General features: G+C 45.6%; 1 pseudogene across 1 annotated transcript; it reads left to right on the top strand.

Moving 5' to 3' along the window:
• The first annotated feature begins 72,094 nt into the window (after positions 1-72,094).
• LOC308492621 (THAP domain-containing protein 1-like) lies at positions 72,095-72,774 on the top strand (annotated as a pseudogene). Its single transcript has one exon. The product of its transcript is annotated as a THAP domain-containing protein 1-like (transcript).
• Positions 72,775-144,179: the final 71,405 nt, after the last annotated feature.

Below are 144,179 nucleotides of genomic sequence, written 5' to 3'. Positions count from 1 at the left end.
TATTGAAAGGAAGGCACTTTGATGACATTCAGGACACCAAGGGTAATAGGACGACAGCTCTGATGGCCATTCCAGAAAAAGTTCCAAAACTGCTTTGAAGGGTGGACTAGGCACCGGCGTCAGTGCACAGCTTCCCAAGGGGAGTACGTTGAAGGTGACCGTAGTGATATTCAGCAGTGAGGTATGTAGCACTTTTTCTAGGATGAGTTCGTGAACTTAATTGTCCAACCTTGTCTGCCAAAGGGAAGTAATCTGAAATGCACAGTTATAGATGGAGGAGATGCATTACTAAAAGACTAGTTTATAGGAGCAAAGGATTTGAGACAACCTAAAAGTCCAACAAAGGCGACTCATTCAAGTACATATTGACCATGTAATGGTAGGGTGCCGGGTTGTTCGGCTGTCACCTCTGGGCTTCAGTTCCATTCTTTTGGCTTTGTGATGCGGGGGCTGCCGCGTTGCCACCACTCTCCTGAGAAAGTTCCACCTGCAGGTGGGTATGTCAGTGGTGACGGAATGCTTGAGGAAGAAGAAGGGGTGTTATTCCTTCACGGCTACTCGCTGTTGCCGGCAGGCTCACCGCGGCAGCAGTGATTTATTTCAGTAGCAGCCCCTGAGTCCACTTTGCAATTTTTCTACTTGATCACAACCATCCTCTCTGTGCTCCCTCAAGGATACGAGTGCCAGCAGGCAATCTCCATCCACAGAGGTCTCAGCTCTGCCAGGCCCCCCTTCCAGCCTCTAAACTAAATGTCATGGTCCTAACATCTCCCCTTTGTCCCCCACCCCCCAGCGCCACCCCACCAGATCCTTAGGGGGCGTCTGCATCTTCTTATAATTACAACTTTGCAGAGATCTCCTTATGTTCTTTCTGTCTTTCCCCTTTGCTATGATTGATTAGTAATCACATAGGCATGAATCAGATGGGAGGGGAAAGAAGATGGTAAGTGAGGAAATTTGGAGGTGATAGCCCATGAGCTAATCACCTTCCGGAGAGAGTACAAATAAAATGATGCACATTGTTCTTCTCCACTCCCTGCTGAACAATCCCTTATATTAAATTCTCTCTGTTAAAATAACTTTCTGTCTCCAGCCTGGGTCCAGAGGACCGAGGCAGCTGCACAAAAGATAACACGTGGCCATGTTTACTTTCTAACGTGAAATGAGTAAAAAAAAAACAGGAAGTGAAAGCTACAAGAGCAACATGATCAGAACTTTATTTTTTCCTTAGCCACCTGTCTTTTCTATCTACTTTTCTACATTTTCATTAAAATGTATTTTAGATTAATAAAATTTTTATTGAGATAAATTTCATATACCATTGTATTCGTTTCAGGGATACAACATAATGATTCGATATTTGTATATTTTGCAAAATGTTCACTACAATAAGTCTAGGTAACATACTTTATCACATATGGTTACAGTTTTCTTCTTGTCATGAGAAGATCTTAAGACGTACTCTCTTAGCAACTTTCAAATATCCAGTACAGTATTTTTAACTAGAGTCACCATGCTGTACCTTACACACACACACACACACACACACACACACACACACACACACACACACACGGGCTTATCTATCTTTTAACTGGAAGTTTGTACCTTTTGACCCCTTGCACCCATTTTGCCCACCTCCCATCCCCCACCTGTGGCACCCACCAATCTAGTGTCTGTATCTATGAGTACCTTATTGTTTACTATGTAGAGAAAGAAGAATGAAAACGAATGTACAAAAGTATATAACGTGACCAGTGGCAGACTCTGATGGCTGGCACGCACATCCATGCCATAGGAAGTCCCTAAGGCCCTCCTTGGCTGACTTCATCCCCTGCTGTGTCTCACAGGTCTGTTTTCCTCCCTCGCCTAGCCCACTTTGGAGGCACGGTGGGATCCTGGGTACCGTCCGCCACCTCAAAGGAGCATGGGGAGGCTCCCTTTAAATGTGGGCATGGTCAGGGAGGGAATCGCTTTAGGAGGAAAGCCTGACCGATCTCAGGTCCTATTTGTATGGCATCGAAGCTACAAGGGCTGAAAGTCCGATTTTGTTTCGGGCTATGGTGGCCACTAATTATAGGCAGCTCTGTGTCCCTTTGCTCTTCCTTAGAAAAGTCTCTGTCTGTTGGCAAGGTTTATTGACGTTTTTCCCTTTTGGACTCTATTCCTGCTCCTCTTATCCCACTTCACCCTTCAGAAACTAAATCTTTGTTGCATCTGGGAGTGAGGTTGGCTTTCCTGGTTGTTATGGAGATGAGAAGGCAGATTATAGAGCTGGCTTGGGAAGGGAAGGATGGGTAGCAGGACCCAAGGTAGCCCTTAGGCCAGCTGGAACTGACTGTGAAGCAGAAGGAGCAGATTTGGGGTAACAGGGGAGGTGAAGGGAGGAGCAAAGAGAAGTGGAAGCCTTTGGGTGTATGTGGGGCGGGAGCGGGGAGGATGGAGGTGAGTCAGGCAGCAGCCTCCAGGGGCGACTTCGGAAGGTTCACAGGAACACAAGATGGGGCAAGGTGGCGCAGTAGCCTGTCTGCTTGCCCTCGGCACGTCTTCATGAACATTCTGATTCCTTCTTTCCTAAAGTTTGGTCTGCGAACTTTGCTGCCCGGAAGACTGAAGCAGCCTTTGCAGCTTTGGGGAGCCCTTCCCGTTGATGGGCTTCCTGGGGGCTGTACATCGGGTTGCCTGCTGGACGGACCCTACACAAGGCAGGTGGGGGTGGGACAGGCACCCCTCTCGGTCGAAGTCTGCCCTGCCCAAGACGAGAGCCACTAGCTACGTACGGCTATTGAAATGAACTAAAATGAAATAAAATTAACAATGTAGTCCCCTCTTGGTACTTTCTGCTCAGTTTTTCTGTAAATCTAAAATGGGTCCCCAAACTAAAATCTACGGATTTTTTTTAAAATCCAGTTTCTCAGGTGCCCTAGCCACATGTCCAGTGTTCAGCAGCCATATACGGCCGCTGTGCCAGACAGCACAGCTGTAGCATGTTTCTGGCCTCACAGAAAGTTCTATAGGACAACATTGGTCTAAGAAAGAGTGTACCTTTCTGGACTATTCCCTGCACATTCCAAAGAGCGGAAGGAAAACCATAGCCTGATAGCCGTTCATTCATTCATTGAACAGATATGTACGCCTTGCCAGGCGTTGTTCTGGGTGATTACGATTCACTTGGGGCAGGCAGGTCCTGCCCTTGTGAAGCTTATACACTAGTGTAGAATAATAGGTGTTCTATAGATACAAATAGAATATAGCTACAGAGAAAAACAAAGCAGGTGAAGGGAGGCAGAGTTCTGGGTGCTAGGGAACTGGAGAGGGTTCTGTTCTATACAAACTAGTCATAAAAGGGCTCACTGAGAAGGTAATGGAAGAAAGGAATGAGGGAGCAAACTGTGCAGCTCTCTGGATGCCGAGAATTTCAAGTGGAGGGAACTATTGTGCAAAAGGCCTTTAGGTGGGAGTGTGCCAGACAGTTCTGAGCAGATGAGTGACATGATCTGAATTTGGTGTTAGGAAGATCCCTCTGGCTGCTGAGTGGAGAATAAACCAGAGGGGAGAGGAGAAAGGTGTCTAGACAGATCAGTGAGGGGATTGTTGCCATCTGCCAGAAGAGAGGTGATGGTAGCTTGGACCGATGAAGTAGCAGTTGGAGAGGTAATAAGTTGTCAGATTTCAGGAGATATTTTGAAAGTAGAGCAGTTAGGATATCCTGCTGGATAAATGTGGGGTGTGAGAGCAAGAGAGGCGTCAAGGATAATGCATAGGTTTGAGAATCTGAAAAGACAGAGTCTCCATTTACAAAGATGGGGAAGATGGAGAGAGGAGAAGCTCTGAAGTGGGGCATGATCAGGAGTTTTGCTATGGACATAGTAAGTTCAAGACGCCTATGAAATATCTGAGTGGCATTCTCAGGTACACAGTTGAGTACACAAGTGTATTTACTCAACTGGTATCTGTTGGGACTTAGTCATCTTGGATATAAGAGTTTGGCACCCAACTCATTCTTATGTTGATCTATTAAAAAGGAACATATCTTGTTCCATTGTTTTTTGTACTAGCTCACAAATCTAAAGTCCACAGTGAGAAGAACATTTAGCTGCCTGGCTTGAACCCTTCATTTACCTTTTCTTTCTTTCTTTCTTTCTTTCTTTCTTTCTTTCTTTCTTTCTTTCTTTCTTTCTTTCTTTCTTTCTTTCTTTCTTTCTTTCTTTCTCTCTCTCTCTCTCTCTCTCTCTCTCTCTCCCTCCCTCCCTCCCTCCCTCCCTCCCTCCCTCCCTCCCTCCCTCCCTCCCTCCTTCCCTCGCTCATTCTCTCTCTCTCTCTCTCTCTCTCTCTGTCTCTCTCTCTCTGTCTCTCTCTCTCTCTCTCTCTCTCTCTCTCTCTCTCTCCCTCTCCTAGTTCACAGCAAGACTCGAAGACACTACGATCAGAAACTGCTGGCTCAGCCCTTGAGAAGCTGGCACTTGGTAGAGTCAGTAAGGCACGGGACAGAGTACGTGGGCTTTGGGCCCATCAGATCTGATCCCGAAAACTGGCTCCACCAATCACCTGCCCCTCGGCGTGGGGCCATGCACCTCTGTACAGTGGAACGCCTAACACCTGACTCTCAGGGCTGTCAGCAGGATTCGAGAAAATGCAGATAAATCCACCAGCAGAGCACCTGACACATATACGTGCTTATTGAATAAATGGTTGCTAGGATTCACTTTACTGGTAGTGAACGATCGAGACCTATAACAGGAATCACTGTCATATATGGTGCCAGGTGCTTTTCAAAACAGACCTGAAGAAAGTGATGAGAGACAGCATCACATGGAGGCCAGCTACACGGTCTTTAGAGATAGATGTTGGATTAAAAACCAATGCCTCCACTGATGTACTGGGTTGACACGGGGGTAGTGCTTTCACTTCCCAGGGCCTTGGTTTTCTGATCTCTAAAATGGGCACAGTAATCTGGTAGTACCGACTCACAGGTTAGTGGTGAATTTAAAAGAAGGGAAGTTAATACGTAGCAAGGGTTTTGCACAGGTCTTGGCTCAGAGGACTTGCTCAGTAAATGTCAGTTGCTCCTGTTTCCATGGGAATAGGTGGAGCCAGAGGAAACTTTCAAGAGAAAAAAAGTGAACCACAGTGAACATGCACATATCAGAAATGAGAGAAAGAAAGCAAAGGGAAACAGAGCCTTTTTTGGGGTACATACGAAGGCAGCCCAAGCTGCTCCACGGGTGCCCTCTCTGGTGTTGCCCAATGACTGTGGTGTTCCTGGAAGGGATCCTGAAGGTCTTTAAGATTTTAAACTCCCAAAGAAAGTTTCCAAGTGTCTGCTTTGACCGAAGCGGGAAAACGATGGCTAGCTTTGGAAGGAAGTCGAAGTACGGAGGGTAAATGTGATTCTCGGGACTGTATTTTAATCAAGAAACACTTGAGTGCACCAGCGCTCCGCCTTCCCAAGCCCACAGAAGCTCACACCTTCCTAGACGTCAACTCCAGAACTCCCAGGAGCAGTGGGGGCAGGCAGGTACTGGTCAGCATGCTCACCAGGGCGGGGTACCCAGTTGGTAGGCAACGTTCTCCTGAGCTGATAAGTTGTCCAAAACTTTCACTCACTGTACAGTCAGTCACTCCTCGTGCTACCTGCAGGCTTGGCTTGTGGCCTGACCTACTTCACGTTTATACAGGCCCAGCACCTCCCTGCAAACCTCACCAGGGAGCCAGAGGTGAAGGGCATGGGCGTGGTTCACCTCCCTTGGCCAGGAGGTGCTGACGTCACCTAATTGGCACTGTTGGGGTAACTCCCTTAAGAGTTAAGCATGCAAAGGGGAGCCCTGCTCTGGGTGCCCTCAGTGAATACAGGGCATCTTGCTGGTCTGTCTTACCCGCACAGGTCGTCCTGCTTAGCCGAGTGACACAGAGTACAAAGAGCCCAGGTTTTGCAGTCAACAATCGGGAAAACCAGGGTATGAACCCTGATTCCACTACTGACTAGCTGTACCCCAGTTGTTCAAGTTTCTACCCTCTCTATGTCCTCTCTTGCAGAATGAATTATACATGGATGACATCCATAAGTACTAACGTCTACGTCAAAGACAACTGTAAGGACTGAATGCCATAATACACGCCCGATGCCCGTTCAATAAATATTATACTCTAATATTTGCTGACCATAGGCAGGGACTTTTCGTAGCACTTTACATTCATCAACTTATTTAATCCTCCCAACAACTCTCAGAGGTAGGAACTTTTACTGTCCCCATTTTAGAGATGTGGAAACAGAGAGGTGAGGTCATTTTCCCAAGGTTACACAGTAAGTAATAGAACGAATACTCAAATGATGTTTGACTCCGGACCTTGTGTGCTTCACCACTCGGGAGTACTCCCTCTCAATGAATGATCACTGTTAGTAGTTTATTAATCCGTTTCTTACTGGGTGCCTGTGAGCTGTTTGAATTCTGCTGGGAATCCAGAAATAACCACCGGCCCCGTCTTTTTCCCACCATGGAGAACAGGGGCTAATCTCAGGCCAGGCGGATCCGTACAATTCCATACACTTATTTATAGCAAGACATAACTAAATTCTGCCCATCCAGCGTTTCCCTCCCTCCACCCCCCTCTTACTCCCAGGGGGCCTCTTAGTAGCTTATTTGGAGTGAACACCATCCGGGAAAAAAATTGAGCGAAGGAAAACAGGAATCAAGATGTCAGGACAGGTTGCCGACAGGACCTTTGATCTGGCCAGAAATAAATATAAGAGAAGCTGTCGAGAGCTCTCTTGCCTGATTTCCATCTAAAGCAATAGAAACGGGCCTCAATCACTGAGCCCCTGTGCTGTCCCCAGGACTGGGGAGACTGCAGTGTGAGCTGTACATGCTTTGCAGTGGGAAGCCAGGGACGCCCTAAAGCGTGCCTAGTGTGCTCTCTGCATCCTGAGGGCGGCTTGTGGGGAAACCATCCCTCGTTCGTCTCAGCGTCAGTCTCAATAGCCACGATATCTCCGTGTTTGTGGCAGGATGTGTGGATAAGGAAATGATGGCATTCAGCCTTGAAAAAGGAGATCCTGCCATTTGGGACAACATGGATGAGCCTGCAGGACACAGTGCTAAGTGACAGAAGCCAGACCTAGAAAGACCAATACCGACCCAGAAAGAACAATACCGCATGGTCTCACTAACGTGTGGGATCTTTTAAAAAGTTGCATAGGTAGAAGCAGAGAGGAGACCGGTAGTTACCAGGGGTTAGCCGGCGCGGGGAGGTGGGGAAAATGGGAAATGTTGGTCACAGGGTACAAAGTGGCAGTTAGGAAAGATGCATAAGGCTAGAGTTCTGATGTGCAGCATGAGGACTATCAGTAATAATACTGTATCAAATACTGGGAATTTGCTGCGAGTAGACTTCGGGGCTCTCACCACACACGCGCAGGCGCACACGGGTAACTATATGAGGAGATATGTTCCTTACCTGGATTACAGCAAACATTTCACTGTTGTATATGTCTATCGTACCATCGTGTACATCTCAAATACATGTGACTTTTATTTAAATTAAAAAATCAGGACAGGAAAATCCTTCCAGAGATATTTCAGACCTGATGGGGTATCTAGGGTTGGGTGGAAAGTAAAGCGACGTGGCCATGTGGGAAATAATAACAAATATAACAGGTATTTGCTCATCACTTCTTATGTACCAGATGCCGTGCTAAGCGCTTAAGGACGGTGTCATCCTTCACCATCCCAACAATCCTACGATGTGTGAAGTAGTATCTTTTCCATTTCACAGATGAGAAGACTGAGGTGCCGAGTATTTTAGCAGATGGCCCAGTATCACCACAGCTAAGGTGTAGTGGAGCGGGAATTGGAATCCAGGCTCTAAGACTCCAATACCTGGTCATTTAACCACTGGTCTCTTCTTAAGTAATGACTAGAATCCAGAAGTTGATTTTCCCGATGGGAATTTCCTAGCTCTCTAAGTTGGTCCTAGAGCTGCAGTATTGAAGAGACAGAAAAGTGAACCTTGGCATTTATCGAGTGCCTGCTGTGTACCTAGCGTTGAATGAAGGATTTTAGAGGGTCAGAGAGGGACAGGACTTGGGGGAAGGAGTGGGTGAGGGAGAGGGGGGAACCAGGAATAACTTGATTATTACATGACGTAGACCCGTGTATCTGGCTTGATTGATGGGGTGGATGGTAGAACCATTCACCAGATTAGGACACCAAAGGAAAAGATTTGGGAGAGGTGGGACACACAGACACTATGGTTACCCACGCAGCAGTCATCTCTTATTCCCTACAAATAGATTTTGTTCATGTTTTGGCCTGTTGTCTAGATGTGGGCATGCGACTCACTTCTAATCAATGAGACTTGGATGGAGGCTATGATGACCCTGGAAACACTGCTTCTTTATTGATCAAAGGACAAAGTGATTCCAGAAAAAGGCTTCCCCTGCCTTCTATGCTTTCTGCCTTTGGCTGAGGTCATGATGCCTGGAGCTGTGACCGCCATCTTGCGAGCTTGAGTTGAGGCACAGAAAGAACAATCAGTATGTTAAGCTTGGTGGATTGGAAAGATGGGCAGAACTTGCCTTGGTACCCAGTGGAGAGGCTGCCCCCAGCCTGGAAAATATCTACGTGCCTACAGAGACCAAAACATATCCAAGTGAAATATCTTTGAGGTTTGATCCTTTTCTGTTCCTTGCAGCTGAAGGAGTCCTCACAGATGTCAGTGTAAGTTTATTCTCTGGGCTCTTGAGCGTCTACCTGAGAGGTCCCTTTGAAAACTTCCTGAGAAAGATGAAAAGAGAGATGAGGGTGGACTCGACTTTCCTCGTGTGTATTGGGAGAACAGAGCAAGAAAGGAGGAATGCGGTCGCTAGAACTGAAACACAAAAAGGTCTCTGCACACATGCAAATGCCCCCATGGAGCAGCAGTGTGGACGTCAGCCATCTGAGTCAATGTCTCTCACAGAAACCAGAGCAGGATGGGGCACCTGTCCTGGTATTTCAGTGCCAGGCCTGGTCACACTGAAGATGAAGCATTCATGAAATCGTGGACAGCCAGGGTCAGTGGAGCTCAGGCTAGGAACTTGGGGTGGGGGCGGAATCCTCTGCTTTCAAAGGGCCCCGTCCCCACCAGCCTGCTGGAGCTGTGATGCTCTCGGTCACGGTCATGGGGGTCCTTGCCGTTCCTCCTTCTGTCAGAGGTTCTCCCAATATTAATAAAACCAGTCGTCTCTGTGCCGTGTTCCCAGGCAGCCAGATATAATTTGCTCTGCACTATCCTTTGTATTCCATCTGCAAGCATTTGCGTGTCCCCTCACTCTGGGGATTGGAGACCTGACCTCTTCCTCCCTCTCTCTTCCTCTTCCCACCCCCCTCTACTTCCTCCCGTGACATCTGAGAGGGCCAGGGGCCTTGTTTGTCACAGTTACAATCTTTGAAAGCCTCTCCCAGCACAACCTTCTTCTCCTCCCCGCTCCCCCACCCCCTGCCCAAATGCTTTCCCTTGCACTCTCTTATTTGGCACCAGATGGTAGAGGTTACAAACCCACCGCCCTGGCTTTTACATCTTCCTTTATTTTCTTCGCGCCCCCCCTTCCCGTGACTCTGCTCATAAACCCCCATCCTGGCGTGTGTGTGCTGACCTCCACGCGCTCCCAAGTCAACTGATTGCGCCTGAATCCACTTAAAGGTGAAAGGATAAAGCAATTTTCTTCAAGATGTGGCCTAAACTGTTTAGTCTTGGAGGTTTCCAAAGGGCAGGAATGAAAGGGTGCCCCCACCCCCACCTCCGTCTCAGAGCACCCAATCTGAGCTCGCCTTGATCTGTGCAATTTGGAAGAGTTTAATCTTCTGACCCCGGGCAGGTTCGCCAGACCTCTGCAGAATTAGACCCATAATGTATGGAGAGTGTCAGCAATTGTCTGGTTAGCAAGACATGAAAATAAAAAATTAAAAAGAAAAAATTAAAAAGGCTAATAATCAATTGTTCCCACATCACAAAGTCAGGAGACATCCATCCAAAAGGAGAAAGTTGTAATCCATCAATCTGACGTGGGGACAATGGGCTGTGACTTGATATTTTTAATTGTTACGTGAGGGGGGCTGGAAGCTGGGGCCTGAACCAAAAGAGCTCTCAGCTCTCTCCACAGCCAAAGCACATCCGGCCCGATATGGCCCTGAAAGGTTTTTGAGTGGGGACTCTTAAGACTGTGGCTGTCTGAAGGGCAAGAAGGCCAGGCTGTGTGCTCAGAGGCTCCGGGCTCCACGGGAGACGGTCCCCGGCTCCACCCCCACTCTGCTCTGTGTTAACTGGGCGCTCGAGCAAGTCACTTCGCCTCTCGGAGCCTCAGTTTCCCCAAAGACCCATTGTGAGGCTGAATGGGGTAAAGTGATTGACATGGCATTAGCTCCTACTGCGTGCTCTTATTATGAATTCGCTTAATGAGCCATCTTTTTCTGGCCAAGGTGTCAGCATTTGATACCTAGCATGGAGGGGCCTGAGAGATAGAGAGGTTTTATCTTCACGTGACTGACTTTACGTTCCCGTTTCCTCTAAGTTCCTTTTGCAGCCTTTGTAAGTACTCTGTGAAGCACGTTGCATTGGCTCCAGCACTCAGCTGGCCGTAACTGTATTATAATTGCCTGGTGGTTGATTTTGTTTCCATCAGCAGTCAGTCTGAGCTTTCTGTTGGCAAAAGCCATGTCAAGCTTGCTCCCATGGTAAAATCTCCCAGTAGTCTGTGTAAGTGTGACTTTGGGCAAGTGATGTTGTCTGAGCCTCAGTTTTTCCAGCTGGTAATGAGACTCAAAAAACATAGTACTCTCTCTCCTCATAAAAGTATGGTTAGAATTAAAGGAGGCAATCCATGCACAGTGCCTGGTACATAGCAAATACTCAACAAATGTTTGCTGTGTTATTATCAATTTATTCTGGTTGTCCCTGAGGGCTGAACCCTGACTTTCAAATATCCCATTTCTAACCAGCCCTACCACAGGCAGACAGTAGATTCTTCCCTTCATGGAGTCTCCGGAGTGTCACATCCCAAGGGACTGACGTGCTGGGAAATTGTCACTAAGTGAGGTCTAAATGAAATTCCTCTTCTGTTCTCTCCAAATCTAGGCATCTAGCTAGTCTTTGAAAAGCCGAGTAAGTTTTGATCATTCTGCCAAACGCCTTCACATATATTGCGACCTCTGCCGAGAATTTATGGTGGCTTGGACAATCCATCTGACCTCATAAAAACCACTTAAAGACAAATGTGTACACCCAGCAATTCCACTTCTCTATTTCTCTCCTAGAGAAATACTTGCAAATGCTCATAACGAAGCACATAAAAGGGTGGTCATTGCCATCCTATTTGCAAGAGCAGAAAACTGGAGACAAGCTAAATGCCCATCAGTAGGAGACTGGTTCAATAAATCATGGCTTGCCCAAGCAATGGAAGAGTGTTCCGCGGTTTAAATGATCTATGGAAGAATCTCCAGGACACAGTGATAAGCGAAAGGAAACTATGCCCAGCACTTGCTTCCGTGTACAAAGAAAATGAAAAGGCATATCGTTGTATATTGCATAGACCCATATGTATAGATGCAGAGCAAATGTCTGCAACAGTGCTCGTCAAACCCATAACAACAGAGCTGAAGAAACTGGGATGGGGCAGAGAAGAAAGGACCGCAACGCAAAAACGTTCGCTGCTTGTCTGTTTTCCCCAAATCCTTGGATTTTTTTCAACCATAATAATTTATTATGCACTCCTACCATAAGTTGGAAAGTGAAACATACTCAAAGGGAGGGAAAGTTAAAATTACAACTCTAACGAACAGAATTTCAGTAAAATTCTGTGAAAATGCATTCATCCCCAATGCCTCTCCACAGGAGGATGGAAATACATTCTGGAATATTCACGGAATAGAAAACTATATGCTAATGAGAGCAGACCAAGGTCGTCTACACACAGCACCATAGACAAATCTCACAGATGGAATATTGAGTGGAGGAAGCTACACACAAAAAGCCATGCTGTGTGATTCCATTGATAGAAAGAACAGAACCAGGAAAAACGAATTGAGGCTATTTTCTGTCAGGCTGGTGGCTAACCTTGGTGGGAGATGGTGTCTGGAGGAGGGAGTCTAAGGACCTTCCAGGTGCCATAAAGCTTGCTTTCTTGGTCTGGGCACAGGGGACCCCGGTTTGCTCAGTTTGTGAAAATTCATTAAGCTGAACATTTATGATTTGTGCACTCTTCTGGTATGTATACGTCAGTCAACGTTTTTTTAAAAAATCAATACATTAAAAAAGTGAGGCTTTTTTTGTTTGTTTTGTTTTTAATATGACAAGGGAAAGAGCCCTTTATCTTCCTAGGAAAACTACCATAAACCAGTCTTAACCATTTTCGAAGCCTTTAGCACAAGTAAACAATCATTTATTTAATGAAGGGAGGAGTTCGTAGCTTTCATCAGATTTTCAAAGGGAACCTTCACCCCCTGAAAGATTAAGAACAAATGCTATGCTGTTTTACAGGGGGTGGAAAGAGAGGAGGGGGGTGTGGGGAGGGAGGAGCTGATTACCCCCACCCCCACCCCCCAAAAAAATCCTTGGGAGAAATCTGCTTCCTGCTCTAAAGGTATCAGCCATGAAATGTCAAGCTGAAGGCTGTGGGAAGCGGGGGAGGTCAGGATGAGTTCCCCAAATGGCCACCCATTCCAAGTTCTTGGTCAACCTGGCTTTTTCTCTTGCCAGCAGATGCTCACCTTATTGTCCCCCACACATCTGTGGTTTACGGTAGTGTGTGATGCTTGGAGGGAGATTTATAGCTGGGCTCAGGCTTGGGAAAAGGTTTCTGGAGGAAGGTCCCCCCCCTTCGTTTGTAATTTAGGGGCATTTCTTGAATTCCCCAGGCCATTGGCTCCTGGCAGAAAATGAATGTGGGTTGTTTTGGGGATGGATGCTCCCTAACATATGTGTCCCTGTGAAGAGAGAAGCTTGGTCAGGGGGAAGTGGCTTTGTCCCATAAATCATGGAGCATTTGGAATATATTGTCTCTCCTTATGAGACATGAGACAGAGAGAGTCAGGGTGGACTCACGTGCAGGGCGCTCTCACAGGAAGCAATGGATTAGGGGGAGGAAGTGAGAACGTGGGGGTTGCCTGGGACACAAGCAGTTTAAAGAGATTTTGTCCCGGTGATGGCATGACACCTCCAAGTCATTTGGTGGACCTGCCCTGGCATTTCCCACATCTTTATTACTACCTGGAGTTGTGCTGCTGTCTCTCTCCTTGATTCATTTATGTCCCATCTTTGTTTCCCTCTCTGAAGAGCATCACGGAAAGGAATACACAGTCTTGAATTCAAATCTCAGGTTTGTCTCTTACTAGTGGTATGAATTCATGCATGTTACTTAAATTAAGCTCTCTGAGCCTTAGATCCCTCATCAATAAAATGGAAGGAAATAATGTCTACTGCATCGGGTTCTTGTGGGGATTCAATGAGATATTAAATGAGCTTAAGTGAGATGAAATGTCTTCTACAGTACAATTCGTTGACTCTCAGTTCATGGGGATTACTGTTTTTTATACCTTCCTCTATGTCCGTGGTTCTCAGCAGAGAGTGAATTTGCTCCGCGGAGATATTCGGCAGTGTCCAGAGACATTTTGGGCTGGTTGTCACGAATAGGGAAAGGAGCGCTACTGGCATGGAGTGGTTACAGGCCAAGGATACTGCCCAACATCCCAGAGTGCACAGGACAGGCCCCCAAACAAAGGATTATCCAGCCAAAGTATCAGTGCTGAAGTTGAGAAACCCTGCTTTAGGCTGTGCATTCCATGGTGTTTTTTCCACTTTGGTATTCTCATACTATATGTGATATCCCCATTCCCTTTTGCCTTTATAGCATGCTGGGTAGTGAAGTTAGTTGTCACATTTCCAGCAATATTAAAAATTCCAGACTTAGTCCAAATCTTACCACTTTCTGGCTGTGTGTCCTTAGATGAGTTGCTTAACCTCTCTGAGCATCAGTGTCCTTATTTCTAAAACTGGTGGCTGGTCGTAAGAATTAAATATGACACTACACACTAATGATGGCATTTTAGCTAGAATACTGCTAAAAAAAATATCTGCATCTTCACCATTCCAACAACCTCAAGAAGACCACAAATTTCTTTAAGATGGGGGTCCGTGGCGGGCTCATTTCTGTGTCCCGTGTATGTGCAGAAAGATGGTTTTCTTTCCTCTCTTGTCTCTTCCCTGATCTTCTCTCCTAATCCCGTCTTTTCCTTTCATTTCTCCTTTTTCTTCCTCCCTTTCATTTCTTCTCTTTTTTCCAGCTCAGCCTCAGGCGGGAATAGAGGGGGCCCAAAACCTCTCTGCTGTGGTTACACATGCACAATTTCAAAGCCTATTTCTGAACACCACGTGACCTGTTTAAAGGGGGATGGTTTGCTAGTCTGGTTTCTTTCTCTTTCACTCCCTGGCTCTGGTTATTAAAGTTTGGTTCCTGTAAGAGGAAAAAGGGTGAACTTTGAAAGCTCTGGAATAAATGCTCTCCTCGGGGCCTTCTTATCACGTTTCTCTCACCCCCTGCCTTTCTTCCCTTGGTGGCAAGAGTTGCGGATCAGAACCTTTGGGACCGGCTGCCTTCTTTGCCCATCATCTGAGCCCCATTCACCCTGGTGTCCCTGCCAATGAGCTGAGAACCACATGCAGCCTGGGCTGCCCTGTGCACGTGAGCACCACCTGGCCAGTCTTTCCCATAGCACCCAAGAGGAGAGCGAGTCCTCCATCCTCGACACGAGCTCCTGCCTCGATTTCCCCCCAGGAAGCACCTCAGCCATCTCAGGGACTCTATTTTAAACCCGTGTCGTTTAAATCGAGGAAGAGAGCCCCATGCAACACTGACGGAGCGTTTTCTGTGAACCTGACATATTGCTAAGCGTTTCTCATGGATGATCTCATTCGGTCCTCACGTCGGCTCACGGGGTTGGCCATTTCATTGTCCTCCCATTAAAAATGATGAAACAAGGTCACAGTCACAAGTTTACAGAGCTAGGAATCAAACCCATGTTTCTTGGAGGCCAGAGCGACGGTGACCAACTTATCTCAGTTTACCTGGGATTGTCCCAGTTTTATGCCACCAGTCTCAAGCCCAGGAAAACGCCTCCGGCCTGGGAAACCAGGAAGGCCAATAGTAATCAGGAGAGGAGGCAATCAGAGCAACCCTGACACTACAGATTTTGTGTGTCTATTAAGTACAAGACTTTCTCCCTCCTCCTTCCATCCCTTTCCTTTCGTGTGTGATATATTGCAGGAGAAGAGGTTGATTTTTTTTTTTTTTTCCTGAGGCTCAAGAATTACTGAAAATTGGCAATGTGTGGGTTTGGAGAAAGCCACTTGCCGGTGTTGAGGTTTTGCACAAGAGATAACATCCTCTGTGCGCTTGGGCTCTCCCCCAGAACCTTCTCTAGCCCTTCCCTGGCAGCCTTCCAACTTGTGTTCATGTTTTCGTAGATCACCCGTCTTCTGAAACATCACTTTTCAATGGGAACAGTGGGCTCGTTTGATGGGGTCCAGGCATGTAATAGACAGAAGTCAGTCTGGCACTCAAGGCTCTCCAGGATCTCTTTCCATCTTGCAATCTGTGCCAGAGTCTGGCCAGCTCACCTCCATATCCATTTCTCTTCTTCCTGATCACCACCCAGATTACATTTCCCAGCCTCTCTGCAGTTAGGGGGGGATCATGTGACTTAGTTCTGACCACCAGGAAATTGGTGAACGTAAGGCCTTCCACAGGGACCGTAAACATGATCCACAGGCAGTCGCTGTGCAATCACGTGGAATCTTTTCACTTCTGGGTGACCTTAGCCTATGAGAAAGCCACAAGACGGAAGAACCCGTCTGGTTCAGAATCATCTCTTGGAACTGAGCTGCCTGCTAATTAGTTAATATACCTCTTATGGACTTTATGTAAGGTAGAGATATATTTCACTGGGGTGAGCCAGTAAGATGTGTGGGCTTACTTATCATAGCAGCTAGCATTGCCCTATCTCATACAGTATCCAGTCAAATTTTCTTTCACTCTTAGTCTGGTCCTAAAATCTCTAGTCTGGTCAGAAGAGGTTACATCCTTCTTCCCCACATCCCTGCTTGTATGTGCTCTGCCTGAAATAGTCCCAGTTATTTTTCTTCACACTTTTTACTGTGTGCATCTTTAAGGCTCAGTGTAAGGCCTTTGGTGAAGGCTTCCCATATAGTCCATCCTTCAAGAGACCCATAGCGTCTCTTCCCCGCGTTCATTCCCTCATTCTCTTAATATGCTTGATGAACATTTTCAGAAATGCCGGGATCTAGGCTGAGCACTCAGAAGAGAATAGATCCCCTCCACACCTTGTCTTAAAGTACAGGGAGGAAAATAGATGGAATAAAAAATAGACATCGGGATCCATTGTCATAAGTGCCATGTAAGGTGGTGTCCTGAGGGTCTGGGAGCGCAGAGAAGGAATGACTAACCCACTTTTGGAAGGGCAGTATTCAATAAGTAATAGCTATTGTTATTTTACCAGATCTTGGGTGTATGCTAATAAGATTAGCAAAGGTGACAGGGCAATTGGTGGCCCCAAGGTGGCCCATCTGGCTACTGAGTCTTTCCTTTTTACCTCAGTTTTCATCCTGTGCTACTCAGCAACGTCAGTGTGTCATAATCATGTCAGCCACTGAAAAAAGAATTGGTTCAGAGAAGATAAGCCTTAAAAATAATGGACACCAGGCCTAATAAGATGTTGGCATTGGGTGTGGGAAGCAGGGGGAGGTCACTGGTGTCTGCTGAATGATTACTATGTGCCATACACACTATTACCCTTGAAATGGACTTGACCATCATAATACCCAATGAGTGGGGTGTCATTTGTGTGCTTATTTTGTAGGCGAGGCAACTAAGTTTCGGGGAAGTGAAATCACTTGCTAAGTTCATGTATCAGGATGGCAATGGAGCCTCTGCTTTGAAGGTTTCCTGGCTCCAGAAATCCTGCTCTCAGTCATGATGCTGATATTGGTCGGGTCCTTGCAGCAGAGAGAAAGCTCACTCAACGGGAGGAATGAACGACAATATAATGAAGGGACCATTTGCAAAAGTGTAGGCAGGCTTAAAGAAAACCAGTAGGCTCGTCCAACACCCTGAGGTCGACAATAGCCAGAAGTGTTACCTACTCTAGGATCAAAAATGCAAGTGTGGAGATGGAGACATTGCTAGAATGTGGAGGGAGCTATAGACGCATGGAACATCTTCCAGACAGAAGATGTGGCTTTGGCAGAGGAGCTCAGTCATAAGCTAACAGGGAATGAATGCCCTCACCTCTCTCTTTTCCACCCTTCGTAACTCTTGCGAATGCTTCCCATTGGTCAAACCCAACTGGACGGCAAGGGAGTCCGTTGGTGCTGACCATGTAGGTCATCCTTTCAGGGCAGAAGTCAAGGGCAAAGAGCTGGGTGGGAAGGTCAAACCAGAATATTCGGTATCATGATCTATGGTTTCTCACATGCACCTAATTTAAATGATGGTAAATTAAACTTGTATCTTCCAAAAACCTTGGTGTGTTTTTTTTCTTTTCTGGTACCGCATTCACACCACTGTATGTTCGTGGACATAAAAGCATAAGCGAAGGTAACAGTGTTTGACCACAGACCATACATTCCTGCAGCTGAAGAATTCTGGGAGCAAATCTGTCTGGAAAAATATAACCTGCAGCCAACGTGGTTCCGGTGGATCAACCACACTTCCTGAGGCTGAAGGGGTTCCATTAAAGTCTCTGGAAGTGTGTGCACTGTCTTTTCTTTGGACAGATTTAAAAATCCATTCGTCACTGTTGCACTGATGGTACCACAGACAAGCTCAGCAGATTGCACTCAACGGAAGCAAACCTTTGTGGATGAAATAAGAAGAAGGAGGCATCCAGAGATGGTGTCTCCAGGAAGCAGAGGAAGGAGTGAAACAGACGTTCCACTAGGACCTGGGGACGAGAGCCTTAGAGAGCCAGACCTTTCGGCAGAAAAGAGGGAACAAAACCAGAAGAAACACACACACACACACACACACACACACCCCAAAACCACCCATTTCTGATTTCCTGAGCCTTCAATATGGGGATCATTAACAGGAGCGTTCTGGCTCATCTTAATTGCGAGGGCCGAGGAAGGGAATTGCCGGGGTAATCAGATCCCAAAGCATACAGGGCTTTATAGATTAAAGCAAAGTTATGTCCTAATCCCATCAAAATGTCATAATCTTGTGTCACAGCAGCATCTAAACACAGCTGATTGAGATGCCACGAGTGCTGAATCTGGGATCCATCACAGCCCTGCCGTCCGGAAAGCAAATAACCCCAAATGAGAAGATTGGATTTAGTGTGGTCTGGAGATATTTACTACAAAGGTCTGAGCACTGACTCCATCTCTCCCTCGGGCTTCGCAAGGAGAAAACTCGGCTGTCCCGAGGTACATTCTTTTTAAAGAAACTTTTCCCCAAATGGAAATAGATTCATCGTTTTAGCTGATTGTAAAATTAATATGTGCCTGCTGTAAAATAATGCAGACAATATAGAGAAATTTGAAGAAGAGGATAGAAAACACGCAATTTCACCAGCCAGAGTAACTTTTGTTATTTTTGGTGTGTTATCTTTCCAGAGCTTTCTTCTATGTACATACATACACACACACACACACACACACACACACACACACACACACACACACATCCATATCTACTCCCGTGTCTGTCTATCTGTTTGTCTGTCTGTCTGTCTCTCTCTCTCTCTCTCTCTCTCTTTCTCTCTCTCTCTCTCTCTGTCTGTCTCTCTCTCTCTCTCTATCTGCATCCTCCAAATGCTCTGTCTGATCCTCTCCTCGCATCTTTATTCTTCCCTTCCGCTCCTACCAGCAGCCATGTTGTCTGGTCCAAGTTCACGTAGCTAAACGTGGCTGACCCACAGTTCTCACGTCTCCATCAGCTCAGTTTAACCAACCAGCAGACCGGCCAGCATCTCTGAATTCCATGCCGCATCCCAAAGAGAGAGGATCTGATGATGGGCCTGACTCTAATCAGGTTATGGCATGGCCGTGGGGTCACATATACATCAAGAACACATGTACCATTAAGTCCCCTTGTAGGAAGTGGGGAAGAGACCGTGGGGAACTGGTGGCATTTCTCAAGGAAGAACCTTGCATGGGCTCTCCAAACAGTATCATGTACATTTGAACTGGTCCTAACTCATGTCCTGCTCCCACAGAGAAGAAGTGGCTTACCGAGGTCCTTCAACTAGTGAGTGGCTGACCCAAGTCTGAGGTCAAGGGCTATTCTTCTAAACTCTGGGGTCATTTTCCCCCCTACCATCTGTACCTCCATCGTGAGAGTGGTATAAAAGTCATATTACAAATATGAAGAGCACATGAAGAAATATAATTGAATAGTCATACATCTTGCATAAAATTCCAAGGGGTTCAAACTCATTTAACCTCGAGGTTCAGTCCCTGGATCCAATAATTAGAGCCCCTATTCAGGGTAAATAATACCCACGTACTCTAAATATTGATCAATTTCACATTCAAGTACCTGCTACTTGCCTTCGGCAGAAGAGAAGATGATATTTGGGACTCATAAGCTGAAAGCTTTATGTCTCCTGTGGGTCCTGATTCAGAAGTCCTGGTTCCTGCCTCTCCAGCCATGGATATTCCAGAAGTCAGTGGCCTGTGTAGGACGGGGCAGGCTTCCAACTGCATCAAAGTTAGTAGCTGTCTTTGGACTACTGACATCCTATTTATTTTCATCTTCTCTTCCCTCTGTCCCTCCTTCTCTTCTCTTCCCTCTCATTATCTACCTCCCAGAGTTTCGCTCTTTCTTTCTCTGTCTCTCTTTTCTGTTTCCTTCTTTATGTTTCTTTTGTTCCTTTTCTCATTTAAACACTCTTAACATACGCGTTTAGTATCCCTTTATGGATTAGTTTTTCTGACATCACAAAGAGCTAATGAAGTAGGCAAAGACCAGTTACAATCATAGATAGAGAATCCACGTCACCTGCCTTTCTCTGTGAGACCCAAAGTTCGATGTCCCAGGATGCAATTAGCCTCTGACACTCACTAGCTCTGTAGCTTCACCCATTTTCTTCACCTCAGTCAGCCTAGTTTCCCATCTGTAAAATGGGGGTGAAGAATACCTCTACCTCACAGGGAGGTCAGGAAATTTCTAAGTGAGGTAATTCATGACCTAGGTGCCATCAAATATTAGGAAGCCATAATGCCAAAGAGGTATCTGACTTATTCCAGCTAGGTCCAGAAGGAAGAATTAGCAATTGTGGATGAAAGTTACTAGAAGTTGAGTTGGGCTCAATGGAAGAAACAATTTCCCAGTGACCCAACAATAGGCTGGGTGGTCTCAAGAGATACTTGTTCCCTCTCGCTGGAAGCATCAAAGACAAGGCACAAAAATCCGTGTTCCTGGATATAATAAAGGAATTCTAGGCACTGTGTACAGTATTGGCTTCTGATTCCCTTTTTAGATCTCTTATTCTTGGTGCCTCGATGCTCTTAGATCGTGATATCATACTCCTTATTTTCAGTTTCCTTTGACAGGATCAAAACTTCTGCTTACTGTCGCAGAACTCATCTAGATGTCTGGGTTTGGGAATATTGTTCTGTAAAAGTAAAGTACCTCCCTTCCTTTGGGTTTAGTTTACTCAGATGGACAAGAGACAAACATGCTCTGCTTTCCCTCCGCCAATCCTATCAAGGTGAGGTGGACTGTCCTGGTCCTGGAGAGCTGGGTGACCACTAATGCATGGAAATGTACATACTTGAAGTGGGTCCAGGGCAGGGATGAAATGCACTATGTAATCCAGGGAGGAGGTTTTCGAGGCTCCATCAGAGGAAATGCAGGAGGGAAGAAACTGTGGTTAGGAACCACATGGGCAAAGGATGAAGAACTTCCACTCCTGGCAGGGTAGGGAGAAGCCAACTTGGGAGAAAGGACTTGCCTCATGGGAAGGTTTAGGTAATGTTTTGTGAGTGCGTGATGTAAACACCCTCCTGCTTTTGCCCCGTGGAGTCTTCAGTAAAATCTACGCCGCTCACTAGGGCTTTTGTCACAACTGGCTGCAGTCGGCATCAAAATTGGCATCAGTTAAAAGAGAGAAACCATATGGGGCAAGCTGACTTCTGGGTTACATCTGTCAAATGAGGGACCTAGGAGGTGCCTCACTGAGAGATTGTGAAGAGTGAAATGCAGACAACATCTAGCACATCACAGGCACTCAATAAATGTGCCTTGAACGTGTACGCTCGCCCCTGGAATACGAATGCTATCTTTTTCCAGACCAGTTGCATTTTGCGCTCTGAGAAATGACCAGGCATTGAGGGGTTTTTTCCTGAGCATTGTGTTTCACGTGTACTTTAGCCTGGGGAGTGAGTCCGAAATGGCCTCTGCCTCCTGGGGAGCTGTCCCCGAGTCTCTTGATCTTTTTTTTTCCTCACCCTTATAGCCCTAAGACCTCAAGGCTAATTTTTGGCAACTTGGACTTTTCACTGCCTGAAATCCAATCCTCTGGAGCATTTTTTCCAACAGAGAAAAGCACTAATAAAGCTTTTGAATGGGAATGTCCAGCTCGGAAAAGCTTTTTTTTTTTTTTTTTACTGGCATAGTTTTCCTCACTTCTTTCCAGACATCCTATAGTTTTCTCTGAATGTATCTCTCCCTGTTTTTCTGAGGCAATAAATGGTAAATAGAGTAATTGGTGGTGAAGGCATGTCCCCCTAGTCTAAGGTATTCTGCTCTGGGAATGACTTTAACAGACCAGTTGGAAGCTCCGATCATGGCGTTGAGGACACGGGTTTCCGTTCAATAAGATTTTGGGGGAGAGGGTCCCGTGGCTAAAGGAAAGCCTGAAGTTCACTGAGGCTACTATCTTTTACTTCCTTCATCCATGACTAAAAGATATCGACTCCTTGGAATCTTAGAAAGTACAAGTCATCCCTGAACACCACTAGTTTCAACTGTGTGGGTCCCTTTAGATGTGAATTTTTTTTCAATAAATACGTGTAATACTGTACATGTATTTTCTTTTCCTCATAATTTTTAAACATTTTCTCTTCTCTAGCTTACTTTAATGTAAGAATACAGTATGTCATACATATAACACCCAAAATATGTGTTCATTGACTGTTTATGTTATTGGTAAGGCTTCTGATCACCAGTAGGCTATTAGTAGTTAAGTTCGGGGGCAGTATAGAGTTATATATAGATTTTTAATTTCACAGGTGGGTCAGTGCCCCTAACCCCCATTTTGTTCAATAGTCAACTGTATAAGTTACCAAGAGCTCGGGTAAGAATACATCACCTTCTTTCTTCTTCCATCACTCGTGGTATGGAAGAGATTGTCCTCAGATTAAGTTGATCATATCTTGTCCTTAGGTGGGATGGAGGTAGGGGAGGATGGGTGGGGGGAGATGACAGTTATGAGTGCATTACCCATGAGTTACTGTTGTCTCACTTCTCATTTCCAAACAGAGCAAAAGAACAGAACTCCCTGCGTGAACTGTCCAGTCTCAAATGTCGTCATGTCATCCAGGGATGTCTTTGCTCCAATACGTGGGCTAATTCTTGACTGAACATGCTGGAAGACCAAAGCTGGTAAGTTCTTGCAAACTTCTTTACATGGTATTTTGAAATCTGGGTTTTTAGAACTGGGAAGGCAATTGGAGAGAAAGGAGCAACCCCAAGCAATGTTTTGTCTGGCTTGACTGACATCAGGAATCGGAAGTGTTGTCTATAAGACAACAGAGAAATCGACTCAGCCAGAAAACCAGCACGTTTGTTGGGCTAGAAAAAAAAATCAGTTTAAAGTAATCGTAATAAGCATTAAATAATAAATGCTATCATTAACAGTAATAATAATTGTTATTACCATTATCAATAGAATACTTCACATACGAGGTCTGACAGTTAAGTTTGCGAACTCATCCTAAAAAAAGTGCTACCTACCTCATTGCTGAATATCACTGTGGTCACCTTCCAAGGACTCCCCTTGGGAAGCTATGCACTGACGCCAGCGCCTAGTCCACCCTTCAAAGAAACTTTGGAACTCTTTCTGGAATGGCCATCAGTGCTGTCGTCGTGTTACCCTTGATGTCCTGAATGTCATCAAAATGTCTTCCTTTCAGTAGGGAGGGTGTTCCAATATAGTTATTTGTTTACTGGCTAAAACCTCCCTCACAGACAGTGCCGTGTGAGCTGGTGCATTGTCGTGATGCAAGAGCCGTGAATTGTGGGCGAAAAATTCAGGTCGTCTAACTTTTTCACGCAGCCTTTTCAGCACTTCCAAATAGTAAACTTGGTGAACTGTTTGTCTAGTTGGTACAAATTCATAATGAATAATCCCTCTGATATCAAAACAGGTTAGCAACACCATTGCAACAAGTCCGCAAACTTAATTGTCAGACCTCATATACCAGGATTTGACTATAGTAACAATAATTGGTAGGATATAGTGAGCACTTACCATGTTCCAGAACTCTTCTAAGACCTTTGCATGTATGCAATCATTTAATCCTCACAGCATTCCCAGGTGGTAGGTACGAGTAATGTCTCCATTTTATAGATGGGGAAACCGAGGCCCAGAGAGGCTAGAAAGGAAATATGGGCACTGTCTGATTTAATCCTGATTGAGATCCCTGGAGGCAGGTAGCATAACTCCAATTTTATACTTGGGGAAACCGAGGCTTGGTAATTTGCTCGAAATTGCACAGCTACAAAGTGACAGAGGAGGGGTTTGAACTCAGGTCGGTCAGGGCTCCCTTCGCATGGAACCATCTGCCTCTTAAGCGGGGCTGGTATCTATAGACACTCCGTGGCCTGGCCAAATATGTCATTCTGTAAGTTTCTTCCCCTTATATCAAGATGATCTTGACATGTCTGGTGTGATGGGGAGGATTTTCAGGACCCTGAGCTCCTATGGCCTCAAATGATCTGGAATTAGAGCCAACAAAGGAAATGATGTCGCATTTCCCCCCCAGAGGATTCCACTCTCCTTTCTCCTTCCTCCCTTTTTCCCTCGTCTTCCTTCCTCTACCCCTGAAAAGCCCAAAAGGAGGCAGTTTGGTGATGGAGAGGTTTCAGAAAAGATTCGATGGAGGTCAGTGGAGGTATGACGGAACTCAAAGGTGGCCTTTAGAGTTCATGCGGATGTACTAGCTACCCAGTTGTCCTTGCACCTGCTTTTGAACAATCCTGCTTTCCCCTGATCTGTGCTGCCACCTGTGTCATATACGTAAGACACTGAATAAGGTCTACTTCTCTGCTCACCCATCTCGTCCTCCAAGCACATTCCGCTGACTCTTCTACCAAGGCATACAAGGTGGCTATTGTAATTAGATAACATTATTACCTGAAAGGCAAGCACTTTCACCTTTGGAAGAAAATCATTGGCTAATCGCATACATTTACTCATCCAAATGAACTTGAAAGCGAACCATTTAGGTACACTCCCTTCCCTAATTTGCACCTCGCAAACATAATGACTGGTATTGTGTGTGAGCATTGCATTGCGTCTTAGACAATTGGGAAGCAAAGAGTCTTTACAATGTTGATGCTCTTCATCAAGTCTTTTTACAGGCTCTTTAGGGATAGTTTGTTGTTTTCTGTGTGTGGGTATTATATCTTTTGTATTAAGGTTATCTTTTTCCCTAGGCATTTTATGAAAATTGTTACCATTTTTGGCTGAATCCTTTTTATTTTTCTAACTGCTATCTGTTGCTGTTGAAGAAGCGATTGATTTGTGAATGTTTTATTTGGTGTCTGGTAACAGAAATGAACTCTTTTTTGGTTTTGACATTTTTCAATGGTTTCCTTTGTGTTTTCAAAGTGGAATACTCTATCATCTGCAAATGACATTTCTCTCCCTTTCATGTCTATCTGTCTGTATGTCTATCTATCTATTTATTACTATTTTATGAATTCTTACATTGCCAAGACCTTCTAGGAAAAATGTTAAATGTTGATGTTGATAGTGAACATAATTGTTTTATTTTGATACCAATTAAAAAGACTTGTGGGAAGTCACCATTATCTATTTTTCTAGATATGGTTTTGACATAGGTAATCATTAGAATGTTTTTTTTAAAAAGTCTCCCCTTCTGTTATAAGTTTTCTGAAAGGGTTTTTGGTCAATGGACGTTGTTGCTTTTTTGAAATGCCTTTTATGAACTATTGAGATTATTATCTATTTCTACTTTGACTATTAGACAGGCTATTTTCTATTACATTCCTAGCATAAGCCCTCCTTGGACATGGCTGGTCATTCTTTTAGTATACTACTTACATTAATTAGTGAGGATTTTGGCGTTTATGATTCTAGATGTCATAAATCTATAGCTTTGTTTTCTCTGCCATTTTGGTCATACATGACTGTTACCAGGGTTCTGCTGGCTTCAAAGAATGAAGTAAGAAGCAATTTGCCTATGTTCTGGAACAAATTATATGGCACAGGAATGACCTCTTTCTTCCTTGTTAAAAAACTGACTATTCAGATTGGCCTCTGATGCTTCCCTGGAGATAATGAGATAATGTTTTTGAATATTGTTCTCCATGACACTTGTTCTAATCTAGCCTTTTGTTTCTTCAGTCCATCTGGCAATTTATACTTCCCAGAATGTGTGTGTGTGTGTGTGTGTGTGTGTGTGTGTGTGTGTATGAGATACTCTTTATTTTAAAACGAGTCCTCATGCAAACCATGTATCTGAGAAAGAGTTAATATCTAGAACATATAAGGAACTTCTGCAACTCTGTAGCAAAAGCAAACAAACAAACAAAACCCCAATTGAAAAATGGGCAGAGGAACTCGAATAAACATTTCACCAAAGAAGACATGCAAATGCACATGGCCAACAGGTATATGAAAAGGTGCTTAACATCAGTAATCATCAGGGAAATGCAAATCAAAACCATAATGAGATATCACCTCACACATGTCGGGGCGGTTATCAACCACACACACACAAAAAAGATAATTGTTGGCAAGAATATGGAGCAAAGGGAACACTTACACACTGTTGGTAGGAATGAAAGTTGGTGCAGTCACTATGGAAAACAGTATGGATGTTCCTTAAAAAGTTAATAACAGAGCTACCGTATGACCCAACAATTCCACTTCTGGGTAGATAACCAAAGAAACTGAAATCCAGGTCTCAAAGCGATATGCACTGCCATATTCACTGCAGCGTCATTACAATGGCCAAGACATGAAAGCAACCTAAGTGTCCACGGATGGATGGATGGAGAAAGAAAACATGGTATTTACATACCGTGGAATCTTATGAAGCCTTAAAAAAGAAGAAAATTCTATCATTTGTGACTACATGGATGGACCTACAGGATATTATCCTAAGTGAAATACGCCAGACACAGAAGGACAGATGTTACCTGACACCACTTACATCAGGAGTCTAAGGTAGTCAGACTCATAGTAGCAGAGTGTCTGGTGGTGGTTGCCAGGGTCTGGAAGGAAGGGGAAATGGGGAGGTGAGAACTGAAGTTCAGTTTTGCAAGATGAATACATCCTAGAGATTGTTAACAATATTGTGCACTTAAAAATTTGCTGAGAGGGTAGATCTTCTGTTCTGTTCTTATCACACACACACACACACACACACACAGAGTGTGGTAGGTAACTTTCGGAGGTCATGGACAGGTTTACGGTATAGACTGTGGTGATGGTTTCACAGATGTATACTTATCTCGGAACTCATCACGTTGCATACGTTAAATGTATAGTTTTCTGTATGTCAATAATACCTCAATAAAGTGATTTCTATTATTCAATACGTATGACTGTAAATAACAGCTGCCAATGTGTAAACTACCATATATAAACTCATTTGAATCTCACAAAAGTCTTATTAGGCAGATGCTATTCTTGTCTCCATTTTACAAATGAAGAAATGGAATCCCAGAGAGGTTGAATGCTGAAGGTCACCCAACTAGCAAGTGATGGAGCTGAAATCCAAGCTCAGATTTCCTGGCTACGGAGCCTGGCTACACAGTACTTGATGTGCAGTGGAAAAGCTTGTTCTCGTTGAAAAAGAAACAGGGGGAATAAAATGATAAGCAGAACTGTTAAATAGTTCGATGGCCTGCCTTCCCCATTCTTCAGGAGGGTTGATCCAAGGGACTTTCACATTCATTCATTCACTCATTCATTTATTTAATTCACTATTTGATAAATATTTATCAACTCTTAACCATGCTTATAACAACGATCCAGGCACTAATGCAGGTGTTTGAGATACATCAGGTGAACAAATATCCATTTTAGCTAGTGGAATGGAAGTGGTGGGGTAGTGGGGATTGCAAAACTTCCTGCCACAAACTATAGTGTAGATGGCATTTGGATAAATGGTTAGTTTCATTCAATTCTATCATGCATATGGCTGGTCAGCTGTCTTTATTCTACAGATACTCCCATTCTACAAATATTTATTAAGTAACTTTTATGTGCTGGGCCCTGGAGTAGGGGACCAGACAAGCATCAGCTGAGGGAACTGAGGCTTGGAGAGTTTCGATCTGTCCAGTGTCCCGTAGTGGAGGAGGGTAGACCTGGACATTCACCCTTATCTATGTGACTCTCACAGAGAATTAAAATTGGGTCCTGATTGTCCCCAACCACAGACACGGAGCCAATCCAAGTGTGTTGAACGAATGAGTGATACCGTTCACACACTTCCAGTGAGGTGAACAGGGGAACAGTTTAGAGATATCCAATCATCAAACGCTGGCTCTGAAAAAAAAGATGAAATCGACCCCATCGCCCACAGGAAGCAGGGACATTTAGCTGGTACCAAGAGACCTTTAAATCATGACGTGCACACTCTGCGCGCTCTACGATTGAAAGAGACAAGCATCCCAATGGTTTTCCCTGGGCTTCACCTCCCCCTTCGGTCATCAAGGCAAACTCAGGCTGCAGACGGGACCGCTGCCTTCAACACGGGCCTCGCATTAGATGTGTGTCAACAGAGATTAGCTCAGCCCCACACGCCGCCATTTGCCATTTGTTAGGGCACCTTCGCCAACCCCGTAATCTAATCTTGGCTGCAGGAGTGCCTCTTCCAGGTTAAATGTATTAAAGGAGCGGGGGAAGTGGGCTGCTCAAGGCAGCGTGGCCTCTCTCTCTCTGACAAGCCTGACCCTGCTCCAAACCCCTCTCCCCCTGGAGACGCCAGGGGTCAGAACCTTCCTGGTGTAGAAGGGAGCACGAAGTGAACGGAGAGAGATGAGAGGATATTGGAAACATATTCTCCAGGCCTCTCCGCTTTAGAAATCCGAGAAGAACACGAGGCGACAAGTTAAAGCTTTCACTGCTGGAAATATTTTTCCTTTCCAGGGTTTCAACAAGAATTTGATGAAGATATTGGTGAGGTTGGAGAGGAGAGGAAAAAGCAGGGAGCGTTCCAAAGCAGATGGTACTTGAAGGAAGGGATGCTTTAGACACCTTTCGAGGAAATTTATGGAGGATGACTTTTCATGGCCCAGGTCCATTCCTATTACACGTGTCTTTTAATCGTGTGATATTTTTTAGGCAAATAAATGTTTCATCAGCAAATCTCTCCTTTCCTTTTCCTTCTAGCTCCTTTGAAACCCTGTCTCAGTGCCGGGGTATATCCGTGTGGCTTGCTGCCATTTCCACTCTCCTTTCTAATGGAGTGGAGATGAGAGATGCCCCTGTTTCCTCTGAACGTGCCTGGAATGTGCCTGCTCTTGTGTTTGTTCTTGGGATGTGTCCCCTGCCCCCCAAAGCTCTCCCCCATCCATCTCTGCAGAGCCAAGTCTTGTAGGTTTTTTTTTATCTTATATAGTGTCTCTTAACTCTACCCATTTTAAAATTGACCACCACTGCCCTGGGCCAGCTGCCACCATTTCGCTCACGGTGCTGAAATGGTTGGGTATTATTTTTTTTTTTTTAGTATAGTGCTCAGCCAGACAAGGGCACAGGTTCTAAATGTTCAACTTGATGAATTGTCACAAACAGAGCACCTCGTGTAAGCAGCCCCTGTGAGAAACAGAATATTATCAGCCCCCTGGCGTCTTCCTCTCCCCGCCCCCAGGGCAACTGATGCCTGGCCTTCTAATACCATCAATTCATTTTCTCTCTTTCCATGCTTTTTTACCTAACTGGGATTTTAAGAGACCCGCTTTTGTGCCTGCTTCTTTCACTCAGTATTATTTTTGTTCATTATTTATTTCGTTTATTCCTTTGTTATTATTATTTCCTCCATGTTATTGTGGATCATTCGTTTTCATCTCCACCTAGGGTTTATTGTGTGACCACGCCGCGATTATTTCTCCAGTCTACTGTTGGTAGGCCTTTGGGTCATTTTCAGTGCTTACAAGTCCTACTGCTAGGAACGATCCCGGTCATAGCTTCTGGTGAGCACATGTGTGCACTCGAGAGTGCTTTTTCAAATCACAAAAATCTGATTGCTCCCTTCGTTCAAATGCTTCCACGGACCCTTATTGTCTTGAAGGAAAAGGCCATACTACTAACCACACCTTTAAGGGTCTAGGGACTCTGGCCACTGCTGATTTTTCCATCCCGCTGACAGGTATCAGAGGCACAGATGTGTGCAGGGGCCAGGCAGGGAACATAAATGAGTGAAGTGGGAGGCAACAGGGAGGGGTGGGGACTGCGGCAAACTGGAGACTAGGGGTAGCAGTGAGTGGGCCCCGGCTGGTGGTTGACGTATGCAAATAAGGGTTCAGTGTGGCCCGATTGTCCCCACTTTAAAAAGAAGTTGGAAGCTTTTATTTTTATGTGAAATCTACCTATCTTTAAATGTTAACCATTTCCAAAATGGTCTTTCAACATTATGTGAGTCAAAAAAACACACATGTGTGGGTGGTATCTGGCCTCTGGGTGAGTGGGTTGGAGCCCCTGGCCTTCACTCGCCCCTCTAGACTCTTCACTCTTATTACCCCGGCATTCTGTGTCAAACTGCTGGCAGCAGCTCTAACCCCCAGTGGCCTCACCCCTGGCTTTACACTCTCTCTTTCTTCTGCCTGGAACATTTTAGCCAGACCCTTCAGCTACTGTGCAGTTACCACTTAACCATCGGGAAAGGCCCATCTGAATCCTGAATGTGAGGAAAGGGGCACTCTGGTACGTTCTCAGGGCCCATGACCTTTCTAGGACCAGGGACATGGAAATTCCCCAACAAATAGTGAATGAAGAAATACTTACCACGTGTGTAACTCCACTGGCATCATAGGTACACTCCTTTCGCCCCAGAAATAACCAAATGGACCCTGCCTCATTCCCCTGCGTAAAAGCTGCTCCAAACTCCTGAACAGTTTCAATATTCGGATTAGAATATCAGATGCTAACAGGGGTCATAGGAGTGAGAAATGAGCGTGGTAAGTCCTCGTGAAATAGATGCTGCCTTCTTTTTTTTTTAAAGTTCAATTTGACCTTTAAGGTGTATCATCTACTTCCTTTTTTTGTAATTGAGCTGTAATTGACATGTAACATCATATTAGTTTCAGGTATATAACATAATGATTTTATATATGTATGTGTTGCAAAATGAACACACAATAAGTCTCATTACATCCATCACCACTGCATATGCCACCATCTTTTTATGGCAACGTCTCAGTCTGAATTTTCAAAGGGTCTGTGTAACAATTTATATGTGGGGTGCAGTATGTTCCCTGCCTCCCCTCCAGCATGTCATGTTGTCATTACCAAGGTTAGGGGAGTAGAAGGGAGATTTGGTAAAGGACTAAAGAGAGGGAGGAAGGGAGGGAGGGAGGAGGAGGAGAAGAGAGAGAGAGAGAGAGAGAGAGAGAGAGAGAGAGAGAGAGAGAGAGAGAGACACGCTTTCAGCATAATACACATCGCAGATAGGTTAGGAGGAACTGGAAGCCATCCTTAGAAGGTAATATCTCACCACCCCTGTGGTCCCATCCAGAGATGAATGTGAAGGATTAGAATTACTGACAACCAACATCAAGGGCTGAGTAGGTGAGAGGGAACCCTGGTGAGTTGAGAAAAAGGATGGAGAGGACAGAGCCATGGGGAAGGGGTGGAGGAGAGAGCCCAAAATTGTGGCCTCCAGGCACCTGTGGTGATGGGGGCCTTGGGTGGCACTTTGGAACCGAGCCACCAGGCAGGACCTCTCTGAGGATGTGATTTTTGAAGTGAGAGGTAAATGAGGAGAGACAGCCCTGTCGAGGAGAGAGTGTCCAGTGAGAGGAACAGTGAGAGCAAAAGCCTCAGGGAGGGAACCAGCCTGGCATGTTGCAGGAACAGAAACTAAGGCCCGGGGAAGTGGTGGATTGAGGCTGGGGAACCTGGGACGAGGTGAGCTCAGAGAGAGTCCAGGGCTGGATGGGAAAGGCCCTGGGGGGGAGGGGGCATGCTGAGAAGTATGTGTTTTATTGTAGGTTAGGCAGGAACTTGCTAATCCTGCACTCTAGCTCTCTGCCTTGGTAGTGACTCAGCTGTCCCCTTGTTTTTTCTCTCTGAATCTTGGCTTCTGTCCCCAGTAACACTGCTCTCGCTCTTTCCCCTACGTCTGGGCCCCACCCCGCCCCACTGAATCATGCCTTCTGGGGTTGGAGCCTGACTTGTATAAATGACTAACACTCTGCCTGTGATTCTAATGCACATTGAACGTAGAGAACCAGTGTATCAAAGACATCGATCTATCTCTATATCTTTCATCTACCTACCTATCTATTATCCATCTATTATCTTTCTATTATTCCTCCTTCCCTCCCTCATCGTCTATTTCCTTATTTATCTATATATGCATTTTTAATTTAAAAACCCAATGAATATTAAAATGTCATCTTTGACTCTCTTAATATAGCAGCTGAGACTTCAAATTTACAAAAACAATCAAAGAGAAACACAGAGGAAGTGAGAATACATCTCAGTCGATAAAATAAAGATCCCATTTTGCAATCATTAGCAGCACTACAAAGAATAACCCGGTACCTAAATATTGTTCTAGATTCATGTGAAACTCCTTAGGAAAAAGTCCTAAAGTGGAATTGCCTGAACAAGATGAATTAAATTTTCAACAGTTTTGATACACGTTGTCAAAATGTTCCCATAAAGCTAACAGCAATTCAGACCTCCCTCAGTAATGTGTGTTTTTTAAAAGACAACTGTAAGAGGAGAGACACATTAGAATTTTACCTATATATGTGTTAAGTAAAGGGTTAAGTGCTCTTCTAAATAAAGTAGTTATAGAATAAGCAAAGCTCTAAACCTCAAAAGGAAAAGAAAATGGAACAGGGACATGGACTCATAAATGACCGAGGATGAAAAAAGTCACTAATGAATATTTTTTAAAAAAATATTCACATACATTAGTTTCCAAAGAAACAAGCTATAATTGCAATAACACATTTTACTCTCAAATTTACAATTAAAACCTTTTTGCCATTCTTACGAGGATCTGATGAAATGGACATTCATATAATGTTGATGGAATTCTGAATTGGTATAGTTTTAGGATAGCATTTAACAGTGTATCAAAACCCTTCAAAGTATTCATATTCTTTGACTAATTCCACTTCTAGGAATTTTTTCTAAAGAAATAAATGTGCAGAGAGACATTTCGCTACCAGCTTATTCATTGTATTGTTGAAAATCATAGCAAAACAAAAACGTTGGAATCAAAGTAAGTACTCAACTAAATTGTTTGGTTAAGTCCCTTGGAGAATATTAGCATGACAAAATGACGCAGTCTGTAAAACCCAAGATCCAGAAAACTTTTAGCATAAAATGATTAAAAAATAAAAAGGCAGTGGGCAAAACTGTGTATGCAGAATGATCTCCATTTATAACACCCAGACACACCCGGCTTATGAAAGTTTTATTTTGGAAAGTCTTGTGCAATTCGCATTTTGCATAAGTCAGAAAAGCTCGTTTGTAATCACTGTATATTTTGAAGTTGCAAAACTTTTGATGTGCTGTTTGTAGGCAAACATGATCTGCCATTCAAACATTTTTCTTTTTTATTGTTGAGTATCTCCCATAGTACCTCACTCAGTGTTGATGGTTTAAGGAGTGCTGGTTAAACACTTGATGGATTGTTTTGTAGGCAGGTTGAGATAGTGTCACAGATGCCTTATCGAACATGCCTGGCTCTTTGTTTCCCAAACCGCCCAGGCAATCCCTGCCTTCCTTGTGATTTGCTGGGATCATGTGACTCATTCTAGCCAATGAGCTGCAAACAGAAATGCCAGGCATCGCTTCCTCACTGGAGCATTTAATTTCTGGTGTGAGGAACCCTCCCCTCTCCCTCCACCCCCGAGATCTTGTTCCTCTGCTGTTGTGAGCGTCAGTATTCCAAATGACAGCTCCTTCATTATCCTCGTTCTTAAAATGAGGAGGAAATGGAGGAGAGCACTGGGCTAACCCGTGAGGAGAGTGTAGTGTGGATAAGAAAGGAGCCCTTGTTATTTGGGGGATGTTTGTTACTGCAGCATAGTCTTGTCTTGTCCCACTCAAAGGCTGACCTACACCTGGGAGCCTGTTAGAAATGCAGAATCTTCCAACTCCTTTGGACCTACTGAGTCAGAATCTGCATTTTGACACGGGCCTTCACGTGATCCCTGTGCTGCTCTAGCCTTCACGTGAGCCGTGTGCTAGTGTAGTCCTGACTGCTACTCAGGGGAAGGGAAAATAGAAGTCAAGCTCAGCATAGAGGTCAAGCACATGTGTCCAAAAGGGTGAAGTCCAGCAGGGACATCACGTAGCCTCTCTGAGTCTCAGTTTCCTCATCGAGCTGGACATGAGGCTTCGGTGAAATCATGCCCATCCCATGTCTGATTTTGAGTGAGTGAGCGCTCAGAAAATGAGAGCTGGCATTATTTCAGAAAGGGGGGACCTTGCCACATCCCTGGACTGGAGGCTTGGCTTTCTAAAGACCTTTTTCCATTACCTCCGCAACAAGAATGACGTCTTCTAAAGACTCGGATGGCATCTGATGGAAGAATTCAGCAAACATTGGTCAATTAACCCACCCACAACGAGGTCCCTGTCAAGCACTTCATCACCCCAAATGGTGTGCTTATTTACTTTATCCCTCTTCTGCTCTGTTTCCGCAGCTTTGTGGCCTGATTGCCTGATCTTCCAACCAGGAGACCTCCCCACACCTGACAGAAATGTTTGCAAAGGTAAGAACTGCTGCTAGCTTTGAATTTCTGTGTGTGTTGGGGTGGGGAGGATTAATGTTTCCTCTTCAACAATCTGTCTCGTGCTCACAGAGGGCCACTGCCTCTGAGAACTGTGAGGAGATTGCTCAGCAGAAGGAAACACACATGTGCGCTGTCACACACACACACACACACACACACACACACACACACGTGTCTTCTTGCACACACGCTTTCCTTTTTTATCCGCAGCAGAGACAAGGAAATCTCTGAGGTAAGTACAGTGATGATCACTGGACTGTTGGCCACTGTGTTTCCTTCTTGAGACTACTCCATGGTATGTTTGTTCATTCCACCCTAAATCTCCCCGAGAGGGAGAAAATGCAGGGATTATGCGTCTTTTTGTAATATGGATAAACCGAGGTAAAGCGGCTTTCCTAAGGCCATGTGGGATAGCACCCAAGAAAGAAACGTTTGGTGCCAGGCAGGCCTGGGTACGAGGCCAGGGACCACCGAGGATGAGCCCTGGGGCACCCCCTCTAAGCCTCAGTTTCTATGTTTGAATAGTGGCACCTCGAGTCCTCTCACCTGGGAACCCATCCTTTCCCCTATGCACACAGGAAAAGTCCATTTGATCTTTCTAAAATCAGGGTGTTGGATGCAGTGATCTTTATGGAATTTTGCAGTAATAGCAACACTTGCCTGGAGATTGTCAGAAACCACGTGTTGTGTATGTACGCCTTTAACCCTCCTAACAAGAGAAACAGATACAGAGATTCAGAAAGAAGAAAAGGGTGATAGATAATAGACCTCTCTTGCCCAGCTAAAGTGCGATGTTTACTATTATGGCAACGGGCAAAAATTGAACTGAAGACTTTCCATAGCTGGGATAAAATATGCAGCTCCAGTTGAACACGCAGTCTTCAAAAGCTGCTGTGAACACAAGCCAGCAGGTGAAAATTAAAGCTGCACCGTTAAAACTATATTAGAGGTTTAAAAAGAAAAATCCAACTAGTCTTCACACTGAGCAAAGGTTGTCCAGTTGCTGTAGAATCTAAGAAGTTGCAAGGAAGTTAGTTTACCTTTGCTTTAGGTCATAAGTTTCTTCTGTGATTGCAGTATATGAGTACATAGCTCTTTGTAACATTTTTCATTTGGAAATTTGAAACTTCAAGATATCAGTGTCCTGCCGGTTTAAGGGTACGTTGTACAGCTGAACTTTGAGTTACTGTGCAAAAATTTTTTCATGCTGTCATTTGTCATATGTCTTGTGAGAATCCTTGGGATTAAAGTTTTGGTTACAAAAAAGAAAAAAGAAAAAGAAAAGGGTGAGGGAGGAGATAAGGCAGGCAGATAGATAAGAGGAAAGGTGAAGAAGAGAAAAACGGGCAAAAAAAAGGAGAGAGAAGCTACAGGAGACAGGAAGCAAAGGAGGAAAGAGACCAGGCATGGGACCGTGTTTTCTTTCACCCCATCCTGACTTCAAGATCTTCTAGAGCTATGGTTCTTAATCTTTGTGTGTTACACACGTCTTTAAGAACATAATGAAAGTTTGAACATTCTCTTGGAAAAATAAATATGTAATATATTTCTCTGACTAAATCCATTTATAATCTGCAGCCAAAGATCATCTACTTTAACATACAGTGTGTTAGTCTATTACAGAGAGAGAGAGAGAGAGAGAGAGAGAGAGAGAGAGAGAGAGAGAGAGAGAGAGCTGCTTACCAGAAACCGTTGATATTTCACTCTTTGCCAACAATGACAATCATACATAAAGCCAAATTACACCTGGGAAGCAGAAGTCCAATAGGAGACAAAAATGATAGTGAATCTGACCTGGTGACCCACTGTCCCAATTTGTCACCGTCTAAGGGGTTTCTCTGGATGTGGGACTTTGAGGGCTAAAACTAGGAATGCCCCAGGAAATCCGGGACCAGTTGGTCACCCTAATTTCATTAGGCCACAGATGATAATGCAAACGGGCCAGCATGGTGGCACTGTGGGGGGTGAGGAGACAGGTGACAAAGAGGGATTTGGCTGGATGTTTTGAGAGAGGAACCAGTAGCCGCCTGGGACCCCCACCCACCTCCCAGCATGTGCAGAATTGCCCAAGGTGAGGTTTTCAAGGACCAGGTTGCTGAAAAAGGTGGAGGAACCCGTTTGGGGGAGGAGAGGGAGGCGGGGGGGGGGGGGTAAAAAATGCGCGAGAAATCAAAGCGGAGATGCTTCTTCCGAAGATGGGCTCAAACAGTCAAACTTTAAAAATTAATTCAAAGTAGAAAACAATGAACGCATCACCTGATATTTTTCAAAGCCTGGCATCGTGTCATTAGGGAGGAAAAAGAGGGCCTGCCCTTCCCTGGTATTCCCTCCTGGCAGGGAAAATACCAACAGAGCAACTTCATCACACCGATTCTTTCACGCTCCGCCAGGCCAGTGATACAATCATCAGATGAGGGTCCGGCTCCCGGCTCCCACAGTCACTTTCGCCAAGGGTGCCGTGTCTAAAATAATGAAGGCGGCTTGATTAAATGTTCGCTGGATGCAGCCGCTGTGCTAATTGGGAGATGGGCTTATTAGTTTAATGACCGCTCGGAGTCATCAGAATTCATTAGCATTCCAGCCGCAGCTTCTCTCCACATCAGCCCAAGGCTCCAGGCTGCCGCTGTTGCCATCTCTCTATTTACATCACTCCTGTTGCTAGGCGACGCCGCCGCCGTGCGTGCGCGCTCTCACGGGTGCACCCGTGCACGTGCATGTGCACCTGCCTGCAGGAGCATGCACAAGCTGAGCCGGCTCTGCCTGATGATTTCACCTCTTCTTCCCCAAAGGAAGAGTTGTGACAGTCCGCGTCTGCTTTCAGCACTGCCATATACGTGTACAAAGAGGGGGTCTGAAAGTGCTTGGCTGACATGGTCTTTGTCATTAGACTGAAGAGGAAGAAAATCAGATTCGTTACTGTGACCCAAAGGCTCTAGTCGTTTCTCGCTCGCCACCTGCTGTGGTCTCTATGAGTTCATCTCCTACATGTCACCTTCCTTCTTTCCCCTCCAGACACAGGGGCCTCCTCGCTGGTCCTAAAACATACCAAGCCTGGTTCCCGCCTCAGGGCCTTTGCACTAGCTGTCCTTCTGCCTGAAACATCTTCCCCAGGATGGCAGGGTGGGGTGCTCCCTTACTCCCAGCTCTTTGCTCCTCTGTCACCTCAGGGAGGCCTATTAATCACCCCACTTAACATGACAACCTCCCGAGGCCCTCCCACTCCACTTCATCTTCCTTTATACTCATCCCTATCAAACACGCTACATCATTTGCTTATATTGGGTGTCACTAGAATGCCATTACTGTCTGTTTTGTTTACTGCTATGTCCGCAGTGCTTAGAACTATCAGAGAGTCAGGGCTCAGTCGGTAATTCTTGAATGAATACAGAAATGAATAAGTACACGAATGAAGTCCATATGCGAGGAAATAGGATATTTATGGACGCAGGGGAAGTCATCGGGGAGGATTCAGGATGTTCTAGAAATGTCAATCATGATGGCAGCCACAGTGTCCGGAACGGGCCAGGCCGCAGCCATGTTTTCTACCAGGGGACCAGGAGTAGGGACTATCCCCAAAGTGCCATCAGCCTTGGGTGTTACCTGGTGCAAAGGGAGATGAGTTGGACCCATGGAAGAGCACTGAGCTGAGGTGATAGTGAGACTTGAGGACTGAGAGGTAGTATTGTGAGAAGCCCTGTGGCAAAGCTGAGCTCATGAGAGCCGTGGCAAGTTGAAGCTGTAAGGAAGAAGGTTCTCTGCGGGGGAGGAAAGAGATGCAGGCGAGAAAGCGAGGAAGACACTCCAAAGTGAAGTGAGTGGAGCTGAGTTATGTTAAGAAGAGTGAGAAGGTCCCCAAACCAAATCCCCAAACTGGCCATGGGTGTTTCCTCATGCTGCCATGTGTCTAGTGTCTCCTCCCAAGAGGATTTGCCCTTCCTTGTTCTTGTTTGGGGATTTCCATGAGATTCTCTGTCCCTTCTGTCTCTCTCCATCCACCCTGGGGGTCATAAAAATATTGTTAGTCAACCAAAAGACCCTTGCTCAAACACAGGGCCTGGAAATTCTAAGTTGGATTGGACTTGATTTCTCTTTTTCTTATCTGTAAAATGGGTCATCGGTAAAATGTTAATGCCTCCAGAAATACAATTTATCCCCCCAAGGGCATGGAGGTTTCCAGATCTCTGCCCCTATGGGTTCATACAGGGTCCAATGAGAGAAGGGATATAAAGCAGAACATTTCAAATACAATTACTTTCTTTTAAAAATATGATTTATTAATTTTCTTATAATTGTTACAAAAGTAATATATACTCGATGTAGAAAACATGGGAAATGCAGATTATCTGCTATAAGTATTTCCTTGATTCTAAGAACTGACATCAAATTAATATTGAGTCTTAGAATGAAAATCATTTTAGAATTTAAAAATTATAACAGATACACACACACACACACACACACTTAAAAAAAGGCATCATATTCTTTGTTCTGGGTCTGATTTTCTTCACTTTGGCTTAAGAACTTGGCTTCTGGAAAATATGGTAGGTAGTTTGCAAATTATGGTGTTTTATCCATCCCTTTAACCCTCCAAATCAGTTTCTTGGGAAGTATTCTGTAGTCCGTCTAGATAATGTTTTTAAAAAATATATTCACATTAAAAATCTGATTACTTGGATTCATAACTTACTAGTTACGTGACCTATTAGGCAAGAATTTTTAACATTTCTGGACCTCACCTTGTTGATCTGTATAATGGAAGTAGGAATAAGTTCTTGTTGGTTGAGTAATTGGACGGATTACATGAAGTAGTAGATACAAAGAGCCCATATGAAAATCCCTGGAATATAGAAAGTGTTCCATTAAAAGTAGCAAAAAGAAATGGTTAAAAATTTGAAAAAAATATCGAAGCAGTGTCTGGCATATTCTAGAAATGTCAGCTATATTATTATATATTAATGGCTAATCCAGAGTCCTAGTGATTGTTGGAACAGTAAAGGCTCTAATAAGTCCTGAAAGAAAAGAACTCCCCCACCGCCTTTTTTTTTTTTTTTTGTCTATGGGAGGTTTGGATCATTTTTAAAAAGAAGAAAAAATATTTGAAAAAATACATACCATGGTTCCCCGAAAGTAAAACCTAGCCAGACAATCAGCTCTGATGCGACTTTTGGAGCAAAAATTAATATAAGACCCGGTGGGAACTTCAGAAGCCACTGCAGAGTGACGATTTATTCAAGTGGGAAGTGCGGGGATGTTCTTTTCTCATTTTATAAAAATCTTTTTTAAAAAAACATTTTCTTTAGCTTGGTGGTACAGTTTAATTAGAAGGTTTTTCTCCTGGCTTTGCTCCTCATTCTCCACTCCCCGCCCCACCCCACCCCCAAAAGAGCCAGCTTGGAAATTGGCTTCTCAAATGTGAACAAACAAAATCACCCTTATCTTTTCATCTGCTCTCAGTGCATGAACCAGGCTCCCTCATGTTGAGCCTCCATGCGTAGAGGAAAAGAAAGTCTGGATTAAAAAACAAAACACAACCACAGAAAGTTCCACTGAGCTCTGAGCTGAGTTGCTGTCATCTGCTTTGGTGAGAAGGGTCCCCTTCTGTTTTGCCCATCTGAGTTTGGTCTGAGTGCTGGATGATGAGGAAAACTCACCAAGGGAACTGGGCCCTGGGTGTGTTGTATCACATGAAGATGGTGGTGGTTTTCTAGCTAAGAGATGTGTCCTTAGGTGGTAGCCAGCCTCTAAGATATAACATGACCCCCAATGGTCTTACCTGTCTCTAGTCCCCTCCCACATTGTACCAGGATTGGTCTGTGTGACCAGTGACATACAACATACATGATTGTGTGCCACTTCTGAGATTAGGTCATGAAAGAGATGGCAGCTTCTCTGTCTGTCTCTCTCTTGCTCTCTCTCCCCCTCCCCATCTTGCTCTGGAAGAAGTCATATTTTGGGAGTAGCCCTATAGAGATACCCATGTGTGAGGGGCTGAGCCTTCAGCCAACAGCCACAGGAGTGAACTTGGAAATGCACTTCCCCCCAGTGCAGAACTTCAGATGACACTGCAGCCGAGGTGCCAACTTGACTGCAAGCTCACGAGAGACCCTGAGCCACATCCACCTGGCTCCCAGATTGTTGAACCTCAGAAACTGTGAGATAATAGATATTTGTCCTTTTCAACTACTAATTTTAGGGGTCATTTGTAACACAGCAGCAGTTGCCTAATGCAAAGTTGGAGGCCAGGAGCATTTGCTACTTTTCTGTAATGCTTGTTATGTTCATTAGGACCCGTTATTTTGCGCCTGTTACAGTCATTCACCACGCCTGGGGTCCATACTCTAATCTTAGCCACGTAACAGAGTCCTTATCTAACCCGTGGCTCAGGTTCTTCAATTTACAGCCAAGAAAATAACAATGACTGTTTAAAAAAGTTGTTTAAAGGATTGGAAGGAATGAAGTATTCTAAGGGCCTACGACAGTGCCCAGAACAAAATAACTGTTTAACAACAACAAAAATGAGCTATTATCATTAATAAGAGAGAGACATGGGTTTTAAACAATTCTTATAATTAAGAGGATGATCCCAGTGAGACTTGAGATAAGAGCTCACCATTGTAGCATGGTATATTTCAGCTCTTAATTTCTCTTGCCTCAGAGACAGTTCTGTTCTCTCACAATTGCTGCAATGCAGTTGCCCAAAACAGCGAGCACTTCTGCCAACCCCAGGGGCCTGGAGCTTTGAAACCTCTCCCTCCTGACTATGGAGAATCAGCTGTCTCTCCCCATGCCTCCTTGGCAGAACGGGAATCCCTGATTTTCTGGACGTGCTCTGTGGCTCCCTGGGAGCCAGCCAGGTTTTGCGCATGATTTCCATTCGCTAATGACTCAGTGCTGTGTATGTGACTTAGTCATAGGAGCTGGGGTTGGGGGGATGCGGTGTGGTGAATATACTGAAATCGCATGGGGTTGGGGGAACCTCAGAAAAATAGCATCAAGCGATCGACAGCGAGAGCAGCTAAGCCAAGCTCTGTCATGACTCACGCTCAGCCTGGGATATGACACCTCTTCCTGTCTCTGTAAACTGCCACCTATTTCAATCAGGAAGAGACCTTCTAGGGATGGTGTGGAGAGTATCCGCTCTTAGTTTCTGTCTTGAAGCTCAGATTGGCATTCGTGACAACCTTCCCACCTTGGCAAAAAGCAAAACAAAACAAAACAAGTCATTCCTCTCCATTTTCAACCCTCCCCTACTGCCAGAAGCAGGTACAAAGCAAAAAACAATGGCAACATGTTGCTGTCATTCTGTGTCAGTTGTCGTTTTAGACAGAGAAAAATCTGACTGGAAAAGGATAGACTAGAATTGTCAAGTGGGCAGAATGTAGGATCCCAATATTTCCTCTTCAAGACAATAACCTTTCAGATACACACATGTTCAGAAAAGTGCCCCTGTAAGGATGTTTAGGATTGCACTATTTGTAATAGTGAAAAATAAGAAGTGACAAAAATCTCAATTAGTCAATTGGTGACTAATTAAATCAGTTAAGATAATTCCAAAAATGAAATACTCTGTAACCAGGGGCTGGAATGGGCTATATTTATATGTCTGAAAAACACGTCACACACAGAGAGATATACATAATATCCTATTAAGTACATCTTATCACACCATAGTAAGAATAACATAGTCCCATTCCTGCTTTGAATTATCTGTGTCCACATATGTATTTAAATAACAATTTCAAATATCTGGAAAGTTATACACCAAACTGTTAACAGCAATTGAGGGTGGTCTGGATTGGGAGCGGGGGAAGGTCAGAAGGAAAACAGCTTTCACTTTTTAAAAATCTGTAAAGTTCTGTAGTGTTTGAAAATCTTACAATAAGCATAGTTATGGATGACTTGGATTTTTTGTTTTTAATAAGAAAACAGCTTAAGAACTCAGAGGCATAAGGCAGGGTACCTAATTCTTTGGATTTCTCTGCAACAAATGAAGCTTCTCTCTACAACAAGTTAGTTGTACATAACTAGTTTGTTGCAAAAGAACCCAGGAGGAGCCCAGGTACCAGGGGGTGTGGGAAGAAAGAAAGGAAACTTGGCAGTGGGAAGAGGAAAGAACTCTGTGATTCTAGTCCAACGGGAGCTCTGGGGTAATTCTCAAACTTTGGAATCACCTGGGAATTTGTTAAAATGCAGTTCGTGGGGCTCCAGCCCCAGAAATCCTGAGTTACTAGGTTTAGGGAGGGGCAGGGAAGCCGCATTTGAATGTGTCTCTCGTGATTCTGATGAGAAATGCTGAACAATCGGGTTGAGGCCCAGCCCTGTAACCTCTTCCTGTACATTCTTAGACAAACCACTGGACCTCTCTGTTCCTTTGTTCTCTTATTTATCAATCAGAGATAAAGAATCATGTGCACTAGCTCTCAAACGTACACATGCATCAGAATCTCCTGGAGGGCTTGTTAGGACAGAGATTGCTGGGTCCTCCTCTCCGCAAGTTTCTGAGTCACTGGATCTGGGGGAGAGCCTGAGAATTTGCATTTCTAACAAGTTCAGGTGCTGTGGGTGCTGCTGGTCTAGGAGACACGTTTGACCACCACCTTACCATAACAAGTCACAAGGTGCTGTAAGGAGCAAAGGTGACCACACGTGAGAGGTTTTGAAACTTAGAGAGGCTTGAGGCATGGTGTTTAAATATATTCAAATCCTATCACCTCTACTTAAGTCAGTCTATGATGTGGAGGGGAAAAAGTTGCTTAATATTCCTGAGACTTAGTTTCCACACTTCTAAAATGGGTATAAGCTTTCACAGATGTGAAACATACATGAATTATCTTATGGTGACCATGGGGATGCTGTCACGAGTCAATGATTTTCCCTGAATGTAGCTTATTTCGTGCAGAAGGTGTCTGCACATGGTAAACCTACAATAAGTCTTCACTTTTGTTATGACTACCGTGACTGCTGAAAGTCTTTTAAGAGAGAAAGAAAAATGATTTGGGCACCAGGGGAACTCAGCAAGCATCTATTGAGTGCCGACTGTATGCTGAGGGGTGGTCACTCAGGGGAACGTGAATCTTTTTGACAAACCACGGCAGGAAAGTCAGGTGTCAGGAGCCTGAATCCTGATGCAGGTGCGTTGTCGGAAGAGTGGGTCACGTGACGTTGATTCGGCCAACCAGGACTCCCTTGCCTTGAATGGGAAATCCGAGAATTTACCTTAGAGGCCCGTGGGAAATCAGCCAGTCAACAGGATCAAGAGTTCTTTGGGCAGCCTAGCCTTTTCCCCAGCACATCTGTTTGAGCTGTGAACCCCGTGAAGTCGCACCTCCCTTCTGAGCCAGACTCATCCTCTGTGTCCCTTTTCCACTCGCTCAAGCTCTGAGGTCTGTGTTCAGGTTCTGCCGTTAAGTGGCAAAACTCCAAGCTGAGCACCTGTAGACAAGCTCTTGTCACCTGTCTCCTATTGGGGAGAGGGACTTAAGAGTTGCTGGGAGAACTGAGTTAACCCACGGGAATCATAGTAGGTGCTCCTCTAACGGGGTCTGTTGTTCTTATCGCTCAGCCATGCTCATCTCGTCACAGCTCCTCCCAGGGACAGCCAGCACGTGGCTCCAGGGGCTATCCTGCTGGGGCTGACCCCCTGCTCCTCTGTGCTCATAATATGCCAACCAGCCTCCCCCAGGCCGTCCTTCGTTGATTTCCAGCCCATGATCCAGCTAACAATGTTTCTCTAAACGTGGTCACCCCGCGCCCTCATCAGGGCCACCTGAGGATGCTCAGGAGCATTGCAGATTCTCGTGCTCTAACCCAGACCGCCAATGCACGCGTCTCCGGGGGCCGGCGCCCACCTCCGCGTGTTTAACAAACACCGCGGATTCTCCTACACGGGACACTTGGAGAATCACTTCTCTCCAGGATTGATTGTCAGCCTGATGAGTTGGTTCACAGGTGTCTTACCGTGTCTTCTTACAGCTATTCAATATATAATGACAACAACAGGGACTATTATTTCTGAGCGTGTGTAACGAGGTACTGGCAGCACGGGGCTGCATCGGGAAGCAAACCACAGCCTGCAGGACAAATCCTGACACCCCCTGTTTTGGTGAAGGACGTCGTATTGGAACGCAGCCCTGCCCATCAGTTAATGCACCGCCCGTTGCTGGAAGGACAGGACCCTAGGGTCAGCGAAGTAAAGGATATTTACTCTCTGGCCAGTTAAGAAGTTTGCAGACCTCCGCTATAGGGACAAGTCACACAGACCCTGCCCTCAAAGATAAGTATCTGCTCCACCATGGAATTGTTCAAAGCAATGGCACAGCAGAGTCCTTTCTGCCACAGAGAAATGCGCCTATTGGAGAATTAAGTAAAACACACAAAAAGGCTGGATTTTGATCTCGAGCAAGTATCTTAACCTCTCTGTGCCTCATTTTCCTTTTTTGAAAAATGGCTGCAACCAAACCAAACTTCCGTTTGGCGGTTTGGAGGATTATGAGAGATGACGGAACTAAAGGGCTGGTCTCGTGTCAGATGATGGAGATAAAGGGCGTGGTCTCGTGTCAGATGATGGAAATAAAGGGTGTGACCTCGTGTCACATGACTGAACCAAAGGGCGTGGTCTCGTCACATGATGGAAATAAAGGGTGTGACCTCGTGTCAGATGATGAAAATAAAGGGCGTGGTCTCGTGTCAGATGATGGAAATAAAGGGTGTGACCTGGTGTCACATGACTGAACCAAAGGGCGTGGTCCCATGTCTGACACATTATAAATGCTCAGAAACCGGAAGCCATTCTTCTTTTGTCTGCGCGGTCCCGTTTTCATTGTCTTCGCTTTGCTTGCCTGTGTATTGTAAATGTTATACAACATTTCACAAAAATAGTTACGCCTTGGCTTGCACAACTTTACGGTCTGCAAAGAAGGGCATCTGTTGATTGCGGTCTTGCAGACGCAGCCTACGTCCAGCAGGAGCGTTCCTCTGCCACCATGGATTGGTCCGCACGGTCTTGTGATGCTAAAAGCAAACCACTTGCGAATTGCTCCCTGACGCAGTTTCCAGTTGCCACCTACAGTTGCAATTGTATCTGCCTGTGGCTTAGTTGCTAGCTTTGTGCCTTTGTGCAGGTTCCATCTCTTCATCAGCTTCTCTGCTTGTACCAAGGCAGCAGTGAAAGGAAAGGGTCTCTGAACCCCTTTCCAAACTCACATTCTCCTGCCCTGGGACTGCAAAGCAGCGCAAACTGTTCAGTTGCCCCCAGGTCCAGCCTCTTCGCTCGGCTCCGAGGGAGCCAGAGAGCAAAGCCCGCCAACAGTTTCGCTCTGTCTGGGCTGATGGGCGTGGCGGTCCTTTCAGCAACCTGGGATGGGATTAGGAGTCTGAGCAATGCCCTAAACTCTGTACTCTATTTAATTTCCTTGATTTATAGGGAAGATTTCTCACAATCCAGGGGAGAGAGGCACTGCCATCCTTGCTGACTTCCCAGGCTGAGCCCACAGTTCCTCAGCCTGTTTATCCCCCGTCGCTACAACACAGTCCATCTCCAGGGACCATTGTGTACCTCTTTTGAATGAGGTGACTTAACCAAGCCTGAGGTTCTCTCCACCCACTTGGATTTCCTCAGGTGGAGGTGGCCCCAGGTTCTGATGACGCACATTTCCTCACTGGGAAGGAAGCCTCAGGAACAACATGCGAATTTCATCAGCAGCCCCTCCAGCGGCCTCCTCTGACCCTGGAGAACCTATTTGTTTGCCTGACTAGGGGGTAGGGACCAGTATGGCCTCAAAGTTGAGCTCAGAGAAGTCTTGGGCACGGGATAGCTGTGCCCAGGCCAGCAGCAGGGAGCAGAAATGGGTGGGAAAGTTGGTCCCAGCTTGAGTTGGCAGTGCTTCTTGATCAGAGGGGGAGTCGGGAAGGAGATTCAGGGTCCAACAAGACCCAGGATGGGAGGGCAGCAGCAAGTAGGATGGAAAAGTGGGGCCACTAGAGAGCTGCCCTCCATCCTCATGGCTTTCTCCTATAGCTGGAGCCAGAGTTGCTTCCAGATCAGCTGGTGTCACCAAGCTGAGACTGGGAAACGAGGAACCCAGGCATAGCCACAAATAGTATGGATGGGAAGCTTCTAGCTGGGAATACAGTCGGTGGCCCCACAAATACCTGGGATTCAGCTCCACTGGTCCTTTGCCCAGATTCCAACAGTGACAGCTTGACAATCTTTATGCAACTGTACAGACAGCTCAGTCTCTCCCCCCCCTTTCTCTCTCTCTCTCTCTCTCTCTCTCTCTCTCTCTCTCTCTCTCTCTCTCTCCACCCACCCATTCACTTTCATTCATCTCCCTTCTTTTGTTGTCATCCTTTTCCGAGCTTTCCTCTCTTTCAATGCTTTTCTTTTGTCTTTCTCTCATTTACCTCTCGTTCCCCTTATCTCCACATCTTCCTTCCCTCTCCTTCTCCTTTATATTTTCTCTCTTCTTTTTGTTCTCTTCCCTCTTTCCCCATTACTTTGTTTCCTCTTTTGTGGTTCTTCTCCTTCTGTGACAGTTGTTCTTAGTGTGTGGTCTCCAAACCAGCAGCACCAGCATCCATCTGGGAACTTGTTAGAAATGCACATTCTCATATCCTACCCTGGACTGGCTGGTCCAACACTCTGGGGGTGGGGCCCAGCAATCTGTGTTTTAATAAGCCCTCCAGGGGATTTGATGCATGCTAAAGTTTGAGAATCACCATCTTAGAGGAAAATGAGAATGAAAGAAAAAAATGTCTGTCTTTGAGTGCTGATCCTATAAGCCTCTCGTTTCTAAACATGGAAAACCCTTCTCTACCCATTAGCTAATTAGGACGTCGGACCACCAGCCTGCCTGAGATGCTTTCAGGAACAACATAAGCAATTACACTCAAGTACTCTGATTACTATCATGCTTCTAAATCCCTTCAGCCGGCCCACGTCTTTCCTGTCCCTGTCTTCTTCCGTGATTCCTCTCCCTCTCTGGTTGCTTCCATGACTACAAAGTTCCCAGGGACATTGGACCTTACAAGGTTGGACAATTAAGTTCGCAAACTTGTTGGAATGATGTTGCTAACCTTTTTTGATATCGAAGGGATTATTCATTATGAATTTTTACCAATTGGACAAACAGTTAACCAAGTTTACTATTTGGAAGTGCTGAAAAGGCTATGTGAAAAAGTTAGACAAAAACGACCTGAACTCTTTGCCAACAACTCATGGCTCTTGCATCACGGCAATGCACCAGCTCACACGGCACTGTCTGTGAGGGAGGTTTTAGCCAGTAAACAAACAACTGAATTGGAACACCCTCCGTACTCACCTGATCTGGCCCCCAATGACTTCTTTCTTTACCTGAAGATAAAGGAAATATTGAAAGGAAGACATTTGGATGACATTCAGGACATCAAGGGTAATACAACGACAACTCTGATGGCCATTCCAGAAAAAGAGTTCCAAAATTGCTTTGAAGGGTGGAGTAGGCGCTGGCGTCAGTGCATATCTTCCCAAAGGGAGTACTTCAAAGGTGACCGTAGTGATATTCAGCCATGAGGTATGGAGCAGTTTTTCTAGGATGAGTTCACGAGCTTAATTGTCCCACCTCTTTTGTCCAGCAGTTCGCAGTCTGGATTGGTGTTTGCAAAGGTGTTTCCTCTGATGTTGGTAGTACATGGATAGGAAAATGAGTCCACAGTCTACTATGAGTGGGGAATACCGAGTCAACAGATGTCTTCATGGCAGGACATTGTTGAACCCAAGTGCATAGTGGCTCTTACAACAGGGATCAGGGTGAGGAGCATGTCTTGAACTTGACCATCAAACTCCGTTTCCACTGGGTATCGCACAGGATGGGCACACTTGGGAAATATTGCTTAGGAGACCATGACCTTTCTCCCCACAAGCCTCACCTGTCTATTGCGTGAAGGAGTGTGATGGCCCTCAGTAGACTATGTTGAGCCTGAAGAGATGTACACACAAAGAGGGCGCTCAGTAGCTCCTGGGCTCCCTGACATGCCATGCTGTTGGTTTCTAAATGGGTGATGAGCAGCCTTTGGTCTTCTGATTCTGCGGTCAGTTTCCCTCTGTCCTATTGACGGTGGTCACTTTTGGGATAAAGGATCGGAAAGCTGTGTTCATGCTGACATCTTAAATACACCCAGAACTTACCCCTGGAGATTCTGATTTGGTAAATACGGCGTGAATCCTGGGCATCTAGATTTTTTTCAAAGCTCCCAGGAGCTTTGGATGTACAGAGAAGATTGAGAACCACTGGTTTGCATGAATCCGTGCATGGTGTTTATGTAACGGTATATTCAGAGAAATATGGAAACCCGGGCTTTGTCCGTTATCTTTGAAATAGACATGAGGGAAGACAGCCAGCTCCCTTCTATATTATCATCTTGGGGCCCCCACCAGGGCCACGTGGACCCTAGGTGTGTCTGGAGCTGGTGACAGGGAGGTAGGGACAGAAAGAGCTTCCGATACAAAACCATGGTTTAGTTCAGTGACTATGATCCTTCTTTTCTGTCATAAAAGATAATTCAGGAAAAATACAAATGTGTATGGCCTATTGTTTTTTTTTTTTTTTTCTCTCATGAAAATAGTTTTATTGAGTCTCACTAGGGGAAATGTCTGTTTTTACCATTGAGATGATTTCTGTCAGTGGTCGTCAATTTGTTTTGGTAGTAGGACTCTTTTTCTCAAGGGAAGTCTTACATTCAAACTCCAGTGTACAACATATTAAAGAAAGGTCACTCACCTGGTTGAAGAGTAGTTGGGAGATCTGAACGTTAAGTAAGTGGGCCATTTCCCCATTGAAACATGGAAACCCAAAAGGCATGTCTTAGCAACAAAGTGGGAACAAGCTCACAATCTACTTTCTGGACACCCCCGCCCCAAAATCAGTGAGAAAATCAGCACTATTCCTCTCCCCCTTTCAAAATGTTACCTATCCATGAAGGTTTGATAACATGACAGCAGCCATTTTTCAACATGACCTCACCTCTCAGACACATTTATTTTGATGAATTGAAATGTCCAGAAATTGCTTTTTAAAATTCTGTTTAATTTTTTTTAATTCCCTTTCATTTACATCATTTACACATCTGTGGAGACTGCTTTGTTCTTTATTCCTGGAATTCGGTAGAGTGCATGCTTCCTTTGTCCCACTTCCAAAAGACAACAGCCACCGTCAAGAAGACTTGGTGTGTGTCTTGCAGAAATACGTTTGCTGGGGTAGAATTATCTGGCCAAATGAACTGAGGAAAAAATAGACAAAAATGTACCACTTGGCTTTATTTTAAGTAGCATTTTAAGCCATGATCACAGGCAAAATAACATGGGTGGAGACTTCCAAGGTGTTTTTCTTGCCACCCTGGTCCTTCGAGCTTAATTGAGAATTTGGGAGGGAAATAGGAAGACAACAAGTTATGTGTTTCCCCACACGTGAAGAGAGCCTCCAGGGAGAGTTTGGAGGAGGGAAGTCTCTGAGTCTGTGAGCGAGCGTGTGAGGTGGAAGGGAAATGAGAAGGACAGTACCAGGGTTTATAGGAAACGATATCTGGTGACTGATGAATTGGGTCCTCAATGATATCCTCCATAAGGCGCATCGTAAGAATGACATTCCTTCTCATTTCATTGATTGGCTGCTGTTGAAGGACATGTCTTCAATGCTGCCTCACTCAGAGGGGAAATCAAAGGGCAACAGGGTTGTATGGATAAGCAAGTGTTTTTACTCCATTTCTTAAAAAATGCCCTATGATTTGACATCTTGTTAAATCAGGAATAGGGAGATGGTCTGCATGCCTAGACTCTGCCTGGTTTTCAGCTTCCCTTGACCTTGCTCCCTGTTTGCTGAATGTTGTGCAGTTCTGAGGACCTAGTGATTCTCCCAGTGGGGTCACCAGATGGTCAGCATCACCTGCGAGCTTGTTAGAAATGGCAGGCCTTCGGGCCCCCCTGGACCTACTGAATCAGCTCGGTGGTAGGGGGAGGGGTCCGGTACTCATCACAAGCCCCGTGGGACATCTCAATGCTCACTTAGTTTTGAGCATCACTGGTCTTTTCTAAGGTTTTGGGGGCCGACCCTCTTCCCCAGACCCCTCCTCCCCTTTTGTCTGAATTCCACTCTTTAACCTTGACCTCACCCTAAAGTATTTGACACCGGTAGGCCTTGTTGGGCAAGAGCTCAGGCTCAGAAGCCAGAGTTCTGTGTTCTAGTTTCAACTCTACCCCAAGCAGCCAGGTGACTGTATCCAAGCTCCATAATTTATTTGTACCTTGACTTCTTAATCTGTAAAATGGGGATAATATTGAGCGTCTATCTATAATAGAGGTTGCAATGATTAAATGACTTATCACATTAAATAACCTGCACAGAGCTTGATGCATAGTAGGCGCTCTGGACATGTTACTAACCAGGGTTTTCATCTCCCAGCTCTAGGGCTAGTGTTTCAGGTAGAGATAACCTGCCACCTAGGCTGGTTTATTTTCCAGACAGTGCCGAGCTGCAGGCAAGATACCAAGCACACATCCCACTGCGTCCCCTTGACAACGGCCATTGGCGGCTCGTATTTAGATCATGTGCATTGCACCTGTTTAAATGGACAAGGCACTTGCTTTTTCTTTAACTGAATACTTATGTGTGCCCGGCACTCGGCCAGGTCTTGTACAAACATTACCTCACCTAATCCTCATCACCAGCCTAGGAAGAAAGGAATGTCCTTACGTAACGGAGGGAAGGATAGACTCCGAGGCGTTCAGTTGACTTTCCCCAGTGTCGACAGTTGGCAAATGGCAGAACCAGGATTAGAAAGCAGGTGGGTCCAAATTCCACGTTCAGATTTCCTTTAGAAACGAGGCAATCACCTCGCGGAGATAGACTGTCTTTTCCTTTACCAGAAATAGCCTTTTCTTCATAGCTATCATCGTCTTTTCTAATTATAACATGATCTACGAGTGTGTTTGTTTACAAATCCAAACAACATAGAAATGTGACACATAGAGCAAGTGGACATTTTCTAGTCATTTTACCCACCAAGAATAACTGCTTTTGGTAGTTCTGTGGGGATTAGTCTGAGCCACACACGGTCCTTTTTTTTTCCCCCCCACAAAAAAATGATATCATACTTTACATTTCTTAACATCCTGCCATTTTAACCTTAATATATTAGGGACATAGTTCCATGTCAACACGTATAAATATATTTTATCCTCCTCAAAGGCTGTATGGTATCCCATCGATGGATTTGCTTTCACTGATTTAACCAATTTCCTATCAATGAATATTTAGATCCATTTCTAATATTCCACACTTGGGAGACAGTTCTACAATAAACATCCTTGCACTTAAATACATATCGTTGGGAATATTATCCAGTTATTTCTTGAGGATGTACTAGTAGAGGTGAGTACTCACTTATTTAAATGTTTTAATACAGATTTTCCCAAATTTCCCCGAGAAAATGTTCTGCCTGCTCTGTACCTGTCCCAGCACTGTCAGGGTGCCAAATTCTGTGGAGGGGGGTGTGGGGAAACCTCCCTTTCTTATGACGCCTCTATATCAGAATGGAAATTCTTCATGGGTCTCCAAGATGAATCTCTTGTGTGTTTACTAAACGTCATGTGGATTTAAAAGTAGATCTCGTGGCTTCTCCTGGCTTTGCCCATCCCATGGACCATTTGCTTTAGGCCAATTGCCAGTATTTCCCAGCCAAAGGCTGAGATTCTTGGCAGGGTTTTCTGTTTGACCCTGTATACCTTCATGTGTAAATAGACTGTTCTCTAATTTTAATTCATGATGTTTGCATGTAATAGAGGTCCTGCCCCAGAAGTGTTAACTTCATTGGATGCCAACCACAGGATTTTTTTTTTTTCTTCCAAATCACCATCCCCTCCCAAAAAAATAGAAAAAGGAAAAGAAATTGCCAAGGCTACAGACAGACCTTTATTCTAAGATGTGGCCTGATCATTTGCATTAAGTCATGTTTTCTCTGGCGAGAACTACGCTGGTATTTTTTTTTCTTTTTGCTGCCAGTTTAGTCTATAAATGAAATGAAGTTACTGCCCCTAATAAAATGGAACATTGTGCCCTTAGTTTACTCTTAACGGGTGGGAAAACCCCATTAAGTGTTTGTGAAATATGTCTTAAATACAGGAATTTTAATCTACTGGTCTAATAAATCCCTCTTCTCTACCCAAATGAAAGTCTTAGGTTTTGTGACATCTGTTTGGTTATTTGGTCACCAAAACTTTCTTACACAAACCTGCCCTGGAGAACTACGAGTTGAGAATGTTTCTTCCACATGGGTTTTTTTTTTTTTCAAAAGCACGCCTTTCAAAGAAGTTTGGCAGGTGTATTCTATGGTAAGGTACTGCTTTAGAAATGGTCGTGGATTTCTTGCTCTTTCAGGGTAAAAGCAATGGCATCTCTATGACTGTCCCAGAATGTGACAACTCATAATATTATAAGACTTAAGACCTCATCAAAGTCTAAGTAGTTTCTTTGACTGCAAAGTTTGATGACCATCTGACAAGTACACTCTCCTTGTGGAGCATATTTCATGTGAGTTGAAAAGTTTCTCCTTTAGCACAAGCCACAAAGAAAATTAAACTGAACCTAAATATATTTAGTTCAACTCTCCTACATACCGGGGGTGCCAAAAAAATGTGTACGCATGACTTGTATTCATCTTTTGTTATCAGTATATATTGAATATTACAATCTTAATAGTGTTTTCCTTCCTTAAAATGTGTATACATATTTTTGGCACCCTCTGTATTTCGGTTTGTTGTTGTTGTTGTTGTTATGATTATTATTTAGGCCATCGTGTTTATTAGGAAACTGAGTATATTTGCTGGAGGCAAATCCTATTTTCATATTGGTAACAATAATGGAAGATGTACATTTATGCTTGTATAAAAGGGAGTTATTTTTTTCGCCCTGGCTACTTAATCTTTATTTCTTAACATTGAAGGTATATCCCAATATAACCAAAATGTAACCGTCACTATCAGGAAACTAACACTGCTACCATAGTTTTCAGATCCCATTCAAGTTTCACCCAATGATGTGTTTGTAGCCAAAGTGTCCAGTTCAGAATCACTTGTTCCGTTTAGTTTCACGTCTCTTTCATTCTCCTTCCGTCTACAGCCATCCCTCAGTCTTTTCTTTACTTTCATGGGTGTCCCATCTATTTCAGCAGAGTGGGGTAAAATATACACTTCACAGTAAATCAATTTCAGTGGGGATCCCACCTACACTGCGACTTTCAACACTGGGTGGAAATAGGAAGGGAGCACACTCTGGCAGCCGTCTGCGATGGATATTATTCTAAAAGTTCACTTGAATCCATGAACGTCATAGCACTCATTTCCTCTTGACCAACTGATGGGTCCCGTTGTTCATGCGCTACCCACTCACCCACACTTTCTTTCTCCTTTTTTCCCCCATATATCCATGCAAAATATTTCAATGTCTAGTAAGTGTAAGGGGTCGGGAAGCCGTATGTGTACTTTCCCACCAACTCTGGACCTCAGAATCTTCTCAACACCGTGTCTCAGGCAGCCGTAACCCATTTCTCTATGCTGGAACCCTAAAGGAAAATAAATGTGAAAGCACACCTCCGGTGGCCCAGAATTCCCACATACCAGGTGAAACAGGGCCTTGCATGCAGAACATGCTTATTGACTTGATTACGTTTGGCGTTAAAATAGCCTTCCCCTTTAAGGTAGGAGAGGAGTCAAAGAGGAGAAATAAAACAGAGGAGAAAACCACATCCTATAACATTGAGTCAAGTGCGTGCTTGTTTCCTTTGTTGCTTATCCTGAGGAGGAAAAATGCCTGGAAAAATTTGAGTTGCTAAGAGCTGGGATTGTCCCAGCTACTATTCTGAAGATAAAACAGGAAGGGAGATTTGGTTTATTTACAATGACTAAGAAAACCCTTCACTTTTTTTTCAATTTGTAATTTTAGAGAGTATCACCTCAGATCAGTAACGCCCTGCCCAAAGCTCTTTTTCAGAGGCTGGGCTCTTCTCCTGAAGATTCTGTTGTTATTCAGAGTATTTTTAGAAGTTCTCTTTGTAGGGGGCAGAAAGCAGAAGAGAAGTATAATCTCCAGATTCTTGCTTGCCTTTTTTTTTTTTAAAAAAAAACACCAATTTCTTTATTGGAGCCAGATCTGCAAACTTTGAGGGCAGCTTTTAACTGGGGGGCAAAAGTCATATCTCACTAGGAATAAAATGGGTGATTCACTTGGGAACACTGATTTTGGATCACACACCTGAGAGGCAAAAATGGCTTTTTTTTTTATATAGAAAGATGAACGAAGAGCGTAATAACCTTGCTTTTGGTTCTTTGCTTCTAAATGCCCCTTAAGTTATTTCCAAAGGACATTCCGAAAGAGGTATTCTAAGAACATTTGGGCTGATGGCACCATATTTGTTCTGAGAAAAATAACTTTTTGAAGGGGGTGGAGTGGGGTCTCTTCTGAAAAGTCATCACGTGATGAACTCATTCTAGTCATGTCACTAAAAAAACCTACATTATCGCTTTACCCTTTACTCATGGTTCCCCCTGAGCGAGTGCCTGGAAAAAGAGAAGACCCAAAAGAATGAGAGAAAAGTAATTCATTATAATGAGATTGGGAAAAGAGAAAGGAAGGAAAGACAGCACCAACTGAGCCTTGGGGGTATTTGGGGAACCTGCCTCTGTCAGGTTCCGCAGCCATTTGGTTTCTGCAAGACTCAGAGCCATCTGACCTGCAGTGGCCGGAAGCCGCCTATGGCAGAAGCCTGAGATATTGCAGATCAGGTTGGGGAAGGGTCAAAATCATTAGTCACAGGAGATGAGGGGAGGAGGAGGAGAAGTGGCATTGATTACATTTGGCATACACGTGGAGAAGTGGGTGCGATAGAAACAGTTCCAGCCCTGGAGACCACAAGGCCAGCTCTGAAGAATCTACGTTCTTCTTTCCTACAGTCACTGCTCATTCGGCATCCTTTTCACCGCTGCCCTCTCCCCCACCCCTCCAAACTCTCCTGCCCCTCTCTATCTGGCCCTACTGATTACCTCCCCACTTGAGCTCTGTGCTTTTACTACCCCCTATTTCTTTTTGCCAAACAAAACAGGGAAGAGTTTATCTTCTTAGCGTCCTGCTCACAGGCGGGCCTCACTTCCCAGATGGTGATTGGGTGGGTCCGGGTGGGAGGCATTCCTAGAAGCACGGAGGGACTTTTTGAAAGTCCTTTTCTTACCCACGCTGCGGCCCCAAACCTCCACCATCACTCAGCCTACTTTGAAATTAATTAATGCACAGCACAGAGAATGTGGGCTTTATGTAATAAAGCCTCTCCCTCACTGTGCCCTGCCTTTGAACCCGTGCCTCGAGCATTTTAGTGAATTTGAGGCTGTTGACAGGGCGATGGATTGACAGTCCTTGATTTGGGAGGCCTCCCTCTTTGACTGAAGACAGGTAGAGACAGCGGTGGTGGCTGTGCCAATAACACTCTGGCTTTCTCTGTCCCTATCCGGGAAACACCCAACCTTGGGGGCCAGAGCTGAGCTGGGATGCCATGTCCTCTGGCAAGGCTTCTTAGAGCCCTGGAAACCCGTGATTCTCAAGCTTCCCTGTATCTGGGGCGTTTTTTAAATTCCTGAAATCTAGGCCACACCTCAGTCCAACTAAGCTACCATCTCTAGAGGCTAGACCCAGGCATCAGTCATTCTTAAAAACTCTCCAGATGATTCCAAAGAGCGACTAAATTTGGAAACCAGTGGTGTAGACCGGTGCTTTTCAGACTTTAACTTGCAAATAAATCCTCTGGGGATGTTGTTAAAATAGAGGTTCTGATTCAGTAGGTCCCAGGTGAGCTATGAGCGTCTGCACTTCTCATCTGCTCCAAGGTGAGCAGTGAGAATGCGGCTGCTGGTCCAGTCTGCACTTTGGGAAGCAATGTCCTAAAAGAATAGTTCTCAAACCTTGTGGTGGATCAAAAACGTCCAGAAGACATGTTAAAATACAGATTCCTGGGCTCTAGCCCCAGAATTTCTGTATCAGTGGGTCTGGATCAAGGGTCCATGAATTTGCCTTTCTAGCAATTTCCCAGGTGATACCTTGGCTGCTATTCCAGGGAACCACACTTTGGTTCCCTGGCCTAGGCGGCTTCAATAATGCCCCTCCACTGGCCCCTTGCAGGAGCTTCTGTACTGACTTTATTGTAGCAGTTACTTATTCAATCAACCATCATTTACTGAGGGCACTCACCATCTGTACTAGACACGAAGTAGGAGACAATGCTAGGTAGCTGTTTGCGGCACGAGCTTTAAATATGAAAGATGTGTTGTCAGTCCCAGCCTTGACTTTCTAGCTTTCCAACTAGGGCAGATCATTTTATTCTCTGAGCCTCGTTTTTCTGACCTGTAAAATGGGACTAATGCCGGGACTTGCTTCAATAAGTTTGTTGTAGGGATTGAGTAAAGTAATGCAAGTAAAACCTAAAGAATGCCTAGCACAGAATAAGCATTCATTGCATGGTATCACTTATTATGGTTACTATTGTTGTTGTTGTTGTTAGCTCACGACGCTTCTTTAAAACATTTCCTATGTTGCAATTGCCTGTTTATGTGTCTATCTTCCCAGGCTTTGAGGTCAGTGGTCACATCTGTATACTCACCACCCAGCAAATACCTACCACATAGTAGGGGCTCAATAAATAGATATTGAATGAATGATGGGAATATATGTGGCCTGAGCCTTGGTGTCGTGGATGGTAATCGGTAGATGCGCTCAGCTGTCAGCCCTCTCTGGGACTTGCTCCTGAGGTAAGAAGAGCCATCGCTATGGTCTGAATGTTTGTGTTCCCCAAACCCCCCCAAAAATTATATATCAAAATCCTAAACCCCAAAGGTAATGGTGTTTGATACGTGGCTCCATCGGTTGACAAACCAGAGAGACAGACAGGAATAACTCCTACTCGCTTCTATAAGTCTTGGCCTGGAAGAGATTTCATCTTTTCCATTCATAGGCTATTAGACGGAACTACTCACAAGGTCCTACCTTACTTCAAGGGATGGACAGTGTCATCTTCCCAGGTGACAGGTATTTGTGAGCTCTAGATGTCAACCCTTTTACTTCAGTGTTGAATTCTCCTTAATGTTTGCTTTTTTCCAAAACAAAGCTGAAGGTCCACATTTTTTAAAAATCACAAAATCACTGCATAAACATATTGTGATAAGTGTTATAAAGGTAAATGTTAGTGACAGCATATATTTGAGGGTGTTAATTGAAAAAACAGGGCAGGCTTTTGTTTGTTTTGTTCAGGAAGATGTCCCAAGTACCTATAAAATACTCAAAAATATTTATGAATAAATGTGAAAGTGAGTGCTCAAAGTATTTGTTGAATAGATGAATAAATAAATTAACGGATGGCATGTTCTTGAAAATTTCATCTTTTGGTTTAAAATAAAAAGAATGTTTACTGTCTTCTACCCAATAGCCATTCCCCAATTTCTTCCTATCTAACTGGACCAATTAGGGTTCTATCAGAGAGGGAACAGAGTCTATATATCTATATGTCTGTATCTATATCTATATATCTCTATGTCACACACACAGAGACACACACACATGTACACATATGTATTTCACTATGTATAGCAGGTCCGAAATCTCTAGGGCAGACTAACAGGCTGGACGTTCAAAGGCAGGAGCTGATGCTTACAGTCTTAAGATAGAATCCCTTCTTCCTCGGGTAAATCTCACTTCTGTTCTTAAGGCCCTCCCAACTGACTAGATGAGACCCACCCAGATTATGAAGGATAATCTTCTTTCCTTTAGGCAACTGATTGTAGATTTTACTCACAATTACAAAATACCTTCATAACAATACCCAGGTGAGTGTTTAAGGATGGGTATGATAGCGTAGCCAAGTTGACAGGTAAAACGAGTCCTCACACCAATAGGATTCTGATTTTGTTCACCTTCCTTCCAGCAGCCATATCCTTTCGAGTGTGAGTCATGCAAACTGGTTCCGGCATGAGCATGTGGGGAGAAGTTCAGAGGGGTGCCTCTAGGTTGTTGTTTGTTGCTCATAAAAAGGCACATGGCAAAGAAGATGTTCCCTTTTGTCCTTCGCTCCTTGAGTTCTTCATGAGCTGAGAGCTATCTTGGGGCCAGGAGGAGATCTGACAAGGACAGTCTAACTATGTCTGCTCAGAAATGATAGCAGAGAACGACAACTAGTACCTGGGAGTTCGATGATGCCATTGAACTCCCAGACCTACCAGCCCTGGGGTTTCCCACCCCCAGCCCCTCTTCTGGGAGATAAGAAATGTCCTTTGGATGGTTACTTGTCGTAGGGGGCACTTCCGTTTTACAAGGACCTAACCCAGGTGTGGCTGACTATCTAATAAGAGATGGTTACAGTTGGATGGGTTCTGCTGCCTACAATACTTAGAGATCATATGAATACACACACGTGTGCAAAATCAGACAGGTTCACGAACTGCTCCAGCTATCGAGGGTCAGATAGCGGACTCTTCCATCTTGGTGTCACTAGGGAGGATCTGTTAGCAAGGAGCTGCTCTGTCATTGAACTTGGTCTCATATCAGTGTTCGGACTCACAGTTCACGAAGAAGCAGCATCTGATTAAGTCATCTTGCACCACCTGTACATCCCAGGAAAGTCAATCAATGAATAAACTGCGTTCTGGGCCTGCCTATCGTGTTCCCCAAAAAGAAGACCTCGCCGGACCATCAGCTCTAATGCGTCTTTTGGAGCAAAAATGAATATAAGACCGGGTCTTATATAATGTAATATAACATAACATAACATAACATAACATGGCATAACATAATATAATACTGGGTCTTACATAATATAATATATATGTAATGTTATGTAATGTAATATCATATTATATAAGACCTGATCTTATATTATAGTAAAATAAGACATGATCTTATATTAATTTTTGCTCCAAAAGACACATTAGAGCTGGTTGTCCGACTAGGTCTTGTTTTGGGGGAAACATGGTATCATGAACTGGCTGAGTAATCTGGTCTTCACCTTCTTAGACCTTAGTGCATGCCTTCACTCATGCAATGAGCCATTTGGCCCATTATCAGTGATTTATAAACTCTTGTGATACAGAACCTGTTTTTCAACAAAATCTTACCTCTAACCCCTACTTAACACAGCAAATAAAAGCAGAGTTGCTCTAATTGACCTGTACGCAGAAGGGCCTCATACTCTCTCCACATGGAGACTTAGTCCACGGGGTCCACTTTGAAAACCCACAACTCCATCCAGTAACATTATTTTAAATCTGTAGGGCTTTCATTATTTTATTCAGAAATACCTATTGAACCCACGCAATGTACCAAGCACTGTCCTAGGAGCTGCGACTAGAGCAATAAACGAACATAAACACTTCCTAGTGGAGGATACAGTATGTAGACAAATAGTAATATGTCAGATGATGATAAATGTTAAGAAGAAAAATAACAGTAAGGGATTGGAATAGGCAGAAGTGGACGTGGAAATTGCGACTTATATAGGACGGTAAGAGTGGCCTCCGTCTCCTTGATGAGAGAACCAGGGAAAAGACGGCCAGCGAGCTGCCTATGGAGGCGTCAGGGACAAGCGCTATGAACTGCCTTTGAAGGACAGAGAGAGTGTCTTACTGGTCTGGGACTCAGACATATCTGGGTGTGTCTGATAAAGTGATAGGGCGCGAAGCCCACATGAGCAATTTTACATGTCTTGATTTGCATGGGAGGAAGGGAACTTGGAGAAGGAAGTGAGACATGTCAGGGAAAAGATGGCAGAATGACGAAGACATAGGCAGATAGCCTGTTTCTCAGGACAGTTCCTTGGAACCTATTTCTACATCCTTGGGACAAAGGAATAGAAACGAAAAAAACAACCACGGGACCTGATATCCTGAAGGTTTTGTGGTCTGCTAGGCACAAGCAGTTCTGATTTGGGTCCGAGATGACAAGATGTGATGCTGCGTAGAGGTGAAGGGTATTCTCCTTATTTTTCCTGGCACTCAGTATGGATCTGGCTTGGGGTGGAAGGAAGGGCCCATACTGACACACTTTCAAGGTGTCAGCTTCGGGAGTTCCTGGAAACTAGCTGTTAGCATTAGCATCTCTATTGTCTTAATAGTAAGACATTCATTGTGTAGCAATCAATTTAGCTTAAGTTATGCTGCAGTGAGAAATGCCCCCAACCCATGGGCCTTACAACAGCAAAGATTTATTTGTTGCTCAAGTTACATGTTTATAGCATGTTGGCTGTGTGTCTCCTTTGTTTGGGGACCCAAGGTTATGGGATAAACTCTATCTCGATGGCCTTATAAATATAGGGGGAAAAGAATATAATAAAAGCACCCAATGGCTCTTCAAGGATCACAAAGGTGAAGAGGATGGAGACTTTGTTGCCTAGTATCTTGACAAATTTTAGGACATTGTAAAAGGGGTTTTTCTATGTTAATGGAGACATTTTCAGGACATACATTGTCCATAGAAAAGCTACAGAGGCTGAATTCTTCTCTACTTTATCTAAAATGGGTTTGCCCCTCCAGTAGGTTGTTCCTCTAACTATCGCCATGAAGCAGAGCCATTTACTGTGTGCTCATTACATTTCCCAGCCCCCTAGAGGTAAGTGGGGCCATGTCTCCAGTTCTGTCCAATGGGATGTGTGCAGGGGGGCCATGTGTCATGTCCATGCCCAAGCACAAAAGAGCAGGTATGAGTTCTCCATGAGATCTCTTCTCCTACTTTAGTGACCATAAAGAAGTTGCAGATAACAACTGACAGTTGTCGGTGCTGCCCTCAGCCTGGGTCTGGAATCACCGTGTGGAGCAGAGCCCCTACACAGCCTGCCCTGCAGGTGCAACACACGTGAGGAATCTACCTTTATTGCATCAAGTCACCGAGATTCCAGGGGACTGGTCTGGCTCATACATCTCCTAACACTCCATGCCAGGCTCATCCTCTCTGGAGGACCTTTCTGAATGCCGATGTCTTTCCTGAATTACTTCCTCCTCTCGCAATTCAAATCCTACCCATCTCCCACAACCCACCTTCCCTGGTAGCTCTAGCCAACCATGTTGTCTTTCTGTTATTTATATCATAATTCTTGAGTATTTCATATAAGCCAAGCAGATTCAACAACAACTAATGCACACGAGTACTACGATAGACAAAGCACGTGTTTCCTGGCCTCAATTCCTCTTCTTCTTTTTCTTCTTTTTTTTTTCCTCCCTGTGCTTCTATGATCTCCTGTTGCTGCAGTTTTACACGTTTTTGGCAGACCACACAGAATGCCCTTGTGCTTAAACAACCTTCTCTCCCCTTTCTGTCTGTGAATTTGTTGCCTTGGGCTGTCAAATAAATGCATTGCTAGGAAGGTCACCCCCAACCTGTCGGAACTTCCTCCCCGTCCGGGAGCTGGTGTGTTCATCCCTGGACAGCATCACCGTGGAATGTGAGTACACGCTTTGCTCTGTGCTCTGACTCCCACGACGCTTGGACCTGGACTCAGTCAGCTGCTTCATTTTCAGAAGTGAGGCTGACCCCGTGGGGGCAGGAGAAAGCTTGTTTTGACATGGCCTCCCCCCGTGGAAGCTGTGCATGTGCCAGTATACACAGCATCCAGGTGTTAGGTTTGTCGCATGGATTTTGGCTCCACCAGGAAAGGCATTGAAGGTTTGGGGAAGCATAGCCTTTGCTTGCTTTAATGCTGTGCTCTAGGTGTGAGGGGACCTGTCCCATCTGAGCTGAGAGGCAAACTGTGGTACCCAGAGCCTGGATTGCGGAAGTGACCTGCACACAGCACGTAGGGGTCAGGGCTAGAACCAGAAGCTGGGATTTATGGCTTCTAATGCAGTTTTCTTCCTTTTATCTCACACTATGGCGACACTTCCCAGGACAAGTAGTCATTTCGGGTTCCTTTATGAAGCAAAATTATCCACACAATAACAATAATTAGTAGCCATAGCATTCACCATCTTGTCAATGCCCACTCTATATCAGGGTATTGAGAGGGTAGCCATACATATACGCATGTATCCTCTCATGAGTAAGATATTATTATCCCCATATTACAGATGAGGACATTGAGGCATAGAGAGGTAAAGTAGCTGGCCCAGGATAAATTTAGCTACAAAATGGCAGACCCGCAATTCAAACCCAGGTCTGGGAGACTCTCACACTGGCCTCTTCCACTACTAATCTGGTGACTCGGAGGACAACTGACTCATGTATGTTTATAACCCATCTGAAGCTTTGAACTTTTGACCTGAGTTCAGGGTGACTCATGGATAGGACTCAGCCTCCTTATCTCTGGGGAATAACAGGACCAGTTTTGCCTTCCAAATGGGAGCAAGGAGCTGTAGTGACCTAGGGCAGAATTCAAGAAAAGAGTAGACATTCAAGAAATGTTTGGAGCGTGAATGGGTTCTGTGGAGCCTAGGTTGGAAAGTGCTTTCCAGTCCTTTCTGCTTAACCGCGAACTCTTTCTTAAATTCGCCCAGTCCAAACTAACTGCTTTTTGAATAAAAGGAAATATGGAATATGATTTCTCATGGTAAAGAGAAAGAAAGTCTGGCCAGGAAGCAATTTGATGAAAAGGAGAAGTTACCCATTCAATACCATTCATTACCATTCAATACCATCTCATAGATGTCAAGTTCTGTGTCATATGTTAGCGATGGTTTAGGGCAATGATCCTTACTTAGCTCTCAAAACTCATCTACTGCTGAAACCATCATTGCTATCATCTCCAGCCCCTCCAGTTGCCTTGGTCTTCCCTAAACATGCCAAGGTCACTTCTGCCTCAGCGCCTTTGCACGTGTCTGGTATGATTTGCCCTGAAATACTTAGATAAGAACAACTTCCTATGTTCAAATCTCAGTGTATCCTCCTCAGAGGGGCCTTCTTTACCACCCAATTTGATTGTTTTCCCTGCGTCCATTACTCTCTACCACCTCTCACTTGTCTTTCTTCCACAGTCCTTACTGCTATCTGAAATCGTCTAGTTCTCTTTTCCCTTGTTGATTGTCCGTCTTCCTTGACTACAGTGTAAGTTTCATGCAAGCAGGGACCTTCTTTGTCTTGTTCCCGGCTGTGTCCCCTGAATCAGAAATGGTGCCCCCTAGAATATAGTAGTAGGTCCTCGATAAATCCTAAGTGGGTGAGTGAATGAGACAGTATAGCAAAGTGATTAAGAGAGGGGGTGGGACTCAAATCCTGGCTCCTCCTGTTACTAGCTGTTAAGATTTTAGCACGTTAACCTCTCTGGGCCTCATTTTCCATAACTTTAAAATTGGCATGAGGATATTTACGACCACTAAAAGGACTGAGTGAGGTGATGTAGGCAAACACGTCCTTGGCAGGCAGTGGGTGCTTGATAATGGGAAAAACCATTACTACACTTATCGTCTCCATCACGATCATCATCATCACTCTTGCTTAGAGTGGACAGAGAGGCCCAGAGAAGATAAAGTCAGAAGCCGGAGCTTACTGACGATGCGATTGTAATTATCCACTCAGTACCTCCCATTACGGAGCTCTTTCTCCCCGCCCCCGCCCCCACCAGGCACTGTGCTAAGTGCTTGATGTGCAATATCTCAGGTAATATCACTCTGAGACTTATGTGTCCATCAGACAAAAGTGAAAGCAGGCAGGATTAAAACTATTTCCGCCCCCACTCCCACCAAAAACCTGCTGCTGTCACTACCTTGACCCCCCTCACTTTGCGGGCATTTGCCCAAACCAGACAAGATTCTGTAGGTGTATCCTGGAAACTTGCATGATGGGCCACTGTGAGTTTCATGGCCTGCGTGCCCAAGGAATAGTGCCAGGTCCCATCTTTTAAGAGAGAGGACTCTAGTTTCATCACCTTAAATGCTGGGGTTGATACAGGAACAACTCATAGATGTGTTTGATGCCCATGAGGCCTGGAACAGCTGTGCCCTAGAACGCCAGCCTGTGAACGGGGTCAGACCCATAGTCTTTTTCTCATCCGGATCAGAATTTCTCACCGACCAAAGTGGACTTGCTGTAGCAAAGCCTCACTCTGCCACGTGTCCACCTACACAGGTAAGCCAGACCCAACGTGGGGTCATCACTCCCGTGACATCACGTAAAAACTTCTCAGACCTAGCCACAATGTCACGCGCTCTTCCCAAGGACTTCTGAGTGGCAGACAAATGCCTTCATCAGCCATAATCTGAAAGAAAAATGAGCCCCTGCCCAGTGGGTCGCACTGAGTTTGGCTCTGTGGGGAAACTTCACTTGTGAGCCCCGCAAAGCTTCCTTGTGCTCTGGTTCTAAGGCACATCTTGCTGACCACTCAGCACGGTCCTCTGGGTCACTTTGAGGTCCTCCCCATTTAGTTCTCCTGTGGAATTAATTGCCTCTGCCTACTGCAGCTTTTATGGGATGAGGGATTCGACACGTGTTTTTGAAACACTTGAGTCGAGGTTGTCATTTGGACATCGTAACTAACCCCTAATGATATTCTTTGGAGGGCAGCTGACAGGGTTTGGCTGAGGGGACAAAAGTAAAACGTTCCCCTACAAACTTATCTAGGAGGTTGGTGATATGTACAACGGCCCTACACACCTATAGTTCTTGTGTAGTACAAAGAACTTTAAGATTATGTGCTGTATGAATGGCAGAGAAGTTTCTTCTCAAAGTCTATCTTTGATTGGTAGTGGCTGCCTGAAACTCTGGGCTGAGATGGATCCTGAGAACCCTCTGGGACCAACAGGAAAGCATAAAAGGATTGATTAGTGATGTCTGCTATGGGTGGAACAGTAGAGGGTTATGACCTATGAGCCAAATATATATTTTTCTACCTACAGTCCAATTACCTCTTTTTCCAAATGGGTAACCTGAGTCCCAAATAAAAGATACTTGCCCCAAATTAAATAACATGCGATTAGTCACCTCCAGTCCAGTGCCTTCTCCACCACCCCGTAAGATTCAGCTCCCGTCACCCCTGAGAGAAAAGCAGGCTGATTAAAGAAAAAGTGTGTGTACCCATGATCACAATATGAGTTCAGTTATATGGTTTCCACCAACATGTAACATACTGGTGACTAACACGGTATGGTTTATTTTAAAGCCACCTCCACTTCTTTTTTCCCTTGCAAATGGCCTCACTGCCTGAATTATTTTAATGGGCCACTTTGTACCCGTCAAAAGCCATGGGAACTTTTGGATTTACACAGTTCGTTAAGATGATTGTGAAACAGGGTGAGGGGGCTTTCACAGGGGACATCCGAGAGACAGGGATTATTGACTTGTTATGTGTTGAGTGATGGGCCCTAAACTCCCCCCCACCCCCAGTGATCTGTTACACTGCCCTCCTCCATTTTCTTGCTGGACCAGACCTGCTGGCACAGCTGACAAATAAATAATGGACGTCCCCAGCATATGGTGTGAGGAGTGGGAAGAGAGGAATTATATTTACTTTCGATGCATGCTGGAGATCTTGACATTAATGCATTTTTATCTCTCGTCTCAATTCCATGAGTTGATGGTTAATATGATCTCTGGCTATGGCGAGGGAGGAGGCCAGTGTGAGGCGGCATCTGGGATCCAACCCAGACAAATGGTGGGAAAGCAAATATTTGACAGATCAGGACAGGAAATTCTCCCTTCTTTAGAGGACAGATCTGTTCTCTTCCTTTAATCTCCAGCACAGCTGCTCTGCTCAGGGCATCGAGACACATTAAATGAAAATGGATTCTGATTAGGGAATCATAGTGGCAAATCTAATTTCACATTACTGCTTTTCCACAGTCTCACCCTGCTGGGGGTTTGAGTCAAAACATAGAAAGGGGACCTAACCTGAGGCAGAAATCGAATGCCTACCATTAGAGATGCTTGGACTGTGCATGCCTGTACTGCCACCATCCAGAGGAGCCACCATTCATCAAGTGCTTCCTGTGTGCCAGGCAGACTGCACATCTCTTTAGTCTTCACTGCCTCCTTGTGAGGTTGGCCTTGTGTGCTTCCTCTTCACAGTTGGGGAAACTGAGGCTCAGAGAAGTGAATGAATATTTTCAAAGGAATACGAGGTATTAGATTTGATGTATTTATTTGCTTTATTAAATACTACTACACCGTTCTGGTGGCCAAGAACGCCACATAAATGGTCAATTAAAGACAACATTTTAAAAGGTGAGTTCCAGAGGGGCCAGCAGTGACAAAAGTTGGGAGAATTATGTTCCAGGTAGAGGGGACAGGGTATGTGTCTTTTGGGTCACAAGGCATGCAACCCAGAAGCTACCTTAAGGGAAAAATAAAGTTCTACGTTGTCCCCTCAAGGCAACGACGCAGGTGGATTTGGGGAAAGGAGTGGGAATGAGGAGCTAGAGAAATACAGCTTACATTTGTTCTCTTCTCCTCCCCTTGCATCGTGGCTCTCTTTTCTGCCTTTTTGTGGTGATCAAAGAGAACCACCACCAAACTCTTATATACAGATTAAGACACTGAATAGAGTATGTCTCTCTCTTTCTCAGCCCCAGCTTCAGATTCCTGGGCAAGAAATGTTATTGGCTTAGTCTGATGTAACGTGTTTCATTTCTGGTCAGACATCAGGGGCTGGGGTGGAGGGACTCATATTATACAATATGGCTTCTGAGGCTGGTCAGTGTGGGTGAAGGACCCAGATTAGGTGGCCACTAGAAAGGGGGTAGATAGCTTGGAGGATGCTGTCCCACCCAGGAACAGACAGAGCAGGAAATCAGACCTGAGTGCGCCTAACTCAAAACAACAGTAGACAACCAGTGTCTCACTTTGTACCATTTCAGAGCAGCACAAGGCTGGCCCAAGAAGCCCCTGGCCTTGGTCATCCATTCCTTCCATGTGGTCAGCTCTACATTTTCAGGAAGCCTGCTAAGCAGGGGGGTGGGTGCACAGGTGGCTGCCATGTTTTGGTTGTCTCCATATAGTGGAGTGGTTAAGAGGATGGGCTCTCGAGTCAGAATACCTAGATTTGGGCTCCAGCCCTATCAGTGTGTGGCCGTGAGACAGCCAACTACCCCAGGTAAGTGTGTGGCTTTTCCCCTCTGGAACATACAGATGCTATTTGTTTCTAACTCGTGGGGTTATGGTGAAGGTCAAATGCATTCGTACATATTAATGACTTATGGAACAACGTTCAATAAATGTAAGTTATTTTGAGTCGCCCAGACCAATACTGGAAGAGATGATGACGTGAGACCATCCCACACGAGAGATGGTGTGAGATGTCAGGGCCTGTGATTTTCTGGAAGCTCAGTTACCGTCTTAAATGGCAGACACCATTCTTTTGGAATCATGTTGCAAATACCACATGGGATCATGGACCCAGATGTTGACTTAATCTGCTGACCCAGCTTAGCTTCATTAGTGCCCCAAGATCACCCTGAAAGATCAAAGAAAGCCCATCCTTGGCCATCCAGAGATTGCTTAAGAGGCCAGAGGCTGTTCCACCAGAGGACAGAATTCCCATGTGATGGTTAGCTCTGGAGAGGGAGGAGTGTGCATTCTTTTCCTCCAACGTAGATTAAGGAGTTTCATTGTGCCAAGGCTGGGAAGAGGTACCAGGATTGAAGAAATGAAGACCCAGTCACGGAATTCAATGAACTTGATATCCATTGCGCAGAGACATGACAATCTGCAATTCCATGGGACAATTCATCTGTTTATTATTCTGGTAAGAATTTCATGGGGTTATAAAAAAAAAACAACAACAACAGTAGAAACAAGAACAATTAAGATGAAATGAAATGTAAAAGTAAAAATATACAAATGCATGAAAAGGACGAAACGAGACAAAGAGCGAATAGAGGATAAAATGTCGCTGCGGGTTAAATGAGTGGCCGGAATCAAGAGACTGGCTTTGGAGCCCTGGGTCTGCCTCTCCCAAGTGTTGTGATTTTGAGAAACATAGTGTATTTCTCTGTGCTAGCTTCCTCATCTGCACAATGGAGAGGGGATTGCATGGGGATTTTGCGATAAATGAATAAGAGTAACGCCACGAAGCCCATTACACATTTCAGGTGTTTATTAGAGATGGGGTGAGGTTTCCACAGAGGGCCAATGGTACCAAGCCTGAGATCACAATGCATTGAGATTCCCCTCTTCTCCCAAAAAGGTTCCCGACAGAGGAAGCTGTTCACATAGCAAGTAGGAAATGGGGCCATTGCTTCATTAATACCCAATAGTAATTAATAACCCATCCAACACCCAATGACACCAAACACTGAGCTTTCTAGTAGAGCTCTACTTGGGCTTAGGACATAAATGATCTTCCAGCTTTATGCCGTAATGACAAGTTTCCCCGCCAGACTCGCTTTCTCGTTTTGTATAAGGAAGAATCAGAGAAGAAAAGAAAAAATAAATAAATATAAAAATAAATAAACAAATAAAGGAAGCAATGTAGCTAAGGCCACCCCATAGAACTCCACCTGTCTTCGTCTTCTTATCATATGGGGACAGGAAGTACAAGAAGAAGGTCAGGTGGGTAGAGTAACGCCATACACTAGTAAAATATCACCTAATGAAAAGGTCTGGCGATAGGATTCCTTAGATTAGAAATGCATGCATATAGGTAAGGTGAGTGCAACAGAGGAGTTAATGAGGGTAAGAAGCATGGAATGGGGGGAGCTCCTGCACTAAGAATAGTCAGAGAAAGACACCTGGAAAGAGAAGGTGGCTTCTCCTATTAAGACCAGCAAGGCAGGTGTCCAAGGGCTGCTACTTTCCTCCAATATCCATTCTCATTTCCATTTACTCTAATCCTCACATTCCCAACAGCCCCCCACCCCCAAGCATATATAAACTCCATTTTCGTTGGGTATAGAGTCACCAAGAAGAAAGACTCCATCCTCTCTCGCCACTAGTTTTGGCCACATGTCTAAGTTGTGGCCAGCAGGTTATAAGAACCTTCCTAAAAAAACAGCTAGCCCAGACCCTTGCCTGTTTTCCTTTTTTGTCCCCTTTTCCTTCCTGCTGGAATGGAATGTGAGTAAAACAGCTGCCGTGCTGGCAGCCCACTTGGATTATGCAAACACGGGTCACAGCCTAAAAGAGGCAGAGCGAAAATCTGACAGGAGCGTCTGGGGACATTGGCATGCAGAAACTTCAGATCAGCTCTGGTCTTCTTACCCTCAGATTCATGTGAAAGAGAAGAATGTGTGTACTTTCTGTGAGCCGCTCTTAGGATGATCTCTGTACCTCACAACTGCACTGACCTCTAAGGGATACACAAGACAAGGAACCATGGTCTTTTTAAATATTAGAATTTAGAATCATAATGCAAAGTCATGGGTCTTTGAAAGATATGTAGACGAGAAAGCTGTCCCTCACAGCTTTCTGTTTATTCTGATCTCAAACTAAGAAGAGTCCGCTCGCTGGGTGTCAACTATCTTGAGCAATGTTACAAAAATCCAGAGAGGAGAGAAATGCAGACCCTCCCTTTTGAAAATTTCGGGGATGAGGCAGACCCGCTGCTCGGTGCCTCTAATTAGAGAAAAACTAGGAGGAGTGACAAATGCCATTTCCTCTTTCATCATTCTCCTGTCCAATCCCAGCATCCCACAGGAAGGTCAACTCCAAGAAAGAGAGTCGGGAGGGTGTCTTGTCTGTTTTGTTCCCTGCTGTGTTCCCACTGTTCACAGTAGGCGCTCAATAGGCAAAAGGAATCATTCGTAGTGTGACTCATGGAAACACCTCCTTTCCACCCTGGAAACACTGAGAAGCTTCCATTTCTCAGCTAGTTGCTGGCACACGGCCCCTAAAGAAACCATGGAAGCCCTTGAAACAGGCAGAACAAATGCTCCCGCTCCCTAAGTGCATCACTAGTGTCTGTCTAGTCCTGTGATTCCCCTGCCATTTGAGGCCCTAGTCTTGGAGGCTTGAAGCATGAAATCATCGCTGGAGAAGACTGAGGACAGCCTGTTAGAAGAGAACAAGTACACTGCGCTAATGGACCCTCTATCCGGCGAGAGTTGCGATCTGGTACCGTGAGAACAGCATCTTATTGTGTTCCCGCGGCTGGGAGCACAGCGCCTGGCATGCAAAGTGTGGCCCGAGGGTCTGGATTGCTGGGCTGGCTGCAGATTTCATTCTGTCATGTACCCCTCCTACCATCAAAGCCATACGGCTCCCCACAATCATTGATTACGGTGTGTAGTGTCCATACCCAGGGACGAAGCTTCCTTGCCTTTCTGCTCACTAGCAGCTCAGGGATAAGCAGTGCTCCTTGCAAAAAGCATTTGCAGTGAAGCTTCTCCCCACTCATGGGAAAACAAACATCAGACTTTGGCGAAACTCCTGCAATGTGTCCCAGGCATGCTCCACTAGGAGTGTGTGTTGTTGCGTCTACACCTGGCCACACTCCTGTGAATCAGGAAGAATTAGCCCTGTTTTTCACTTCAAAGAAATTAGGAAAACTTCTCAAGATAATACTACTAGCTAATGCACGCTGAGAACTTACTGCTTGTGAGACTGGCCCCTTTCAAAACGCTTTTCTGGGCTGACATGTCATTCTCACGATGATCCAAAGTCAGAGGTCCTATCACTGTGCCCATTTTACAGATTGCACAGCTGAGGGGCAGTCATCCAGGAAGGGATAGAGCCAGGATTCAGAGTCACTCTGTCAGCAACACAGTCCAGGCCCTTAATCTAGTCCTGAGGCTGGGCTTTGAATCCAGCTCTGACTGGCCCCCTTTATGTTCTGATGTGTGGAGCACAATTGAACAGGTTTTACAAACTCAGAACTTTCCACAGACTTGGCATGTAAATGAGTGATGCAGATAAAGAGTCAGAAAAGTTTCGATTGTCCCCGAGACAGGGGGCCTAGTCAGTGTTCGTTTAGTTGTTCTTTTTCAGTTTGAGATGACAAGAAAACTTTTTTGGTTAACAGAGACCTGGGTCTCAGAAATATCATATTCTCTTCTTAATTCAGCTCTGGGTAAGCCAGAAAAAAAAAATGCCTACAACACAGAGGCAGAATTTGAATTCAGGGAGCAACTTCCCTTCCAAACGGCTTGCCTTTGGAAAACACCTGGGGTTTCAAACATTCAGCATCTCAGGACCTGCACATCCAAGGCTGTGAGCAAGCATGTTAGACGCTCTCTTTCAACTTCTCAAGTTTTTGTCTCTTCCATTAAAAAAAAAAAAGGCTATGACGATGATAACTAATAGATAACAAAGCTTTTCCAAATGGGAGCCTCTCCTTCCAGCAAATGTGCTCCAAAGGCAGATGGTGGCTGCTGGATAGGGCTGGGATCCTTGCTCCTGGCTGTCGTCCTGCAACCGGAATTATGGGAGCAGACAACAGGCCTGAGATTTATGGATCCCATTGTTTTTTATGCTATTTGTTCCTTGCATATGTTCCTTCTGCCTCGCCTGACGCAGTACCACCTCACAGGGTTTGTGGGAGTTGAAGAAAACTCTTGCTTGTCTCCCTGAAAACGTTCCCTGTGGAACTCTCCCACAGGGAGAAGCCATCCCTGCTGCGAGTGAGAGGAGACCCAGGTACAGCCTCTCAGAGATCACACACCATGGTAGGTCAGTAGGTTGTATCAGGGGCATTTGCAGCGACGGTTTTCTAAGTAATCATAATACGGACATGGATTTGAAAGCATGGCCCCCACTCTGCCATCATGGAGATGGGGGACGGGAGATGGCTGTGGTCCATCTGCTAACACAGACAAAACAAAACGGGCACATTAGTCACTCCGAGGGAGGCTGTCATCACTGTACTGTTGGCCAAAGCTACAGAAGAAGCGAGGGTGTCAAAGCTGAGCTGCTGCTGCCTGCTGGGGCCGCAGAAGTGAAGTGACTAAAGACCGGAAGGATGGTGCAGTCCTGTTCTACTTACGGCTGCAAGAACCCATACGAAAACGATGAGCCCATTTCTTTCCACAAGTTTCCTCTTACTTGACCCAGTCTTTGTAAAAAACAAACAAACAAACAAACAAACAAAAACCCAAAAAAACAGGGAGGCAGCCCACCAAGTGTAGTAGTAACTGTTTGGACTGCTTTACTCCAGACTGCTCTAAGAGACAGTGCAACAACACGTTACTGAAAGAATGCAGTCCCACAATGTTTCTTGGTACTGAACCACAGGACAAGAGAAGGAAGATCAGCTCTAAGAACAGCTTTCCCCACCGCCCTTAACACCCCCATTTCCCAGATTGGTGGCTGCTGGTGGATTCCCAATGCCTCCTCTTCGGACCCCTGATAATCTCTCAGTTTTCTGCGAGCACCGCTATACTGTGGACCGTACAAGGCACCAGAGAAAAAGGGTTTGTCGGCTAGACCAGCAAGTTGGAAAACTCAGAAAGAAGCTCAAGACTGCACAGCAGAAATACAGAAGACAAGAACAACAGCTTGAAAAATTAAAGGAGGTTGTAGACTTCCAGAAAGAGAAAGACGACATATCAGAGAGAGGTTATGTGATTCTACCAACCAAATGACTACTTTGAAATAGTTGAAGTACCAGCATTAAAAAGTGAAATTTGTATTGGTTTTTAATGGCCCGATACCACATTTCCTCTTCTAGCCTATAAAGGAGTTTCATTTGGAAAGAAAAACAACACAAAAAAACGGAAAACTGGATTACTTGTGTAAAAACAAGTCAGAATATTTAAAAGATAAATTAGATATATACTGTAAAACTGTTAATTTTTTTGTTTGTGATTTCAGAGTTTTTACATGTTAATAAAATATTTTAAAAGTTATCAATTAACCTCAGAGCTCCAGTGTAAGTTAGTTTCAAGGCTGGGTTTTTTTGTTAATTTGAGTATTTATAGAAATAATGTAAAAACAAAAAGGAAAGAGAATAAGAACAGTAGTTCAGTAAGGATGATTTAAGTTTAAAATGTTAAATTAATGCAGCTTATTGAGGAAACCTAGTTATATTTTTAAAACAGAAGTACAGTTAGATCATGGGACATGACTTCTCAGAATATACCAGGGTGCCAAAAATATGTATACACATGACTTGTATTCGTCTTTTGTTACTGGTATATATTAAGTATTACAATTTTAATGCAGTTTTTTTTCCTTTCTTAAAACATGTATACATTTTTGGGCACCCTCTGTATATGTATAATCGTATTCACACATTCTTATTTGTCAGGTCAAGACATTCACTGATCTTTCTTAATCATTTGTCAAAAATAAGTTGGCACGTCAGTACTTTCAAAAATGATCGGTTGCCTTCAGAGCAGAAAATGAAATCATTCCATATCTAATTAATATGGTTAAGTAACTTTAAATGAGCCCCTCCCCCCATCCAGCACCATAAAATTAGATGAGTACCTCCAGTGAAAGAAACACTCTTTAATAAACAAAGTTGGCATTATCAATGAAGTAATAAAAATGGAGGCCTGATCCACAGTATGGCTTTTTCTCTCATTACCCCTGAGCTAAGTAAGGGACATCCCATTCCCTAACTGTAGTTATATTCGCACCCAAATCTCTAACAGGTTGTGTCGGTGAAGTTTGATTTGTACCGTAATGTGGTAATCTTGAACTTGACTAATTGATTTGGGTCAAGGCTTCACATAAAAAATGATTCCTTCACTTTTTTTTTTTTTTAAGATTTCTTCACTTTTAACACAAGTTAGAATTTATATCCCATTTGCTTAAATGAGGGATTTGTATTCAAAAGCAACCGAATATGTAATGTTGATGTTCCTGAATGTTGAGATTTAAACACTGAGGTTTCAGTTCAGACTGTGAATTGTGTTCTGACTTTGCGATACATTTTTACATATACTTGAAATGAAATATGTTCTGAGTAAACAAATATTGCCATAGGACTTAGCTCCTTAAAATTAGAATAACTGTTCCGACTGTAATTATATTTCAAAGTACACCGAGATAGTTGAAGAGTAACAGACCTTTGAATGCAGTATTAAAGCTGGGAAACAATGATAGTCAAAAGTGTTCTTTGTAGACCTGATTTTCAATGTAATTCACTGCCATGCTGCCAGTAGACTGTATTTTGATTCGTGGAGCTTTGATTTTTGATGAACCAGTATTTCAAAAATAGAAAACTATGATTAGAAGGTTACTTGCAGTCATGTAGTCTGATAACATTTACAACTAACTCTAATTCATCAGAGGACTTTTTCCACTTTTTCATTGATCTCATTATGATTTCACTCGTTCATTGAGAATTCAGGAAGTTGAACCTGGATTTTCAATACGCAGCGTTGCATGTGGGAGTCATTCTTTTATTTTTTCTTTTATTATTATTTTTTTAAACACCACAGTTTCTTTATGGCAATGACAGAAATATATTGGGCACACATATCAGGTATACAATTAGTCAACATTTCAATTATTTTACAAAAATGTAACACTTTTTTTGTTTGGAATTTGACAGTTTATGCAGAAGTTCTAAGTGAAGTGTATATTTGCATTGTACACAAGTATAAAAAGAGTGGCAGCTAATTCTACCCTACTCCAGACACCCACTTTAAAGAGGAAGTGGTAGAAGGGGGACTTAACACAGATCTTGTCACTGTCCTGTATCAGTCAGGACTGTTTAACTTCTGAACAACAGAAACCACACTCAGTTTAAGCTTTGTGGGTGAGCTGTGGGTGGGAGAAGGGAGGAGGTGGGTGATTCATTGTCCTGTCATTCTAAAGGCCAAAGGTACCTCTCACAAATGTGGCTCACATTTGGTAGTCAGCGCTCAGTCCATCTCATGGAGAGGCTTTCTCCACCCAGAAAGCAAAATAATTTCTGTAGCCCAACGTCCACATCCTTCTAGTTCAGTCAGTAGGAAGTGACTCCCCTTTCCATTAACTCTGGAGAAACAACCCTGAGGACACGCTTATTGATTTTGTCTTAATCACGTGGCCATCCTCGAACCACTCGCTACGGCCAGAGACATCAGTTAGTCAATAGCAACAACAAATATACATGGAGTACATTCTCTATGTCAGAAACTGTTCACGGTATATGGAAATATACCAGTGAACGGAAGACAAATTCCTAATCTCATGGAGCTTATAGTCTAGAGGAAAATATAGTTGATAGCATATAAACAAGTAAGCTACAATTCAGTTTCAGGTAGAGATACGTGCTATGGAACAAATTCATTGGGGCAATGTGCTGAAGAACAGCCAGAGAGGGTAAGGGCTCCTTCGACCAGTAGGATCAGTTCAAGCCTCTCTGAAGAGGTGATGTATGAGGTGTATCAGAAATGATGAGAGGGAAGCAGCCATATGAAGATTTGTGGAAGATCCTTCAACTAGACGGAATAGCAGGTGCAAAGGCACTGGGGTAGGCCTAGGCTCAGAGGGCAGAAAGATGGGCATTCCAGCAAGACTGCAGTACAGGAGCAGGAGAAAGCAAGAGATGCAGGAGTCCCATATTAGTAGTGAAGCCAAGGACCCTCAACCCAAAAGTTTGATTTCCAAATCCTCTGTTCCTTACTTCCCTAGCCACCCTTGTTCAGGAGAGGTGTGTCTCGTCACCGAAAACCAATCTGTACACTGTTACGCCTCTCACTGCGTGGCTGGAAGATGTCCTTTGAGTTATTGCAATATTTAAAATACCACATCACCTACTTTGTGAGTGCCTTCTGCTCCTCCAAGAATAATAAGATGCAGGTGTGGAGTTAAAGCAAGGGTTAACTGACTCTGTAAGGTCTTCATCCAAACTCAAACTTAGCTCCAGCAAAAAGCTTTGGCCAAGTTCGTGTGGGTAGAAGAGGGGGAGTCGATGAACGACTTTGCTTTTCCACTTTCACATGCCTCTTGGATGATGGTTCTTGGCCAAGATCAGAGGTACTAAAATACCACAAGAAAGGGGACCTTTGAAGTGATCATCTGTTCAACTGAGGGGGAGTTGGTGCTGCCCAAAGGCTCACCCAGGAATGTAACCTTCTAGTTGCATTCTGGAGTGGGTAGGAGGCCCCCAGAGACACATGGAAGCTTTGGAGTTGATTTGGAAACGAAACATCTGAATTTCTGGTTGGGGCTCTGAGCTGAGGCTGCAGCCCTCTGGGAGCTTTCTTTTGCTCTCAAGCAGTCAATAGAAGTCACTTATCATGGTCTGAGCTGGGACCACCACCTTTAATTGTGCGAACCTCAGAGACCATAGGCTGAATTGCCCTGAATATCTTGTTCTCCAGTGCAATGATTTAGACACAGTTATTTGACCATGTGAATGACGGGTCTGGGGAATGTGGTGCTTTCACTGGTAGGTTCTATTGGACACTCGCTACTCAAAATGAGATGCATGAACCAGAAGTATCAGCATCACTGTAGGTTGTGTTAGAAATGCAGAATCTCCAGCCCCACCCCAGATCTACTGAATCAGAATCTGCAAGTTAACAAGATCCCAGTTAATTTGCATGTGCATTAATTTGCATTAAATTAAAGAGCAGCACTAGACAAGCTTTGTCAAATATGCAAAGTGCTGCCATTCTTCCATACTGTGTCTGCGGCAGACGTCAATAATCCATCACAGAGCTTTTCTCTGAGCTCAGAATCTCCTCATGGTTCCAGGTAGCACTGGCCAATAGTAGTCATGGTTCCAGGTAGCACTGGCTAATCAATCGGAGTTGGCCTAAGATTAAATCTACCTTCTACACTAATGTCAACACTCAAGGAGAGCGCTGTGGCACTTTTATTTTCACCGATATCTTCCCAGTGCTGAGCATAACAATGGGCACATCACCGGTGCCTGATAAACGTTTGTGGAATGACTCTTCCCCTCGGCTTTTTTTCCTGTGGCATTCACTCTCCCCCAGCCCACATCCCCAGAAAACTGCAGTTGCCATTAGACATTCTGGCAGTCCAGCATCTCCTCAAGGAGTTGAGTTTTATCGTTGGCAGTCACCTATTGGAAAGTTGAAATGCGTGTGTAAGGATGTCAGGGTCACCATGAAGACACATGAGAACCCGTCTGGCGGGCATATGGAGCTGAAACCATGCCAGCTTTCTCCAGGACACAGCCCCTGGTGACCTAGACCAAAAGATGGCAGTCATGTGAACTAGGTTACATGCAGAGGTGGGAAGGGGAGTGTGAATAGGGAAGGAAGAAAAAGGCGGGAGGACTGGTCAGGCCAACGGTGCTCCAAAGACAGAGCAATAATGATTATAAATAGCATCCTTTTGACGGCCGTTTGATGTACTGTCCAAGGCCAGGTGGAAAATCTTTCCTCCCCGGCCTCTCCCCACTAATCGCCTTCCCCTCATTTTTCAATAAAGATTCTGAGTCCAGTCGGTCGCTTGTCTGGAGCATTTGTTTCCCATTAGAATACCTTTGGCGATTTCGGTGTGTTATGCTAGATAATTGCTTTAATAACAAACTGAGGAAAGACTTTTGAACATTTTAGGAAGTAATTTTTTTTTTTTCTCCAGTGAAAATCTAACAGACACTGACAGAGGACTTGGGCATCGGCAAAGAGGGGAAAGAAAAAAAAAGTGGTTGGGGGGCGGGCAGGAGGGGTACCAGAATTCATTGGCCAGCGGTGGCAGGTGGAAATCAGCCAGGGCTCCCCGTCACTTCCAAGGAGGATTGTCAGGGCTGATGATGTGCGTGAACAAAGAGGGAGCTTCAATATTTGGCACACTTGGGGCAAGTGAACCTCCTTCCTGTGATTAATAGGGAGAAGCTCTGGGGACATGCGTTTGCTTGGGTGTCCAGCCAGGAAGAGAATGCGTCTTGGGGATCACGTCTCTGTGGAATTTTCCCATTGTGCCCAGGACTCAAAATGTTCTGTGTGTGAGTAATTCATTAAAAAAAAAAAAAAATTAACTGTCCTGACCAGGAAAAATAACAATTATATTTGTTTAGAAGCAAGCATGCCGTGTAGCGCACTTAATGGACTTTGGCTTATTTAATTGCCCTCACTGCACTGTGCCAGATTAAAAACAAAGAAAATCAATAATGAATAACACTTCTATATGCTTCCCTACTCCATGCTTCACACTGTTCTAAGCCTTTTCCATATAGTAATGTGCAGAAACTTAGCAATAAGCCTGTTAGTATCATTTTTATTTCTCTTTCGCAGAGGAGGAAACTGAGGCACAGAACGGTTAAGATTAAGAACGCACAAGTGAGTTTGGATGTTGGAAATCTAACTCCAGAGTCTGTGTGTTTCGCCTCTCTATACACGGAGCCGCAGTCGTAATTGGAGAAACTGTAGTATTGGGGTGCCTTGTAGTGACCCCCTGCCGTTGAAACACAAACACTAAGCAGTGCTTACTGTGTGTCAGGCCGTGGGTTAGTGTGTCTGTGAGAGCCTCGGTGTGGATAATGGGTGGAAGTGGTGACTGTGGCAGTTGCCCAGTGATCGCCAATGGCATTCTGAACTTGGGCATGGCAATGAGGAGAGGGGACCAGCTTCAAAATACAGTAGGAGGTAAACGTGATAGGACTTACTAACTAGACTCAGATGCAGGGTATGAGCAGAGAAAGACACGCGCATTGTAAAGATAAGAGAAACAATACTTGACCCCTGGGGTGGAGGTATCTCTGTCACGCCCTCCACTCTGGCCACTGCAGGAGAACCCGGCAGGCAAGTGGGTTTCATTTCTTCTGCCAACTCCAACCGAATGTAAGCAGCTAGAAGGTAGAGATTTTCCTTTTTATTCCATGCTGTTTTCCACAGTACCTAGAACAGCGCTTGGCTCATTTGAGGCCCTTGACTGATAGCTGATGAATGGAAGATTGGAGGTGGCTGTCCCACGGATTGGGGCTGCATCTGAACTCCTAGGGAAAGAGCAGAGGGTTCAGTTAGGGTTAGTGTGGAATGGGGACAGATCGGGCACCTCTGGCTTACCTGGTGTCCCATGGAAACATTTCCTCAATCTTTTGTTCAGTCATCAGTTTAATCACTTATTCATTTATTCAACAAGCTTTTATTGATCACCTACTATGTGTCAGGTCTCTGGGCCAAGCTCTGCGGATAGGGTATTTATTTAAAGCAACAGGCACTGTCTCTGAACTGGGGGAAGTGGAGAAGCTTGACCCAGTGGGATCTTACTGTCCAGAATCCAGGACCAGTAGTTCATTTGCTCCTTCTAGAAGCAGCCTAGAAGCAGCAGAGTACCTTTCAGGAAGCAGCAATATTCAGAGCTTCTGGCGGAAAAGGTCCTGGACTCTTCTAATCCACTTCCCTTTGTTCCCTCAGCACAGGCATGTTGATTTACATGAAAAACTTAACAAGGCCCACGGACAGGCAGCAGGGATCTTGTTTGATGTCTTCAACTGATTCTGCCCTTTGTTCACCCTCTCATGGAGCCGAAGCTCAGAGTGAGTGAGTCAGTTTATCCAGCTGTAGAATGGGTTCATGCATATTTATTAGAGGGGCCTGGGACACCTTGGCATGGTTGTCTCAGGGGCCCCGGAAAACTGCTGCCTGCCTGGGATAATGATTATAATAACCCCTGATATTTGTATAACCCTCAAGTCTTTTCAAAGAAAGTAGCCGCCCCTCAATTATCTCGCCACCCTCTGGTGCAGAGATAAAGCAGGGTTATTATCCCAATTTTATGGCCCCAGAGGCTCAGAGAGGTTCAGGGACATGCCCATAGCCACAAAGGAAACTGAGATAACGTTGATTTTGAAAGGACTTGGAAAAATGGATGGAAGAGTTAAACGATCAACATAAACGTGTGTGTGAGTGTATGAGTGTGTGTGTGTGTGTGTGTGTGTGTGTGTGTTTGTGTGTATTAGTCAGGGTTCACCAGAGAAACAGAACCAATAGGATAGCTAGATAGATAAGAAGTGTATATAAGAGGATACATACTATAGGAATTGGATCTTGCAATTATGGAGCCTGAGAAGTCCATCAGTCTGCAAGCTGGAGACCCAGGAAAACTGGCTTTCACCCCTGATCCAATGCTCTGATCTCTCTCTCTCTCTCTCTGTCTACTGATCTCTCTCTGTCTCTGTCTCTGTCTCTCTCTCTCTCCCTCTGTCCCTTTCCTCCCTCCTTGCCTTCTTTCCTCCCTTTTTTCTTTTTTACATTATTTGTTTATTTATCTTCTTGACTAATATTTCAACTTCTCCCTCCCTATTCTCCTGCTTGGTAGAAGTTTTTTCTGTTCCTCATCACTGAAAAGTGGAGGCAGCACTGTGTTCTCTAAGCAAAGCTACACCCAAGGAAAATTGGGACAGAGCTGGACACGATGGGGGACATGCAGAAATACAGGCCTGAAGCAGCCGAGCAAACCTGCCTGTTTGTGGTGGCAGATGATGGAGAGGCCCCAAGGGACCTGGTGTGTGATTGACACGGGAGAGCAACCTCGTTAGTGACTCATTTTCCCCAAACTCAGCTTGGAATGCCACATTCTATACAGTCAGGCTTAGGAAAGTCTTGCTTTTCTTCTTGCCACGTCCCAAGGTTCTGTGTCAGGGATTTCCAGCCTTTCCTGGGTGCGTGGGGACCACTCAGGGAGGCTGTTTAAAATGCACACTCCAGTGTCCAGCCCCAGAGTTTGGGGTTCAGTAGATTGGGGGTGGGGCCCAGGAATCTGAATTGTAACAAACAGGTCGTCTACAGACCACACTTAGAGAAATAACATGTGGCTGACATGTAGCCACAACTCACCTACGATGGAAAAATGGAGGTGAAGAAGAAGAAGGCTCAGATCTTGGCAGAAAAGCCTGGTATCATTGGGGTGTCCTGGAGATGAGTATGCACCTTTCCCATCTTCCCTTGGGTTGAAAGGCCTCCTTTCTATCAGCTGGTGGGATCGTGAGAGGCCCAGCCAACGGAGCTTTCTTTCCTCCTGTCCTGATGTTGTTGTTCTCCAAGGACGGATAATAATAATTAAAAAAAAAAACAAAACCATTTACTGAGTAACTTCAAAGGGCCAGGTATTGTTCTAGGTTCTGGAAACACAACAGTAGCCAAGACAAGCAAAACTCCTGCCCTGTCAGGACTGGAGTTTTAGAAGGTCAGTGTGTGCTAAGTTCTCATCCTCATCTCCATGTGACAGGAGCTCAGGGAGGTTGAGTCATTTGCTCCTGGTCACACAGCTGGTGGGAGGTCGAGCTGGGATCTGATTTGGATCTGCTGCATTCTTAACACTCCTGGTCACCAGTCTCTCCTTCAGTCTGGGGGCAGATGGGGAAACCCAGCTCTGGAACTCGGGCAGACAAGTGGAGCTCTCAACCTAGAGGAAAGAGAGTAGTTGTTCAGAAGAGTCTGACTGGGGAGCAAGACAAGCTTGGGCTGGCTTGGCCCACGATCTTGTCGCTCTAACAAAGCGTTTTGTCTCTTCCTTTCCTTGGGAGAATTCATCAAGAAACCCAAACAGGGATGACCCACGATTGAACTAGTCTGGCAAGGAGAAGTACAAGGAAGAAATCAGCCAAGAGCTGAATCCATTCCAACAAACCAGGGTATTTGTTGGGCATGGGCCAGGGTGGCACCAACCCTGAGAGCCGCTAAAGCGTAGTCTAGAGGAAAAAGGAGAGAAGCGGGAAGCTTGTTTTTGCTCTTGGAGCTCTCAGAGACAAGAAGGAACCTGGCTATTCTTAGCTGCGTCTGGGGGCTCAGTGAAAACTCTCTCGCTGAACTGTAGACAACAGAGCATTCATTACCTCGCTCCCAGTTGTAGCTTGGCTGCTAAGCAGATTCCAGGAGATGTTATCTGGAAGGTGCATTGCTGTGTATAAATATTTCAGAGGTCAGGACCCAACCCAGAGTTTGAACTTTTAAGGGTCTGAGTTGTGTTTATCAAGGGATGGATGTTTTAGCTGCATTTCTGGGTGTTGGGTCATCTCGCAGTCACTCTGGATGGTGGCTCAGAGCAAATGCTGATGGCCTTCTGGGGTCTGGGACGGGATCCTGTGCAGCGTCCAAAACATCTGCTTACCGGGGTAGGTTCTGGCTTGACATCCTTAGGCCATCTCCAGGCAGGAGCCATCAAAACACAAGTTTAGAAAGTCTTACCTGTGCCACGAGACTCTCCTAACGAAATGCTTCTCCCCTTATAGCGGTCTCAGGATGAATGTTCGGAGGTCTCGTTGAAAGGTAGATGTGATTTGGAGACTGGGGGTGACACCTGACTGTACGTCTAACAAACGTTCACGTAGTACTGCTTGTGTAGCTCCATGCCCATATTTTCAGTAACAAGTGTCTGGCATCTTCCGACAGACCTCTGATAGCCATATTACTTATTATACTGTATGGCTGGGAAATTCATTTGGATCAGTGAGGAACGCATTCAGCTGCAGCTAACAGAACCCGTAGCCTCAGTAGCTTAGATGGACAGGGGATTTCAAAGCTAATGCATACACAGAGTCCAGAGGAAGGCAACTGCAGTAGCACTCTCAGCATCAGTGACCCAGGGTCTTTCACTTTCTCTTCTCCTCCATTCATGTGCACGCTTGTAATCCCATGAATGCAAAAACGGCTGTCTGTGTTCAAGCCGCATGTCCACAGTCCAGGTGTGAGGGAACATCTGGAAAGTGGGAGCAAACAGCAAGCTTCTCCAGAGGCTCTCAGCTTATGCCACATTGGTTACATTGCCACGCTGAGCAAAATGGCTGACTTGTGTTCCACGGAGCTGATATCACATATATTCTTCACTGAGCACCTGGCCGCCCTGAACGATACTGCAGTTTTGTTGAACTGAGGAAGGAGGGGTGGGGTGGATAGTGGGTAGGCAGCATATGCCACCCTCCTGCTTAAGCCACTGGGCCCAAAACACGTACAGCCATTATTGGAAGACATGGCGCACTGTTGAACATGTTTAAAAAGTTAACTGTCATTGTTGAGGGCTTCCTATGTACTGGGAATTGTGTCCGATGGATTTTTACACACATTATTCCATTTAGGCCATAAAACCCTTTGAGGTAGAAATTCTTAATATCCTCGGTGAGCTTATTTCAATTTCTCAAACACGTCACATGATTCTCCACTGTGGGGTCTTTCGTAGGCTGTCCCTGTAGCCTGGAATGCTCTTCTTGGAGCCCATTTGCCTAACAGTATGCAGACAAGTGTTTCACAACTGGCACTCTTGGGGGGGGGAATAGAAAAACCAAGCCAGTGGGGGAAGGGGCACAGAACCCCAAACCTGGTAGGTAGCATTTGCCAGTTTCAGGGATGGAAACCCTTCCACCATGGCCAGTTTCGAGCTGCTCACATTGATGTCACTGAACACAGGTCTTTGGGAAGAGAAGTGATGTAGCACGTCATTGTCCAGTATTTCCACCGCACAGCTCTCCTAACTCACAAAGAACCTTGAGAGCACAGGTCATGGGAAAATGTAGTCTGATCCCTAGGAAGTGATGAGTTCTGAGAATTTATTACTTTTTTATTTTCACATACTGAATTTTATGTGCGTATAATTTGATTCTTAATCATGACTGTGCTTGGTAACCAGCCTGCAGAATTCCTGAAAATTGAACTGTCCGTGCCCGCATGGCATATGGGCCAGTGCCAGCGCAGCAGACCCGCTCCCCGGTTGGCGCTTATTTGTCCCCCAGATCCCATCTCAGTCACTTTCTAGGGAAAATCTCCAGTAGAGCCTTCGTCGTGTGTTCTCACGACACATAGCTCGCCTTAATGGGGTTTATTGGGATTAGGATTGCATGTATATTGCATGAGTCTTTGAGTAATGTCTGTTCTCCCCACTGGGCAGGGTGCTGAATTTGTTTTTTCCTCGTTATTATAATCTTGGCACCTCAGATTATACATCACAGTTGTATAAAAGCATTGTCTACAGAATGAGGGCAAGGACAGGTAAGGAACCATGCCTGGTTACGGAGCTGGGACATGTGCTGGGTCATGAGCTGGCACACACACGCAGGACTACCCAATTCCGGAGGGTGTGTGTGTGTGTGTGTGTGTGTGTGCACGCGTGTGTACCTCAGGACAGCAGTTGCACAGGTAAGCTGGACCACAGATTGGAAGGAACAACTATTGATTTTGATTGAGTAACAACACTGTGATGGGGTAACTTACGTGTTCTGATTTAATCTTCATGACACCCTTTGGGATGTGCTAATTTTTCTTTCTCAAGATTAAGAAACTGAAAATACGGATTAGCTCAAGCAGATCATAATTCATTGCAATCCCTGTCCCTTGCCTGTGATTGGTTAGTGGGTGGGCATATGGCGCTCTTCTGGCCAATGACCACGAGGGAAAGTCTTCAGGGTGGTCACGGGAATGGTGTCTTGCTCTTAAAAAGGAATACAGAAAGGATAATATTGAAGGAAAGACACAACACTCAGGTTAGTGATTAGTTCTCTGCAGAGAGTGGGAAGGGAAAGAAATGTGATTGGTGCTGGACGCACAGAGAGATTCACAGTTAGATGAAGTCCTGTTTCTTACACTGATCAGTACATTTTATGAATATTTGTTTTAGTCTTTAAACCGAATACAGAGGGTGCCAAAAAAATGTACATACATTTTAAGAAAGGAAAAAAAAACTACTAAAATTGTCATACTCAATATATACCCATAACAAACGATGACTACAAGTCGCGTTTGACTTCTGCAATGACAAGAGGCGCTCACAGTGGTTCCCATCAGCGTCCAGACACTTCTGATGATGGTGAACTACTGCTTGAGCAACATTGACTAAAGTGTCCACTTGTATCCTTTTTTTTTTTGTCACCCCCGGGATATACATTATATATAAATTATATATAAGTAAATAAAATCATAGATTTGCATGCGTGTGGGTCTGTATCTATACTTGTGTATATGCAATACTTCAAAAAATATGAGAAAATCCCAAACATAGGAAAACAATAAACTGTTTTACCTGGACATTATTGTGTCGGGATGGGATGAGATGCTGAGACGTGAGCCATCTTGCACGTGGAAGCGAGCGCTCAGCTGGAATCAGTTCTACTCTTTCTTCTCCTTCTTTGAGCGAACATTCTTTGAGTTCCTGTTGCCCAGCATGGAGCTGGCTGTCAAGTCTACGATGATGGGTGACCTCGGGGCTTTTCATGACATGTTTGAGCCCCTGAAGGAACCATCCCTGGGGTTGTGCTACCTCTGGATGACCGGTGACGCCACATTTTATGTTTTATTGATGCGTATGTATGTGAACGTTCTCATATCAGACGTCAAGCTTGAGTTGACTTTGCTGCTTACAATTGGGGTTGTGCTAACAGACGCGAGCCTGGGGGATGAAGTGGCGTAAGGACCGCGGCTTTGGTTGCTCGGCTCACGGGGAGGGCGCCACCCCCCCATGTGTCTGACACACAGCTGCACATCGGCAAGTCGAAGCTTGGTACATGGGAGAGCGTCCCTACGGTGTACAAGGTGAAGGGACTGGAGGGCTGCGAAACCACTCACAACAGGCTCCAGAAGATGCCTGCGCACAAGGCCTGGGAGTCCAGGAGAAACTCCCTGGACAGAAACAAATCCATGAGCTCCGGTTACAGACGACGGCTTCCTTAATATCATCTATGTCATGATCGAAAGAACGTGTGATCTCTTTCTTGGGTGGACCTAATAATACTTTGGTCTATTAACTAATAAGCTAACAACATTTGACGTGTAAAGCCATTTGGATTATGAACTAGAAAACCATAAATAAATGAAGTTGCCTTAAAAAAGAAAAAAAGAAAGAAAGCCGGGGCTTCAGGCAGAGCTTGTGGGAGGTTCTTGGAAGGCCTATCTGAGCTGACAGTGAGGGTCTGATTACACCGGCCCCTTGTTCTCTCCACTTTCCTGCTAGTAGGTTTCAACTGAAACCTCACTATTGCTCATCTTTACCCAGGCTCCAGGAAACAGGCTGACGAATCCGATTTCCAACATTCACCTTTAACCTTCACCTTGGGAGGGCTCTGGAGAAAACCCATGTATATATAGTCAGACAGAAACCCTCTAATCAGTGTGGTGCTTCCATCAATAAGCATTCATTGAGTACCTACTACGTGCCAGGCCTTGTTCTTGGTGCTTGGACTATACGATGCCTAAGGTGCGTCTTCCCCTGCCTGCCACAATCGTGGCTAACACGTATTGAGCACGTGCTCTGTGTTGGGAACCATTCCAAGTGCTGTTTATTTGTATTCCATGAAACCTCGTGATGTAGGGAGAATAATTTATCCTCATTTTACAGATAAGAAAACCGAGGTCCAGAGAGAGACGATTCCCCGATAACACACAACCCGCATCCAGAGAGTCAGTGAGGAAAATTAATGTCACAACCAAACTACTGATTTTTCTTTCTCCCTTGTCTGCAATGCCCAGAGTACCCTTCCGCTCTTGTGTTTTTCCCCCTCCCTGTCAGTCCCCCTGCCTATGCTCTTCATTTTCAATCACTGGTTACTGTCTCCACGGGCAGTTCCGTGAAGACGTGGGCCATTGTCTGGTCTGAATACAGTGTATCCTGCCTGACATGGGGGTAAACACTTAAAAAGTGAAGAAATGGGAGAGGTGGTGGGTCCAGGAGTCACTGTCAGGGAGCGTGGCTCTGGGGTCCACAGTCTTAAATAACGTCTACATGATACTGCCTCGCAGACTGGGTGGGAAGGAGATAAGTAAATAGATCATCTCAATATGATTAATGAAATCACAGAGTTATGTGCAAAATGCACCATTAGAAGAATGTGATCGTCTTTACCTGCCTGGGGCATGCGTGTGTGCACACTTTATAGAGCAGGATAATATTCAAGAAGAGTTCCCAAAAGAAAACATGTAGACGCTTGCTCCTTTAAAACATCAAAAGTAACTTTTATTACGATTACAGAAGAATACATGTTGGCTGTCAAAAATATCAGAAACCACAGATAAGCACAAAGAAAATAAATCACCATATTCCCGTCACTTTTGACTATGTTTATATGTATGGTTTCCAGAAATATATTTGTATGTTTTTCCCTTTAAAATGAAATTGTACGACAAATGCTAGCTTGTATTCTACTTTTTCAACATACCCATCTCCCAGGGGCATCCTTGGATGGGTACGGTGGGATAAAGAGGAGTTCACCAGGCTGGCAGAGCAGAGGCAGATGCTTCTTACGGAGGTAGGGGAATGTGTGAAGACGTGAAGAAGTATGTGCCAACTTGTCATGCGTGAGCCAGCTGGAGTGTTTGGTAGTGCGACAACAGGCAGAAGATGAGGCTCGAAAGGGAGGTAGGGGAAAGATTAGGAAGACTGTGCTCCAATAAGAGTATGGCTTTGTCCTGTGGGCGCGTCCATGTTTCTTCAAATGGGGAACACAAGCCACCAGTGGAATGGGAGAAGGTTTTATTTAGAAGGTACTAAAATCACACTGAATTACATAAAGAGAAGGTTACTCGTATTCTCTTTATCATTTTATATCCATCCTTCTGATTGAGTAGAGAAGAAAGTCTCAGTCACCAGTGTTGTGTCTTCATAAACAGAGGAGATTAGAACACAGACACACACACCCGGAGGGAACACAGGCTTCTCATTCTGTGGAACCTAAGGAAGCCCCCTAAGCCCTGTGGACCTCAGTTTCCCCATCTGTAACACAGGACTACTCACCCCAGCTTAGTTTATGTCACGGAGCTATGACCAGGATCACATAGGAAGGTAGGAAGGAAAGGGCCAAAGAGTGAAAATGATCCCGTAATAACTATGTCATCATTTATACAAGGAATTGAACGTGTTCCATTTTCTTTTTTTGTTGTTGTTTTCTCTGCCCCACTCCCTGTGGAGAATCCAGTGAAGAGGGACACACTTCCATTGCTCAAGAGAACAATATTACAAAATTGAAACCAGCTCTTAAAAAGAAATCCAATCTCAGCCACAACCACCAGCCCCCAGCCCCACCCTGCCCCTTCAGAAATTCTTTTGTAAGCCTATCTAATTCCTGGGTGGGAGAACCCTGAGGGTTGAAAAGGGAGATCCCAGGTGTGTTTGCTTTGGGGGGCCTAGCAAGAGGGGGCCACAGACGCCTCATTTCAGAGAAGGTGCTTGCAGCAATTTCATTCTCCGAGCGTCACACTGTGCTGCAAGCCACGTGGCCTAATCCCTGCGACTTTCCACTGTCAGGAAAATAACCAAGTGGAATTTGGAAATGAAAGGGGCTCTATAATAAGACATCGATTTCTTTGGGGAGTCAGAGATGTTGAAGAAGAAATATTACTACTTGAATAGCTAGAACAGCTACAGACCTTAAGCTCCAGTGCCCCTCGACTACACTGGACCACCAGTTTCCTTAGTTATTTTTGTTTGTTCCTTAAATAGCACCCCCCCCCACCACACACACGCACACACATGCACACACACACACTGTATAAGCGTCACATACCATAAAACCTGGACCCATTCCTGTTACCCTTAAACAAGAGACTGCGTTCATTAAATACTTACGTCTTGCCAGGAACTGAATGTAGAGGTCCTACTGTATTTAAGCTTTATCACGCTTCTTGACAGGTGGATTTTTGTTAATGGAGTTACCATGAGGAGACAGAGCTCAGAGTGGTTAAGGAAATTGGCTGCGATCACACAGCCAGTCAGCAGGAAAGCTAGGATTTGAGCCCAGGCAGTACAAGCCCTAGGGTGATGCTTTTCACCACAGTTATTTAAAGCACGGCTTGGTACATACCTTCTTCAGTAGATGCTCACCACAGGTCTGTTTCTCCAAAGTACATCAGAGCAGCTTTGACCCACTGACTTTCTGTTCGGCCTGATTCTTAGAGCCCAACGGGTCAGGGGGAGGAGTCTTTAGCAAGACAGTCCCTTGTAGCTTGTTATAAGGGACCCAAGTCAAGCTATACTACTTGCCTGGTATTAAAAATGGTAAGGGACATTATCACCGGGCCCCTGCTGACTGGGTAGGAGACCCTTCATTTTCACACATGGGACTCGTTGGTGAATATGTGACATACTGCATATCATGGCTGCTGGGATTGAGTGGGTCTGTTGGCTTTGGGGTGTCGAACTTGATCTCACACAGCCCTGGGTTCAAATCCTGACTTTCCTGCTTACCCACTATACACACTTGGTGATTTACTCTTGGAGCCTCACTTTGCTCACCTGTAAAGTGGGGGTGAAAAGATTTACCTTACAGGATTATGTGAGAATTAAATGGGAATATAACTGTGAAGCCCTTCGCACAATGTCTGTGTATTAGCCAGGGTTCTCAGGAGAAACAGAACGATAGAATGGGTATAAAGAGAGACAGAGACAGTGTTATTTTAAGGAATTGGCTCAGGTGATGGAGGAGGCTGGCGAGTCCAAAATCTGCAGGATGGGCCTGCAAGCTCGAGGCTCAGGGAAGAGCTGATGGGGTTCAAGTTCAAAGGTGTCTGCTGGCAGAATTCCATCTTGGTCAGGAGTGGTCAGTCTGGGTTCTAGTAAGGCCTTCCACTGATTGGATGAGGCCCACCATAGTACAGAGCATGCTCTACTTTACTCACTGATTGAAATGTTAATCACATCCAAAAATCACCCTCACAAAAATGTTCAGAATCGTCTTTGATGAGATATCCGGACACTGTGACCCAGCCAAGTTGACATAAAATTAACTGTCACAACCTGGCCCACAATAAATAGTAACAAAGAACTTATCAGTAGGACATAGGTTAAGAGAAGTTAAATGGCTCATTCAAGGAAATAGCTATAAAGTTTTCTTATCTTACTGCTTGTCTCCCCCACCAGAAGTAGACTTCACGAGGAATGAGGTTTTTACCTATTTTTTTTTACTCCTAAACCCCTATCAATTAGAATAGTGGCTGGCTCATAGTAGGCATTCAATAAGCAACTATTGAATGAATGAATGAATGAATGAATGGCAAGTGTCTAACTCACATCTGTTTTTTGTTTTGTTTTTTAATCTCAAAACACCTTTTTCTAGACAGAGAACAAATGTCTCCCCTCGGGACTCCCATACTAGGACACAGTCTTATGCTCCTGTCCCCCCACAGGGAATGTGTGAGCGCCATAGGTTTGATTTAGCTCACAAGCCCTTCTGATTTCTCCACACGCAGTTTCTTGCAGCAGAAGACCCAGTTTGGGTATGGAGGTTGAGGCAATTCAGAGTTTGGCAGATCATGCTCCAGAATGACTTTGGGGGCCAGCTCTGAAAAGCCTCAGCCATCCTCTGTGGTTTCAGAGTGAGAGATCCCAGTTCTTTGAAACTTCAGGAATCTCACTGCCTGAGCCTGGGAGGGGCCAGACCTGTTGGCTAAATCCTCTTTCCCTTTCACACCTGTCCCCTCACCTCCACCTCCCAAGCGCCCCTCCTGCCTCAGCTCGGGCTGATGCCTGCTCCTCTGAAGCTGGGTATTAAGGGTGAGTGACAGGTTTCTGACTGAGGTCTCACCTCCAGGCTCTTACCACGCCTCATACCTCAGACGCTTAGCACAAGTTACCAGGTGTTTGTGCAGGCTGGACCCCCGCCCTGAATCTCTCCTAAAAATGATGATTTTGAGTATAGTTGATGTTATTGTCACCTACCCCAAAACCTTCCATTCCCTTCTTCCATGCCAACATAACGTGATTTTGTAATGGTTGGTGGTCCCTAGATTCGGAAGGAATGTGGGACTTTCCCTGAGCCTCAGGAATGAGCATAATAGGTTCACCCTCCCTATTTTCCAGTGATTGATTTTAGGGTGAATATGGAACTCAGTGCTGACCAATGAAATGAAAGAGGAAGCCTGGTGCAGAGAAGCAGGCTCCCCTCTCCTAGGAATAAAAAGAAAAGACAAAACCTTATGAACTGGTTGTGTAGCTCCTGCCCCTGCTTCCTGCAGTTTTAGGATATTATATCTGCAGCCTTCTTGTGACCATGAGGCAACAAACACGATCATAGAAAACCAAAATTACTAGGGTGGGCTGAGCAAAATGGGAAACTCACCTGGGTCCTTGATCATCTTGTTAAGACACGGAGTCAGCCCTGGAACTGCCTACCAATGAGGGGTGTCATGATAAGCTCCACGAAAGGCATAGGGGGTGACCCCTCTACATCAGGCCTTGGCAAACCAAGGCCCCCGGGCCACACCCAGCCTCCTGCCTATCTCTGTAAATAAAGTTTTACTCGAATACAGCCACACACATCCATCTACACACTGTCTGTGGCTGCTGTCACACTGCAACAGCAGAGCTGAGTCACTGTGACACAAACTGCCTGGCTGGCAAAGCCAAAAACAATTACGATTTGGCCTTTTACATCAGTAGTTTACTGACCCCTGGTCTCCATGAAGGACAAAGAGAGAGCGGGGAGGCATGTTAGAGTTTGTAAGGGGGATGGGCTCTGGCAGCAGACCACCTAAGTTCAAGTCCTGACTCCCGCTTTAATAGATAGACGACCAATAGGCCCTAACTTAACCTCGTTGGGCCTCAGTGTCCTTCTCTGCACAACGGAGGCACGTGACAATAGTCCCTCCTCCACGGGTGTCTTGTGAGCATTCAAGGAAACCCTGTATGAAAAGAACACAGCACAATGGCCAGCGCTTTGCAATGCTCAGGACACTTAGCTCTGTCACTGTGCGAAGGTATCCTGAAGAGTCCCTAACTGGACATGACTTAGGGACGCAGCTGCTCAGCTTGCACTGAACGCCTTCCCAAGATTCTGGGCCCCAAGCCCCTTGGAGTGCCCACAATGGAGAATTAGCATGAGGCAGGGGCGCATGCCGTGCAATTACCCTTTTCTGCACATCTCAGACCTTTGGTCTGTAAGGGAATTCCCAGCTTCTGGAAGGTGGTGAGTTGTAGCACTGGGGAGGGAAGCGGTTACTGTGAGGCCCACTGAGCAGAGAGAAGGGCCGGACTCCAGGAAAGCCACCCAAGCTGCTGACCCCTCTGTCTTCTGGTGTTCCCCAAACATCTGGGCAGCAGAGGGCTGCTAATTAGGGTGCTCTGGCCTCGGACGTCACCAATGATGCAACTGGGGTGTGAGCCCTGGAAGCCGTTGGCTCCAGTCCCAGGGCAGCTATGGGGAGGAAACCCTCCCTGGGATCTGCCTAACGCTTCTTGCAGATGGACCATATGGTGGGGGCTATGGCTGGGGTTCTGGCACTTCCTGTCTCGACATGACCATTTCGAGTAGCTGCCAAGGACGTGACTTCCAGAGGGTCCAGAAGACCCACTGGTGGGAATCCTTAAATCGTACAAAAATGGGAAATGGGTCCTCTCGGTGCAGTGGCTCGGGTGGATGGTGCGACAAAGCAGGGTTCTGAGACCGACCCTAAAAACAATGAATTATGCCTCCACTCTGCACCATGAGCTTGCTACGTGAGGCCCCTTCTCCGGACATCGTCAGCTCCACTAGGTTTCCATCGTTTCCCCTGGAGCCTCAGGCCTTTGCACTTGCCGTTCCCTCTGCTCTTCCCGCACTCGCCCACCTGGCCTCTCCCTCCCTTCCTCCAGGGCTCTGCTCAAATGTCATCTCCTCTGAAAGACCCTTCTTGGCCACCCGTTTAACTTCCATATATGTCTCCATCACCTTTTCTCTGGACCCTGCATTGTGTTTCTTCTTAGAGCTGATCGCTGCCTGACATGGTTGATATTTATGTGCTGAATGGTTTTTCTGTGTATTTTGTCTCATTCCCCAAACCTGCCCCTCATGAAGTTCCATGGGGCCTGGTCGGTCATGCTTACTGCCGTGCCCCACTTCCTAGGTCAGGGCCTGGTCCACCGTCGGAGAATAAGAAGTTGCTGAGTGGGTGGGTGCTCAGAGCTGGTAGTCATCTTTTATTCAAATATCTGTGGCTCTTGGATCTCGCACCACATTGCATCAGTGGTGCCTAAAATACCTAAGTGGGCATCACTGGTATTACTCATTTGGACACTAATAATCATCATGTTCCAATATGAATTTTATATTAACAACAATGGCGGTAGCAGCCCGTGTTCTACTTGGCCCTATAAAGCACCAGATGAAGATACTGCACTGCAAGATGGGACGTATTGTCCCTTCAGGGATATAAAACCTAGACTCTCAAGAAGGGATGTTGTTTGAGGCTGTCCCGATCCTAAATGGCTGAGGTGTGGTTCACACCCAGAGCTGTGCGACTCCACGTAAGGTGAGGTCTTAACTATGCAAAGGTGAGGCCACACCCTATTAGCTTGGCAAAGTCTCTGAGACTCTGTCCTCTCACTAAAGATGTGTTATCCTCCAGTCCTTGGCAGCTGTCAGCATTTGGCTCCAGTACCACAGAATGGCCTGAGATGTTGTCCTGCTCACTTCGCTGGTACTTACCACTCTGATATTCTCATGTGCATGAATCCCAGAGTCCCCAACTCCTACTGAGCCCCACTGTGTGCCAGCACTGTGACAAACGTTTTACATACGTTTCCTTAATGATCTTTACAACCGACCTATAAAATAGGTAGGATTTCTCCCCATTTTCCCAAGTGGCTGCTTAGCCTGCAAGACATTTGTCCATCTTGGTTCCCAGAGTCGCACAGTTCACAGGGGGCTGATAAGGCCATTGTCTAGATGTGGCGAACAGAGGAAAGTTTTCATCTCCCATTCACAGTCAGGGGTAGCTTTAAACAAGTAAAAACACCGCACATGAAGGATAATTCATGGAGGCTCATTGCAGCAAAGCGTGGGTTTCTAATTTCCCAGTCATGCAACAGCCAAATGGTCTCCCCTTTCTCTTCTCCTCTCTTGTGTACCTAATATGTATTTGGTATCTGGTTTTATAGTTTAACGAGAAAATGATTGCATTCAGCCAGCATCACGGAGGAAGCCTTCTAACTCTGGAAGCAGGAGAGCCCAAGATGGTGGTGGTTGGGTGAGAGAAGAGGGGTCAGAGGTAGTGTGTTGGGAACAACTCTTGACTGTTTAGTTCCTCCAGGAAAAGACGTGGCATTTCACACTACAGATGGTTCCTTAGCTCCAAGACAGCAGAATGACCTCCAGCAAATAATTCCCAGTGAGCCTTTGCCCACAAAAATATCGTCTCCATTCAGTGTGTTTGGGACACATCCACGCTTATTTCCCTGCGAAGAAAGGACAGGGCTGCCATCTGTGTATTCAGGCTTCCTGTTCTGGAAGATGCATCAGTTTTCCAAATGGGCAAAGCTCAGCAATAGTTGCCAAAAGGAAGATTGTTTAGGGGAATGAATAAGGGAATGTCTTTCTTTGCGCCTTCTTTTTCTTAATCTCGGAGAGCTCTCACAGAGGGGGCCTGCCATCCAGCCACTGGTCACGCCCCAGCTTACGACCGTCTTCAGTTCTTCCTAGAGCATCAGATGTCTCTCTTGTTCTGCTTGAATCACTTATAGGAGGAAATTTCCATCTCACTGAACTCTTCTGATTCACAACAGTGTGTCGTAAATGCATTCCCGTGGCCAGGCCACCTAAAGTCGTTTTCATCGTGGGAAACAAGTAGCCTCCAAAATAACGATAGTTATTTTTCAGACACATGTTTTGTGCCAGACACTGTGTTGAGTACTTTATAAGCATGTCAGTCTAAGATATCATCTCTTATTTCTAATAACTTCTCCACTGTTAATCTCCACTCAGGTTTTGGACAGTCCATTGATTGATAGAGCAGCCAGGTGATTTTTTTTTCTTTTAAATATAATTCTCCTCATGTCACTCCTCCATGCAAATCCCCTCCAGCAGATTCCCACAGAGCCGAAATAGAATCCAAAAGCCTTGATCCGTCCCTTCCCGTTCTGACATCTTTCCACGCTCTTGCTCCCTCTCTCTCTGGTTCATCCTCTCTGGCCTTTTTTTTGTGTTCCTCTGACATCCCAGGCTTGCTGCTGCCTTGCAGTCTTTGTGCTCTTGCCTCTGCCTGCATTACTGCCCTCCAGCTCATCACAAGCCATGACCTTCGCAAGCCAAGGCACGTCCATCCCATTGGGGTTTTAGCTTACACAGCCTGTCTTCAGAGCAGGCACTTTGTCCAACTTAACGCTGAATCCTCACCGCTTAGCAGTTTCTGGCTACTCGGTAGAACATCATTAATCAACCGATTGCTAAGTGAGATGTTAGTTTTTAACTTGCAAATAATGAGCCCTTCCATGCAGGGGCCACATGTGGGTACTGAGACTGAACTAAAATTAATTAAAACCCGATAAAAGTTTAAGATCCGGTTCCTCAGCCATTGCACCAGCCATATTTGGATAGCTCAGTAGCCTCAGGATACTAGTGGCTGCCGTGTTGGACAGAGCAGGTAAAAACCATCACCACCGTCATGCAGCGTTCGATTGGGTAGTTCTGCACTACAGTGAAACCCTGTGAGGGCAGGGACTTGGTCCAACTTATATGCCCCGCAACCCTCAATGCGTAGCCCTTAGTTCATACTTAACAAATGTTTGTTAATGTATTTATTAATAAATTAAATGTTAGTGTACAATGTACAAAGTATGAGCCATTCAAGGACGGCGATAATAAGCAGGTATTGAGTGCTTACTGTATGAATTCCTTGTGTGACCCCTTTGTAGGGATCATCTCATTCACTGGTTCCTTAACTGAAGGAGATAATGCCTACATGAGGAGAGAAGCCTGCTTCTCATGTGGTCCCTCCATTACCAGCGGGCTCTCTCCTGTGGGAACTGGGAGTCATTAAAAGAAGCCAGGTCGCTATGCCGTACGTCAGAGTGGGACTTACTCCTCTGATAACTGGAAGTTTGTACTTTTTGACCCATACTCCCCATTCCCCATCCCAACCCCATCTCAGCTCCTGACAAGTACCATTCTGCTCTCTATTTCTATGAGTTTCACATTGTTTTATTTATTTTATTTTATTTTTTTGGTAAGATTCCCCATATAAGTGAGATCATATGGTTTAGTCTTTCTCTGTCTGGCTTAGTTCACTTAACATAATGTCCTCAAGGTCCACCCTATATTGTTGCAAATGGCAGGATTTCCTTCTGTTTTATGGCAAAATGATATTCTACTCTGTGTGTGTGTGTGTGTGTGTGTGTGTGTGTGTGTGATTTTCCTTATCAAATAGTCAATAACACTGTGTTGTATACTTGAAATATGCTGAGAGTAGACCTTGCGTGTTCTCGCCACACACACAAAAGGTAACTGTGTGAGGTGATGGACGTGTTCATTAACTTGGTCGTGGCCATCATTTCACAGTGTATACCACGCCATCCCATTGTATACTTTAAATATATACAGTTTTACTTGTCCATTATGCCTCGGTAAAGCTGGGGGAAAGTAAAAGACACCAGGTCTTCCAGACTCTCCTCGGACGTTCTTTGTTTTTCCCATGCAGGCTGCCTCGGTCTCCATTCAGATGGGAGGCGGTTATTCTCCTAAGCAGACAGGAGAATAACCGGGGGGGGGGGGCAGTGATATGTAACCTCACGTCCTTTCCCACAGTTACATCAGTCTGTACGGACCACATAGGGCTCAGGACAAACTGGTCTCTGCAGAGCTCTTGTGGTCCATTCTTTAAAGGTGGATCTGCACTTTTTTTCTATCAAAGGCCTGTCGTGTTCTACTTCCTGCTAATGAATTTTTGAGAAGTTCTTGCTAAGATATGAGTGGCCCCTACTGTTAGTACAGCTCTTAAAATTGTAAGGTGTCCCAGACAAAGTGGACCTCTTTGAATTCAGAGCACACACTGACCTGACAGGTTGTGATTTGAAGCGGAAAGCCCACGATACTATGATTCAGAAAATCTGGGTTCTGTGACTGTTTAGTTTGGTAAGCCGATGGAAAACACACAGCATTACCTGACTGAATAGCAGGAAAGTTAAGAATACCAAGCCCATAGCCAAACAGTGGGTTAGATTCCTGGCTCCATCACTACTTAGCTCTGTGACCTTGGGTATATTATTTTACCCCTCAGAGCCTCAATTTCCTCATCTGTGAAATGGGGGTAATGGCAGAACTACTGCAATAGCTTGTGAATATTGATAGGTGTAAAGGTTAAACGATTAAATGTATAATATATAAATATTTATATTATATGTGAAATATAATAGTTTATTACATTAAGTTGAATATAACGTGTTTATTTTAATTATATAGCAACTAGTTAAATTAATAGTAATAGTATATTAAATGTAATCTATATTAACTATATAATTAATAAAAATATTCTATTTATATTAAATGATTTCATATTTGTAAAGCACTTAGAATAGGACTACTATTATTCTTGTTTTACGTCAGATTTCTTATCCCAATATATGAATGTGACGACAGATAGACACATATAGAGTACAGACAATATTTTTGGATTCAATGATAAACGATGATGATGATGACAACAATATCTATGTTTTTGAGAATCTAGCATGTACTAGACACTAAAAAATTGCTGTGCAAGACTTATTTCACTTACTCAGCACTGGAAGCCCATAATATTAGTATTTTTACTTTTCTACTATAGAAAAAGGAAAGTTACAAAGGTTCAATAACTCCCATAGTTAACAAGCGACAGAGTTGAGCCTTGGACCTGGCCTTGCCCGGGGGCCAGAACTGGTCCGGCGAACTTCCCTGAGCCTGTACCCTGGCCTGCAAAGCAGATATCATGGCTGCCATCTCCGAGGGCGGTGGGACGATGGAGCGGGATCAGGTCACAAAGTCTGCAGCTTGGAGCCTGGCCCTTGTGAGTGCGGGTGGCTAGGACCTTGTGACTTGGGAAGAAGGTGGCACGTTGAGGGATGGTGAGGCAAAGAAGCAGCACTGTTACATACACGGTAGGGCTTCCTCTTCGCAGATGGTACAGGAAGGGGACGGAGAGGCACAGGGAGGGCCTATGGAAGGAGAGGTGACAAAACGGACGCCTGGAGATATGTACTAATTAAGGGCTTCGTCACCAGCTCAGCGGTGTGCCTAGATGACAGTCAGTCACGCAGATAAGGGAGATGAGTTGACATCTCCCGGGGGATGCCCAGGCCTGAGATGGGCTGGCAGACAAGAGCGCAGCAGTGAACAGAAGCTGCCAGGCGGTGATTTGCATGAAATGGCAGTGAAGGATTGGAGCTGTCTGCCACCCCAGTGGCTTTCACCCCCTCTCAGTTAAGCCAAGGTCCAACAGCGCTTGGAATGAATTCCTTTGGACGATAGGAGCTGACGCAAGTACAGTGGGAATGGATATTTGGGGCCGTACAGGAAAGCCTGGACAGGAAACAGGAAAAGAGTCACAACAGAGACTTGGGAACCCCAGCTCTGACATGCTTGCCTTCGGGCAACTCTGCGGGTAAATCAGGCACAGCTGGATGCAGATGCCAGACATGACGCCAGCAAGAACGTCTGTCATTCTCTTCCTCTGCCCTGCACCTTCCGCATCGACTCCATTCTCAGGCAGCTTCTTCCCCCGTTGCGTCAAGAGGGCTCTGCCTCTTAGGCTGGGCTCCCTCCGAAGCAGACGCTAAGACGAGGATTCAAGTGCATGTGGTTTATTTGGGAAGTGGTCCCAGAAAACTCTGGTAGGAGAACGGGGAGGTGAGAGGGAAGGGAAGGAAAGGAAGGTGCATCAATGAGCAGGTTGTCGCTATGGGCAATTGATGGCGACTTCTACTGGGACCTCGGTGAGACTCTACAGACCACTGAAGACCTCTGGGGGATCGGACAGAACACAGGTCCCACTCCAGCGTCAAGGGAGCTGGGGTTCTGATTCTCCAACCCCCATCCATGATTGTGTGAGGGCGGCTCCCGGGAGCGCTAACTCCACAGCTCTCCTCCTTGCCCCATGCAAGGGTTGAGAGTATTAGAGAAAATCCTCGTGTGCAGAGTCTCACGTGCTTGATGCAGGAAATGTTGCAAGTAAGGGAGCCATCAGCACTGAGGGAGGTCTGGGGAGACCCCAGTGACACCTGCTTCACCCTCTTTCCCTAAAGTGGCAGCCAAAGTTCCGGGACCAGATCTTATTGCGGGGACTTGGGTTGTATGCCCTTCCTTGAATCAAGCGCCATAACCAGGGGAAGGGGCAATGCCAGTTAGCCAAACTCAGGGGAAGAGACTCAACCTTGTCCACACTACACAGATTACGGGCAGGACAGGGTAGTCCCCCAGGAAAGACGAGGTGTCATTACTGAAGACCGCTGAGTGAATGCTAGTCCTACAGAAGCAGCAGACAGATTGTGACTTGACACTCGACAAGTGACAATGCTGTTTGTCACCATCTACCCCTAATTTAGACTAACATCTTTCCTTCTGGAAGTTCAGGATAATTTCTGCCTCCAAAACAGGCCCATGGGGGCCAGATGTAAAAGGGAGTGTGGTTAGTTGCTTTCAGTTGCTCCAAGTCTCATGGAATACACACACACACACACACACACACACACACACACATACACATACACTCACACACATGCATATATACACACACACACAGAGGCTTTGAAGATTGTTACAAATATTTACATGAACCTAATGGGGCCAAATCTCATTAATAACTTTGATACTGTTTGAGTTGGCCTCGGGTTTTGGAGAATGGCTAATAACCACAATTCATGTGCCCATGTGGCACCGTTTCATGAAGGGATCTCAATAAAGAGAGCTCTGAATCCTCTTTTACTCTTCGTAACTTGGCATGTGACATCTGGGGCTATTTCCTCACATGGCCCTTTTGCATTAATGTAGTTTAAGTACTTTGGAAAGGTGCCTAAGTGATGGCCATTATGCAATTTTCTTTTAAAGGTAGAGGAAATAACAATCAAAGAATCAAGGGGAGGGGTGAGGATTTGTGCCTACCCCCCTCCCCTGTAAAAATGTCAGAGGGCCCCTTAACCCATGGTAATTGCAAAACAAACAGAGCTCAGAGTTCTTATAAAGCCAGGACTGCTATGGAGAAAAAGCAAGGTCAGCCAGGAGGGCCCAGCTCTCTTGCCTACATATTGTTTTTGAAACTCCAAAGAAATGGAAAAATGAATGCTCGACACGCTGAATACATTACCTGTAGCTAGCAGAGACCTTGAGAAAGGGGCTGAAAACCAGTGCTGATAATCAACTAAATCACTTTGGTGTTTCGGGGACCCGTTTGCTTATCTATATAATGGGAATAATCCACTGTTTAGGATTATTGTGAGCATTAAGTGCATACAATATGCTCTGTGTACCATTGCAGGGATTGCTAGCAGCTGCCTTCTGTCCCACTGACCACAGGTGAGGTTTTCAGCCTGTGTGGACTGGGTGATGTCAGCCGATACCACCTAGCCTGGGACATCCTTGCTTATCCTCTCTGCCACTTCCTTGTTCCTTATAGGACACGTGGAGGGCCTAAGATGCCGAAGTTCTTCATGGAGCATGAGTAGATCAGAAGAAAGCCGTCCTTAAATAGGATGACCAACAGCATCTTCTTTTAAAAAAAAAAAAGAAAGAAAAGAAAAATCTCTTTCATATAATGAAAAAGCAGCTCTGGTCATGCTCAGTGTTTGTTGTGGAGCGGGGGAGGGGGGCAGGGGAAACTAGGCCTTCCCTCTAGGTCAGTTGCTTGTCAGTTTCTGTATGACTGTTAGCATTATTGTGTTTGTTGGATTTCTGTGCGGAGACTTTTGTGCCTGTACTAGGTGACAAGTCTTTGGGACTTCATGGAGATGACGAGGACATAGGAGAGGAAGAGTTTGGCATTTGGCAGGAGTTGCAACCTACTGTATTTTGCCATGTATAATGTGCACCCATGTTTTCGGCCCAAACTTTCTGGGGAAAAAAATCTTCCGTTTTAATTCAAGTTTTTGTTTATTTCCATGTAGGCATTTGTTTTTTTGTATTATAAAGGAATTTTAGCATTTATTTTTTAACATAAATGGTACATTATGGTACCATTATGGTACAAGAAACTTTATGTAACAAATAATTACAAAACACAAGAACAGATACAAGGTCCAAGAAATTTTACGTACTGGTAACAACCATGTTTCCCCGAAAATGAGACCTAACCGGACCATCAGCTCTAATGCGTCTTTTGGAGCAAAAATTAATAGAAGACCCGGTCTTATTTTACTATAATACAAGACCCGATCCTTTAAAATTTTTGCTCCAAAAGACGCATTAGAGCTGATTGTCCAGCTAGGCCTTATTTTCAGGGAAACAGAGAAATTTATGATATTTACACATCATAGAAGGCCAAGAACTCTTCGTCATTAAGTTCAACAAAACCGATGATCGTATTCCAGGGTATTATTTTGCATACGGATATTGTTGTTGAGTTTTAGAGTTACACTTTTAACTCATAAGCGTAAATAGAAGAATTAAAAACATTTCCATAGATACAGAATTAGTACTATCCAGGTATAATGCGCATCATAATGTTTCCCTCACAAATTTGGGCAAAAAAGTACGCATTATACATGGCAAACTATGATAACTCCTTCTCTGCGTGCTTTCCTAGACCTGTGAGATTTAGGCCTGGCCTCTGCAGGATGAATGCTTTCTTCAGTCATGGAAGGAATCGCCACTTAAGAATAATAACCAGAGCAGCAGCAACGATAATACTTACAGAATGCCTGTGCCTGCCCTGACATGTGCACATTTATTTAATCCTTACCACAACCCTGGAAGATTGGCTGCTATTATCATCACCTTTTATAGACGCTGAAGCTGAAGCACAGAGAGGTTAATTCACTTACACAAGCTCACACAGCTAATCATTAGTGGAGCCTACATTTAAACTAAGGTTGTGAGGCTGCAGTGCCCATTCTTGGCTGCTCTTGGGGCCCTGTACAACTCTACACCATCTGTCTAAGGTGACCACCGTGGACACGCCATACACCGCACAGCTCTCCCGGCTTGCCCCTGCTTTTGAAACTCATCATAGCCTTGCCAGACAAATAAACTACAGGCATTATTTTGCAGTGGAAAGAGCATATTTTGCAGTGGAAAGAGCATTGGAGTTAGAGTCAGAAGACCCAGCGTCTTCTCCCCATCTCGGCCAACCCAGATGGGCTCACTCAGTTCAACTGACTACATGCCCTGTCTACACTGCCACTGCCAGCCTCCAGCCTTCGGCACGGATCAGTGTGCCAGAACGTGGTCCCAAGATCCCGCCACCTTCTCTGGGGTCCATCAAAGGCCCATTTGGTTGGCAAGAATCTACCCACTAAGGCAGAAGACTAGACTGGGGCAATCTCAATTGGCTGACTCCACAATGACCAAAACAAAGTAGAGTTTCACTGTAACCATCAACTATCCTGAAAATAAAAGTGATCAGAGAGCCCCTGACCAATCAGGATGGTTGGCTTTAATGGAACAGCTATTTTTCCAGGGACTCCTCCGGGCCAAGCATGATTCGGAGCGAGAGGAAACACTGTGCAACCGGATGGAAAAGGGCCAGCTCTCGTGGAGCCCTCATGCTGGGGTGGAGGGAGCATAGCAGACAGGAAACCAATGGATAAGTCAACAAGGTAACTCCAGATAGTCACATGGATTTTGAAGAAAACACGGCGAATTGATAGTTATCAACTGGGGGTAGTTTTGCTCCATGGGAGTTTCAGGGGACACTTGGCAATGTCTGAGGACACTTTTGGTTGTCACAATTGGGCGGGTACTCCTGGCATCTGGTGGATAGGGGTCGGGGATGCCGCCCATCCTACAGCACAGGACGGCTCCCACCGCAAGCAATCATCCGGTCCCAAATGCCAACAGAAGGGTTGAGAAATCCTGCTCTAGAGAGGGCCTGTCAGGGGGTGGGATGGAAAGTTCTCTCTGAGCTGAGGCCCAGACGCTGTAGTTACAGGAAAGAGCGAGAGCCAGGCCATGAGATGAGAACAAGTTGGGCGTTTCAGAGGACAGAACACAGGATAAGTACATGAGGAGGATCTGCCATCAGTGTCCTGTCCTGCCCCCCTTGGCCAGGGCGAGGCCCCCTGCAGCTTTAGGGGACAATTCCCTTTGTGCGATGGCATCTTACCTCAAGTGTCTGCCTCTCTCTGCGTTTCACTGACACCTGCTCAGCCCCCTAGAAGGGCTCATGGCGAATGGGAATTGATGGGTACATGCCCAGCTCCTTGCCTTCAGTGGTCTGTACCCTGCAGTCTCCTTGAGGCCCCCACAGGGCCGGCCTCCACGTGTCCACAGCAGTCACCTACTCAAGGACTCATTATTTTATTGGCTTTTCTCCTTAGCTGAGGTGTTTTCCTAAGGACTTTTCCCATGCCCGCATTACTGCTTCCTGGGTCACCTCCCAAATAAACTACTTGGCCCCAAATCCATGTCTCAAGGTCTGCTTTGAGATGGACCCAAATCTAGGCAGTGACGTTTTCCTAAAGCTCTGACTCTAGCGATGGCCCTGGGGTGGGGGTGGAGGGGGACAGGCAAGCTGGCAGGGGCCTATTCCTGCATACTTTTGTCCAGAAACCGCTCTCTCAGGCTAGGGTCAGTGATCGTGTGGGCTGCGATATCTGAAACCCAGAGGGAAGCCTCATTTCTTGTTTGCATGTTGCCTTGGACCTTCGAGTCCCCTGGATACGGAGAGAGATGGAGAAATATCTCGCTGCAAATGGTTCTCGCTTTTTTTGCAAAATGCCCCCAGTTCAGAGCATGTTCTGTCAGCTCCACTCTATCCCCAACTCGGATCCTCTGCCGAGGGGCACGTCAGGGGTCAGAGGGCCCGTCTGCTGCCTGAATGGACCAGTGATGGCCAGGCAGGGTCGGCGGTTTTTGCTACCAGACTTGGGCTGGTGTTGGCGGCTCTGTCAGCCAGAGCTCAAGGGCTGAGTTCCGTATGGTGCCTCACCCCCCCTCCTTGCCCCCTCTGCCGCTAGGCCGGCTGGGGCTGCAGTGTGATTCTCTGAATGGTTCAAAGGCCACACAAGGATGCAAGCCTGGGATCTGGGCACGGGTTGGAAGGACTAGGCTGTGCATGTCACAGGCTTGGAGACACCGTCTGCACAGGCCGCTCGGGAGCTGTTCCTCTGGGGCTGTGCAGTGCAGCCCTGCGCAGTGAAAAGTCGTGGCTCCGGGTGGAGGAGAGGCCGTTGGCAGCTCACATCAACCCGGTGGTGTGATTGGGTGGGGCTGCTGCCAGGGGACACGAAGGGAGCCTGGGGCTGTGCATGCCCCCCACGGGAGAGGACAGGGAGCAGGCAGGAAGCTTTTGTTCCCAGCAAGGATCAGGACAGATGCTGAGTAGGGCCTCCCTTGTTCACTTAACGGCACACACAAACAGACAGAAAAGCAAACACAAAGCGCCTATATACACACACCCACATAAACACACACCAACACAAACACAAAATACAATACACAAATATAAAAGCATACAGTGGCACACACTGACAAATAGGCACACACAGAAATGCAAACAGCAATGCAAACACAACACGTATACACACAAACACCCATGTAAACACACACCAACACACACACAAACACAAAGCACACACAGAAACACAAACACAAAAACCAACATAAAGAAGCACACAGACACACAGACACAAAAACACACACAGTCGCACATATAAAAACACACACTGACACACACACACATACACACACACCCTCCTACACGCCTTCATGCAGAGAACTCGGATACTTCAGCCAGTTGATGCCGTTAGTACCTTAGTGTAATTCCTTCTAGAACATTAGGTCCTGAAGGAACTACTGTGTGATGCCCACATCCTCAAGCCTCATGGTGCCACGGGGAACTGGGATCAGAAAATCTACGCAGCTAGCCTGCGAGGGTTCAAATCCCAGCTCTGCCACTAAGTGATGACATAGCCAAACCTCCATTTCTCGTCCCGTAACACAGGGTGATAAAACTACCCTTCTCGTGAGGATTAAGTACATGAACATACGATGTGCTTAGATGAGGGCCTGCTATGGCACAAGCGCTAAGTGAAATTATTCCCACTGACACTGATTTTCAAACGTTGTCCTCTAGGCGTTGCTACCTGCTCAGCTTGGGGTGCCCATGTTCAGTGTCTGTGTTACCCCTGAATCCCTAGAGGGGATCTCACACGCACTCAGAAGAATGATCTGTTTTCCCCTGATGTATGAGGCGCTGCCCATACAGCCTGGAGGGCGGGTCTCTCCTGGCCAGGATGCTGGAGGCCACCACAAACACACTGGCTCTGGGCCGGTACTGTGTCTTGGTCCTGCCAAAGCCGCCAGCCTGGGACCCTCATCACCAGGGTTCCACTCGGTTGGGCTGGGCAAAGCCAGGAGCTGACCTTTCCCTGCGTCACGGATGCCTGGACTCCTATCAGAGCTGCACTCAAAGTCTTTAGGAAAATACCTCGCCTCCCCTCCCCTGCTCTCCTCTTTCCTCTCCTCTCCTCTCCTCTCCTCTCCTCTCCTCTCCTCTCCTCTCCTCTCCTCTCCTCTCTCTCTCTCTCTCTCTCTCTCTCTCTCTCTCTCTCTCTCTCTGTCTCCCTCCCTCCCTCTCTCCCTCCCCTCTCTCCCTCCCTCCCCTCTCTCCCTTCCTCCCTCCTCTCTCCACCCCTCCCTCCCTCTCTCTCTCCCTTATGTCTAACCTAGGGCATAGACACCCTCCTGCCTGCTGCGGCTCCCTATCCTTCCAACCTCTCTCCCAGAAGTTCCCCTCAAATACAGACACCACTTCCTAAGTGGAAGGTTTGATGGGAAACAGGAAAGGGCAGAAGCATGCTGGGGTGGGGTGCAGTGCCGCCCAATAGAAAGAGCACCCCAGCTTGGAACCAGAGAGACCTGGAGCCCAGTCCTGAATCTGCCACTCGCTGGCTCAGGGTGACAGTCCTAGAAGGTGCCCCTGTGTAATGGCCACAGCCAGCAATGTTTTGTTTCATTTACCGCCCCCTTGACCTTGATATAGGGCCAGAGGTCCCTGCCTAATTCCCTGGGACACCACCTTCCCAGCCAGAGGCCATTTGAAGTGGTTTTTATATCCCCTACCTCCACTCTGAAGCCCAGAGAGAAGATGGATGGATGGATGGATGGATGGATGGATGGATGGATGGATGGATGGATGGTCTTCGTAGTGAGGGACAGAAAATTCAGAGATGGGACGATAAACTGGGTCAGCTGACCCTCCAACTACCACACACTGGCTGGCAATCCAAACGTGTCTGGACCATCACTCAGTGACCTCTAGGGGAGAAAAACAAAAGCTATAGAACTCTTCCAAATACCTTCCGACATCTAAATACCTTCCTACGCCACCCATTCATGTGGTGGTGAAGCTTTGGGGGCAGACAGACCTGACTTTGAGTCCTGGTTCTAGAACTTTCCGTGCTCTTACGTATATTCTTCACTCTCACTGAACTTCAGCTTCCCACCCGTCAAATGGGTACCAGGATGTCTCTTGCACAGGATGTTGTCAGGGATTCACTCAGCGCAGAGTAGGGAGCTGCCCTTTTGATGGCATTGTTGTTATTGCAATGAGCTGAAGAAAGGAGCAAAACCATCTTAGGATGAGAAAGCCCAAGGCAGAAAGATGGGTGCTCTCATGACCCGCGGGGTCTCCGTCTCTCTTTTGCAGCCAGCTGGTCTTAGACCTATGCCGTGGGTGAATTTCCTCACGTCTCTCTCTGCCCCGCAGCTCCCTCCCAGCCCCCTTCTTCCCCATCCTGCAAGGGTGAGGTTAGCATACCACTGGGGTTAGCAGAAGGTACAAACTGGATTAGATGTTAAATCAATTTGGCCTTTCTCCCCAGGGGCGGCGCAGGCAGGTTCCACATGAATAATGATTTGTCTGAGGCAGCAAACTGGATTATTTGATCAAAAAGGGGAAAAAACAACTCATGTTCATTTTTTAATAATGGCTTTTGCATCCAGTCTCCGAGCTCGGCTACGAGGGGAGGGTGAGGGAAAGGGTGGCTGGCGGGGAGGATGAGCTGGAAAAGAGGAAATAACAAAGCGCTCTGTCCTCTGAGAGCTCCGGTTCCAGCCTCAGACTAGAGTAGGGGCCGCCACACCGGCCCCTAAGAGTGGTTTTGTGTTTTGAAATCACTGAATCAAAATCGATAAAATACTAATATTTACCTCAAGTGCTTTACAATAAGGCATGCCTTGCCTGGTATCTTTGCGTGTCTTACAGCTTCGTTTAAGCTTAATGTGGAGTACGTACTACAACTCAATTTATAGACGGGGAAACTGACACTTCTGGAATGGGGTTTCTCACACTTGGACCTGTTGACCTTTGTGCTACATGCTTCTTTGTGGTGGGGGCTGTCCTGGGCACTGTAGGGTTTTAAATAGCATCCCCTGGCCTCCCCACCCACGAGATGCCTGTACAACTCCCCCCTTCCCCCAAGCAAGTTGTGACAACCAAAACCACCACCAGCCAAGTATCTCCTGGGGGACAAAACCAGTGCTGCTACTGACTGACTGCTTACTTAACCTATCTAGAACCGAGGTGGTTAACCCTCGTGGCTTCGTGAGTTCGTGGGTGGGATGGAGGTCAGCGTTTCAGAAAAACAAGGCAAAGCTTTGTTGAATGAGGCCAGTGTCCCACTGCAATGGAAGGAAACACTAATGTTGTACTCCCCCTCAGGTCTGAAGGATCTCGTGCTTCTCATTAGGAGGCTTCTATTACCAAAAAAAAAAAAAAAAAAAAAAGAAAGAGAGAGAGAGAGGGAGAGAGAGAGAGAGAGAGAGAAAGAAAGAAAAAGAAAGAAAGAAAGAAAGAAAGAAAGAAAGAAAGAAAGAAAGAAAGAAAGAAAGAAAGAAAGAGAGAGAGAGAGAGAGAAAGAAAAGAAAAGAAAAGAAAAGGAAACACCACTCTATTAGTATCATTAATTGAAATCTGTTAGTAAAAAATTGTGGAAATTGGGTTTTTCTGTATACCTATGTAGTATCCTCCATTTTGCCTTTTGGCCCACAAAATCTGACTTACAGACAGTAAACCTGGGCCTGTAGAGAAAGGGTGCTGACTCCTGGGCTAGAGGAACAACAGTGGAAACCGTTTCCATGTCCACTGGCAGAGCTGTTTTATGTGGAAGAGCAACTGAGCACAGACTGCAGAGCCAGGTGGCCTGGGTTCAAATCCCAGCCCAACCCCTTACTGGCTGTGTGATCTGGGGCAGGTCACTTAACCTCTCTGTGCCTTGGTTTCCTCATTTGCAAAATAAAATAATAATAATATTTACCTTAGCAACTGCGGAGAGTTCCTTTGTATCAATGAATGAATATACATGTAGAGTTCTCAGAGCAATATCTGACGTGTGGGAAGTTCTATTTAAATGTTAGCTATTGCTATTGCTATCATTTTCATCAGCAGCATGCTTGTCTTTTAAAGGACGGCCTGGTTCAAGCTACTTGACATGAAAGCCAAGCGTTGTCTGTGGTCCATTTGCAGCCCTTTCTCTGCTTCTTTGTGGAATTACACTCTTTTCACTTCTCCTGGCCTGTTCATCGTTTGGGGTCTTCTTTTCTATAATTTTTATCACAGTTTTTCCTCAAGGTCTTTCTGAGGGTGTCCAGATCTAGGAGTGAGAAATGGTCAATAGTTGATTGCATTTGGGAAAAGAATGCCACTTTTGCTTGGCCCTCCAATCATTAATGAAATCTCAGTTTATTTTTAATAGTTCTGCTCAGAAATGTGGTGTAAAATGCACCTGTGGCCCTTCTTCATTTGGCCTATTGATGAAAGAATGTCCAGCCTGAGAAAAAGTCTTATAATAAGAGTTCAGCAGAGCCACACTGACAACAATTGCCGGGAAGCACAATCTCACAAGTTTCAGAAAATGCTTCAGAGAATGGCAGTTTTGAAGCTTATGTTATACATGAGAATCAAAGGAGAGGATGTAAGGAGGGTTACATGAAATCCATTGGTGGTAGATTAGGGAGGCGGTGGACAGCAAAGTGGGGAAATCTCTGGGATTGGATCAAAAGCAAAATGGAGAGACACATTACTTCTTTTACACTGGTGGGTCCAGGATAGTTAATCTACAGCCCAGAAAGATGGTGTGTGGGCAACAAGATAACCATGTGATCCCGCGCATGTTCTGGTGCCCACGGTGGTGCTTTCAAGGGGTCTGGGAAAGAAGCTTACTCTGGCATTTCAAAGGTATGTTATCTTAGATGCACAAAGGCCACAGGCCATTTCAAAGTTAAACACTGACCTTCGTCAAGGAAGCTACAGGCCTAGGATGAGACTACCCACCATGACCCACTTTTAGGTAGGAATTTTTACCTTTGGGCCACGCTGGTGGTTCCGTTGGTCTCTGGGTTTGTGAAGCCTGTCATACAGGCCTCCCGCTCTGAGCTTGTCCGGTTTCGTATGTGGCCCCCTTTTTCACCCACCGGCCGTACTCCTCTGACCTCGTGCCCTGTGAAGCCATCCCATTTCCCCCTGCTCATCTAAGGACCTTGACTGTTTTCTTCTGACCCCACAGCAAGCGGTTTTCCTAGGAAAAGTTTTGAGCTGATCTCTCCAAGCATTGCCTGGAAGACTGCTACGCCTCAGTGTGGGCCGTTTGGGTCTGGAAGCATGAGGGAAACCATGGAACTGAACAGCTCTTCTCCTCCTCGCGAGTGTTCATTCACTGAGCATTTACAAGGGACGAATGTTGTACTCAATTCTTCGTAGGCAGTTTGTTCTTTAAGTTACTGCCCAATGGATAGCTTCTGTTACAAGCACAGTTTTACGGATAAGGAAATCAGGGCTCAGAGACGTTAAGTGATTTACCCAGGAATACATCGCTAGACGTGGGCTGAGCAAAGCTCTCTGGCGCTAATACCGCTGTATAAGTTGATGCATATGGACTTCATGTGGGAAAGGTCACGGGTGAAACTGACACGGTGAAGGGTACACAAGGTCTTTGTACTATTTTTGTAGCTTCGATATTTAAATAGGGACGTTTTAAAAATTAATTTAGATAGATGATAGATGATAGATAGATAGATAGATAGATAGATAGATAGATAGATGATAGATAGATAGATAGATAGATAGATAGATAGATAGATAGATAGATAGATAGATAGATAGAACCTACTGTGTGTCCAGGCCTACGTCACATCTTAGGAACACAATGAAAATGAAGTAGTTATAAACCCCGGTCTCATGGAATTTCATCTGACACAAAGATCTGCAAACTACCGCCAGGGAGCCAGGTCTGCCCCTCTGCCTGTTTTGTAAGTGAAGTTTCTCGGGAACTCAGTCCTGCCCCTTTGCTCACATTCTGTCTGTGGCTGCTTTCACACTGCCAACTATAGCATCCAGCAGTCGCAATAGACACGGTATGGTTGGCAAAGCTGAAAATATTTGCTTCTTGGCCTTTTACACAAAAGAAGTTTGCTGGCCCCTTGAAATAGGCAGCGAGGGCTGCAGCAACAAAGCACCACCGCCTGCAGAGGCTTAAAGAGCAGCAAGTCACCCTCAGAGCTTTGGAGGCTAGACGTCCAAGGTCAAGGCGTTGGCAGGCTTCGTGTCTTCTGAAGTGTCTCTCCTTGGCTTGCATCGTGTTAGGGCCTGACTTCATGACCTTATCTTAACTTAATCATCTCTTTAAAGACCCTATCTCCAAATGCCATCGCATTCTGAAGTTCTGGGGGTTAGGGCTTCACTATAGGAATTCGGGGTGTGGGGAGCGAGACGTAGTTCCGCCTGTTACAGCCCTGGTTCAGTGGGAATGGGGACAACTAAAAATGGCATGCCTACAACTGAAGTAAAGCGATGTGCCAAGTGCTATGTGGGGAAATATAAAGATGTGTCAGACTTCCCGTGGAGGTGACATCCTAACCGGCTCTCGGGATGAGCTGGTGTTGACTAAGCAGAAAATGATCGGACATCCTACAGCAGCATAAGCCAAACGTGGAAGGTTTGGGGTGAGTAGGAAGCCACGCGTAGCTGGACCTCTTGCGTGCTGGAGTTCAGAAGCCCAGTGCAGCGTTTAGATGCTGAGATGACGGCACCAGTCATTCTATAGCCAGCCTCTAAGTTGCCATCCTGCCGTCTGTTAAGGGAATGCCAACTGGAGACCAAAGGGAAGAACACAAGGAATTATTTCTCGGGAGGCAAATGCTTTCAGAGAAGCTGGTCCACAAGGTGAGGCGAGCAGAGGCAGGTCTGAGAATTAGGATGTCAGAATTTCTCCTCCAGCCACAGCTCCATCAGACAGAGTCTGGAATCCCAGCTACCTCTGGCTTATGGGAATCTCATTGTCTTCCTCATATGGTTAACAGTTCTGACAGCCAGGAGGACCGGGAGCACAGACCCAGGGAAGCGATGGAGTCTGTTCTGCTTCCCATTGCCCGCAGGAACCATTAGATGAACATTAGAAAAGACACACCAACAACTTCTCTTCCCGTTCTCCCAGAACCGTGGTCCCTAACCTGTCACACATCAAGCCTCTGCCCAAGCCCCCTTCACCAACCCAAAAGAGACTGGGTATTTTTTTTCTGAGGAGGGTTCTTCCCCCTTGCCTCCTACCCCCTTATGCTGGCGTGGGTTCAGCGCCATGATTGTAATAGTCTGAGGCCAGATTCTTTTTCTGAGCAAACTCAGCGAAGAATTTTGTCAGCTAAGCTGGAAAAATATTTCATTCCTACTTCACAAACGCCAGCTTCAGCCTGACAGCCGATCGGATTCCGTGTGGGAGAATCATGCTCCACTTGACGTATTTGATCAAACACATCCTGGACCCGAGAGTATCTCTTTCTGCCATTTGGGGATTAAGGTTTTCTACAGGTCTTTCATTCGCAGTGTCTACGTCTCCTCCAGAAGACAGCACTGCCCCATAAATCAGGCTGTGGAGAATAGTCAAGGTCATGAATCTCCTTAAACTTCACCCCATGCCCCCCCTTCCCATCCCCCGCCACCTGGGGCCGTGTTCACGTGGCTCGGAGGCAGTGAGCTCGTCCCTCCTGCTCAGTCAGCCATGGCAGCTTTCTTAACCAGCAGTAGAGGAGAATGGGGGACCGGTATTTATTGAGCATCTATTCAGTGCCAGGCACAGAGGTAAGGCACTTGACATATGTCACAACAACCCTGCAAGACAGGCACTGCTATTATTTCCTTTTTATAGATGAGGAACCTGAAATGAGAAAGCTAAGCTAAGAATGCTGGAGCTGGCTTTGGCATCCCAAAAGCCATGATCTCACAAATTGATCCGTCCCTCCTTTCCTTCTTCCTGTCTTTCCTTCTTCTTTCCTTCTTTCATCTTTCCTCCCTCTCTCCATCCTTCCCTGCTTCTTATCTTCCTCCCTCCCTCCCTCCCTCTGTCCCACCGCCTCCTTCCCTTCCACTCTCCTCTCTCCCTCCCTCCCCCTCCCTTCCTTCCTTCATCCATCCATCCATCCATCCATCCATCCATCCATCCATCCATCCATCCATCCATCCAATGGATGTTGGATTGCTGAGTGTCTGCCATACGCCAGGAACCATATTCATACATGAGGCTACCTAGTAAGAATGAGTCAGGCCTCGCTTCCACCTGCATGGAGCTTACTTACATCACAGAGAATCTCTTATGCTCACCATGCCCCCTCCCTGTAGGGTTCTAGGAAACTGATGCCCTGAGATCTGATGCATGGTCTGAGAATAAAATAATCCTAATGATCACAATAATACAGATAATACTCTAATATAAGTAATGAGGAGGAAGAGGCCGTTCCTCATTAGCAAAATGACAATAACATCTGTTTTATTGTTGTTGAAATGCTCATTTAAATATCTCCACACATAGGTTGTAGTGTTGTTGTTTTTTTTAAAAAAGGGGAATATTGGGGGTCAGTGTGTTTTTCCAGGATGTCAAGTCGTTGTTTATTTAATCTAGTTGTGGGGGGTGCAGCTCAGCTCCAAGTCAAGTCATTGTTTTCAATCTAGTTGTGGAGGGCTCAGCTCACTGGCCCCTGTGGGAATCGAACCAGCAACCTTGTTGTTGAGAGCTCCCGCTCTAACCAACTGAGCCATCCGGCCGCCCCTAGGTTGTAGTCTTCGATCTGAAGAGGTTAAGTTCCTTGTAGGAATGTTGTAAGGATCAAAGCAGTTCATGTCTATACAATGCATAGTATTCACTCTGTAAGTGTTAGCTAATATTTTGTATATTTACTTTTGGGGAGCTAAGGTCTTCCCAGGTCCTGGAGCTTGTGGAAGTTCCTGGGCACTTTAATTTCTCATTCATCTCTTCCCACATGGCTCACACAAGACACTGTGTCATCATGGCATGATCCGTGGGATTCTCCCACCTCTCTCGGGCCTGACCGAAGTCAGAGACCTCTAAACTGTTCCCCCAGGAAAGCGAGGCAGTGTCCACTGAGGCCTGCTTGACCAAAAAACCAAGGGCAGAGGGGCTGGGGTTCTAGCCTGATTCCCTCATGTGACCTTGGGCAAGTCACATGATATCTGTCAGGGCCCTGGTGAAAAGTAAAGAGTTGTCCTGACTCAAGTCAGGATAATTTGGAGAGAATGTAATAAAGAGCCTGTTTGCAAAGATGTAGGCAGGGTGTAGGGAAAATAGGAAAGGGCAGGGCAGAGCCCCAGCAGGCGGCTAGCAAGGAGGGGGCTAGACCCCAAGGGGAAAGAAGGGAGCAGCTACGCAGCCTGGACGCAGAAGGCTGTGTGGGGAAGGCCACCCAGCAAGGGTCATAACCCAGACATCAATGCCCATGTTAGTCTGTGTTTGATGGAATTGCCACCAAAGGAACATCTGAAATGTCACAGTGAGCTGGGGACACCCATTTTACTTCTTGCCTTCAGGACCTCACTTCTGCTTCTTTCCTTTGTTTCCTTTTGGCATTTAAATCTGCTTGTGCTGCTCGCTCTCTCTCCCTCTGGCATTCTCTCTCTCTCCCCTATTTCCCCCTATCCCCTCCTCTCCCTCTCTCTCAGTTGTCTCTCTCTAGTTGTTTTCTGTCTCCTTCTCTCTCCATTTCTCTGTCTCTGTCTCTCACTGTTTGGAAACAACTATAGAAAAGAGTGTTAGCACATACATCCTTTCTCTCCATCCGCCGTCCCACGACTAACTGTTAGTCCCAAATGTCTTAGGCATTTTAGCCCCGTAGGTAAGAGCATGGACTTTGGCATTGGAGTAGCTTTGTTGTAACAATCAAATAAGATAATGCATGTAAAATACTTGACACAGTTCCTGGCAAGGAGTAAGCACTCAAAGCAATTTTATTACTCTTACTTTCCAAAGTGTAATATATACTCTGTCTCCAGAGTCTCATGGCCCAATCACTATTAAATTCCAAAATCTAGACTCCCTTTCCATGAAATGTGGACCCTCCCACTAAAATAAGTAAATGTAGCTGATCAAAATAATTTAACAAATACTCACTAAATGGAGATACAAGAACACAAAGACTGACAGCCAGAAAACATGGTTGCACTCTTCATACATGCCCACAGTATATACAGGTCCGCTCCCAGGACCCAAAGGTAGGCAGAGAATCATCTGAGAGTATCCTGTGTTCATGTATTCATTCAAAAAGCAAATGTTTTTTTAAGCAATTGCTGTGTGCCAGGCACTGTTGTAGGTGTTTGATGGGCTAAAACAATGAATTAATCCGACACAAAAGCCCCACCCCCACCCCCTTGCAGCTTACAGTCTAGTTGGCAGAGACAGACAGTCATCAAAATAAGCCTCAAAGACGACAGTTGGAGGTTATAGCAGGCTGAATAATACCCGCCAAAGATATCCGCATCCTAATCTCTGAAATCTGTGAATCTGTGACCTTCCCTGGCGGAAGGGAATGAAGGTTGCAGAGAAGATTAGGTTTGCTAAGCAGCTGACCTTCAAATAGGAAGATTATTCTGGATTCTCTGGGTGGGCCCAATGTCATCACAAAAGTCCTTCAACGTAGCAGAGGAAGGCAGGAAGAGAGTGTCAGAGAGAAATGTGGCTACAGAAGAATGGTCAGAGACATGCATCATCACCGGCCATGAACATAGAGGAAGGGGCCACAAGCCAAGGAATAGGGGCAACTTCTAGAAGCTGGGCAAGGCAAGGGAACGGACTGACCCCTAGAGCTGTTAGAAGGAAGGCAGTCCTTTGACACCTTGGGTTTATCCCCGCCCAGAGGACCACGTCCAATTTCTGAACGACAGAACTGTGAGAAAATAAACTGACACTGTTTAACCTGCGAAACTTAGGGTAATTTGTTACAGCAGCAATAGCAAAACTAATACAGTGGTCAAAAGGGCTGCTGATGGGAAAGTATTAGGTTGGTGCACAAGTAAATGCGGTTTTTGCAATTATTTTAACCTTTTAAACCACAATTATTTGTGTGCCAACCTAATACAATGAGAAAGGGAGCTAGGTAGGTACAGAGGCAGGGAACAGTCATTGTTAAATATGGTGGTCAGCAAAGGCCTTTCTGAGAAGCTGATATTTGAACAAAGTGATATAGAAAGCCATGTTGATATCTGGAAGAAGGAAGGGCCTTCTGGGAAGAAGAAACAGTCAGCACAACGGCTCAGAGGTGGGGGTGTGTCTGGTGCATGCAGGGGACAGCAGGGAGCTGGTGTGGTGGGAACAGAGGGGGCGCTGGAGGGAGTAGCGGGAGATGGTGCTAGCGTGCGAATGGGGCACCAGACCAGGCAGGAATCGGGCTTTCACTCTGACCCTGATGGAAGCCATCGTGGGGCTTTGTGCAGACGAGAGACATGTTGTGCTTTACCCATTAACAGAATCTCTCTCTGGCTGTTTCATGAAAACTCAGCCAGAGGGGGAAGTACAGTTTGCGGCGATTGCAATGACACAGGACAGAGATGATGGTGGCTTGTACCAGATCGGAGCAGCAGAGGTTATAAGCAGTGCTGAGAATGACATGGGCCTGGGCGCAACTGACCCATAGGGGCCGAGGAGGGAAGAGGCAGGACATGAAGCTCGACGAGAAAACGTAGCTTGAATTCTTTATGATCAGAGCAGTGGAGCCCATCTCAGAATTCCCTTCAATTCCTTTACAAGGATGACCCCAGCCTTCTCATCTCTCCCTAAACTCCTTTAGCTTTGCAACCTGCAGGCTTTCTCAAGGCCTCAGCAGCAGGCTGCTTTCTGGGGGCCACTGTATGTCACCCCACAGAGCCAGTGGGGTCCTTGTGGGTGGATTGGGGGCAGCCGGGCCACATCCTTGCTGAGCTGCTGGCTGTTCTTGCCACGTAGTAAAATCTAGAGAGGCCCATATATTTATAACTCTCTGAGCTTGCCGGTCAGCATCTTCCGAAGGCCACGTAGCTGTCTGCACCCTATGCTGCCGGGACTTATATCAAGGAAATGCATTAAGGAGAATCAGCAGGAGACGAGGGTACTGCTGGTCAGGCTCCCTACCTCTCAATTATTTATCGCTCATAATTTCCAGCAAATCGTTGGCTGTTTATTGGTGACCATCCATTATTGAAGCACTTCCTAGGGCCTGGGCCAGGTTTTCGGGAGTTAGAGCTGGGGCGTACTCTTGAAAGCTGTTAGACAACCCCCCAGGGAGACCGGGGTCTCCGGAGTGGCTGGCCATCCACCGAGGATACACCTTTTAATTGTTGGCTTTTGTGGGAGCCTGGGATTGGTCAGGATCCAGCGTGTGGTTTACCATCGGTAATTGTCAGCACCCTGACGTTTTCAGAGCCCTGACGTGTGTGTGTGTGTGTGTGTGTGTGTGTGTGTGTGTGTGTTAAGTTGCCTTGTCTGTGAGGATGACAGTGGACCCCCCATGGTTGTGAGTTTTCTGCTGTTTGTGAGAACATGATGTACCCTCTTGGGCCCATATTCCTTCGATTTCGCTCCTACAAATACATAAATGTTACTCCTCCCAACACTCACTGGGACAACAATTTGGCAATCAAGTCAAAAGGACTGGCAGTTATATATTCACCAGAGGGTTTTCCTGTATCCCTGTGAACTACACTGTTATCCAGCCTGAAACCTAGGGCCTACCCAACCTGCCTCTGGCTTTTTTCTTCCTCTACAATCTCTCCTAGGTTTCCCCAACCTATCAACAAATCCCCTTTGGCTCCACCTCCAGTATACATAGATACTATATATAGTTCCCATTTTCGCATATCTCTACCTTTCTGTCACTATGACTTTGCTCTCAGCCACCAGCACCGTGTTACCAGTTATTTGGGGGACGGCCACAGCCTCCTTCCTGATCTTCCTGCTTCTAGAGTCGCCCCCTTCTAATCCATTCTCTACCCAGCAGCCATAGTGCCTCGGTGACTCAGTTTCCTCACTTCCAGAACAGAGGTCATACTCGCCCAACTCATCAGATTGTTTTAAGAACGAAGTGGCTCAATACATATGAAATACCGATAGCCGTACCTGGTATGCAGTAAGCGTTCAGTAAATGTCAGCGGCCATCGCTGTCAGGATTATGGATCTCCTGCTTCTTATCTTGAATTTTATCATCCTAGATGTTGCCTTCCTCCTCAGAGGAACCCAAAAGCATTAGGCATTAGCGAGACAAACGCCAAACACCCAATCACCAGACAGCAGCCGTGATGATCTTGTTTCACAGCCATGTCCTTGTTCTAAAGGCAGACACCCCTCGGACTATTAATTGATGGACAGAATCTACAAGGTCTGACAATTAAGTTCGCGAACTGGTTGCAATGCTGTGGCTAACCTCTTTTAAGATCGGAGGGATTATTCATTATGAATTTGTACCAACTGGACAAACAGTTCACCAAGTTTCTTATTTGGAAGTGCTGAAAAGGCTGCATGAAAAAGTTAGATGACCTGAACTTTTCACCAACAATTCATGGCTCTTGCGTCACGACAATGCACCAGCTCCCACGGCACTGTCTGTGAGGGAGTTTTTAGCCAGTAAACAAATAACTGTATTGGAACACCCTCCCTACTCACCTGATCTGGCCCCCAATGACTTCTTTCTTTACCCGAAGATAAAGGAAATATTGAAAGGAAGACATTTTGATGACATTCAGGACATCAAGGGTAATACAACGACAGCTCTGATGGCCATTCCAGAAAACGAGTTCCAGAATTGCTTTGAAGGGTGGACTAGGCGCTGGCGTTGGTGCATAGCTTCCCAAGGGGAGTCCTTGGAAGGTGACCATAGTGACATTCAGCCATGAGGTATGGAGCAGTTTTTCTAGGATGAGTTCATGAACTTAATTGTCTCACCTCGTATGTTTAGAAACTCCTGAATTGCTGCGTTTGCATTTCTTTCTTGATAAGTTCACTGGTAGCTGACATATTCCACTGAGCATCATACCTGATTATGTATCACGGAAGAGGAAGAGGAAAACAATGAAAAGGTTTTGTATGGGGTGTGCGTGTGTGTGTGTGTGTGTGTGTGTGTGTGTGTGTTCACAGATGTTTGAGAAGTCTTGGTCTAACCAAGTTCAATAAGACATCTTTAATGCAGGACTTCTCAGGAGCTTTCCTCAGTGAATGTGCGTTAGAACGCTCCAGGAGGACGACATAGTGTGCACGGATTCCAGACTGATTTCGCTGTGGGACTCTTTTTGGAGCATCTATTAAACATTTCCTAGTGACTCATCAAGTTAGATTTCTGGAAGGCACTGCTGGGGAAACTCCGTTGTAGATTAAACCAACTGCTTAAACATGAGCAGGGGAAGGAGGTGTCCCCTCACTCCGTGGCCTGATCCAGTTCAGTAACGCCTAACAACTCAGCTCAGGTTTTTATAGTGAACACGCTGAATTCCTACAAGACGCAGCACTATGTTGGTACCAGATGGACCTGGCTTCGTGGGCGTGATGGAACACTCACTCCCAGGAGAAACTCTGATTTGCCGAATCCATGTCACTCAGTGGAATCTCAAAATGGGTACAGGAATGAAGAGATGGTCAATGGCCACTGACACCTTTTGCGAAGTTTTCGTTTAACCTAAATCCTATGGGCTCCTTCTGGGTAAAACATCGAAGTACTTCAAAGTGTCTGTGTTTCAGACACGTCTCTAAAATGAAAGTGTTACACAAGATGTTCTCCTAAGACCTTCCAAAAATAATGCTCCAGTGACATTGCAAAGGCCCACGTCACAGCTCCTACGATGATAAAAATGTTCACTTTCGTGTTTCCTCATCCATACCGGAGAGAATCTATGGGGTTTTGCTTCACAGAGTGAAGATGTCTGAATAACTCCAAGACTAATTAACTCCCTGGAATACTCCTATTGTTTTAGAGATCTTTGTAATGACCATATAATTTAATGAAAAACATAAACTCCATTAGCCAAATTACATTCTACGATTAAGGCCAGGCTAGGAAGAAGACTAATGAAATTTTTCCTTGAGATTCTTCTCTTTGACCCCTCCCTCATTTAAGTGAGAATTTACATGTTGATTGCAGAGGTGTCTTCATGTTTTGTTGAGTCTGGGTCTAGATATACTTACCAAATAATACAAAAATGCCTGGGGCAATTCCAACACAGTTTTATTTACTGTTGGGTGAGATCACTTTATCCTAGATCAGAAAATATAGCCTCCCCCCAAAAAATTAGCATTGATAATTGATAGGTAAAGAGAATACTAATTCAAGAATTAACTAATTGCTTTTTTTTCCAATTAGCTGATCTTTCTTCATTGACTAGAATACTAGTAATTTCCTACTTAATCATGTATTGATGGCAGACGACATCCTAAGTGGCCTAATTCATCGCCGCTAAGAGACCTCTGATAGGCGTCCGGTCAAAACTCCCATGAGTCCCAAGGAAAGTCCCTATCCCTTGAGAAATCTGGGCCAACAGGAAAGGAAATGACTGTTTCAGACTTTTGCAAATGTACACAAATGAGCAAACGGGGGCTATTGGGTTGGATTTGATCATACGGCTCAACACGAACGTCTAAGAACTCCAACCCCAAGTCTTAATCCTCGGTCCTCACATCTTCCACTGTGGTTTTCTAGTATTTCAGGGACAAACATTCCCAGAGTTTATCTCATTTTCCTCAACATGTTCAGGAAGTTTGTTAGCACTGACCTATGACTCAGAGCCCTGCTAATTCTCTCCGAAGGCGAGTGCCCTGGATTGAGTCCAGGACCGAAGGAAGTTTAGAAGGGACAAGGTCCATCCAAAAGCTCAACTGTCTTCAAAGATGCATCCGAGTCCAATGTCATGACTCAGAAAACCCAAGTCCTGGGCCCATAGGTTGATGGAAAAACCTGGGCGCTCATGTTTTTACATCTCTTCTCCACAGTCTGAGTTTCACTCCATCTTGGCCCCGCTCAGGGACCTGTGTGGATGCCTCATTCCTTTGGGAAGGCTCCATCCATCACTCTGAGCTCAGCCACACCTGGGCTGCTCCTCTGTATGTCATGTGATGCCGGAGATGAGCACTGGCTCTGGAACCAGATCCCACGGTTTGGATTTACCAAAGAGTGGTGCTACGCAGTCATTGTATATTGAAAAATCAAATCTGAGTAAACAAAGTATGAACTGTAGTTAAGGGTATGAAAGCTGAAGGGTTTGGGGGAAGTGGACCAATGCCTGCAACTTAAACATCAAAGGGTAACAATGGTTAAAAAAAAAAAAAGGGTGGTTTGGTGGGTGGTAAGCAGTATGGAAGAATGGATGGGTCTGGGATAAAGCAAACGAAGCAGCATGTCCAGCCTCTCCGTGGTGGCTATACAGGTGTTTATTTGTACCATTCTTTCAACTTCTCTATGTATTTGACAATTCTCATGATGAAATTTTGAGGATATAAAACCAAACCACTCAACCGGTTACATTCGAAACAAGGAAATAGATACGCACAGACATACAGACGTGGGGAAATGAAGAAATACTCTGCTCTATTCATTCCCCTGCTAAAAAAGCCTTCCATGAATCCAGTCACCTGCAGGGTGAATTTTACGCTCCTCACCAAGCCTTGCGGGGGCAGAGTTCTTTCCGTCTCTTCTGCGTCACCTCTTGTCATTTCCTGCCCCTCGGTGGCTCCATTCGCAGCCCACCAGAGCTGGAAGGTCCTCCTATCCCTACTTGTACAAAGCTTCAGATCTACGGAGCTTTGCTCACGCTGGGTCCTCCGACTGGGATGCCCCACCCTTACCCAGGCCCCCTCCGCCTGGCCGACTTGTACTCATCCCTTAAAAACCACCCTTGCCCTTGGGTTTTTGCACTTGGCATTTTGAGTATCAAAACCTCACCCAACGGGTGCCACTTGACTCAGTTCATCATTTTTGCCATGTGCCATCCTCATCTGTCCTCTAAACTGCTGGCTGGTTCTTCTAACTTTTGGTCACAGGAACTATCATAAATAGATGTATCCTATTTTTTATCCATTCGTTGATAATGGTGGTGGGCAGGCAAGACCACTGCGGGGGCCGCCCCATGGGCCACATTTACCAGCTCCCTCCTGACTGTCGCCATTTCTTTCGTCACTGCCAATGGGTCACCAATATCCAAGGTGCAAGGAAGCCCATGGATCATTCGGACATGTAGCCCCTTTATCCATCTTTCCCAAGAACATGTTATGAAATCGGTGCCACACATCCAGTTAAAAGGTAGGCAGTCTATCGTCTCCCCGATCCAAAAAGAAGAAATGAGGCCACTTTTAGCAGAATGTAGAGAATCCATGTGGCCCCTGCTACTCACTGCTTCATTTTCCAGGATCTGACTCACCTGACCCGGGGGATATCTTTCATGTGCCCCCCCCAACTCTTCTCCACTCCGCTCTCTCAGCGGCCCCCGTGCCTCTGGCTGTCAGGTTAAGTGTGGGCAATAAGAGGCACTGGCAGGAGAAGAATGAGGTCAGGTATTTTATTCCCTGGTTTCCTCCCTGCCGGGGGGCTGGGGGCTATCTATGGCCCTTTCCCTCAGCTCCTGCCTCTGTGAGATGGCAGTCTCCATTCAGCTCTATCCTTCTGGGTTTCCTCGAGGTTGTAACAGCTTCACCTTTGTAGATACTCCTCTATTAAACTCTCCTGAAGTTACCCAACTGCTCAAGCTCTAAGGCAAAGCTGATTCTGAGAGTTCTTGGGCCTCTAGCTTGCTTGACGACCAGAAGCCAGGTGTGATGACACCCGATGTCCATTCTCATTGCTGCACATTGCACATGCATTCATTCAACAGATATTTCTAGACCTTTGGCACATCTGGCAGTATGCGAGTCAACAAATGGGCTACTTGATATGAATCCAATATGGTCAGTGTCCTTGAATTCACAGCCTAGTGGGGACAAATTTAAAAATGTAACTATAAGGCATTGTACTCTGGCACAGAGAGAAATAGAGTGTGTTGGGAACATAGCCAAAAGAGTCACTAGCTTACTAGGGAGGTATTAGAATGGAAGGGGAAGCCTAACAGTTATGGGGCATTTGCCGCCGGATTTGAGGGTCGAATAGGAGTTTTGCAGGGAGCCGTAGTTTATGCAGACAAAATGGCATGTACAGAGGCAAACAGATATGATTTTCCCAGTCCTGGCCATTGGTGCAAGGATGGATACAAGATCTGATTTGGGCCATTGAAAGAGTAAGCCCCAAGACTTGTGCAGGAACTACCTAAGGAAAGTATCTTTTCTTCTGGATGGTATGAGGTGGATATGTGAGGTCCAGAACTACTAGAGCTCTTCTACTCTCATTCGAAGAGATCGAAGTGTTACCAAGGGTTTGTTATGTGGTGTCTGACACACAGGTAGAGAGAAACGTGGCCCTTCATGCCATGGTTTTTGCTGCTGGATCAAGCCTTACTTGAAGCCCATGTGTATCCTGATGTCTCAGTTACGTGGGCCAATACATCTTCTTTACTGGTTATTGCTATTTACTGTTAAAATATTCTAAACTATTAACAGGCAGGCTGGACCCTTCCGGGGATATGCAGGGGAGATGGAGCAAACATCATTCTAGGCACAAAGAGCAGCAAGTTGATAGCAAAGGACATAAGGTATGAAAATATACTGATAGTGAAAAGAGAGATGAGAGTGTTGATGAGATTAGGGCCATGGATAAAAGAAAGGATAAACAGGAAAAAATAAAAATACACAGTCGTACATACAGAGGGCGCCAAAAAAAAAGTATACCCATTTTAAGAAAGGAAAACACTGTATTAAAATTACGCTGATGGAAACGACTTTGAGCACTTTTTGTCATTGTAGAAGTTAAACGTGACTTGTATTCGTCTTTTGTTATCAGTCTATATAGTGAGTATTACAATGTTATTACATTTTTTCCTTTCTTAAAATCTGTATATATATTTTCTACACGTGTGTGCACGCACGCGCGTGTAGACTCAAGCCAAGTTCTGAAGGGCCTTCTCTTCCTTATGTGGCCACTTGACCTTTCTTCTCCGGGTAATGGAGAGCCATAGATGGTTTTGCACAAGACAACACCATGAGCCGTGTTGCATTTTAGCACAAACAGGCACCTGGGTGAGGGGTGTGGTCTGGCTGACGGTTGGCAGACTTCTTTTTCCTACCATGTTTTTCTCCCTTCAGTGAGCCCCATAACCACCTTCCTCACAAGAAAAACGTTATTAAAAATGTATTTGATCGATGATCCTTGGCCTACAAAACCTTGCTCCAAGGAGAAACACTTTTCCTGCCAAGCCCTTGCCTGCTGGCGTGCCAAGCCGGCCTCCTTGCTCAGGAAGAGTTTGGGGGTAGGCCCCTGGGTATCACCAATAAGGGTGCCTTCTCCCTTATGAGGTCAGGAGAGAGAGGGGAGGCCCCCGTGAGCACCTTTCCTGAGATTTCTTTTCCCATCCAGCAGCGTAAGGTGGTTTCCTGTTCTAAATATTTAACGTGATGTGTCCCCTAGAGGACGAGAACTTACAAGCTGATGTTTATGAAGGGGGAGGAGGGTAAAGACCAAAAGACACACACTCAGACAAATCCAACTGAACAACCTTAATCCCACCCCCACTCACAGAACCGGAGGAGCACGCGTGATTTATGGCTCTGCTTGCAGAAGGGGGGAAAAAAAAAGCTCTCCATTTCCCTAAGAGGGGCTGCAACTAAAAGAAGCAGCTTCTCTCGGGCTCCCTTTGAAACCAGAAACCCCACTCCCTTTGCCCTGACGGCGTCTGAGTGAGCCAGAAAGAATGCTCATGTACACTTTTAACCTTCCTTCCCTCCCTAAGATTGCTCTCTGGAAGTTCTCTTAGTGGATTTGCCTCATGGGGAGAAGGGAGACCCTCCACTGCAATTGGGGAAGGGGCCATGGTTGGGTACCTGCTTTGGGGGAGTCTGGGAGGTGTGTGTGTACGTGTGTACGTGTGTGTGCATGTCATACATGCTTGATACTCAAGGTCAAATAGCACTTTGAGAGCACCTAGCACTGTGCTGAGACTTGTGGTTAACACCCCCCCCCCCCTTCTCAGGCACATTTTCTGCGAACAGGGGAGAGAAACGGAAGTCACTGTTTAGTAGGAGAAGCGAGCTGAAGGCTGAGATAGGGTCTGAGCTCAGTGCAGGGACCCATGGAGAAGAGATGGGCTCAAGCACGGGGAAGTTGATCTGTGGTACTGAGAGGCGGGTGATGGATTTCTAGAGAAGATGATCTTGAGAAAAAAGGGGTTGCTAACAGAAGCGACATTCAAAATATTTAACAAGCAGTGTGGTATAGACACAGGTCAGTGGGAATAGATGTCAGCTGTCAGCAGTCAGGACAGTGGTACCTGTGCACACGAGCCACAGCCCTCATTGTGTATTGGGACGTAATCTCTTTCCTAAAGGGATAAGAGTAGCATTTGGACTCAGAAGAATCCAGAATAAAAAGTCTTATCAGCATGATTGCAAAAAAAAAAAGTCCTATCAGTGATTGCAAAACAAATAAAAATCACTTATGAACTATGATACTCGATGAGAAAACTTTCTAACACAGAAGTCCCCAAAGTAATTCCACAGGAAAAAAATGTAACAGGCTGACGGTAGGGTTTTTATGGTTGTTGTTGTTTGTTTCTTTGTTTTATTGGGGAACAGTGTGTTTCTCCAGGGCCCATCAGCTCCAAGTCATTGTCCTTCAGTCTGGTTGGGGAGGGTGCAGCTCAGCTCCAAGGCCAGTCGCTGTTTTCAATCTTAGTTGCAGGGGGCGCAGCCCACCATCCATGCGAGAATTGAACCAGCAACCTTGTTGTTGAGAGCTCGTGCTCTAATCAACTGAGCCATCCGGCCGCCCTGTTAGGTTGATTTTGATCAAATGAGTTTGGAGAGTGCCTTAGATTCAATAAAGATCAGCCTTTTTTCTTCTAAACTGCAGGACTTGTCAGAGCCTTTGACATGACTAGGCATTATGAATACAGAGGGTGACAAAAAAATGTATACACATTTTAAGAAAGGAAAACACTGTATTGAAATTATCATACTCAATATATACTGATAACCAAAGATGACTACAAGTCACATTTGACTTCTGCAATTGCAAACGGTGCTCCAAGTGGTTCCCATCAGCTTCCAGACACGTCTGATTACGGCGAACTACTGCTTGAGCAATGCTGACCAAAACGAAAACATCTCTTAAAATGTATATAGTTTTTCGGCACCCCCAGCATCGCTAAGAAGGTGGATGGTTAGAGCATGTGACATTGCTCGAGCTTATTTGAATACAGAACTTTTCTTGAGGAGCGTCTTCTAGAAGTAGTGGTACTATTTTTCTAGAAAGGAATTGAGTTTTCTCGGGAGCTGGGGAGTTCCCCTGTCAGTGGAAGTGCTAATCCGAGAGGAGATGGGGTTGCCGGGGCCTTCTCACAGGAGATCTGAATTGGGGGTTGGACGTTGGATTAGGGGAATTTAGAGCCCATTCACTCTGCGATAAAGACTCAATAAGACACAGAAGGAAGGTCAGATCGTAGGAGCTTCTGACTGTTGCAGTGTTATCTCACAAAAGAAATTCATTTTCCTTCTTCACACGCCTTGGTCTTCTCTTTCAGATACCCCTCGTCGTTATCAATATTGTTATTGGCAGTAGTTAATATTTATAAAGTGCTTACCACATGCTGGGCACCGTGCCAAGCGCACACATACTTTATCTCACTTCATCCTTTCAACAAAGTGACAAAGCGAGCTATTATTATCTTCATTTTATACCTGAGGCTCAGAGAGGTCATGTAACTTGATGACTGTTACATGGTTTGTAACAGAAGAAGAGCTGAGAAACAAATCCACATGTGACTCTAGATTCCAAGGTTGGCGGTGCAATGGCAATCCTGGAATCTGCATTGGTATCAGGAATCAGGAAAAACAAAAACAAAAAAAAAAAACTGGTGCACGACTATGACTCCACCATTGACTTGCTGTGTGACCTTAGCAAATTACTTACCTTCTCTGGACTTCAGTTTTCTTTGTCATAAGCATAACTGGCTAAACAAATGGCGCTCTGAGGTTGTATCAAAAGAGGTATAAGGGACTAGAATAAGGGACATACTCGTTAATTTATTCATCCATTCATTAATTATTTATCCATGAATTTGACACCCCCCCCTTAACACAGTGTGGTTACTCTTTATGGAAACTCTGATGCATATGAAACTCTGCGTGTCTCATTAGGTGATGGGGAGATTTCTTTTTTCTGAGCTCAGAGCCCAAGCCCAGTCAGAACTCTACGAAAAATTCACTGTGTGACAAGTCACCACTCAGGGCCTCAGTGTCCCCATCTATAAAATAAGGAGCTAAACTTACATGCCTTCCAACTCGGACCTTCTCTAAAGCAGTGTTTCCTAAAGTGGGTGCCATGGATCATCCACAGAACCCCCTGAAATATTTATTAAATAAATATTTCTGAGCCTCACTCAACGATAATGTCTGGGATGTGAATTTGCGTTTTTAACAAGCTCTCTGGTTAATTCACACGGCCATACTTTGAAAGAATGGTTCTAAATCGGTAGTTTAAGGACAACATTTTTCAGAGCAGCATTGTCAAGAAACTGTTCCTTTGTTCTGTAAGACGGGGGTCCCATGGTCATGACAAGTTGGGAAAGCTTAATAATCTAAATCCCTTTTGGAGATTTGCAATGGGCACTAACATATTTAAGGCTCTGAAAGAACTGGAGTACTAGAAAATTTTAACCAGGTATTTCCCAAGTGTATCATGGATTTGATGATGGAAATCTGCATGCCTCTCCCCCCCACCCTCTGCCACCTAGGAAGCACGGTGGAAAATTAGTGTTGTGCAGAGCATATTTTGAGAAAAGTAAATCTAGGTGATTGATATAAAATGCATTTGTGGGGGCTCAGAGTGAGAGCTCAATAAATAGTAATTGGTTGGTTGCCCAATAATGGAAATGAACAATAAATGGATTTTAGCTTGAAAGGTGTGTTGGGGAGCTAATGGGAACCCACACACCTCTGTTGGAAGCTCTCCGAGGGAGCACTTAGGAACTCCCCAAAATAGCACACTTAATCCTTTACTCCTGACTCAGGCGAGGGGAAGGCGATGGATGGCCGCGGTGATTCAGCCTTTTGCTCCCTGTAGAAAGTGTTGACTTTGCCATATAACCTCTTTGATGGTGCTGAAGTCAGGGCTTTGCTCATCTCCCAGGCACCCAAGTTGAAAGAGCTCAGATTAGCTCCATGACTCATGAGTTTACCCTGCCACTTACACGTGTTATCCCAGCGCAGAGCCCAGCTTGGCTCCCCCACGTGTGAAATTCCTCTGTGCTACCCAGGCCCCAGCCGACAGGCCCAGTCAAAGTAACCTTCTCATACCAATCCTGAAGCTGAGAGCTCAGTTCCAGTGTGGACATTGGCTGGTCTGAGTCACGATGATGCAATTCCAGCTTCCCTGGTACCCCTCCTGCCCTCCTTCTGTGTCCTACAAGTCAAGTTCCTGAACTCAGAGTAGATGGGAGACCCGAGTCAACCCCTAGAGCATCAGGCAGCACCTCATTCCTTGGTGCTACAAGATGCCAGGCACCTCCTGAAAAGTGGGAGAGAGAAGAGCTGCCTCTTGCTATTTCAGAATTTCTCAAATGTTGCCCTGAGGATGAACACGGATGAGTAATGATGGGAGAATTGGCTCAGAAAGGGTGAATTAAACCTTGGGTCACAGGGAGATGATTCTGTGGGACACTGGTGCAGGTTCAAAGTTGGATACTAGCCATTCTCAACTTTCCTTTCCAGTTCAATTTAATCCACTTCTTCCAGCTAGAATGCAAACTCACTGAAACGCCGGCTCCCATGGCAACAGAGAGCTTTTTCTCTTTTGTTCATCACTGTATCCCCACGGCCTGGATTAGTGCCTGGCACAGAGTAGGTGCTCAACAAATAAATATTTGTTGAATGAATTCAACTACCATTTTGGTCGATTGAAGATGATTGTAAATTCTGTGACATTGATCCCATGAAGAGGTCATGTCTCCATTCCTTCTCTGGAACTGATCAACAGAATATGGTAGCTGGACTTCATCTGTGGTGGCCCAGGGCTCTAAGAAACCCAGAGAACATCATCAAGGATTCTTATGACCTAGTTGGAAGTCCTAGGATGTTACTTCCATCACATGCTACTGTGTTTCCCCGAAAATAAGACCTAACTGGAAAATAAGCCCCTAGCATGATTTTTTCAGGATGACATCCCCTGAACATAAGCCCTCATGCATCTTTTGGAGCAAACCTTATTATAAGACCCAGTCTTATTTTCGGGGAAACACAGTATTGGTCACTGAGGCCATTCCGGATGAAACGGGAGGGGAAAATAGGCTTCGCCTCTCAAGGCGGCGTATAGCACGAGGCCCAATCCCCAAGGGTTTGATTATCGCGTCAATCGGAGAAGCCAGGGATCTGTTACCATCTTTAATCTACCACATCTACCTTCCAGGGTTGTTAAGAGGATTAAGTATGATTTACGCAGAGTGCCTGATGTGTTTTTGCGCATTAGGGTAGCTCCAGCTCTGTTGGCTAGCACAGGTCAGGCTTGGACCTCACACTCCTGAATGCTGTAGCCAGATGGTCTGGAGCAGGACACATACCACACACCTGTATGTTGCAGCCCTACCTAGCACGTGAAAAGACCCGGTAAATGTTATCTATTGTGAAAAACAGCTGAGACCATCCTGCAGTGGGCATTGGCTGCTTTGGCCAACCTGGTATCTACCCCTTTTCCTTCAGCCTCAACACCCTCATTTCCCCTTTTGGAAAGCATCCCCACCCACTCGTGTTCCACGCCGTCTCAGTGCGACAGCCCACCCGTTCCTGCCTGCCTTCAGCCGACAGGCCATGCGACCTACGTTGAGATAATCAGACATGTTTCGCCCGGGAATTTGAATCTAAAGCAGAGTTACTCACAGACCAAATATTATGAGTGTTGATTCATTCCCCGAGCAGTTCTTGGAGGGACTGTGCCTTATTTCCTGCCCCTCAGATCCCGCCCTTGACAAGTTCCCTGTCCTTTCTGACATCTGGTTCTTCTGCTTCTTGAAGATACCTGTTCCTCTTCCAATAGAACTGCTTTGGCACGTGTTAGCCAGGATAGGTTTCTGTTGCTTACAATCAATTCACCTGACAAAAAGTTCCCTGTTAACCACTAAACTATTGTCTGTGCCCAATAAATTAAAAAAAGAAAAAAAAAAGTTCCCAGTCATCGGTGCCTTAGTCCTAACCACAGGGGTTTGCTTCTTTTCCTCCATCCTCCCAAACCTGGATCCTTTGCCCTATTCCATCCCCTCTGAGCCTTGTCGTTGGTAAAATGTCATCTCTGACACTTGGTGGGTCTTTTCTCTTTGGAGTCAAATCATTAGCAAGGGGCTCAGTGTAAAAATGCATGTGTAAGGTGTCACAGTCAGTCACTTGAGATCAGTTCTAAATTCAAGCAGTGTGACCATGGTGGTCAAGTTCACTAAGCATTCGAGTCTCCATTTATTTGTCTTCAAAGTAAGAACCATACCTGATTCGCAGGGAGGAGCTCAGTACATGCTGGTGCCCTTCCACCTATCACGAGGGTCTCCTGCTTGCCCAGCCCTGGGCTACGCCCCGGAAGAGATATCGAAGTAGACAAGGCATAAATTCTACCCTCATGGAGTTTTTAATTGGAGAGGGCAGATAAAGACACTCCAAGAGCTCCACAGCCCTAATGTGGAGGGTGGCGTTCTGAGCAGAACAGTGCGCCCATATATCCCAGTACGAGTGCTGCTCAGGGGCCAGCCCAGTGCTGAGCTGTTCCATACATAACACTGCACCCTCCCCATAATCATGCGAGGGAGACATGATGTCGTCCACACGAAACACATAAGAAAGCCGCAGCTCCAAGTCATACAGCTAGGATCCGTCTGAGTCCAAACCCAGGCTCTTCACCAGCACACGACACGACTCTCTCCTCTCCTTATATTCCCTTTCCTTCCCTGAGAGGTGTTAGTCCCCTCGAATATTCCAACTAGCACGGGCCCAGGAGCCCTTCTGATAGCCACTGACCTTCCTCTTGTGGGTCAATTCTCCGTCACTGAGAGTCACCGCCTGCACCAGCAGTTGGGATCCTAGCTGGAAAGAGACGGTAACCCCCACCTGGGTAATTTGAGGAGAGGTAAATAAAGGGCTCTTTACAGAGGTGTGGGAGGGGTAAGGCGCTCACAAAGGATGGTGCTGTACCATGAGGCTAGCAAAATGGGGTGCTGTTGTGACTCCTGGACCAGAGGAAAATGAGAGGAGGAAGAGATTTATAGGAACTCAGAGAGCGTTTGGTTCTAGGAAGGGGCTGTTACTAGGAGACATGATCCTTGGACAAGTGACACAGCCAAGCCACAACAACTCTGTAGTGAGGACCCCTGACCTTGGTCTCTCCTTCTTTCTGATTTCCTGCCAGCTCTCTCTGTTGGCTCAGCCTACCCAGAACCCACAGGGCATGGGGCCGTCAATACAGGCCATGCAGGTCAGCCTCCCAGAGCCCAGGGCTCAGTGAAGACCAGCCAACCAAGAAAACACCCAACACAACATGCAGCCACCGTTACTGCCGTGGGCGCAGAAGGAAAGTCACGGCGGGATGATAGTCTAGTCAAGTCTAGTCTGAGCCACTCACAGCGAGGGGAAGGGGAAAGGTGTTTTCCAGGTCACAGAGCCAATGAGTGGCAAGTTCTCATTCCAGAAAGTTCTGGAACCCAGGTCTTTGGACACCAAACTCCGTGCATTGGCCACGACACCCCACTGTTATTCCTCACCTAGGAAGGATGTGGGCTGAGTCTCTGGGTAGAGGACTGGTGTCGTCCTCACTGGGTAAATGAAGACTCCACCGAGGGACTCTTTCACACGGGATAGTCCATTGCAATCCATCCCTTTATTCAACATTGATGGAGAACCTAAGAAGTAATCATGCATGTAGCATGAGTCTCATCCCCAAGGAGTCAACTCTAGTAGAGGAGACAGACAATTAAGCACATGTGCGTACTTAAAATGAATAATTCCGGTCTGGACAGCGTGTAGTGGGGCAAGCCCAGGAGGAAAGGCAGACACTCCTGTCCAGGGGCCAGAAAGGGCTTCCTGGAGGAGGTGACGCTCAAACTGAGTTCACACACGTGGAGCTGTCCTCCGGGGGGACATGATTGGGAAGGGTATTCCAGACAGAGGGAACAGCATGGACAAAGGCATGGAGGCTTGAAATGTCTAGACCCACTAGGGTTACAGCAAGAGTTCAATGCAGCTGGAGTGGAAGATGCCAGTTCGGGGAGAGGGACACGGAAAGCAATGAGGCTTGACATGGAAGACAGGCTCACCGCCTGGAGATGCTCTGAGTCATGCTAAGGAGTTCGGGCTTTATCCTTAGAGGGCCAGGAGGTGTGGCAGATGCATCTCATGCCCTACCCCCACGTCCCCAGGATCCCGTGTCAGCACCTTGTCTCTGCTTTGCTTTCTCTGAAGCTGCAAAAGGCTTGCTCAGCCACGCACAGGCACAACACAGAAACACATAAAGGACGGGATAAATTTAGCAGTGGATAAATGCTCTAGTCGCTGTCTCCTCCAGTGGGGAAAGTTCTGGGGCACACGGCATGTTCTGAGCAGTTCCCATGAGCCCCCTGCCCCCAGGGGACTGAGCCCCAGGTGTCCATAGAAGTAACCAGCTTTTTAACACAAACTCTGTTACCTTCCCTCCCTTTTCTGGCTCACTGTCCTGCTCGCTCGCTTGGCTTTCCTACAAGCATCTCTCAGATAAACTACCCGCATCCAAAGCCCTGCCTCTGAATCTGCTTCGAGGAGGCGCCCAAAGACGGGGAGATGCTGAGAGGTTTCAAGGCAGGAAGCAGAAATAATGATTCGCATTTGACGATGATCAGATCAGAGGCTCTGAAAGGTCAGCCCAGGGGTGGCTGGTGCGGAAGATGGATTAAAGGGAGGGGATGTGGGGTGAGTGAGGGGGACGAGCCAGGAAGCTATGGGGAGCAGGCCAGAGCCCAACAGTGGCGATGGGTAGAGTGGAGCGTATTAAGGGTGTGGAAGTATCTATGCCCAAAACAAAATAATAGAAAAACATTCCTCTGGCCCTGAACTGAGCTGGTCTGTCTCTTGGCTCCCTGGAGCCACAGTAAATCTCAAACCGACAGTGCCTTTCCAAGCCCCTGACTCCAGAGGCAGAGAGAGCATAATCCTTTTAAAAGAGTGTTTAGAAGCGGTGGGTGGGGCAGAAGGTGCTTTTTACACGGTTCAAAAAAATGAAATTAAAGGCACACACACACATACATACACCCTCAGCTATGCCCACGGGAGGGAAACAGAGCAATTACTATTTACTCCAAAAATGTGGAGTGATTTGTGGGTTGGGGAGGGAGAGAGGTTATTTATGGTGTGGGCTCCTGCCTCTCGCCAGTAAGAGAGGAGCAACCCGAGGGGCATTTTCTCTCCTGGCATTGAACTTGCTCCCACCAAACGAGGGTATTTAAAGAAAGCAAACTTCATGGACGCAAGAGAAAAAATAAAATAAAACAAAGATGATGATGATGATGATAGATAGATAGATAGATAGATAGATAGATAGATAGATAGATGAGGAGAGGGAAGGGAAACAGTCTGCTGATTTTGTGCTGTGCTTTGAAGTCTTCGCACTGGAAAAGGTCATAAATTTTCTGGTGTAAGAGATGGGAATAATAGATGCCTCTCTTAACCGCTGGGTTTTTCAGCTCAGGTGGCACCCATTAGCACCCAGGAAGCTCGCTCCTGGCCCCCAGCTCCCTCCAACCTCCTCTGAGATGCCCCATATTTTCAGACCAAAACATTCATTGCCATACTTGGCCAGTGGCCTAGAAATATTTGTGATGAAACCATTGCCCACTTCTCGCTTGCTCCATGTTTTTACAAGCCTCTGAGGCCACACGTGTCCAGGGACATTTCGAGGGATACGCTAGGTGGGATCAAACTCTGCTGTGTGACGCAGGGCTGTAACTCAATCTCTCTGATCTTGGCCTCCTCTGGGAAACGGGGTGTGAATATCAGTGTCCAGGTGTTGTACATAGTAAGTGAATTAGCTGGCAGGTGGGAAAGGGACTGGTATGTACTAAGTGCCTCACGTACATGCTGCAAACCTAACCTAAACAAAGAAAATTCAGAACAGCCTGATTTTATCCCTGCCTACTTCTTGTCCAAATATTGCATCTGCCTCCGACAGCAATGGTTCACAACCTTCTCTGTAAATCAGAAGCCTTTTAAAATGCTGGTGCCCAGGCCCTGCCCCTTACAGATTCTGGTTCACTTAATCTGGAGAAGGGCCTGGCCACTGGAATTTCTATAGAGCGTCCCAGGTGATTCAAACGTGCGGCCAGGGTTCTTCAGAAGTCATCTAGCCTAGAGGTTGCCAACCCTGGCTGGCTGTCGTCCACCTGGGGACAGTTTCCTTCTCTCCACACTCCACGGACTGAACCAGAATCTCTAGAGAGAGTGCATTCGAGTCTGCTTTTTAGGATGTCGCTGAGTCATTCTAATTTCAACTGAGATGTTAACTTCTCCTGGGATAATTTCCCTGGCGTTCTAAATCCAGATTGGGGAACCCTCTCCTATGTGCCCGTACCGCCCTGCATCGTCCCCAATCATAGTTCATCATTTACTCTGTATCCTGACCAGCTGTTTGTCTCTGCACCTTTTCATGTCAGGTGTGTTCAATTTCCCTGTCCCCTAGCCCAGTGCCCAACGTGTAGTAAGGCCCCAATAAGTCTTTTGGGATAAATCAGTGGATAGGACACCTTTATCTCGCCACTCCAACTTCCCACATTGTACCCGAGCAACGCCCAGCTAAGCTTGGGCGTAGACTGGGATACTCCCAAGCTTTTGTAAATGCGGTGCCCTCTGAGCTCATTTGGAGGTGACGCTCCCGGCGTTGGCTAACAAGCTCCTCTCAGGGCGACAGAGTGCAGAAAGGAGCATAACTGTGGCAGAGGAGATCTCAACTCATCCGTAGCTCACTCATGCCGGGGGAGCTACCATGTCTTTCATTGAACAGCCATCCTGCCCTCCACCCCACCCTGAGATTGATAATTATTCGGTGTACTCTCAGGGAAAGAACATGGGCTTGGGAGTTGGAGCGCCCTGAGTTCCGTCCTGTCACTTCCTACGTAGCTGTGTGATCTTGGGAAACTCACTTAACCTCTCTGAGCCTCAGTCTCAACTTCTTCAACATGGGGGTGACAGTGTTCAAATTGCCGGGTTGCTCTTAGGACTGACTGAGATAATAAGGAACATTTCACGGCTTCACACTCTGCTTTAGGCGTGGTGCCAACTCCTTGAAACTGAAAGACAATCCTGTAAGGTAGGTGTTCTAATGCTCAGTATTTTATAGGAGTCAGTTCAGAAAGGTTGTCTGAGGTCATCAGCCAGTTATTAGTAGAGCCAACCCTGCTCTGCATCTTGAGTATTTGCAAGGTACCCAGCCCAGACACCTGGGACATAGTAAGTGCTCAATACATGCCCCTTCCACTCTGTCGCTCCTTCACGCAGAACTAATGCCCCAGGGGAAAGACTTCTCAGTGAACATCAGGTTCCTCAGGTGCTGATAATAACGAACGCAGGAGTCCCTCACCCCCAGGATAAAGGCTTTCTTCTCTGAATCAGCGTGTCCCATGAACACCATCGTATCTGCACTCAAGTCCCTAAGTGCAACCAAGAAAGACCCAGAAGAGTTTTGCTGGTCAAGCGGGGACCAGCTAATGGAGAAGGGGTATTTCTTCCCCTTTCTCATCGCCCCGGTCGATTTGCATTGATCCCAGTTCGGCTGAGCAGAGCCATCTTTCAAAGTTTATTCTGGTGTCAATTTTTATAGTTCCCCCCACCCCCCATGGATCAATACCATGCAAAAACATTAAGGCAAACTTTGTGAAAGCCGATAGTTCAATATGAGTTTTATGAATGGCTCCCAGCCCCAGCTCTAAGCGTCTAGAAATAAGTGGTACCTTTAGCCAGATGAGTGATAGAAGCCAGTCAATAAGGCTGCTTTCTCAGCCCTTGGAGGAAGAAGGGTATTGCCTCCGACTCCGTTTATCAAATGCATATGTTCTCCTCCGTTGGACAAGCTGGCCGGGTGTAGTGGTTAAGAGCTCATACCTAATGATAAAGCGATTTTTAAACATGCCACAAAGATAAGAACAGGCATTCCACGGCAAAAGGAAATCCAAATAGCCAATAAATATAAGTAAAGATGTCCATTCTTACTAATAATCAAGCTAGTGTCAGTTAGAACCAAAAGAGATTCTGCGCTCCATTACCCCCAACCCATCTGCTTGGCAGAAATTGAAAAACAAGTGTGGCTCAGCTACAAATAACCTTAGACTCTGCTACTAGGAAAGTAAGTTGAGTCAAACTTAACTTGATGAGCAATTTAAAATTATCATGTAAATTAAAGTGTGCATATTATATGATTCAGCAATCATGCTCCTATGTATATACGCACAATTCGCCCGTGTACCAGTAGACACATACGGAGATGTCCATTGCTGCATTGTTTACATGAGGGAGAACGTGTTAACATCCTGGGTGTCCATGATGAAGAGAAGGATTAAATCCACTGTCTTAGTATCGTATCATGAAATTCTGTGTAACAGTGAAACAAAAACACTACGAGTTCGGACAATTAAGTTCACACACTCATCCTAGAAAAAGTGCGACCTACCTCATTGCTGAATATCACTGCGGTCACCTTCAAAGTCCTCCCCTTGGGAAGCCATGCACTGACTCCAGTGCCTAGTCCACCCTTCAAAGCAATTTTGGAACTCTTTCTGGAACGGCCATCAGAGCTGTCGTCGTATTACCCTTGATGTCCTGAATGTCATCAAAATGACTTCCTTTCAATATTTCCCTTACCTTCAGGTGAAGAAAGAAGTCACTGGGGGCCAGATCAAGTGAGTAGGGAGGGTGTTCCAATACAGTTATTTGTTTACTGGCTAAAAACTCCCTCCTAGACAGACGGTGCCGTGGGAGCTGGTGCATTGTCGTGATGCAAGAGCCATGCATTGTTGGCCAAAAGTTCAGGTCGTCTAACTTTTTCACGCAGCCTTTTCAGCACTTCCAAAAAGCAAACTTGGTGAACTGTCCAGTTGGTACAAATTCATAATGAACAATCCCTCTGATACCAAAAAAGTTAGCAACAGCGTTGCCACAAGTTCGTGACCTTAGTTGTCAGACCTCCCATGTGCATCAACAGGGACAAGGGGAGAAACACACACATATATATGAGCTCGGATGCAAAGCAGAATCGGGTTATTTGACCATTATATCAATAGAACACCTATTGTTTTCCTCTCCACCTACTTTTCTGAGCCAAGCACTAGCCCAGAATAGTCTAAGACGACGCCAGCTTTATTCTCGTGGCCCTGACAGTCTCCTTGGTGAGAGAAGGTGCCCACCAGCCCAGGGAACCTCTCAGAAGGTGTGGGAGAGCCCCAAGATGCTCCACCCCTTCCCTTACTTTGTCCTCAGCACAATTTCCATTTTGAGTATTTGTCATGTGCCAAAGACAGCAAATGAGACAGGGTCCCTGTCTACAGAGGGTCAAGGAAACCGGCAACTGTAACCCAGCGTGTGCCCTGGCTGTGGTCTGATAAATCTTTCTTTGGAAGCTTCTGGTAAGATCCAGAAAGTTCTAGGCTCCAAACTTGCAGCATGGGAGTCAGAACCTTGGAAGAAAATCCTAGAAATAATAAAGAAGCACTTGAAGAAATGCTGCATCCGCCAGTTCCTTCGTATGTCTCTCAAGGATAGAATCACAGGAAAACTATAGACTTTGACAACCCTGGTTTAAAGAGGTAGACTCAGAATTGGAGACTTTTTTGGAAATTCTTAACCAATTTATTTCGCTTCGATTGCCCTTTGTAGGTCTGCACCAGAGTGATATGTGATGAAAATACGTGTCTAAATAAGTCTAAAAGGGCTCTTTCAATGAGTATAAGATGAACTGCTCAGTGATTAAGGAAGCACGCGTCGAAATTGAAGAAGAGCGTTGTTTCTCCTTCCTTAGCGGAATATGAAAGAATGGCCCATCTACTGTCAGTGATATCTGAGAGTCCATGAAATAGGGTAGTTTGCAATCTTCTAGAGCTGCTGGTTGGTCAGCCTGCTTGATTATAGGGGTGATTGACATCTCGTCTCCAACCTAGGTTTATTCATTGCAGAATCAAAACAAACAATAGTCATTTCTGTTTGCTTTTACGGAAGTTACATGTACAGGGTATGGGGCAGCCCAACCCTGGGGAAAACAAAGCAAGTTAGACATGTTTTCTGCCCTCTGGGAGCTCAAAGGCTCTACAACAGGACAGAGGAACTGAACTTTAAAGCATGGGTATAAATAATGTGTAAAGACAGGGAGGGGAAGAGAGTTTCTAACTAGGGAATGAAATGCCCTGAGAAGAGGTGCGATTTTACCTGCAAATAAAAGAAACATATATCCATATCGTTGGAGGGTGCTGAATGGATGGCTGCCCCCTCCAGGCCTCCCCTGCTCTGGCCTTTCAGCATCCCCAGCAGGTATGCTGGGGCCTTCTGTGTGTCTCCAGAGACTATCAGGTGTCTTCAAAAAATGAAGTGTGTCATTTTGCTCGGCTATTCCAAACAGGAAATGAGAGTTTCAGCAGGGATTGTGTGTATCAGGAGAAAATTAGGTTCTGAAAGATTCAGGGTTGGGCAAACCAAGATGAAGAATCCCAGCATTCAGGACCATATCAGAGAAGGGATAGAGGGACATAACATAACTGTTCGTGTTTGTATGGGATATGTGTCTGTTACGTATGGGGATACATGTATGGATGGGGGACAGGAGGAAACTTTCAGGGTGAGGGAACTATTTGATATTTCTCTTGTGGTGATTTCTACTAGGTGCTTGGACCAGCACTAGTACCGAACTTCATCCAGTGGTACACTTAAAATTGGTGGATTTTACTGTATAGAAATCAGACGTTACCTAATAAACTAAAAAAGGGAGAGCCAGTAGCATGATGTGACACAGAGTGACTAAGGCTATTTTAGGTGGTATAGTCCAGGAAGGCCTCTCAGAGGAAGTGCTGTTTGGTGCCAGCTCCATGAACTGGGGGACACACTCAGGCTCAAGTTGGCATCCTCCCCTCTGACCTGGTCCCAGGGTGGCTTCCCCGTTCCAGAATGTCCTTGGGCCACTCTTATCTTCTTCCTGGGCTTTTCTTCCTCAGGGAAGATGCTTCATTTCCTGCATCTCTCACCCACGGGTCACTTGCTCACTTCCCCTGGCCAGAGCCCTTCCAGTGCCGCTCTCCCTAGTAAATATTTTAGTGCCCATGGAGATCAATGGCGCATCACCGATGTGAAATGGAATGTAAATCATCTCGGCTTTGCCATCACCCCCAGAAATCAATGTTCACACATTAGGGTTATTATCTCATTAGGAGGCCTTTGATGGATGGCAGCAGGAGCCAGGACACCACACCTGGAGTCCCCCTTCCTCTCTTTCCTGCACTGATGGAGCCAGCCAAGGGACAGGTGCCTGGAGAGGGTCAAGCTCTCCGACACACTCTCTCCTCCACATCAGTGGAAAGGGGTCCACAGTGGGGGTATTCCATGCTCCGTGTCCTTTCCTAAGCCCTGCAACTTTATTTGAGATTTGGATAGCTAAAAGGACGTAGGTTTGGAGTGCCAGGGTGCCTGTCTTTCTAAAGCTGGCCGATGCTCATTCGCCAGTTGGTTCATTCAATAAGAATTTATTGAGTGCCAACTATGTACACATATAAATAGTGAGCAAAACCCATCAAAATGTGAAGATCCCCCCCAAAAAAATGTAATGACCCTTTGACCTGGCAACTCCTTCTCTTCCTTCATGCAAAGAAGTGAGCGTGCAGCTTTGGCTGAAAGAATACTTCTCACTGTTTTGTTTGTAGTAGACCAAAATGATCTAAATGTTCACCAGTGGGCAATCAGTTATATTACCCATGGTTGTCCATTCAATGGAATACTGCACCACTCTCGCCCGTGAGCATGTAAGATTGTAGCTGCTATCTAAAGACAGGGCAGAGGTTTATAATATAGGAGGAAGGAAAGAAAGAAAGAGTATAGAACTGTATGCAATTTCTGTCTCTACTTTGGTAAATTTTAGACTTTGAAGGTTTATAATCTCACTCTGGCTAATTTACTTTTAAACGTTCATTCATGTATAATATATAGTATGTAATTTCTTCCTTATACAGTCACTCATTGTCATTGATGTATATATACACATTACATAACATATAATATATAATTAATATACACACGTGTGTAGGTGTGTATGTATTTGCTGGGTATAGAGGTGTTGATACCAACAAAATTGTTGCCCTCATGGAGCTTACATTTCAGGATCTCTATTTCGATGGAAAAGACTAGATAAAAGCACCAGACAAGACTCTCTGAGTGGTAGGTTCATAAATTATTCTCCATGGAAATTAAATACTATTGTCCATGTAGATGTATTAGATATAATTGTATTATTTTATATTATATTATATAATATGTTATATATCATATATAACCAAGTATATACAGAGGGTACCAAAAAAACGTATACACACTTTAAGAAAGGAAAACTGTATTAAAATTGTCATACTCAATAGATACTGATAACAAAAGATGACTACAAGTCACGTTTGACTTCTGCAATTACAAGAGGTGCTCACAGTGATTCCCATCAGGGTCCAGACACTTCTGATTACAGCAAACTACTGCCTGAGCAACGCTGACCCAAATGTCCACTAGTATATATTTTTTGGCGCCCCCGGTATATACATATGTATGGTTATACATTGTCTTTGATTTCTAACTTTTATATACATATATATGTGTATATGTTGCTTCTCCATGATTTCTAATTTTTATAAATAATGGCAAAATATTACTGATGCAAAGTGCGTGAAAAAAATTTCACGATAATGGACTCCAGAATGTGATGAAATACATGCAAATACAAGGTGTACATAGAAATCAATAGATTCATGTTCATCTCCATGGAAATACAGATATGCAGGTACACAGACATACCCATGTGAACACCCAGCCTTGCACCATCGCAAAGACAAATCTCCAGCTATTCACATGGACACACAGACGTACAAACACGCAGGCCCACTGTGTGTGGACACACAGACACGCATGGCCCGAAGGCCTTCAGTCCCCGTGCTCCTCTGAGTGTCAGAGCTGGGGTCCCTCATGCTGCCACCTGCCACTTGTCTCCATGTAGAAAGAGACTGGGGAAGTGTTGGGAATTTGGTTTCAGTTTTCACAGAAGCCCAGCTCAGTGAAGCCCCACTGTGGCCCTCGGAGAGAGAGCACCGGCTTCTGCAGAGACGCTGCGAGGCTGCCCCAGCTGCAAGGGTTCCTGGGAAAGGGCACCCTGGCCTCCAGTCTGCACATGTCTGGGACGCTGGGCCCTGGGGCAGCCGCTCTGACTCCTGCTGCCCTAAGAGCAGACTGGGAGGCCCAGAGCAACCAGCTTGCTGAGATTTCTAGAGCTTCCTATTTGCCGAAACCAGCCTGTTCCCACAAATCCCAAAATAGAGTCCCTGGCAGAGATGTGAACTCTGAAATGCAGAGACAGCTGCAAAGAAAAATAGTGGAAAAGGACAGGCAGGAGAGCTGTTTGCTTTCCCCTCAAGTCTCAGAAAGATCCCTTGAGCAGGTTAGGGCATTCAGGGGGCACCGCTCTCAGTATCACCCCCTCGTCTCCAAATAGATTTAAAATGTTGCCTCGTTGAGATTGTATAAACTTGCTCAGAGGACATCTTCTCTTTTGGGGGGAACTTTTTGCAGTTTCTCTACCCTCCCTGGAAGTTCTTTCCTGAGTCTAACTTAAAGCCCTCATACTACAGCTGTGTCTCATCATTTTCCCCTATGTCCTCTTGGCCTCCTCTCTTCTGAGTTGAGTTCACTTTTGTTTTCCAGTCAAATGAGTCAAAATAGCCTTTTAATATACATATTTTTAAGCAAGTACTCTGGGCAAGGCATAGATGTGGGGCACCCAGAATAGCTACACATGGACCAAGCCTTCAAGGATCCCTTACCTACAAAGGAGATGACAACTATAAAAATACCAGGTTATCAGACAACAAGAAAAGGGAAGAGAAAGAGAAACAGAATATCCAGTGTTTTATTGAGTGCTTACTATGTGCCAGCAGCTGATCTTAGTAATTAGCAAACATTATATCAATCTCACTCTAACAATTCCATAAACATAGTAACTGTTATCATCTTTATTTCATAGATTAGGAAACTGAAGTACAAAAAGTAAAAAGAAACTTGTCCAAGGTCACATCGCCAGAAAGTAGAGACTCCAGGCTCAGACACCTAGGAAAGGTAGTGAGCTACATTCCAGACCCCATGGCTGGGAGAAGGGGCAAGCAAACTCCCTGAGCCCCAGTTTCCTCATCTTTAAAATGGAGATGGTGCCCAAATTCAGGCGAGGATCAAATCATATTTATAAAGTATTTCATACAGTTTTCTGACACACAGGAAGTGCTTAGCAATAATAAAAGCTGTGATGATTGTATCAGTTAGCTATTGCTGCGGAATAGACCATCCCAAGACTTAGCCATTTATTGTTACTCACGAGTCCTGGAGTCCGCTGGGTATTTCTGCTGGTCTTGACTGGGTGTGCCGTGTGGTTCTTCTGGTCTCAGTTGGGGCTCACCTATATACATTGTAATGGGCTCACTGTTGGCTGATCTTGGGTGGCCTTGGCTATAATAACCAGCTCATCTCCTTAGAGAGGAGACAAAGACCTGTGTTATCCTTCCGCAGGCTAGCCCAGGCCTGTTCTTGTGGCAATCGTAGGTGTCCTAGGGAGTGGATGGAAATAAATGCCTGAGTGTGTTTCCAGGCCTCTACTCACTCATGTCAAGTTTGCTACTGTCTTGTTGGCCAAAGCACGACACCTGGCTGAGTGCAGAGTCAGAGGAGAGGACAAAGTGACAGGACAAAGAGCATGGCTACAGGGAAGCCCTTGGTGCAACCATTTAATAATAATTAATACTTAAGGGCACTTCTTGTGCAGTAGGCACCTGTCATTGTTCTGATTGATGGCTGTCACTGTCATGGTTAGTATTACAAGTCCCTGGAAGGTGCTATTAGACAAAAGCACAAAAGGTACAGAACCAAAGGATGCTTGTCACAAGAAAAAAGGAAGATTTTGAACGCAGGTCACTGGTCATTAGGAAAGGGGAGCATTGTAAGTGGAAAGAGCATCTGGGTGAAGACAGGCAGGTGGAGGGAAACCGTAGGAGGCCCATATGCTGATGGCAGTGGGAAGGATGAGACCCTGAGAAGCACAGCGGCTCAGAAGGAGGTATCCAGACACCAAGAGACGGCATGGAGATTATCATGGGAGAGGCAAAGGAGTAAAAAGGAGTGAGAGAGCGCGGGGACAGAGGCCTGAGAAAAGTCAGCATATGTGGGATTAGGTGGCCTGGGGAAACCAGATCCAAGGACGATACGGAGCGAGAGTGGCATGCTGAGGCCAAAACATGGGCCATAGAATCCTCTTCAGAGACACTTAGCTGTGAACAGAATGCCATCAGCATGCCCATTTTATAGGTGTAAAAACTGAGGCTCAGAGGAGTTAAGGAACAAGTCCAAAGTCTCCCATGGAGTTAAGTGGTTGAGCTGCAATTCAACCATCACACTCTCCAACTTCCCTCAAAAGATCACTTTTCTTCTGAAAGGAAGGCCTGAGAAGTACAATGTTATCTCAAGATGGGAAAGAAGTTGATGGCAAAGTACACAGGAGAGGGATGGAGGAAAATACAGATGTCATCATGGTGTCCTGCCGACCTTCACAAATCTATAGGCTGTCCCGGGCTTACAGCCACCACCCTCCACTTAGCAGGCCCCAAATGCTAAGCCCTCCTCCCTCTCAGAGGTTTATTGGCAAACCCTGCTCTGGGAACCTCTCCTCCCACTCCCCTCGAGAGCTCAGTTCACCCCCACCTCCACCCCCGCAACCTCTCCATGGCTCCACATCTATTGGATTTCTTCTAAGACAACATGGAAGCCCAGGAGCCTTGCTTTTTAGCTGAAGGCCTCCAGAAGCCTGGCACCTATTCTGGAACAGTATGGATCTCAGCAAGGCCTCCTTCAAGCAGTGGCCACTCGTGCCACTGCTCCAGTTCTCCCGCTGAGAACACAGCTCTTAGTGGGCCATGACAGGCTGACAGGGTCACAAATGACAGAGGGGACCCTGCCGGCAGTTTTGTCTGCTTGGGGTTCTGGTCTAGGAAAGGCATGGCCTCCCAAGCACAGGAATGGGGGTGGAAGGGGACTGAGAGCATGCCAACAACCAGGGTACAGAACAGGGCAGAGGAGGTGTGACACGGGGAACGTAAGGTACGTGCGGCATTGGGATGCGGTAGGCGATGAATGAGTCAGTGTGTGCTGGTTGAAGGACTAGAGGAAGAGAGAAAGGGAGGGAGAGAAGAAAGGAAGACAAAAATGAGGGAAGGAGGAAGAGAGGGAGGCAGGAAGAGAAACGCTCTGGCTCTAAATTAGGATACCCGGGGCTGCAGCCTAGCTCTAGTACATCTGATAATTATATTTGGAATCTGAAAAATCAGGTTCATTAAACTAGCCTTTAAAGATTTAAGTAGTCAGTAATGAATGTGAGAGTCTTGAAAATAATAAATCACCATATACTAGCATGAATCCTAGACTCTGAATCCAGACTGCCTTGGATTGAATCCTGGCTCTGCCGTGTATTAGCTGTGTGACTCTGGGCAAGTTACAGAACTTCTCTGTGCCTCAGTCTTTTCATCTGTAAAATGGAAATAATAATCATACCTACCTCCTCAGTTCTTGTGAAGGTTATATTATTTAATACTCAGGAAATGCTTAGAAGAGAGCCTGCCACAAAGTCAGGGTTCAATAAACATTAGCTATGGTTATTATCAGAGAGGGGAAGCCACTTATCCAAAGCCACGCAGCTACTACTAACTGGCAGAGTCAGGACTCCA

The sequence above is a fragment of the Rhinolophus hipposideros genome (assembly GCF_964194185.1).
Source record: "Rhinolophus hipposideros genome assembly, chromosome: 24".
Lineage (NCBI taxonomy): Eukaryota > Metazoa > Chordata > Mammalia > Chiroptera > Rhinolophidae > Rhinolophus > Rhinolophus hipposideros.
This window is presented reverse-complemented; position numbering and strand designations above follow the sequence as displayed.